Here is a 144179-nt window from a genome sequence, read left to right as displayed (position 1 = left end):
AAGTGACGAGGGATAATATGGTAAGGTACTGTTTTGTCATTTCTGTAGGTTTTCTTTTTTGACCTACTGAATTTCAACAGCTTTTAAATATGCATTTTCCCAAAAGGATTTGAGACAGCTAGAAAAGGACGAAATTACCATTAAAAATCAGAAAATTTAGAAATTCTAGAGTGTCCTAGACCCAAAACAAAGTTCCTCCTTGTACTGACCCTAAGCAAGAGCTAGCAAATGGGACCTGCTACAGCCTAGACCCAGACCTGATCACATTAAAAGGAGCCATGTCTGTATTAGTCTTTTCATGTGTACACAGGAAATTATAATCCTGACTCCCTTTGCACAGTGTGCTGACCTGTTATTGCTTACTGTGAGGAGTCTGCCTTTTGTCCTCAGAGCTATGGCCTATTTGCATCAAAATATCACACTCTCAAGATCTTTGCTGCTCCCCTTGCAAGGATGAAGTGCTTTTTGTTTTTAAAAGAAGATTTATCACTTTAACACCTTGGTGGTGATGATGAGCATGAAGCCTGATTTAAAAGGCTTATGTGATAGAAGGAATTGAGGATGGTTTGCAGATAAAGGATTCTAGGGAGGGGCCTCAAGTGCTCAATTTCCTTTCTACTAACCTGTTGAATGACCTTGAACAAGTCCACAATGCTGCAGCTCAATTTTCCCTTTGATTTGTTTATTTGTTTAACTTGCAATATACTGAAAACCTTTCTAGAGCACCCTGTGACGTGAGTCCTGATCTCACTGCTGGTACCTTAAGAACACTTTTCAGATGATGATCAACCCTCTACCCTCCATCTTGGCAGATCACAGTGGCTTACTACAGAATGTGACCATTATTCTTGAAATATTCTAGCAGCACATCAGTCATGCTGTGTTTTGGTTGACAGAAAAGCCTTAGGTCAGTCATATCCATCATAGAACTATGACACAGCTGTATATACATTTTACAGCTTGAAGTCATAGGTAGTTGGATCAATATTACTAAGGCAGTACTAAGACAGTGGCAGAAAAAAGTGGTTGGCACAGGGGAAAACAAGAGTTTCTGTGTAGGAGCATCCAGGGAAAATACCCAAGCACATATGTAATATAACTGTACTGTGTGGATCTTTAGAGGTCAGGAAAATTGAAATGGGAGGAGTTAGGGGAAACAAACATGTAGTCCATTAAAACAATAGTTTGAATGTTGTACAAAAGCAGAAATTGTTCGGAGTATCCATGCTTTCTCTGCAAGGACAAAATTTTCCCATATTGTAGGCCCAATGTGTAGGGTTAGCAGTTCTTGAGCTATCAGACTCCATACTTTTGCAGAATAGATTATGCTCTGTATCATAGTCTTGTCTTTTTGTCTATACTTTCTAAGTAAGTTCAGGTGAATCAGAGTATCTGAGTGACATCCCAGTTTACAATGGCATTATTAATTGAAATGTCTTGGTTTCACTGATCCATGGAAAGCTTTCTGTCTTTGTGGTAAAAAAGGTGAGACCTTTGTGAGTGTGACATATTGCAAAAAATATTTGAATGAATAGGGCTGTTGTAATTTTGAATCTAACATCTAACACTAGGTCCTTTATCTGGGGAATTCTTTGCCAGAAAAGGAAAAAAAAACCCAAACAAAAACCACCACACAGCCCCCCCCCCAAATCCTTTATATAATGATAGCAAATATAAAAATTTCAAAAAGCGCCTGCAGGATTGCTTGTGAGACCTGAGTATATAAAAAGAGATACTTTAAAAATTTAAAGTATTTCAAGTTTATTTCATTAATTTAAGAATCTTTTCCTCAAAATTTTGATTAAATTAATGTCACAAAATGTAAGAGCCATCTCAAATACTTGAAACATTTTCCTATGTTGGAATGGTTACTTGGGTCTGGCTTTCGACCTTGGAGAAAACAGGCACCTTGAGTCTAGACTTATTTAATTGGATGTTCACTGGATTTATGAGAGATCTACTTTTATATGCAATTTGTGGTATCCTAGAATTGTTATTTTTACCCACTCACTGTAAAGGCAGAATATGTGGTTAATCTAGATGTAGACAGCAACGTTGCAGATAGCTGCATACAGGAGCTTCAGAAAATTAATGCCCAAGAGATGTGTGCAATGTTAAATGAAGGTTTCGTTCAAAAGCCTGTTACTCTCTAGTCATTCTCTATTATCTCTGAAAATGTTTATCCTTAAGTCTGTCAAAGTAGAACTGTAGATTTGTTAGTGTTATTTTCTACCTGATTTCTGACTGTGAGTCTTTGTGTATCTTATGCATGGAGATAGGAGCCCTATTCCTGTTTAGCTTCCTTGTGAGTGTGTGTGTATGTGCATGTATATGCGTATACACGTGTGCAGAGGCAGTACTGCCCCCAAACCTCCTCAAGACTGTGGTCAGAATTGATTTCTTATGCTCCATGGATGGGACAGCAACAAGGGCTAGAGGTCAGGCCAGAACAGGAGGGGATCTGGTGACAAGTACAAGGGGAAACGGGTCCCCTTTCTTTTCTCAGATGTAAGTAAAGGTGCAGCCTTCTGGCCTCAGTGGCAGCAACAGCCCTTTGACCACTCTTACTGGGACTGGAGGCTTCTTGCTGACTGTGCATGACCATGTGAGTGTGTCCATACAGGTATTTTCAGTCCTAACATACTGGCCTCTCTGTTATGCTTGGAATAAGTAAGAATATTATACCTTTTTTTTTTTTTGATATTGAATGATTTTGACATTCATTTTTTTCTGTATCAGAAGATTTAATATTAAAGATCAGGCTGTCTACTGAGATGCCTGTGATAATGACCATAAACTGATATGTCTAAGTACTGCCAAGGAGATCTGCACCCTTAGAGACACCTAAGTTGCCATTTTTTACTGCAGAATTCCCAGGATCTCCCAGACTGCCTGCAGTGGAATCTACTGAAAAGTAGCAACCATTTACATTATTCTGTCTTTCAGTTTTCAAGCAGTAATGAAATCCTTTCTGTACGACTGTGCTATATTTATGATTCATTTTAGTCAGATTACCAGAGGCAATTTTTTAAAAACTGCACTGTCAACCGTAAAAATCCATCTCAAGTTACATCAAGGATATCAACAGCACATAAATGTGCACCTTTCAGTTAACATCATTAGAACCAATATGTAAACAAACAATAAGTTACATGATTCTTAGTGGGCAGTAGGTTCTTCACAAATATTAAACAGTGCTTTTATAGGAAATCTGCCCTCCTGTTAGAAGTAAAATGCCTTTTCTATATTTTTAAAATGTTAAAAAATGAAGATGACAAGAGAAAACTGGCTGAAGAACTCCAGGCTGTACCCTCCTCTGCACAGCTTGAACTCTCCCTGTATTTATCTGAAGCAGATGTTCCAGGCAGGATGCACGTTGCAGCCAGAGGTGAGGACGGAGGTGTACAGGACTTGAATACATTTCAGTACAGCTCCCACATCCTGTTTACACATAGCTGCTGGCCTGAGAACAACACAGGGAATAAAAAAAGGAAGGTGGAGTGGGGTGTGATAGGAAGGAACGGTTGATGGGAGTCGTGATACTAACACCACTGCTGGGCATGCATATTGAGAGTGCTGTAGATTTGTGGTTCTATTTGCATCTGCCTCTGCCAGCAACATTTTTTCCACTACTTTGGCAGGCATCAATAGCTGTCTTCTGCCATAGGGGAGAGAAAAGGAAGAGAGGGAGCAATTAGTTTGGAAAAAAAAAAAAAAAAAAAGACAGTTCACCTGCAGAGAAACTATACTTTTTCTCCTATTCAGCAATGCTGCACAGACTCTTGAAAAAACACAGCTGGAATTCACTGAACCAACTTTTCTGTTCATTAAAATCTTGAACTGATTTTTAGCAGCAAAAAGGCACTTACTGAATCACTGGTGAGCAATGAAAAATATTAAGAATGCTAAGCCCCGTTTAAGCAGTCATTCTGCTGGAGGATGGATTTTTCAGATTGGATCCTTACTGGCAATTTGATTTCTACACACACAGAGCAGTGAAGGGCCCACTTTTCTGTGCACTGGACATATGTATTCATTTTATGTCTCCCTTTCAACTCGTTAAACCTATTCTGCATCATCTGCACATATTCCTGTCTAATGCTAAGGAGATAAGAAAAAGGTGTACATATCTTTTTTTTTTTTTTTTTTTTAAATTTTATTTAAACAAGATCACTAAGGGACCAGCTTTTCATAGTAAGTCAAAGATTCATAAAGCTGCTAATGGCAAAATTCCCAGGAAGCAGAAATGGAAGAAGTTGTTTTTCAAGGTTGTTTTTCACAAAGTTCACAACACTGGCTTGGAACACTATGTATCTGTTAGGTGTCCCTGTAATATTATATCCTGCAGAGACTGGCTACTGGCTTTACATCTACATGGTCATGTGCACATAAAATATGGGGTAGTTTGAAGGACATGTGCTTTCCGGTGCTTAAATGGTATGAATTTATCCACATCACAGATCAGCCAACGTCTCATCAGCCAATATAAAACAAAATATAAAGAAAGGCAATATTAAAGAAGCCCAAAATTTATAAAAATTTATAAAAAATGAAAATATATATTATTACCTGTTCTTATAATCTATGTATAATACTAAAATTGCAGCATAAAAGTTTCTGTTCTCTCAGCCCAGACCATATTAACTTTAACACTCTGCTCTTTTTCTTTTTTTCGGAGAAAAAGGAGCCATCTTAGTACTCAAGACTCCTTTTTTTTATGCATCATGTTCCAGCAGGAGACAGAAACTTCTCAAGTATGTGCTAAGATAAGCTAATTTCCCCAGATGCCTTGCTTTTCTTTACCCTATTATATTTGGATTATTTTGTTATCCAAGCAACTACAATGCTATTAGGTTTTGATTTTCTTATTTTAAATCATCTAAAAGACCAGAAATTTGGGATCAAATTGGAAGATAGAAAGAAAATTTAAATTCTGCTTTGTTCTCAAGCCTTTTCTCTAAGCTCCAATCTATTTAGCGCTTGAAACTCAATCTTCAGATAAGGAACAGTAGTCAGTCTCTTCATTGCTTCCCTTTTGTTTTTGTATAAGACAACCTATCAAGTTCTTTTTCCATGAAATGGCTATATAGAAAAAGACAAATCAAGATCTTACTGTGTTATTACTAGTAATCCCAGCTCACATTTACATAGCTTTGTAATTGCAATGTTTGTTAAAAGCTTTTCAAGCTGCATCTGGAAAAGGTACTATATCCGTGCTAAAAAGCATCCATCTTAGGGTCAGGCAGAGGCTGCCTGAAAAGTGTTTAATTTTGTGTTGCAAAAAGGGTTAGAACAGGGACAAGCATTGTAATTGGAAATACAGACACTATTTGAGGAAGAAGTCTATTTTATCTTTTTTTAATATTTTCTATTTCCCTATCTTTTATTGTATTTCACTGGAGAATCTGCTCTTTTGCACCAGTTTTGTGGTGGTGTCTTCTATGTTCTGGCATAAAATTTAGTGTTAAAGTAAATAAAAATTAAAAAGTCATCAAAGAAAAATGTTACTGGAGTTACCAGCAACATACCATTTTCTGACTTAAGCCTTTGGCCTTCAGAGTGTATGCTTTGTGGCTTTGTGGATTACTATTGCCATTTTTAAATATTCTTGGGACAGTCCCTACAACAAAGACCTTGTGATGACAGCATAATATCAAAGATGTGTAGCAAATGGAGAATGATAATCATATTAATAGTATAATGCTAACAACCCTTTCTAGTAGAAAAGACTCCAGGAAATGAAAAAGTACTAGGGGGACAGCACAAGTGTCAGCTCAATGTAATAACTCAGATGTGAGTTTTAAATCAGACTCCACTTCTATTTATCTTTTACTGGGATTTCCAAAGAGGATAGAGGTGGTTTAAGATAGTATAGTTAAAGATATGAAAGATAGCATGCTACTAGTAACAAAAGAAACTCATCTGGGCAGCATTAATGTTGGATACGGACATTTTCTATTTGTTTCCAGCAACTGAATACCTAAAGCAATCCTCCTTATCTGGAATAAAATAATGAATCATAGCAAGATCAGAATATAACGTGTGGTCTGCAATCAAGAAATGTTTCTATATAATTTGCTTATGATAAATGAAAAGATATTGCTGTTTCCCACTTCTACATTGCATGTCCAGAGGTCCTAGTTTACAAAGTAAAAGTGGAAAGAATTTCAGAATTGGCTTCCAACAATTGCTGTTACCATTTTTATCCTTATCTATTTATACTTTAATCATGTACAATGGTCAGGAGTGGTACCTGACTGTGCTGACAGTTTTATGATATATGAGATGACGTACTTTTTGTTCCAAGAACCCTGTTGACCCGTGGTGGGAACAGGCACTGAAAAGTTTCAATAATCACCTTATCTTTTTAATTTTGTGAAAGATTTTTGATTCTAAATAAACTCCTTTGTGTTTTGCATGATAGGAAAGAACCTTAATATTCATATATACCTGAGGATATATTTTTCCTTTTTGTATTATTTATCTTGCTTCACCTGAGCTGTGTCTAAACAGTTTCCTGTCCTTAGTTTTATATGCAAACTATGCCTGATCTGCTACCAATTCTCTGTTGTCTCAAATTTTCTTATGTCCTTAATAACAATAAATGTAACCAGCTGCAGTATTTTGTTGTCATCTTTCTCATTTCAATATAGTATTTATTTAAAAAAGTATATAAAACCTCTTTCAGTCCCTTTTTTTGATCATGGTAATTTTTTCTTTGTCACTGAAGAATGCTCTGGGACTTCATGTTTGAAGTCTTTCATTTCCCATACAAAATAAAAAATGTGAAAGGGATGAGAGAATGTTATACTGCTAGCTCATGAAAAGGGAGGATGAAATCTTGAATGAGTCAAATTGAGCAGAAGACAATTTTGTCTGCAGGGTCGGACAGGGCTGTGCTTACGTTTAGCAGACAGTCTGTGTTCTCAAGGACAAAAGATGCCTCTGAATGTCTCTGACAACCTGAACTATCTGAATCACCTGGATCAGTAGACTAGCTTAAGCAAAGGCTATATTATGTGAAATAGATTACATTTACATTTAAGATGTACAATAAATACTTCAGACTCCAGAATTTTGCAAAGCCAAAACCAATCGATCAACAATTAGAAAAAATAATTGTATTTTTACCAAACTGAAGTGTATCCATCAATTTTTAACTGATAAATAATAGCTAATATTAATTCTGATGCATCAATATAAACTTGTTCAGAGTGAGGTTCCTGTGTAGCTGATAACACCACTGAGGTGAACCATTACCATTTCAGTAATCCAAATGCCCATAAAGGCAATCAAAAATCAGAGGCAACTGAAAGCTCTGGGTGCCCTGACATAACGAGGACTTGGACTCGAGTCCAGAAGAGGGCCAGGAAGATGACCAGAGGTCTGGAGCACCTCTCCTTGAGACAGGCTGAGAGAGTTGGGGTTGTTCAGCCTGGAGAAGAGAAGGGTCCCGGGAGACCTTATAGCACTTTCCAGTACCAAAGGGGACCTAATCCATAAAGGCAGAGGGACATCTAGTGATAGGACAAGACATAATGGCTTTAAACTGAAAGAGAGTAGATTAAAACTAGGAAGAAATTCTTTACTGTGAGGGTGGTGAGGCACTGGAATAGGTTGCCCAGAGAAACTGTGGATGCCCCACCTCTGGAAGTGTTCAAGGCCTGGTTGGATGAGGCCCTGTGCAACCTGATCTGTTGGAAGGTATCCCTGCCCATGGCTGGGGGGTTGGAATGAGGCAATCTGTAAGGTTTCTTCCAACCCAAACCATTCTACGATTCTATGATTCAATGACCCCATACCATTGGCACCCATTTCATGGGTAGGCTGAGAAATTCTTTTGCTTTTTCTGCAGTTGCTGAGATAATGAGATCTCCAATTTGGTGGAGGTTTAGTTACAAATTATGTAGAAAACTTTAAAAGCATTTGGCATTCATACCAGTCTGTGATAATACTGAATACCATTCATTCTTATGAAGGGGATACATTTTTTTAGTAATGATTAATGTTCAGTTTACAGTCATTATTCTGGAATGGGAATAACTCAGAAATACAATTATGAATCTGCTGTGTCTGATGACAGTTTTAATTCCATTAACAGTGAACTTGGCAACTGTAAGAATTTCTTATTCTTACTACACTTTTTCTGCAGTCATATCTATAGACAGTGCACTTGACTCAATTTAAGTTATGAGCAATGCATTATTCATATTGCTCACACCTTCTGCTTGCGAACTTTACTTGTAGACTTAATTTCATGGTTACTGACTTCATAGTGAAAACAGTAAGGACAGATGAAAAAAAGACAATGCTTTCAGTTTGTTTAGCCTTGAAGAGCATTGAAAAATATAAAACAGGGAAAGTTAGCAAACCCAGTACTGCAAATAGAAGATTACAAGATATACCGCTACCTGCATAGTTTTCATGTTTGATTTTCTTGTGATTTTATTGCATAAAAGACAGGTTATACTCTCAAACTAAAAAGATCTGTCACTATATTATTAATTTTAGTGAATGTTTAGTATTTGCACTTCATAAAACCAGAAGGAGAGTATGACCTCAAAAGGTCACCTATTAGTACTCCATTTTCTGCCATTTAATCCCAAGCCTCTGTCCCACATACAGAATATCTAACTTTTGTTAATGACACTTTAGATCTAAGTGCTAGGAGCTGTCTTCTCTTCTTGCCTGATAAACACAGCCTTTGATATATTTTAGGTAATACTGTTAATAGAGCAAACTACACTCACTATGCTAAGACTTGCACACAAACCTACCCTTAGCCAATTGAAACAAACTATAGGTGCCCAAGAAAGAAGTAAATGCATAAATTTTAAATGCACAATTAAATATAAAGCTGAGGATATAGATTAACCAGATACTCTTATGGCACGGTAACAACATTTTAGAGATCTATTTTAGTCGATTCTTTTTAGAAAGCTGCAATAATTACAATGCATCAGCACATTTTTAACAACACTGGTCTTAGTAATATTTTAAAACACAGAAAAATTTTCATAGCTAATGGCATTGGATTTTTTTAGCTACTGAATTAAGAAAGAAAAAGCTGTCAATGGCCTTTGTAGAGTTTGCCTGGTAGGAAGGAGGAAAATAACAAGAAAACATCTGCAGTGGAAAACTGAATTATCATTAAGAGGTCTGCTTTATATTTGTGATTTCTCTCTGTCACATAAACCAAACTCTCTAACAAGAGAATTTATTTGGGGAGTGTAGAGACTAGGATTACTCAAAAACTGTCTGTGAATTGAGGAGTCATATATGAAGGTATCAGCCTCCTCTTGTGTGTTTTGCAGTGCAGTTTTCCATTTTCTGTCCTCTGCACATTTCACAGTATCTGCAAATTCAGAGGGTACTCAGCTGTGTTAGCCTTTGACATACAGCTGAATTTGTCTTCAGAAGGTGTTAGCTCACCATTTTAAACTCTAACATCCATATCTATTTACCTGTATCTGTATCTAATCTATCTTTTATAGCTTTCCTTATCCACCTCACTCAGTTTTACAGATAATATGACTCATTAGGGTGATATCAGGGTGATGTGTAAAAGACAGACCTTAGGAGTGATGAAAGAGGGCAAAAGAAGGCCCACCTCCAGGGTGTGTATGCAAATAGCCTCAGCCAGAGAAAAAGGCAGGAGGAATTAGAGCTCTTCTTGTGGTCATCAAATTGCATCATCACTGGGATTATTGTGGTGGGACAGCTCACATAGCTGAAAGATTGCTTTGGATGGACACACAATATTCAGAACAAAGAGACAGAGAAGACAAAGAGTATGTTCTCCTTCAAATGAAGTAGAAATACGGATGTATGGAGCTCCTCTATGAGATGGCTGACAATCTGGTTGAGAGCTTATGGGTCAGGGTCAAAGTAGAGGCCAACAGAGGTAACGCTGTAGTGGAATTGTGTTACAGACTGTCTCCTTAGGATGAGGAAGTGGGTGAAGCCTTGTTTAAACAACTCAGGAAGTCTCTATATCACAGACCCTGTTCTTTTGGGGCCCTTTGCTTTCTCTGATATCTGCTGGAAGGGCAACAAGGAAGGAGGTGATCAGGTGTAGGTACTATACCAAACAGGGATGACACATTGCTGTATCTGCTATTCACTAACAAGACAGGACTAGTTGGTATGTAATAATCAGTGATAACCTTGGTTATAGAGACCATGAAATAGGAGTTCAAGATACTGAGGAAGGAGAGTAGCAGATTACAAGCCTTCGGGAGAGTAGATTTAAGCTTATTGTGGAAACTGGTATATGGGAAACCATGTGAGGGAGCTCCAAAGGAACTCAGAAAAGTTTGCAGATCCTTAATGACAGTATCATCCAAGTACAGGAATGGTCCATCCCAATACACAGAAAGACAAGGAAATGTATCAGGAGACCATCTTGTCCAAGCAGAAAACTCATGAAAGAGATACAGTGCAAAAAGGAGCCAAAGTTCCAGCTCAAATGGAAACAAGAATAACCTTTACCACTACATTCATAAAAAAAAAGCTGAACAAGGAAAATGTTGATGAGTGGATTATTAGGTGGGTAAAAAAAAGGGTTAATTAATCAGACTTTGAAGGAAGTGGACCAACCCTGCCTCTAAGCTGACGATCAGTACATCAGGGGTCTGCCCTGGACCTGACATGTTTAGCATCTTTAACAAGGACTTGCCAAAGGTGATGGAGTGAATGCTCACCGAGTTTGCAAAACACTAAACTGAGCAGACCAGTCAATGAAATCTAGGGCAGAGCTGCCACCCAGAAAGACCTAAACAAGTGGAAGAATGGGCTGACAGGAACCTTCTGAAACTCAGCAAGGACAAATGCCAAGTCTTGCACCTGGAAACAAATGACCTTCCCAGCAGTACAGTACAGATGACTCGCTGAGGAGCATCTCTGCAGGAGGGGACTCAGGGATCTTGGTGGACATGACCTAGTAGTGTGCTCTGGCAGGAAAGGAGATGAATAATGTTCTGGGCTGTCTCACCAGGAACACAGACAGTAGATCAAGGGAAGTGAAAGAAGTCCTTTTCTTGGCATTCTAGGGCCACATCTAAATACTGAGTGCAGTTTTGGGCCCTCCAGTATGGAAAAATACCACCTCGATCCTTGAAGATTTTGAATGCCCATCTGAATAAACCCCTAAATAACCTGAACTGACCTCAAATCTGAGCCTCCTTTGAGTAGAAGGTTGAAATAGAACCCTCCTGAAGTCCCTTCCAGGTTAATTATCCACTAGTTTTACGATTAGGAGGGACAGAAAGACAAGATTTGGAAAGAGAAAGGAGAAGGTTCAGATCAGAAGAAATGTGCCCTCATTTCATGATTCTGCCTCCTAATCTCTTCACTCTAAAAGAAAAAGTGCAGAAGGGATTTCCCCAGCTAGGTAAGCACACAAAACAAGCTTGCAAAACAGCTGCCAACCTGAAACATCTCAGTACTGGCAAGATCTCAGGAGAACAGGGAAGTTCAGCCACAACTCCCATACAACCAGAAGGAAAGGCATAGAAGCCAGCTACAGCTTTCCACCCAAGGAAAGTGTGAACAGTCATTAGGAAAGTATTTCTTCCTCAGACATTTGCATATTAGCACCTTGACACTAAATCTGTCTTTTGTATAAAGAAAATCTGAAAGATTCTAAAATGCAATTTATTTTGACATACTGTTTTATTTTGATTTTATGGCTATCCCTGGGACTATATTGTCTAACAGTTTTCCCTTACTTTGTATCTCTCTCAGTTTTGCAGCATAACTAACACGAAACCAGAGGCATCTGGCATAGTTCTATCAAATATAGCCTGTTGGTGAGGTGGGAAAAAGACATGCAGCGTGTTACTATATCTCAGACTTTCAGGACACAGAGTTTCAGGTTCATTTAGCCCTTGAAAGTGAACAGTGAGAGGAATGAGTAACTTTTACAGAGGTAAATTTTCCCAAATATTAGCAGCTCTGCTATTACCTCAGCCATATATCAGAGGACATACTACATCCTTGTTTAAAAATATATTTTCTACTGCCTAAGTTCAAGGGCATAAAATAGAATAGAAAAACAGTAGCAGACGGTAATGCTTGGCCAGTCATGCGGTGTTATGAACAATATAGTTGCTTGTAAGTCAGCTGGGTATTTACAGCAATTTCCCTGGTGAGAAGGGCTATTGATAAATGCTACTAATAAAACCTTATTATAACAGTAATGATATCTTTCATTTTTAACAGCGTCTTTGATCCTAAAGAAGCAGCAAGTTTATTGCATGTTTTCCAATTAAAAAGGGCATTCATGTTTTATGGCCTTCATCCTATTCATCCTGCTTACTGGCTGTTTAAGGAGGAGGAATTAACCTGTAGCTCAGGAAAACCTAAAACTACTTTCCATTTCTACATTCTCTCTTTATTGCAGTGTCTCTGCAGGCTCTCCATGCAGAATCCTATAGGCTGACTCTGTTTATCTCCAGTCATTGATGTGATATGACACAGTATTATGTCTCCTAATATTTACATTATATTAGATCCTTTTAAATTTAGATCTCCAGACATGTAATCACATTCCATTGTGCTAGGTACTGTATAGAGATTTATCAGAAAAGGCAGTCCACAGTCCATAGTCTAAACCAAACAGGGAACTGGAAAACTTAGACATTTGATCCAGTGAGGGCTTCAAACATGGGAATAGACTGTAAACAACTTACCAAATTGTTTCGGGAAGACAGGAGGAACAATTTCTGAGCTCAGTTCTGCTTTCACACAGAATTAATTTGGAAAAGTTCAATTCTGTACTTGGATCATGAAGCAACAGAAAGTAAAGCATCGGGCTAGACTCCTCAAGTGTCAGGATCATCTGAAGTTTATAAATGTTTAGCTTTAGCGTAGATTATTCTAGATTATAGCAATCAATTTAATAAAATAACTTTTGTAATCCAAAGATTTTCGCACTGAGTTGAATTTTCTCTCTAGATAACAATTTCTTGTCAGGCTGAAGCCTATCTAAAAATATGATATTTTTGTGGTATTTTTACCTTTTTTAAATTGTTCAGTAAGATTTTTGACAAGGATGAAGAAGGACTTACATGGCCTTCTCCAGACCATGTTGCGTGGCAAGCTTTATTGCAACCCTCTCACAGAGGAGGGGCTCCCTGTGGAAATGTCTCAGCTTCCCCTTCTGTAGTAGCAGAAAGATGTGGTAGGTCTCAGAGGGAGTGAAACAGTGACACCCCTTTAGACTTCACTGCACAGCTTGTCTAAAAGTGATAGTGCTTGTGTCTAGGGTTTGGTTTCTTGGTTTCAGCATCATGAAAGATTCAAAGTATGGCATACATCTCTTTGCAAGGAGACTATTACAAAAGTGCATTAAAATGGTGTAACTGTGCAGTGGTGATTCTGCCAAGCAAGTAACCACTTGAAATCAGGAGAGGGTTCTAAAACAAGACTGATTTTTTATATGTATTTAGAAACAAAAGACCCGATTTTCTTGATTAGGCATTTTGGGACCCTTGAAGGAGTAGGGGTTTCTTGCTATTGGATGTATGTGACTGTAGAATTAAACTGCTGAGTTGTCTCACTTGCTGTGGTCCCTGTAGATTTTTTAGAGCAGCCAGAAATTGATAGGACAGATGCCACCCCAACAAGACTCACTTCTCTAAACCACTGCTGCAGAAGGGCATTGTGCTGAAGCAGTTACTATGTTCAGGTAATTTTCCACGCAAAGAAAAGTCCCAAAATTTTTCTCTTGAAATCAGCCTTATGAACCTCACAACCTGAAAAAAGACAGAAGATTTATACTATAGGGTGGAATCAGTTCCCTATGTAGATTAAATGTCCAGCAGTTTGGATGTTTACCCAGATCTTGTCCACAGTATATCAGTTTCCTCTTAGAAATCATTTAGACAAACTTGGACTTTCTGCAGCATTCTGGTGCTGGACTGGAAGAGGAATATGACAATGGAAGAGATTTAAACTGAAATGAATGGATGTTTTAATCAATTTCAAATTTTAATGAGTTTCTGAAACTGGATTTCAACGTATTAACTCAAAACTCTTCCCAGTGGTTCATGTAAAAGTAATACACCTCTCAGCTGAGCTTAGGGGAAAAAAGGTTTATATTTGCCAGTTTTTTTCCATTATCTTGGCCTTTCAAGTTCCAAGTTATATCTTCTCATCTCTTCTCATATCTTTATGAGAAATATGTGTGTGTCTATATGTGTATATTGACACTGTAGTGGACTTTCTTTTAAAACTTGCTCCATCCAAATGAAAACAATCTTAAGTCTTAACGATTTTTTCAATTCTTCAAAAGTGGAGGGATTTATAAATCCACAGTTGGAGCAAAATGAATTGTAAACCTTAAAAGAGAGATTATGTTTCCAAAACATGAGGACAAGTATGACCTTCATATAAAACTGTGTTTTAACCTATGGGTAAATGTAGTAGATGGGGGATTATTTATGTTTAGGTATGCAAATAAATAGTAAGTCTTTGGACACCCTTCTTATATTTCCAGTAGAGCCTGCCAGCAGTCTTTTATTTCTGTTATGGTTTCAGGATAATAAGACCACAGGAACATAGCTAAATTAGATGTTGGAAATACAAAAGTGTCTGTGGCACTTCTTACCTTCACATCTAAGGCTCCTGATTCAGTTGAACATGTGCTTTCCTTAAATATAATTATAATACCATGACACTCTGGTATGCTCCTCCCAGATTAAATCATTGCTCTGTGTAAGGGTTCTTGGTATTTTTTCTGTGTGATCATGAGACAACTTTAATCCTGTACTGATGATGAAAATAGATTGGGAATAATTCTAGGGACATTCGCTGCATTTGTACAAATACTTTACTTTGTTTTATTTGGCTGTAGAAGGAGTAAAACTGTGTTGGTCATGGAGCGACATACTTGGTAGATTTTGTAGAGGTAAAATATTTTTGAAATAATTGAAGGTGAGCTGTAAAGAAAATAAATCATCAGAAAGTGATGTTCTTTTAACATTTTACGTATCCAAATCCTTTCTCTTTCTGAAATATTGTTCCATTACTTCCAAAATGTTGGAACAATAACAACAAAAAGTCCCAGGTCATTACGTCCTCTGAAATGACCATAACCAATCATAGGTCATTATTATTTCAGTATCTTTAAAATTCTTTTATACATGGATTAAATAAATATAGTCTATTATATATATTATCTTTGTGCTTAACCTGGAAGCTCCCTGCATAATTGAAAGAGCTGCTCTTTTGGCAGGAGCTTCAACACTGTACTGTATCCTGCATAGTACTCTATCATAGTCCAAATTTAGGCACAGTGCCATAAAGATTCTACCTTTATCTTCTATGAAGCCAGATGTGATAACATACAAGAACTCAGATGTTTTGGTATCCATCCTTTCACATAATACTCCACTGATTCATCCAGCAATTAAGAGTTTTGTGCTTTCTTCAAGCAAGGAATGCTTTAACCCATATCTTTCACGTTAGCGAAGCGCTCAGGCCATGAGGTATTTTGATTAACTTGTTCTTCACCCTTTCTCTTGAAGTGCATCCAAAATGCTAACATCATGGGCCAGAAGGAGTACAGCCAAGAAGAAACCTGACTCTAGCTTCAGGTTCAGACATTTGGTTAGAAAGGGGAAAAAAAAAGGGATTCCAGACACTCCTCCCTAATATGTACGCATATTATATAACTGTTAAAGAATCTTGTGAGCAAAGAGACATAATATCTATTATTATTAAGCCCCATCCTGAGAAGATGTTTAAATGTGTATTGTCTTCTTCTGCTTGTAGTAGCCCTGAGAAATATAGATTCAATGAATCTTCATCTGTCCTTTCTCAAGTCTATGGGTAAAACCATTGCAGCATCATTGCTTTCCTCTTTTTCTTTTAATTAGCACTTAATTCCTGTTAAGGGCTTTTAAACATGTTTCCATGTGCTTCATTACCAAGCAGATCATCACCTTGTAGCTATTGCATATTTGTAAGGCAGTTCTCTCAGACTTTTTATTAAGAAAATGTAAGAGCATTCCTGTTTTATTCTGCCAACACCAAATATGATGCAACACCAGAGGTTAAAATGAGAGGCAGAAGAAACAATTGTGTAAGAATTTTATAGTTCTCTGAGTGCTCACAGGTATTCACTAGGATACAAGTGCTACATACTGTTAAAACAATTAATTAAATATAATCTTTACCCTGAAAGAAAGATATCCTAAATAAACAAGAAAGATTAAAAATCAGTTATGAAATTGAGGTACAGAAGAGGAAGATGACCTGCTTCAGATCAAAAAAAGAACAAGCAACAGAAACAGAGTCAGCAAGATACTCACCTCTGGCACCCAACTCAGTGCTCAGCATGACATCCATATCATATTTCCTCACCTGGATATGCTTTCATATTTGAGATACATAAATTCCTGAAACTTAGGCTTAGACAAAGTCTACTGTTTCATGCAATTAGGCAAGCTTTTAATACTGTGCCTGGAGAACAGTGCTTCATAGTGCTCCTGGTCCCATTGACATGACTTTTCCAACAAAAACCCCACAAGCATTATTTAACCTAAAAAGAAGTCTGAGATTTAAAACATAAAAAAAAATGAAAATTTCTGTCCATGGGAGAATTCTGAGTGGCTGATGGTAAACAAAATAACTGGTGTTCTCAATTTCTAAAAAGATCTTTAGAATGGACTTCCATGCAGGCTATATACATATATTTAGAATATAGACTATATTCATACATACATACACGTGTGTATATATTATAGGGATGTGTATATATACACTGACAAATTCTGTTCTCCATAACTGAACAATATTCCCACTGAATAGCATAAAATTTGGCTGTACTTGAGAATACCATTCTGTATGGAAGAAGTTAAATCCTGTCTGAAGTGCAGAATATCTTGGACTCCCTTCAGCTTTTCTGTACAAGAACCTAATAATTCAAGGTTCAGAAAATAGAAACAAAGAAGAGGAAGCTCACCAAACATGGTTTTGCTTGAGAAACACTGAGAAAATTCTCCCTAATGTGTTACTAACATTGAAAGATGATGGAAATTACTGACCTTTCAGAAGTCAGGATTAGAGTTAGACTGTACTGTATATGATATGATCTCTTAGTGGGACATCTTTTTAAGGGTCAGCTGCTCAAAGAAAAGGTTAATGTTTACTGTCATGTACAAAAGAGGCCTGGAAAACTTCAGCCTACTGGAATTCTTTGTCAGTTGGAAGTTTAATTAGATTAATTTGGCTTAATTATGTATAGTACTTAATAACAGTTAAGCAGAGGCTAACTAATATACTTTAAATATTATACTTTTGAAATTACTCTCAGCCTAAAGCAGTCTATGCCACAGGTACGTTTGAGTATGCTCAGTTTCCATAGAATATATTAATGTTATGCCAAAACAGTTTTGTCTAGCATGTGAAATATGACGTGTCAACAGTTTATTTCAGTTTTTGAATAGTTGTTGTAGTGGTTGTTACCTCACAGCTTGTTTGGCAGACTCTGATTCAGAACAATAATGGATGAAATTTTAAGCGTTTTTGTCACCTGTGTAGTAAAAGCAGGGGACGATATATTCCTGAAAACTTGAAAACTACAACCTTCCTACTGACACATGATTTGAAACTGAATTCTGGAATGATAAAAGATTTTCTGTACTAGTTTCAAACTGTGCTGAGAAGTAAGATCAGACATAAAGAAAGATTCAAATGCATTTAAACCATATAATTGCTTTTTCTAAGCTGTTCATTACAACTGTGGGAAAATGCAGAAAATGCAGTTCTTCTCAATTCAACAGTACATGTATAAGCTCTTCCTAGAAGATTGCTCCTTTATAGATGCACAATTTTGAAGTGACCAAATGCAAACAAATGTCTTGCAACCTTTTGACATGCTCTGTGTTTTGCTCCACACCTTTGACTGGTGTCAGCTTTCTCTCTAGCCCACTGGGCTTAAGTAGAACTTACTGGAAAAACTACTGTGTTTTGCCAACAGATAGTTCAGGACCAGAGAGGGTAATCTTCACTAACCACTTGTGAATAAATTAACCAGCTGCTGTGTTCAGCATCAAACTAGAGATCATAACATAAAATAGAATATTATATTCCTGTCAGAAACTTCCTCACTTTTCATCTTCCCTTTTCCCATGGATCTTAAACTAAGCCTTATTTGTAGAAACCTGACATTAACAACTTTAAATTTACATAGGCAACTATTCACAAAAGATCTGCTATATCCAGGGGAACTGATAATGCTTTCTGTCAAGCATTTCCAAGGATTTTGGCACATGTGGAAGCTAATGAGTGAGATGGGGCTCTAACTTGTACTTCTCAGATGTACTTCAGTGAGTTAGGGGACACTGTAGGACAAAACATGACTTTTCAGTTACCACACAGTCGAGGGATTTTTGTTCTATCCAAGCAGACTGGCAAAAAACTGTCTTCAATTATTTTTATTTCTATACTACATTCAATTGACTAAATTATATATTTTGTGTTATGTATGCATAGAGTGAGAGAGCATTTTCCATTTTCCTTTATTTCCATTTAATTTTAAATTAAAATTTACTGGTTTTCTGGAAACATGCCTGATAATATAAGTAAAATGCAGCAGAATAGAGTGCAAGAAGTGAAAGTATCAAGTTCTCATGATTAGATGAAACTTCTTGTTCCCCTATTTTCAAGATCTTTTTTGGTGTATTCATTTCTGTTCCTTGAAAAATTTCCTTACAACATGACCATGAAGCTGATCAATGTATTCAGGTCATAGGAAATAGCAGAGAGAAAAAGATTGAATGTGATTTCCTGACTAGAAGAGGTATTTCTCTACCACCCCTCCCTAGATATCTTGCCTTCAGCCCATCCTAATTCAATTAGGAATAGTATTAGGAATGTCTCAAGTTACTCCAGTTGGTGCAGTAAAAGGGGAGAAAGATGATAAAAAAGTACATTCCCCTGACCTATGTGGGACTTATCCAAAATAACTTAATTATATGCTATAAAAATAACTGTTACCTATACTACTATGTAGTGGTGATAGCTATGTGGGAATATATGCCATCATTTATAGAGCACCTTTGACCTATTCACCTGAGCCCAGATAACTAATCCATCTGGCCTGGGACAATTTCTAACACTCCCAATCTGTCAACAGTCCCAAACAGCTGCCATTTCCAAAATAAAACCAGCCTTTCAGACTTCTTTCCCTCAAGATTCTTCTCTTTGCTCCTCCTCTCATAAATTTCACTGATGTGATGAGGCATCGGTAACTGGTCCTTGAAAAGGTGACTGAAGAAGTGGCAGATCCAGTAGCTGATAAACCATCTTAACCTGAGATGATAAGAGATTATTCACACTCATGATCTGGGACTTGTGATTCTAAAAAAATATAGGATCATTTTTATCTGAAAATGTAGAGTGAAACATTATACTAAAAAGTGCAAAAAGGTTACGAAAAATCTACTTTTCACCTCTTTTACTGGAGATTTTTGGTTTTATGTGTATGAAAATTCCATGGGATAACATTGCATTCAGTGAAAATAAAATTAAATTTATATGCGAGGAGAAGTGATGACAGAGGATTATTTGGGTGAGGACGGGAGAAACACTCCATTGGTCCCATTTGCTCCAAATTTCCAGCCGCAAGATTTCCATAATTTTTAATACAGCGAGGAGTCTTTAGGAGTCACCTGTTGGTAAACAAAGATCATCCTTAGATATGGTGTAAAAGGAGGTTGTTTGAACGTGGACTTCCTTCACAGAACAGAGGATTTATATGTACTAAAGGCTACTTCCGTCTGGTTGTAGCACATCTGCCAGCACATCTGCCCTGAAGTGGAAGAGAGCTCTTGCAGCTTTTGAGATGGTATAATTAGCTTTAGTACAGCTCCCTCATGTCACTGCCAAACTGCTTCTCCATGCGGAACTAGCCAGTTAAAATACTTCTATATCATGGTTCCCTGTACAGCTCAGATGTGCAACAGGATGTCTAGAACAATGGTGGACATCTTATATTTTTATATCTGCTTATAACATCCAGTTGCAGAGGATAAATGTACGGGCATTGAATAGGGGAGTTTAAACTCCTGTAGAGACTCAATAGCAAAAAAATTTAGATTTTTTTCACTAGGCAGATTTTCTGGCATTTTTCAACTTGAGATAAACTTGTAATCCAGTTGCAGAGAGACAAAGTAGCACTACCAAGGAAAGTGATTAAGGTATGATAATTTAAAAATTATTTCCTTTGCATCCCCTGAGAAACATTCTGCTAGCAACTAAGTGGTAGTTGAAAGTATGGTTTTACTTATATTTATTTTTCTATTACTTGAATCATTAAGACACAAGAAATATGATAATTCCCAAGGACTAGCAGGAGTATTTTTATGTAACACCAGAATTGCAGCTACTTATAAAGCAACAATAGCATATTAATTACCATGAACTTAATCAGATACGTTTAAATGGTGGATTTTGCTTCTCTGCTTCACAAAGTATCATACATGGATCTCTTGCTGAAGTCAATTCTACCTCCTTCTCCAATTCATTCAGAAGGAGCTGCAAGTACTCAGCACTTCTGAGGCTGTTTAATAAAAGCATAAGTGCACAGCCTTTGGAAGTGGAAAAAAGTTCTTTAAAAAGGGAATTATATAGAACTGGACATTTATGATGCAAATCAATAATACTATAGATAAAGATCCTATAGCACTCAATGGAAAATACAGAGGTTTTGAACTATCCTACAAAATTTAACAGATAAAGCTGTGTTTGGTGCACGGCATGCAGAAACCCTTAAAAAGAAACTATGCAAAACATATTTTATATCAGGTTCTCAAATATTTTATATTACTTTGACTGGGACTTTATTAAGTGTTAATATAAATAGGACAGTTTCATTGATTTTATCAGATTTTTTCATACTCAGGAGACACTACCTAGTGTCTTTTTTGTGTGAAATTTCCACTAAAGCAGACAAAAAAGACTTCAAGACTTTCCAGAAAACAAACTTAAAGAGAAATTGGTATATCAGTTATTCCAGATCAAATCCTTTTCTAACTGAAGTTTTTTAATAAAGTTATTTAGAAAACCCACATCATACGTTCCAGATATTGTGTAAGTATGCAGTTTACTCATTATAATTATTTAACTAGCTGTGGATAAGATTACATAGTTTTTTCTTTTATCTGAGCACTAGTGAATGAACCTTCCTCTAACAAATCCCATTTTACTGTATTAAAAAGAAGACTTCATTATCAGTCAACTAAGTGAAGGTACTTTAGTCGTGCGATGTCCCAGTTTCAGAGAGGTTTAGCTTATTCTTAAAGCTTTGGTAACTTGATAATCTGTCACTGAGTGGGAAACAAATGAATTCATATGGAACAGTGAAACCAGAAACAGTGAAAATTTGTTACTGCTTCTTTGTAGATCTGCTATGACAAAATAAAACCTATTTTTAGAAGAATCTCTTGATGTTAAATTTGATATTGTGTGAGCTACAGGACAAACAGGCAAATTCCTTCAGCCTAAAGTATCCCAGGGCTTCAAAAATATGGAAGCTAATATTGTTATTAACATGATGAAATCAGTAGGAGTTATTCTTTCATGTCCAGTGATGGTTGTTCAAAATCTGAAAGGAGCTATATATCCAACAGTGTTCAGTGAAATATCCCAATATGTGATTAATTTTTTGAGAATTTAACAGCACCCAAAAATACTCCTGATAATTTATTCTACTTTTAATTACAGAGCTAAGACTATTGGCGGTCCTAAGGAACTGACCACTGGAATTTCTATTGTGTCATAATCCTACATTACCCCCAAAAGAGAAATGGTGTAAAATGAGTAAACAGTAAGGTACGGCAATGGTAGCCCAAATGGTCTGCAAGAAGGATTAGGGTCAAAACGGAAATGGCTTTACCTTGGAAGCTTCTTAGGTGACAAGAATAAAGAGCTGAAAAAACCAGTAATCTGACAGAATTTTTACACCCCTCTAAAAATATAAGCATAGTCACTGTGGATTCATGATGAAAACTTCATAATACCACAAAACCAAAAAACGCCTACCTGGCCACCTGTTTTAACCTCAGGATAGAACTGATGTATGATTGATAGACACTAACTATGGAAATATTTCACAAGGGGCAGAAAAGTAAGGTTTTCCATGGGGCTTATTGTTTTCCCAAACTATCTTGGCTCTGTAAATAGCTCCAGTTTAAGTAAATGCAGAGGATGCTCTGCAGCTATTTATCCCTGGGCTGTAACATGTGGAAGCTGCTGACTGGGCTGACAGTGCTCCCACATATGTCACTCTGGAAAAAAAAGACCCAAGGTACACAGTACATCTAATACACAGTCCTCACAGGAGAAAAGGCTTCCAAGGGGAAAGAGGGCCCATTAATTTACCCGCTCACACCTCGGCTTCTGGAGTTGAGGTTGTACCTTGGAACACAGTTTGGACAAAGACGATTTGGGTTTTGGTACTGCTGCATATGGGCAGGTTAAGAGGATGCCAGCACCTCAGAAGTGAGTAAACTCACATCTGCAGTCAGCCAGAGGCAATATCTGAAAGATTTTTGACATGGGGCACTTTTTAATTTAGGCACAGATGGGATTATGAAGAGGACATGCTAATGTTTGCTAACCACAACAGAGCTGTCCTGTTTGACACCACACAAAGCGATGATACTGTAAAAATTCTTTGGGTTCTTTATGGAAAATAGATCCTTGTTTTAATTCTGTTCTTCGAATAGGTGCTGCTTCATACTTTTTTTTTTTTTTTTTAATACCTTCAGGGGACATCCACTCACAATCCTATGCAGTTTATAAACCAGAGTTTATTTTCTGTTAGCATAGCAATACCTCAAGGCCATGTGAGAACTCAAGCAGTAGTGGTGCAAACAGAAAGCCTATTTAGAATTTATCATGGCTCACATTGTCAGGTCTTTTTTTCCTAACATTAGATCTACCGAAACATTTGTAAGTCTGCCCTGCTAAATAAAAGTGCCTGGCTTTTAGAAGAGAATGAAAGCAGCTCTTGTAGATTCTGTGTTTACAACATGTCATATGGTACAGCTTGGTCAAGATATTTTTGAAGTTAAATAGTGTTTAGAGAAGTTCCAAAACAAAAATCAATCCAAGAAAAAAATTCCAAATAGAAGATTTCTGGTTTGTAAAATGTTGAAATGTTGTCAGCCCTGCTTCCTTTTGAGTGAGGCCAATCTATAAAAAATGGCTTTGTCTCTGTAGCTCTAGCGAAGGGGATTGATTTAATTTTCTTTTTCAGATGAAATAATTACATTTGTGCAGACATGAAGGTATGGTGTTACCTTATTTCAAGAACAATCAGTCCAATTTGGGAAGGATAAATGTTTGTGCTGCAACTTGTGGGTACAGGAGGTCTCTCATCCCAATCCTCTTAACCATGGAGGAAAATCCCTGAGCACTGAATTACATACTGAAATACTTCTAGTTCCAAAAAGGCTACTTGAACACGTAACTGCAACCTTGTTCCAGGTGTGCCACATGTCAGTACAGGCTTTAGAAAGCCAAATATCTTCAAAGAGAGTATTTTGATCTTTCTGCTCCTCAACTACAACACTAAGCTAAACTAAAAGAAAACATCCTAGTTTAGCATGTTTTAGTAATCTGTTTGGGAATGTAATGTTTCCTTAAAGCAGGTATGTAGCTTTCTCTTTCTGTCCTTCTCTCATAATTTCATTCCCTTTTTGTTAACCTAAATGTTATATCACTTAGTTTTTTAACCTACAAATACCCAAATGGGCTTCTGATTAACCTCTGTGTAATTGTAGAACACACTTGTGTCCAAATTCCCCAGTCAGACCACAACTCACATGGATTTCTGTCTCTCTTCTAGTGGGGAACTTGGGAGTTTCCATTTGTCTGAGGAAGGGTTATTTATCATGCATATGACTCTGGTCCTACTTCACCTGAGTCTCATGACAGTGTTTGTAGGATGTAATGATCAAGATCTCTATTTTCCTTAAAATGGCAAAGGAAATTTCTAGCTTCTGTGATTGCACAAAAATTTTGAAAATGTAGAATGCTCCTCTAGACTACAGAATTCAGAAGTTAAATAAAATACTTTCCTGCTCTTTATGTTTCAGGTTCTTACCTTTTTTCGTCAGTTTCTTTCTTTGGTATTGGTTTTTGTTGGTTTTTTTTTTGTTTGTTTGTTTTTTTTTTCTGTATGGGAATTAACTCAAGCTTTTACTGATCTATTTTTTATTCTTTGAGGCTGACATTAAGCTTCTGGTAGCCTTCTGACTATAACAATTATGCTGATTTAATTAAAACTGAATTGGCAGCTACTGTCCTAACAACAACAGCTATCAACTCCTTCCCAAAAGCAAGTTAAGAGGAGTGTGCCATGATCAATCTGAACCAAAGACAGATCCAAAGGAACTCTTTCCTTGTAGTGCTTGTGGCAGTCCTAAAAAAAAAGGCTGGGATAAGACCCTAAGAGGAGACACAGCCTGACTGGCAGTCTGGGTAGTATTCAGCGGATCGGAGGAATTTACAGTGCATGTGTGACACCAACTATTTGCCTCTCAGTATTCCAAGAGGGGTGCAGAAGTCTTTCCTTTTCCCCCTTATAAACAGCACTGCAGTCTGAAGGTAAGGGTTCAATGCTGGACAACCAAGACATTTCTTGTTTAATTGTTTGTTCCTTGCTTGTGTAATTTTAGATATGAGTAATTGTTTTTTCCCCCTCTTTTATTTTTTTTCTTATTTTGCATCAGTGGAATGAAAATATCAGAAGTATGGGAATACTGGAGCAAGTGGAAAGAGTGAAAACAACTGTTTTCCTGGAATATAGTGTTATAGTGTGGGGGTCAGAAACAGATGAAGCTAAACAATGACGGAAGAGAGTGCCTCTAAACATACATTTTTCTTGTTCTATTTTGAGCCATAAAATATTCGAAGTTACTAGTTTTATGGTAAAAATTATTTTTCTACCCTCTGAACAGCTAGATTAAGACTTAAGCTACTGTTGAATGATTGCTTTCTTTTTTTTTTTAATTTTAGTGATGTCAGTAGATGCAGTGCCGGTTTAAGTATGGCTCGTGCTGCTCAAGAAAAATTGCAACAAGCTTTGTGTTTTGTACACCAAAGAAACTGCTGCTTGTAGTTATCAGGAGTGACATGAAGATCTGAGAAAGGAACTTGTTGATCTGTATTTAACCATACTATTTTGAAAAACATCATTCAAGAAAGAGGCATTTACTCAGTTTACTAAGAACAGGAAATTCTACAATTAAAAAGTCTTCAAATAAAAAAAGTCATCCTTGGAGAAACCACTGGGAGCTGTTCATTTGAGTTCACCCAAGAAAAAATACTTCACAGTTATTTACAATCCAGATACTTGAATTTCAAGTTTGAAATATTTCTTTGGAAAAAGTTTTTTTTTTCTTCTCTCTTTTTTATTTTTTTTTAAATAAGGTTCCATTTTTAAATGACAGTTTTGTTTACTGAAGAAAATAAGACCTTACAAATATCACAAAGATGTTAGATTTTTTTAGTCGAGGAAAAAGTTATGAATGTGTCTGAAATGCAGATCCCCTAGTTTAGTTATGTCTAAAGTGGTAGCCTTAAGAATCACTTCTGATTAATTGCAAGGACTAATGAAATTAATAGGCTTTCTCATATGTTTCAAATTAAATATATGATCAAATGTTCTGCTGGGTCTGACAGGTTATACTATTCAGTAGATCCAGAAATGCATTTTTAGCTTTTTTTTTTTTTCTGAAAATAAATGGAGAACATAGTAAACTGAAGCATTTCAGAAGTCCATTTATGTTTTATCATATTTTAATGCAAAAAATGCAAATATTAACCAGATAAAAATTTTTGTTCTTTTATTCTTTTTTTCTTTTTTTTTTTTTTTTCTGGGGGAAAGGGGAGAGGATGGAATAAACAGCTTTTCATTTAGAAATCTTTATTTGTAATTCTGACATATAAAAAAACAGTACTTGAAGATTTAGTACTTTGGACCACAGGAACTTTTTGTCTAACTTTGTCAGACATGAAATGAAATTTTCCAGACTATTTGGTTCCTACAATTGTTTAGGCAACCCAAAATGGCTTTTCTGCTTCAATTTTACAGAGCAGTCAGGAAGTTTGTTGTTCTCCTTTGTCCAACATTCCTCTCTATCTGGAAAGTTTGCTTTTCTGTATTAGGAACTTGATTTTATTTAAGTGTTAATAATTTAACCTTCTTGGATCTTTTGCAGGTAGTTCAGACTCTGAGAAAGAGAAGTTTTTCACTATTACAATAAAAATACAGTTGACTCACCTTCTCCAACTTCAGTGTCTGTCATTGAAATAAACATTACACAAAAACATTACATTTTATGTATTCTACTTATCTACAAATACGATGAAAGAGGTAACAGGTGCTGCTCTGGACTGCAGAGTAATAACCAAATTCAACATGAGCAACTCTTTTCCCTCAAAAAATGAGCCCATAAGCAACAATAAAAAATTCACATTATACTTCCTACAGATAATGTTTTTCCTCGCAAGCTGTTTGTGCCTGGCAAGATGCCCCAGTCACCAGCCCATGAAATTCACAGACACTCAGTTGTGCTACCACAGAGTAACTGTTTTATTTTGGCTGAGAGGAGCAAGTTTCCAGCTGGTCAACAGACTGTAGCCTTTTACATACACCGGAAGATGCCACATAACAATGTTAAAAAAAAAAAAAAAAGCTACTGAAACTTTGTCTTGGTACCCACAGCTCTCAGAAGCTTCTTTTGTTGGCTATAGTACTCTATAGAAAGAAACAAGAATACATGAGGTAACTCCCCTGATATTTTTGAAATCTGAATAAGAAATTACCAAGGGTGAAAATGGTTCATGCAAAAATACCAATCTCTGTACTGTCACACAGCAGCATCTTTGCTGATCATCCTGTGTGTAACAACAAAGGCACAACCAGACCACCTAAACTGATACCCAGTGATCTTTACCTTCCACATTATATAAATCAGCCACTCTAGAAATCCCTTTCTATGCATCTTTTCAACTTCTGCATTAGATGCAGGTTTTTATTTTGTACTGGACTTGGTGCAATATGCCTAAGCCCACAGTACTGCTTTATCTCTTTTCAGTCTCCTAGGCCCTTTCCATCTTTTCAAGGTGCTTTCTTTGTGCCCAGTTACTTTGTATAAGTTACTAATCTTATATTCTTTACATTTACAAAGAAGCCAATTCTCAGTTCCTTTTCTCTTTTCATAAACCTGGAGCTGCTGCTTCTTACCAGTCTCAGGAGAGTGTCCTGATCCCAGAAATTCCTTTTTCTTTAAAACCAGAAGGGTACTGATTCTCAGAGAACTTCCCTTTCCTCTCTGCACAGGGTGGTGAGACTGGGGCATGGCTCTCTACTGGACTAAGGGGAACTCACTGTGTACTTCTCCTTCTAGCCTTCTCCTCTCCTGGTGCATTGGGTGCTTGCTCTACTGCCAGAGGACAGCTGGTAGAAGTTTAAGCAATGGTTAGCAATGGAGACACAATTATTGTGATGTTAGAGGCTATATGGAGATTACAATTAAGGCCCATTGTTTTCATTATACTTCTTCAGTGCCCAGTTAAAAAAAAACAAACCTGTATCCTACTGCCACTCAGATTCCATTATTTTCACTCATTCTCATTTTTCTGAGAATTTTTCCTTGGTCTCTTCTTCAAAATACACTTTTTGTGACACTTCCATAAAACCACAAAAGGTTGTGAAGGGCCAGAAAGAAGGAACCTGCCCCTGCCCTGCCATTAGGCCCTGACAAAAGCCAGAAACTGGAGAGAGAAATCAGAGGAATGAACAGACTAATTTTCAACTCCAAGCCCTCAGTTCAAATACAATTTGTTAATTGTATGAGTGGGTTTTTTCATCTCTAGCCTATGCAATCTCAATCAATAGCAAGATCTTTGGTGCAGGGATCTCATTTACAGATGTGATTTGAAAATCAATGATTCTGTAAAACCACTGGTCAGCTGAGGGGGGTCTAAAACAGACCATGTGATTTTTATGGTAGCCTGAATATGTAACTTCTGGAAATCAGACTGCTGTAAGAATTCATATTTTTCAGTCTGTCTGTCACTTGGGCAAGGTCCTGGACAAGTTATGGGTTGTCTTTCAGGAGAATTTTTAAAACACAGTTAAGGCAAAAACTAGCTAGGAATGTCCCGGATATAAACAATTCCATTAGTGATTTCCACAGCAAGGCTTCTGAGTTTTTCTGTAAGAGGTTTGCAAGAACTCCCTCACAAATCTCATCCTTAATTTCATGATTTTCTTTTAAATTTTGTAGAATGTCTCCAAAACATGAGAATTTTGTAAATAACAAGTCAAAAACTAGATAACATAATTACAGGAGGCTAAAAGAAATTCTGGAAATTACGACCTCATCATGAATCTGATGTTAATCATGAACAATAACAAATGAAGTTCTGAGAAGCAAACAAAGTGATGGCTGAGAGAGAGTGTCTAACAACAGACACAAACAAGAGTGGTTTAAGAACAGTAACAACCAACCAAAAAAACCCACCCTCCCCCAAAAAAAGGAAGCAGAGCTGAAACAATCTCTATTCAAAATTCTATTCCACAACAAGTCTCAGTGGAGCCTTTGAGACTTTGGTCCCCATATTTCAGTCAGCTATGTGTTTCACGAAAAATTTAGATCTGAAGATTCATGGAGTTCTTGAGTATTCTTAGCACGCTGGCATTTGTTCTCGCTTTCGTGCTTTTGCCCAGCACCTCAGCAGTTAGATCATTCCTTTGGGACTTGAAAAACCTGTTTTGTTTTTTTTTTTTCCTCCCTTTTTCCAACAGAATTCTTGCTTAGAAATCTCTCTCCAAAAATTTCTGGAGAGTGCCTTGGGGAAATCTAGGATCAGAGGAGCCTCCGAATGTTTCTGTGAAAACTGTTCTATTTTGAATGAAATAATTAAATACTTGCTAAGCTCTTGGCCTTGAGGATAGGGAACTTGCCTGGAAGGGGAGAGATGAATATTTCAGACTGCTCTGATTAATTGTTCACTATTTTATGTTAAACAAAGCAGGGAAAGAATCTCTAGCATTCTTCTTCCAAGTAAGCCTTACTTTAAAGTCCTATTCACACATTTCACTGCTTGTTTTTCTCGTGTGCCACCCCAGCTTAGGTGAGGGGTGTGAATGCAATACAACTTTAGGGAAACCTGGAATTTTGTGCACAGCGTTTCCTGTTGCCTGGCTTTGGTGCCTTTTTAGGCACTATGTCAGACTATGCAAAACCTATTCTTATGTGCCCAACTCTCTCCACACAGCCTTGGAACCTAACTGGGGTCTGGTGAATTGAGGTATGTATAAGTTCCTTCTGTGGACTTCACCTCTAATTATTTTCTTATTCCTTATCAAATTCCTATTCAATTAAAATAAATTCTTCTGCTAGTCGTAGCAGTATACGGAAAGTGTTTTGGTGTAGCAATATACAGCTATGGATTGGAATCTGTGAGATACCTTCTACAGGATCCTTAGTTGTGTATAATTCTTTCCCCTGCTAATGTATGACAGTCACACTGCTGGAGGTGATTCAGGATGTAGAAAATGCATTTATATTATTTTCTGGGGTTTCCTGATTGCTGAAATAGCCCCCACTCTATCATATTCTGCAAGAATTTTTCCAGAGGTGAAGAATTTGGAGGGACTTTTTCTAGTAAAACTACAATTGAGTTTTAATTCTCCTTTTTTCTCTCCCAAAGACAGGGAACCAATTTTACCCTCAATGGGTGCACAGTAAAAAGCCACTGAAGATTGTTTTCATCCTTTTTTTTTTGAATCCCCAAAGGTCTGTAAGATATTAGATTTATCTTTTTTATTTTTTTAAAAAATATATGTATTAGATTGTATTGCAGTGGCTGGCACTGCTAATATTAATATTTGTTTTAGATGCAGATGTCATGATATGAAAAATCATTCAGTGCTACATATTTTAAGTATCCAAAAGATACATTGGCTGCAAGAAATCATATCAACCCTCTTCCTTTAACAATTGTTAATGGACAAGGCAAAAGGACCATAGATGTTTGCAAAATGATAAAGTTGTACTCATCTGACTCTGAAATGTCTCTGTGGAGCTATTTTAAACTTACTGGAAAAACAGAGAATATGAGTATGAATTAACACTTTGCTTCATTTAGCATCTCATGGGAATCTGATATCTAAGGAACATTAGTTATCTAGGCTGAAAATAATAATCTGTTTCGTTCAGTACTATCTAGTTTACATTTCTGCCTCCAAGTTATAATATTGCATTTAATTACAATACAATAAGAAACTACCTGTCATACCATATATTTAACTGTCTTTCCCAGATGCTGGTTTTCCTTGCAGCTGTGTAAAGCCAAACAGTTTAAGCAATTTGACTTTTGTCCTTAGATACCTGGGAAGTTTCTGCTTACCAAGAGTTTCAGTTCCCCCTCAGAAAAGGGTGTTAAATTTCTTGGGTGAAAACAGCAATAATTATATCATCATTGTGGTTCCCATGGGGGATACATCGAGGATACCTCAAAGCTGAAAAATAAAGAACTTTGACTGAAAATGAAAGTGATGACTCGCAACAGATTCCATCCTGTTGTCTGTTTTACCCTGCTTACAAAATATTTTTCAAAATTTCCTAAGAAAGTAGACTAAATAATGTTCTAGTGGTGTTCATACTGTTAAAAACCAATGAGCCCAATTACTTCCCAATTTGGGAACAGAAAAACAAATAAAATTCCAAAGCAGCAGTTCTAAGGACTCTAATATTCAAGCCCTCCTTTTACTTCTTTCTTGTATCTCCAGTGATTCTTCCAGTCCCCAGTGTCTGGCACTGGTTAACCTGTGTTTTGCAGGACTGTAGTCTGAGACCTGTACATTGCTGGCATGTAAAGGCTGATTTCCAGAGAAAAGTCTGATCTTCATTTCACCTAGGAAAGAATGCAATAACAGCTAGAATTTTAAAAACTCATCTGGTTCATGAATAATGTTGTGACTCTGCTGTGAGCTGCTAATTATATGGGATAGTCACAACAAAGAAGAAATAGATGGTAGATGAGGTGGAGAGGTGCAAGGCCCAGAAGAGGGTTACTCTGTGTGTAGTTATTATCAAGCTAAAGCCAACTATGCATTAACATATGTTCAGTTGAATTAAAAAAAAATATCTTTTCTGAATGAGAAAAGTTACTATAGACACAAAACAACAAAAACAAAGTCCCTTATTAGGTTAAAATATCTGCAAATTTCTAACTGCTGCAGGAGAAATGGCACGTCAGGTTTGGAAGTGCATTTTGAATGCATTCAACTAAGCAGTCCCATAACAAAGCATTGTCAAAAAAAAAAAAGCTGAAGCATGTGACAGGAATATTTAGCCACATCACTTTTTTTTTCATATCATGTGTAAGTGAACACTGAATCTTGGCACAAACCCAGCCAAGTGAGGGCAAAGGGTTTCACAGCACTGTTCTAACCACCAATCTCTCTTTTTGCTTTTTTTTTTGTAAGATCAGGACATTTCTGTCTGCAAGCTGACCCATTCTTTAAGCGTATATACATGCCACTAGAGGATGTAAGAGTCAGAGACGCAGGGAGACTGTCCAGATATCCCTCTTCGACAGCGAAGAGACAACTTCAAAAGGCTGAAATACTACTGGGATTTGAAACAGTGTGTGCAAAGAGCCTCTATTTCTTCAGCTTGTTAGAGTGGTTTGTTTCTATAATTTCATATGCATTAAAAATAAATGCATAGCAAGTAATATTTTAAACTAAGTTTCTATTATACTGTTGGCATCATCTCCAAAACAGTCGTATGTCTTAATGACATTCCATTTATTTAACTGCTTTTCTCATTAAAAACACTGCCCTGGTGGTACTGATTGCTCAATGTTTGACTCTAGATTATACAGATCTGCCTGTTGCGAAGAGACAAAAACCCAGGGCAGATCAGCAACAGAGAAGGGAATTTCCCTGTTAAGAGTTTAACGGGTTGAGGAACAACATGCATTGCCTGATGCACTTATTATGCAGGAAATTGCTCATCACTGTTAGTAATTCTTACTGAAAATACTAAAATAATCCAAGAAACTATGTCTTTCAACAGTGGGTCCAGTGCTATTAAAATGGCCATGCATGATTCTGCACAGAGGGTTTTTTTAAATTAAATTAAACACAAAAAACTACTAAGTATTTTTCATTTCATTTTGTTTGATTTATCTGGAAAGCAGATTTTACCAGTGTCCTGAATGGGTTTGTTACAACACAGTACGGATCTATGCACTTTGAGATCCAAAGTTCTCAGTTTTTCTCTCTTCATAAAGCTGGCACGAATGAGGCTTTGTGCTCTGAGGCCAGGCCCTTGAGCTAAGAAAGAGTGGAAAAAAATATTATAGGGATTTCTTATATTTCCAGTATGAGAAAGTCATTTGTGCTTAAGGTCTCCCCTGGCTAAAAGGGTTTTGCCCTTGCAACAAAGGTTTTGGGAACCAACAAAAAATATCCCGAATTATAAAAAGCCCCTCAAGGGACTCTTCTCCACTTGTGCCAAAGGACGGTGAGAATGGGAGGGCCCTGTGGTGCTCAGGAGCTCTCTGAAAGCTTGCAGTGATAGCACGATGAAGAGCTCCAGTCTGCACTGGTCTCTGAAGGAGGGCCCTTAGGAGTGACTTAAGAGCACAATTTAAGAGCACCAGCCATAATAGCCCAAGGATGGTTGCTGCCAGGAGGAAAGGCCTCTCTAGGACATGCACGCAAGGTTTTATTTGTGCAAGGTCCTACGTACTCTTAATTTCCAATCAGTACATGGTGGCCCTGAGACTCAGTGGGAGAAGTGGTGCTGTCAGGCCCCCAGAACACTCCAGGCATGTCAAAATGGCACTCTCACTCTCTCAGTCTCTGCTGCATTTTGCAGGATGTGCATCCCAAGGATGGTAATGTATGCTCAGCAGAGCATTTCTATCCACAGAGTACACACTGTGTGTCCTGGTTTCTATCCACAGAGTACACACTGTGTGTCACTGTGCTTCAGGAGGCTCTGCTGTGTTGCACAAGACTAGCTGTTAGTTGATACAAAGTCGTGACTTCATGTACTCCCTGTGAAATCAATTGATGCTGATACAAGGAAATTCAAGGAGTTGATCAAGAAATGGAGATTTCAGGTTAATGCCTAATTTTCTGACTTTGTTCTGTTGATGGACCACTCCATGTGCAAAGATCAGAGTTAAAATATGGTTCAACAGGTTGCCATTTGGTCTCAGTGACCTGCAGACCAGGAAGACATGAGTAACACACTGAGATTGGAGTGGTGTAATAATACAAACATTTCAGTGATGTACCAGGTGTTGCCTGAAGGCACCAGCTTTCAAACGAGACCTTCAGCTCTTTATCTGAGTCTAGCATTTTGTAGATAAATGATCACACTGCACTTTTGAAAAGAGCATGGGGACAACCCCAGGTTTCTAACTAACATTCACTTTCTTAACACATCATATAACATACAGGACTGTTACTGACTGAAGCTTGGCTGTTAATGTTTGCCTACATAGTCACTGTACTTACCAGCACCTCATTCATCTGGAAGCGGTCTCTAGGACTTTGAGAGAGATGTTGAATAAAACTAAATTACATTTTTCCATTTTGTCTCACATGTAAATCTCTATAAACATAAACTAATCCCATGTGTGCAGTCTGAGCACAAGCTTTGCTTCTGAGTAGTTTTAAATGAGAGTTTTTCACATTCTTACTTAGAAGCAGTATCATTTCTGCCTTCAGAGCTAATAACATACTGGAAGCTTTGCAAAAAAACAGAGCACAGTATTAGAATAAGCAACTCAAGTCACAGGTGCAGTTTTCTTGCAGCACCTTCCTGAATGCATGTCTCTGTGTGTAAAGCAAAGGCCATGTTAGCAGCAGAGCTTCCCATGCCAGCATTTTCACCTCTGCTTGTTATCATCGGACCAAGAAGGTACTTCTGTAAGCAGCAGTTAACTAGCAGTGGTTTAATTTCTCTGGGGCTCCTATTCTGTTCTCTGCAGAATGCAATCTCACATTAGGGCTTAATTTTTTAAGAGTTTGGAGAAGTAAAAGACCTTGACAGCAAGATAAGTATGAGCTAAGGGAACTAGGGATCCCAGTCCAAGTCATTTTCCTCTGCTGATTATGAATTTGTTAAAAAACAGATTTAGTTTCTATGTATTATGTGCATTAGCTTTGTAATATCTGACAGTCTGTGAATGCAAAGTAAATGAAGAGGTTCATGTGCTGAGTTTACAGTTTGCTGGGGAAATGAATATACATTATTAAGGCCAAGAAATGCATGTGCAAAACTGCAGTAATGTACAGAAAGGTGTTTCGTACAGAGATGGTGTTTTGAGAAAAAAGATATGTTTTCCATTTACATAACCATATATCACAGGGATAATTTCATTTTGGTATGCTGTCTTCCCTGACCTGACCTTTCATTCTCCTGAACAAAATGTAAATCACATGTATAATGTACAGAATAGACATTAACTGCAAATCTAACTTGTGCAAGATGTTGTGTAAAGACTGAATTTAACGTTTTTTTTAATGTTGCATATGTTTTTGTCTAATAGAAACACCCTCCCCCACGAAAAAACCCCAAAAAACTAAACAAAACCTACCCCTAACTAGTGAAGATAAACATTCAGTATTCATATAGAACACCTGACTATCTCAGTTTTCAATGTGAAAATATATTGGTATCACTGCTCACTTATTATTTGTTTAAAAAAATTGGAAGCTGTAAAGCTGGGCAGAAAATAATGCCAAAAGTCCCTACAGTCTGCCTCAGATTATTTTAGGACTTGCATGAAATTTTGGAATCTAAAAAAATATAAATAAGAACCCAAACTTGTATTCCTGGAAAAGAGGATATATGTGTATGTTATAAAATAATTATAAAAAAGTAATAAATTATTGGATATAATGTCTTATTTCAGTGTTCAAATGGGTAGAAAACCTGAGACACTACTTACAAATGTTGCAAACTTTTCAGCATGATGACTTGCTATGTGAGAAATGTTCAAAGTAACAAAATTCTTTAAGAGATCAGAAAAGAACAAAGGGATTCTGTAGAAACAATGGACCAAATATATCTCAAGGATAACCCCACTGAGATCAGTGGAATTGCACTAGGGATATGCTTGGCCCAGTGACTCCAGAAATGATGTTAATGAGAAACCTTAACACTACTGCTAGAGAAATCTCTATTTAAACCATGCTGTGGTAGTTCATGTGAAAAAGTAAATGGGACCTTCACACGAACTGCACAGCATGTGAGTGTGAATCAACAGGCTATAATAAATTGGTTTGGTTTCCTTCTCTCAGACTTAAGCAAACGTATTATATTGTAGCATTTGAGATGTTGTAGTGAAGGTTATGCCATTATTCCATTATGTTCCAAAAAGCCTGACTGATTTCAAAAAGGGCTTGATGTAAAAAAATATATCATAGTTCTTATAAAAAAGAGAAACTGTAGATCAGATTTAATGAGTGATAAATCCCTGTTAAAAATCCCCTGTTTGTCTAAAACTAGATCTGGTAGATGTCAGTAAACTCTGGACGATGAAATGGTTTGTAATATGAAGGTCTCATTTTTTTCAAAGGGAAGTAAACCTGAATGGGTTTCTAACAAAATTTTACTTTCTTATAAAAAGAAGCAATGATTTAAAAAGTGCGGAGGAATGCAGTATCTGATGTCCTATGACAGGATGTATCCTGGAAATACTTAAAACCTCAAAACTTGACCTAACAGAGAAAGGAGTGACCCTTTCAACTTAAACTGCTGATCATAAAAAAAGTAAGAGAGGATCAAGATTATTTTTAATTCAGGGTAAAGTACTCACAAATAACAGATACTGAAGATGCCTGGATTTCTCTGGCCTGCCTCAGACTGAATACAGCTCGTACATAAAGCTGTTCACCAGCAGATTTGAAGCCACTCTAGATTTACTGTTCCAAGGAAAAAGTGGGAAAACTGAAATACAGCAAGATAAGGTGGGCAGCATCCCTGAGGTGGGGACTTGTAGTGGAGTCAGGATCTCACAACACCCACTGATGTGAGTGGCAAAATCCAGCAACAATATTCCCACACCAGATCACCTATATAAAATATGACTGATCCTTCAAGCTGAGGATGCTGGTTTCAGTCTTCATCAAAGAGCAATATTTTGTTTCCTAATCTAGTGTCTGTTTGCAGTGTAGTGCTCAAACCTTGCAAAAAAAAAAAAAAAAACAAACCCAAATAACCCAAAAGACCTCCAACAGTCTGTGGGCATGTGAAAGAGATTATAAATGTGGTGGCTGTGTGTTGGACTGAACTCTCTGCACCAGGTTTGGTGACTGCAGACGTCACTTCCAACCCTCTAGCCCTACAAACTGTGATTTCATTCCAGAGGTCATTGGAAAAGAAATGCAGCATTTCACAGATTTTATCTAGCACATGCAAAATGATCATGTCCTGACATTTTAGCTGTTGAAAAGAGCCAGTATTTACTACTTCACATGAAAAAAAGCAGAAGGCTAAAATGCGTAACAAAGTAAAGGCATGATTTGAGACAGATGAACTCATTTAGATAAAATAAGACTCAACCTTCATCTGAACTTCAAATTGAAACTGAGTTAAAGCTGTCATTGAAGAAAGACTAAAAGTTAGTCAATTTATTTTTCTTCCAGTTCTCCTTTTTACTGCTATTGATGTGCTGGCCGAGATTTAGGGGAGAGCAGTCCCTGCTGCTGGTACAGCTTTCTGAGCGATATTGAGCCAGGCACCCAGCCTCTCATGCCTCACTTTCCAGTCACAGCCTGGCATTCCTGCTTTCTCTCATTGCTGTGTGATGTATGTACTTTAAACACAGACTTTAGAACAAAAACTACTTTTTATTATGTGATTACACGGTGCCTGAGGTCCCTCCTTCAGTCATTGTGTCCAATGTGTTTGCAGTACACATGATGATGTTGATGAAAATACTTTTATCTGTGTGCCCCCAATGTCACCTACATGAATAAATATTTTTGATAGAGATATATTCTTCATGTTTTATCTGTTTGGTTTAATATTCTGACCATAATTCATGTGAATTTAAAAAGTATTAGGAAAAGAAAAGGAAAGGTTGCACGTAGTTTTGCCTGCATTATATAAGCCCCGCGGTATTACCATGCCTTCATTCAAAATTTAGAAACAACCAAAGGCACTGACTACGTTTTAATCCATACTTTATAGTAAACAATTATCATTCTGTTATGTGTCATTGACCTCTGTATTGTTGTAATAATGCTCTGGATTTTTGCCTGAAGCCTTCGGGTTAGAAATGTCCCACAAAATATAATGGAAAATATTTTTATAGAAGAAAACGTTATACAATCCAGCATGGGCATACTCATAATTTATTCTAGGATTATTCAGCAATGTTAATTTCTCCATCTGGACCTCATAAATACCTCAAACACCCCCAGCTTATAAAAATAACTTATGTTTGATGGAAACTGTCTTTTGGGTCCTTTAACTGCTGTTTCTAAGTTGGCCATTTTCATCCTGTTTTGAGTTGTCAGGTATGGCACAGAAAGGAGTCAGCAAAACACTTTCATTATTCCTAGAAGTCATCATTTGTGAAACTGTCTTTAACCAAAACCAATAATCCTTACCATAGCTCAGGAAATGTGAGGTCTTGAAGACTCATCAACAGATTTCTTCAAAGGAAAAAAATACTAGTTCAAGCTTTTCAGTCTTTCTGTTGGGGCTTATGAGATCTCTTCATCTTTCCTTTCCACTGCCAGTGACCCATTTTGTCACCAAGGCACTTAGGGAAAACCTTGCACTTATTCATTCTCTTCATATATCATTCAATGGATACTAATCTGGACAACAGACTTAAGCAATGGCATAATAACATCATGAAGGATTCTAATTACCATAGAGGCATAGAATCACAAAGGCTGGAAAAGCCTCTAATATTATCGAGTCCAACCTTGCATGACTAGGTTCACTGCTAAACTATGTCCCTAACCACCACACCTACATATTTTTTGAACATTTTCAGGGGCAGCGATCCCACCACTTCCCTGGCAGCGTGTTCCAATGTTTGCCCACCCTTTCAGTGAAGAAATTTTTCCTAATCTAAATCTCCCAGATTCATTTTTAGATTTTTTATTGTTAAAAAAATTTATTCATATTACAGGAATAGAGCGAATTCCAGTAAACACATAATCACTAACTTTTCCAAGGCTTCTCAGAGTAGAAAGAAGTAAAAAACAAGGTGAGCAAACTACCTAGCATTCTTAAGGGATGTTATAATATTAAAATTGTGTCTGTTGAACCCCACTTCTATTTCCTCTTCCTGACCGAAAAAATATGCAAACATGGAGGCAAAATCAATCCAGGTTCAGATACTGAGGGTAGGTTTTAGAAGAGATGAAGTGATATTTTGAACCCCCTATCGGGATCTTTAGGAGTAAAACAAAATATGTGAGAAAAGAAGTCTGAAAATCAGCCTGAATATCGCTATAAAAAAGTGCTTGTGGCATTGTTGAAGTTAGACAGATCAGGCACAGAAGATCCATTCTACTTAGAAATTTGAATGAGCAAAAAGATGGTCTAATAGCACTCATTACATACTCACATGATATAAATATACCAGTCAGTTGTACTTTCCAGAGTCCTACTAAAACAAAACAAAACAAAACAAAACAAAACAAAACAAAACAAAACAAAACAAAACAAAACAAAACAAAACAAAACAAAACAAAACAAAACAAAACAAAAAAATCCACAAGAAATAGCAATACAGGCCAACTGGAACAAGTGGTTAAATAACTAATGTTAAAGAGAAAAACAAGAAGAAATTTTGAAAGAAAAAACCCCTGATATCTGGTTTGAAGATCTTCCATAATTAACATGCGCAATGTGACACAGTGTTGCCTCTGCTTGCCTGTGAAGTATTTATAGATTTTGATAGAAGTTTTTTTTTGCAGCTGTGCTGAACAATTTTTGAATGTTACCACAATCCAAATATGAGTAACTACTACAATAACAAAACATGGTGAATCATTCTGTAATTATCTTCCAGCCTGCTAATAGTAACTGTGTTAATCATATAAATGGTTTGCTGTACTTCCACCTGTCATACAGCAGTATTTAAAGTGTTCCCATCACTCCAGTAAGGTACACTGCTGAGTTTATGTCATGTCAGTCACTATATGTTTAAATACTAATTTGAAAACCTACTAAAATTTACTGTAAAGTGAGTAGGTCAGCCACAATCATTCATGGAATTGCAGGAAATATGTTAAAGCAATAGAACATAGTTTTGCTCTAACATTTAGAAAGAGACGCACATAAATCACTGTGTCATGGCATCTAAAATATCACAAAACTGTCTCAGCTGTAACAGCAGGTTGCAAGGCAATATTTACTGTTAATTATTGTTTTTATGGGTGTTCAACTTTGGTATTTCTATTTCCTCAGAACCATTCCCCCAAATGACTTAAATTACAAATTTCTCTTTTTATATAATAATTTCAGCCTACCAATATTATTAGGATGTCAGCTCTCATTGTTGGTCAGTTCTTCAGTTTACAGATAGTTATTCAGTTGAAATATTCACTATTCAGTTGAAAAAGTACATTGAAATAGATTCAGTTGGTACTGTAGTGACATTAGGGAGAATATTTTCATTTCAGCTTCTGCTACAATCTATGCTACAGTTTTTATTTGTTTTCATTTGTCAGTGTGATGTTGTTCTGAAGCTTCATTCACAAAAGAAATGGGTTTTAATCTCGGGAGACCCAGCAGACCACTAAACAACCTGTAATATCACAGAGCAGCATCTTCAAAAGGAAAAAATCGAGTTGACAAAGGAGGAAAAAAAGTAGAAACCCCAAAACAGAACAGAATGCAAATTGATCTATTCTGTCAACACTGCAAAGAAAGTGAATAAGGAAGAAATCTGAAAAAATATTTCCTCACTTATCACAAAATGGTTGGCCTTGGACAGCACCTCTGGAGATTGTCCAGTCCAACCTCTGCTAAAAGAAGAGTCAATGAAAGCAGGTTGCTCAAGATCTTGTCCAGTTGTTTTGAATATCTCCAGGGATAGGGACTCCACAATCTCACTAGGCAACTTTATCCAGTGTTGGATCACCCTAGTAGTAAAAATATTATGTTCTTAAATATTCTTAATGGAATCTCCTGTCTTTCAGGAGATTTGTGCCCATTGCCTCTTTTCCTTTCAACAGATAGCACTGAGAAGAGCTTGAATCTCTTGAGTCTTCTTTACACCCTCCCTTTGAGTATTTGTACAAGTTGATGAGATTCCCACCACGAGCCTTCTTTTCTCCAGGCTCAGCAGTCCCACCTCAGCCTCTCCTTGCATGTCAGATGCATCAGTCCTTTAATCATCTTTGCCTCTCTTTACTGGACTATCTATGAAGATTTCTTAGGCAAATACACATTGTTTATGCATGTTACCTATATTTACAAATATATTGCATACACTTAGAAAAGAAAAAACCACACACCTCCTTTAGGGGGAATGCTCTAGGGAATGCTAGAATTAGATATGCCTGCACAACATTAATTCAGTCCGTGTGGTGTACCTAGTATGATTTTTAACCTATTTTCGGAGTGAGGGGCAGGATCTGTTATCCATTCAGTCTACATATTTGTTTCCTCTCCATTTTTCAGTCTGTGGCTTGAGGCCTTTTCTTGACGTTTATAACCAAAACCCGATCTGAAAAAAGTTTTTTTCCCCACAGACTTTTCAGTGTAACTTTTCACTAGTGTAAGTTGCTGTGCCATGAATGTTCACAGCACCCCTGTGAGGCAAGGTAGCATCTCTACTCCCGTTTCCCAGACAGCCTCTGGCCTGACTTTTTAAAGAACTTTGCATTATTTGCACTTTAAATGTCCCCACTGACTTTGGTTGCAGATGCCAGTGCTCAGCACATTTGAAAATCCAGGCTTCTGGGGTTGCAGACTGGCTTGTCCAACACAATTAGCTTAATCATAAAGCAGAATGTTTTCATCTAGTCAGATAACAGTTTGGAACAAGGGAAAATCCTATTCAGTGGAATCTTTATGGTTGCAGCTCCCCTGGATAACTGTCCTTTCCACACTCCTTCACTTCTTAACCACTGTATGAGATATACAGCATGTGGTAATGAAATATGAAATGCGTGCATTTTACTGAGCAAATCTCTCACTTGAAATGTGAGGTCTTTGGTTTGAAAATAAACATGATTCAAGGCCCAGCTGTGGAAGTGTGTGTGCTGCTCCGACAGCCAGGTCCCACTCTTCTTGTTCAGTCAGTTCTTTTGCACAGCATTAGCCTGATCTTATGCTTTCCCTGTGACAAGCTTCCAGAGGTAAGTGTGAAAAGGCAGATCACTTTCCACTACCCACAGGAAACGAAATGACCCTTCTGTTGTCAGTTGAATGATACATGAGCTGTATCCCCTGCAGAAGCCAAAGCTAGTACAGACTTGTTCTTATTAAATAAAGCTAAATATTGGAAGCGCATTTAAACCACCTGAACTCCTAGAGTCAAGTTTAAGATATTCAGACTTAAGACTGAGTTGCTGGATTATGTCACTCTAGGTTTTATCTCTAGTTCATAAAAAGGGTGTGAGTGTGTATGTATGTGGGTGTGTGAGGCTAGCATAAACTGCACTTATTTATTCCTATTCTTGAGCCATTTCAGGGGTTTAATGGCCTAACATCACACCTCTAGAGAGTTGTTTGCATTAAGGTAACCTGAACCCAGCTGCTTGCTATTGAGAGTCTCTATTCCAACGTACTCCCTCTGCTATGCCAGCAAACTACAGATGTCTGGCCACATTTAGTTGTAGCCTATTTGTCCAGCCCCATCTCCTGAAAAATCTCAGGGAGCAGAAATCCGCTTCACGAGGCTCAGGAACTGTTGTTTGAGAGGCTGCTTCTTTCCTCACTGTCACAGCTGAAACCCAGACCAAAGTAATGCTTCCAACAAACCTTTCCGAAGATGGGCCAAGAGGAAAGTGGTTTTCATGTTGCTTCATGGATGATTTGCCTCAGACAGCACTTCTGGCTTTCCAGGCACCTGGCAAAAGCCATCTCCATACTCATCTACACACTCCCTGTTGCTGCTTCACTCACGTTATTGCCAGGGATGACATATTAATAGGTTACCCTTCTGTGTATGTTTAATTTCTGAGGCTGATGACCTGAACATGATATGAGCACTGACAGGCATTATAATTGTATAAACTTTGGGAGGTGGGGAGTAGTAAATAATCATAACAAAGCCAATTGTCAAGAATAATAGGATTTTCCTTTTAGTGTAATAATAATGTCATTAATTATTAAAGAATAAAAAATACCAATGAATCATCAAGACTAAAAGTAAATGAGCCTGGAGACTGGGATTCCTTCTTAAATAGGAGTGCCCTCTGCAGTCTAGTTCTTGGGGAGAGATGCTGTGCCAGCTCACACAATGCTGTGCCAGAGGAAATCAGGAATAAATTGGTCAAATCCAGTGCAGAAAGTTGGGATGTGAAACCATAATGAACATCTGAAGCATATTCACAGTATTAATACATCATTCCAAGACCAAGTGCTAACCCCTTTTGTCTGATGGACAAGCTTGAAAGACCTGTGGTGGGTTTTCAGACATGATGTTGCAGTTAAGAAGACTTTTATCATTGCTGCTTAGACTTGGAGCAGTTTACTCTGTGTTTTAAAGCTTAGAAGAAACTGTAAAGTGATCTTCAGGAATGTTCTTCAAAGGGGACATTGTCTATCTCCTTTCATGATTTTAAGCTCTAAAGCTGGTCACATGCTGCCATAATATTTTAATGTCATTCCTAGCTGGCAGGTAGCAACTTGCTTTTCATCAGTGCCTTATGTAAGTAACCCAAGCGTTAAGATGTGACCTCATTTCTAAACACAGAGGTTTCTCCATCAACTGCAAACTTTACAGGAGCATCATTTCTGCTTTTACAATGCTTCACAAAATTTAATATTTTTATTTAAAAAAAAAATGGTGTGAAAAAGAATATTTCATTTGAGAGGGAAAAAACCCTAAACCCCTAAAAGTTTATACTGCCTCCAATTACTTTTCATGCTTGACTATGTGTCAGGGAATACTTCATTATACCAGGTCACCAACTTTGACATCTCTAACCTCACAATAATGGCCCTTTTTGTAATGTACCAAAATTGAAAATCAGTTTAGTTTATGTTCTCACTAGGTTCATGGCTCTGGTGCCTAATATATTGCTGACTTGTAGGTCAGCATTACTCCCTAGTGAGGAATATTAAATAGCCACAGCATATATTAGAAGAGGTGAAAAGGTCCAGCTCAAGTCTGCTGTATAGTTCACATTCGTTAGTGCTTTAAAAACTCAATAAGTTGCATAATGTTTCCACTTATCCATGAAATTGTGGTATGATTCATATCACAGGCATCTTTAAATGATTTGTAGTCCACTATTTAAGTATGTATTCCACATAAATAAATACTTCCCGGGTTTGTATACATGACTTGTGCTAGTCAGTTTCATAAAAGAGGCACAATAGTGCCTGACCTTTGTTACTGTGGCAAGAAGTTCATACATCTAATGGAAAACCCCCAAATGGCCAACAGGAATGGTGTAATACAAAGCACCTCTGTTTGGAAAAGACATTTTTGGAGCTTATCAAAGTGTGAATGCTGCTTCCCTCCATCAAAAACTTCTGTTCTTTCCACTCCCAGTACTCTCTGTGTCTTCTGAAAATTTCATGGACTATGTTGTTAAAATTAACGTTAGCATGTGGGATACAGTGACTGCTGCTAGCTGGGTTGCTCCTTGATGCTGCTAGTTCCTGAGATCTATTTGCGAAACAAATTGGACTAGAGCTGGGGGACTTGCTTTTCTAGTGAACATACCTACCTTCACTAACAATTCTGGCTTTGGGGTTTTCTTTTAACGGAGTAATGTTGGAAAAGAGAGGATATTCACAGTTGTCTGAAAGCCGAAGGATAATTAGCCGTTCAGAAAAAAACCTGTGTTTTTTCTCCCACCATTATACATCCCCGATGCCTGGTAAATTTTTTGTAAGAAAATTGAAGATGCTAAGTTGACAAGAACAAAAGAAAAGCTTGAGCTGACCCAAGAATAGATGAGCTCAAGCAACAGTCTTTTAAAACAAATACTCTGGCCTGAAGCTTTAGACTGTTCCTAAGAAGTCCTTTGTGAATGATTTATTCTTCAAGTCACATTTTTGTGAGTGCTAAAAGAAGTTGCACTAAATTACTGTCAGCCAGATAATTCAGTAGCTATCATCAGCTCTCAAGACTTTAACTGACTTTCCAAGGCAAAGTGTGTCCTTAACACTCCTTGTTGCATGTTTGTGGAATCAAAGCCACTGCTGGCAAACCTGTTTGTGTATCTACCCTGCAATTATAAAATAGAAAATATGGCATGAGGTACACTGAAGCATGAACATGGTATCTTTTATAAAGACCTACAAGATCCAGGATTGTCCAGAATCAGGTTCTTGCAAAACAAGATTCATATTCTCTGTTTTGGTGTATGTGGATTTGTGGTGCATGCCATGAGGGTCTGTGAAGTCTCCATGTAGACCAAGTGACAGAGCACCACTGCTGGAATGGTATCTGTGGCACAAGCCACACACTCCACATTGCACAGTTCTGTGCAGAAGCCAATGATGATCCTCTGAGAGTTGTCTATAGGCAGACTGAGAGCTGGAGAAGGGGATGAAAGAAAGAACCATGGCTTCACCTCCAAAACCATCCCTCCCCACAAAATCCTTGTGGGCTTCTCACTCAGAATGCATGATAGCAGTAGTTTCATCATGTTTTGAGTATCAATACACTTTAAGATTAACGTGATATTTTTAATCCCTAGTATGGGTGTGATTAGTTCTTTTAAAGTCATTGGAAATTGTGGCATAAGTGAAAACACTATCAGATCACAACCTTTTAATTAGCACTATGTTGTTATAAGCTTGGTAAAGGAATTACTGAGTGAAATGATACAAGCTGATTTATATGAGTCAGATGACACAGTGATCACAACAGACTGTTAGCCAGTGTCTACGAATCTATAGGAGTCTCAACTAAAAAGGAGAATATTTTTTAGTTCTAATTTCTCTTATATATTTTGAAAAGAAAAATACTTACACTTAAAGAAAAAGTACTTTCTGCAGAAAAAACTCACAACAAACAAACCCTTTGCATACTGTGTGTTTTTCTCTTTGAACAATTAAGTTTCTTCTTTGTTATCCCTTAGCTCTTTGTCCCTTGTTTTCACAAGGTGGAAAATAAAGCAACAGACAACCCACATGCATCACTATTTTGTTTTATTATAATAATGGGGGAAATTTTCAGCTTCTCTTGAAATATTGAAGTATTTGTTGGAGCTTATTTAAACAGAAACCAATGTTCTTTCACTGAAACAGCCTAATTTGTCTTATAGGTATTTATATTGATATGAACAGCATTATTTTCTTGAATTTTGATTTCAGGATAAATATACTGTTTCTTTTTACTGTCTACTTCTTCCCTCCCTATTTATTCTTAAAATCCATTCTCCGTTTCCTCTGTTTTCATGCAAAATCACCGAAAGGACATACAAGCCATTAACACGCACATTTGTCTCAACTGAGCAAAACAGTATGTCTACTTGTATGTAGACAGATTTTTCAGCTCAAATGTCTCAACTAAATCTCCTCTGTGACATTTTGTAGGCAAATCCTGAAGTCCTGGAGCACGCTCTTCATGCAGTGGACTGCACAATGACCTTGTTCACCACAGCTGGGCCCAACCGCACTTCTGTCATGATCCAATTGCCTCACAACTTCTGGGCTGATGTCAAACAACTCTGGACTTACCTCTTTCATGGGAAAGTACATTAACTCTCCCCATGGAAAAAACTGCCACTTGGTCCAAGTATCCTGACTTCCCTACACATCTGTCAGAATAATTTCCTCAAAAACTTATTTTCTTGGTCAGCAGGGTGAGGACATGGTCCTTTTTCTTTCCTTCTTTGTCTCCAAAAACTTACATATAATACATGTGAACAGTCAGAGACAAGACAGAACAATGGAATCTACATGGGCACAGCAGTTGCCTGTAAATGACAGTTTTGCTGGTTCAGAATATATGACATGGCAGGCAGAAATGTTCAGATAAATTATAAACAAACAATGAAAATCATTATTGCAATTTGAGAACCAGCTAGAGAGTACTTGGACATAAATCACTTTGAGCAGAAACACAAAAGAAATATTTCTGAAATGTTGGCTGGCAGCCATCTTAAAAAAGGTAATTTTTAATTTTTTTTAGGTGGACCATATGGAAAGGCACGACATTTCTGGCTTACATCTTTTTTTTTTCCCCTGAAGATCACAATATTTTCAGTCAACGCTGTGGTTTTTCTGCACATAAGAATGTGCATTTATGAGAAAAATAACAGCTCAAATCCTCATTACTCTTCATAATTTCACAATTATAGCTGCTGTACGTGACCTTCCCAGCCACAACACTACACTAATCTGCCAGTGCAGGAGTCTCCCACTCTGACAGAGCCTGCTGAGCCTTCCTCTAAGGATGTTTTGGGGAGGACATAGGCTTGACAAGGGACAGAACCAATGCGCAGAGGCCTTGGGCTGTGGGGACTGTGAAAAGGAGAGCTAAATGAAAGGCTACCTATTGAAGTGGAGGCCAAAACTTCTGTCTGGCTTTAGTTTTGGGACCTGCCTGTACTGCACTGCGTGCACCATGGCACTTGCATGGCTGCATTCAGGAGATTTGGTCTGCTGTGATGATTGCAGAAGTACTATCATTCAACAAAATGCTTTATGAAGATCACAGTTGTGTTTTCTTCTGTCAGCCTCTGGTGCAACACGGGGTTTTGTAAAGGAGAAGCCCGAGTCTTTCGCTGTGGTGGTCACGCAGGGTCACCCCCAGCTCCAGGAAAAGAGAAGGACAAGCAGGGGCTGGGGGGGAAGGAGAACAAGACGGCATCTGGGTCACTCATGGCATGGGGGCCTTGGACCTAAACTGTCTACATTATAGAGGAATTAGAAATGCTGTTCAGTAGCTGCAAGGATACTTTTCAGTGATTGGCACTCTTTTCTCTGCTCTCCACAACTTCAAAGGCATTCAGGGCAAAGCTATTCCCTCTCAGCCATCCACCCTTCTCCTGGTTTTAGTGTGCAGATAGCCCCCCCCCCCCACGGGGGCTATCCCCACCAAGGCAGAGAGGCAGAGATCTTGGAGAAGAAGTTGTGACCCAGTGCCCTTTGTCATGCAGGATGGCGAAGTTTCCTCTAACTTTCAGCTGTGCCCAGTATGCACGGCCTTGCTCTGTCACTAGTTTGCAGAAGGTGAGATTTTTGCCTCCATGTGTTCCTGTAATACACTCAGTACCCTGAAGCAGAATGACTCAAAGCCCCAGAAAGGGCAGCCTTCATGCGTTTGTTAAAATTAATGCTAAACTACAAAAAAAGTCCCCTTTCTAAGGATGTGGGTATTCTTGACATTTCTTTAAAGCAAACTGCAATGCATGCCGAACAATGTTCAGAGGCCTGCTGAGGCTTCAGTAACTTAATTATGCTTTATTCTCTTTCTAACCCACCCACATACATGTTTTACCAATTTAAACTTTTTATAGATCCTCCTAAAGTATTTTCTGCTGTGCTTTGCTCTTAGCATCATATTTGTTTTTCTTGCTTCAGTCCTTGCTCAAGTACTTGGTGCCTTCCTATGTCTATGCAACGTTGTGCAAGGTGGTTTCTGTACCTTAGTGTGAAGCAGAGCTAAAAGAAATAAGAAAGGAGAAATAAAATGACTTTACCCTGTACCACACCTCTGTCTGGCTCTTCTGTATAAAACACACAACACTGATTGAGGAGCTTTGGTCCTTGCATGTAAATAAATTAATGGAAGTAAACATAAAAGATGCTAATGGAATCATACTTTAATGAAAACTGAAGTGCTTATAACTTAAGGAACTTGTTACAAAGCAAAACCAATGCAAATTGTACAATTATGTGCAGGCATACACTCCTGCAAGTGTAAAGAGTGGATCTGGCTTACAGATTAAGGCCATATTCTCTTTGTTGGACAGTGATTAATTACATATATCAATATAATTAAATACTATATAAGCATATTTTAAATGAAGCATTGAAAAAGTCAAACCAACTTACCTTTCAAATCAGGAAAAATTAGAACCATTTTGAGCCCTATTATTTTCAGCTGTGAGACAACAGCTGATTCCAATGGTCTCTGTATCACTGAAAGCCTGTGCAGTGTTTTGCAGACAAAGTTCAGATTCATGCTAAGATAATACATCCATTCATCTTGGAGAGCTTCTTCTCCAGCTAAAATTCTCTTTTGTATTTGAGTAGTATAACAAATCCCTCATCAACTCAAAAGCACACTCCCTAGAAAAGCACTGAATTTCAGGACTAACAGCGAAACTTTGAGACTTAAAAATAAAGTGATGGACTTAGTTGATAATTGCCACCACCTCCTGTAAGATCCTAGTGCCTGCATTGAGCTGATTATAAAATAAAAGGAACGTGTTTCCCCAAAAAATGGAAAAGCTCTTTTAAAGGAAGATGCTTTTCAGATCTAAAATACAACAATTGAATTCTATTTTCAAATAAAAATCATAAACTAATCATATTTCCATAAGAAAGAGCAACATACAAAATGCATGAAGTTTTTATTAAGGAAAATTATTTCTGGCAGTTGCACCATTTGAGATAAGGGGTGAAGGAGACATGAGCAAATATCTTGGCATCATTTGGTGTGAGCTTGGAGCTCTGCCTAGCAACATTTCTAAAATGAATCAAAGCTCATCTGGCACCCTGCTTAATCTTTAGCTAATGCATACATTGGGGCTCAGACTTCCTCTTTGTGTTATGATGTTACCAGCACACTAATGACTGTTTCACTTCAGTGTGGCATATAAAATGAGGAATATTTGGGAAGTTATACCCATGGGCAGAATAATGAACATATCTTCACTAAAAGTCATAGTGAGATGCCTATTTATGTTGGTCCTAATTGTGCAATAGAAGATCAGAGTCTGTAAACAGCTTGGACACAATAAATAAAGCACACTCCATGTTCTCTCCTCCTGCAAGCTTAAACAGCACCATACAAACTCATTTTCATTACAGTTTACTGTATGCTGAGTTGAAGAAAATGACAGTAGATTCTGTTGGAAGTAAGTAATGAATGGAAGATATGAATGTTCATTTCTGGTTATGTGTGTGGCTATGGATTTCTGAAGTCCACCCAGGACCATAATTTGATGCAAGGAAATCCAGCCCCAGAATCGGCTGTATGATACAGGATGGAATAATTTTTTCATACAGAGGGAAGATTGTTTTAGAAATTACATTAGTTTTTTCTCTACAAAACTGGAAAGACTTGCTTCAGGCAACTGAAGGAAGAAGCAATTGCCCTTTTTATTCTTTTTTTTTCCCTGAGGGGATATAAGGCAATGAGTCAACTTTGATTATCCTCTCAGTCCCACCGTCAGAGAAGCTGCCAAGTATATATTGGGTTCCCAAGGGCAAAAGGCCTTCAAGCAGATATTTGTGGTACTTATCCCTGTGGCTAGTGCTGAAAATTAAAGACATATGATGTTCAAACCCAAAACAACAAGCATAGCTTTCCAAAGACAACCAGCTGCTTCACTGGAAAGTGCCAGAGCAAACAATTAGGAATTCAGCAAGGATATTCACACGGCCTGCTTTCCCCTTGGACAGTATGGAATTCTCTACCCTGAGGGGAGACAACTTTGATATTTCAGAAAAACTATAAGAGTGATTATTCATCAATGGCTTTGTTCTGCTGGGGAGATAAGGGTAAGTATCTGTTTTGAAAGAAAAAATATCTGAAGCTTCCTCAGTCAGCAAGACAGCTCATGAATTACATTCTAACTGAGAAAATATCATTAAAGGCAAGCTGTTTAGGAGGTTAACTATGACTATCAAAACTGAGAAGACCTAATATGATATGCTTTTTTCAAATGATTTTATAAACGAAAGTGAGATTGATGGATAAAAATTAAGTTGCCACATTCAGCCTCTTTCTGCTAAGATTCACATAGGTCCAGATACTACTTTGGTGGTGTGGTCTAAAATGCATAAAAAACTCCATCCCTGTACTCAGATTAAAAGAGAGGTAGACTGTGCAGTCAGCTGTGTTCAGGAGAATCACTCCTGAGGTAAGACAGAATTGAACCTGTTATATCCAGTAATCCACTTCCCATGCAAACTTGTGAAAGAACTCCAAAATTGACGTTACTAAACTTCCCAATGGCATAGTATTTCTGTATACCATCTTTTCATCTTCCAATGCACTTGTAGTACTCTGTGCTTCTTCCAGTGAATATCACTTCTCATACTTTATCTTAGTAGTTGATGGTTATTGACTAAAGCCTACAAAATGTAAATAGCCCTGGAGCTCAACAAATGCACAATTCTTCACATATGTCAATACCTTGGCTGAAATTGTAGAAAATGTTACAGAAGCAAGAACAAAACTAGTTGTTGGGCACAGCTATAAAGCCACGTAAAAAGTGCTGCCAGAGAAACACCATTCAGGTTGAAAAAGATGAAGATTTTTAACATATAATAAATAAAAAGGCTAACAACAAATAAATTGTGTACCAGCTGCATAATCAGATGCTCAAATTCATATCAAGTTCTTCACCTATGGGTGGCAAAGCATCAGGACATGAACTTTGTCTAAACATCATCTAACTCTTGACCTAGACAGTGACCAAATCTTGTGAGAGCATGACTTTCTGCACAATTTCTAAACTTCCTGGTTTTCTCTGTGTTGAACACTCTCAGTAAAATAATCCTTTCTGCAGAGTTGTTAAATGCTCCTTGCTATTTCACCAAGTGCTATCTTATCACTCAAGAAATTAAACTGAGTATTCCACAGTCAGTTTCAGAAATCTGTCTAGTTCTTGGAAATGAAAATTCTGTCTTGAATCTTACCAGAATTTTATCACTGGGACCTAAATGCAAATAAGAACAAAGATATTTGCATTGCTTCAAAAGAGATAAAATATTACTCAAATAAGCCAATGGAGGGAGAGAAAAAATACAAAGGACGAGGCATGGGGAGGAAAGCAAAATTATTGTATCTGTATCCATCTATTACTAGTAATTAATTTCATATATACAGTTAGATGAATAAAGATGAAAAGAAGGCAAGGAGAAAAAAATATTAGTGCTCAAGATAAGAAAAGACGTCACTGAGGAGCTGTTTTGCACAGCTTTTCCCAGACCATTTTAAGTACTCTCACATGAACTGCCCACAAATGAAACTGACAACTTAACTTCTGTTCAGTGCATATTTGAACCAGGCTTTTTCTGAGGCAGTTCTCATTTCTGATCAGAATCTTTCTTTTTCTTTCTTTTTTCCCTTCTGCTAATGACATTTTGAACACTGCTGAATAGTTCTATGGGAAATACCGGTATTAAATTACTAGTGGGAGGGGAATGAACAGTATAGCTACAGTATGAACTACGTAGATGCTTGAAAACCAAAAAACTCTTCATAGAGGTTAGCAACAAGATATTATTTCTTAAGTTGATATCTTCTTCAAGATACTATTTCTAAGATGCATTTTCTAAAATAGAATTTTTTTGACAGTTTTTGAAACTCAGCATAATACAAAACAGGCTATCTTTTCTAGAGTAGTACCTTCTAAGAAAGGGTGGAAAAATATGTAGCATTTTGTAAGGGATCTTTCCTGACTGGTGCAGATAGAGCTATAAGTAAGTACTGAATTTGTGAGCAGGCAGAAAATTATGGTTTCCAGTAACACTTTCAGAAGCATTAAATTCACTCTAAGAAAACTTCTGAAACTTGGACTTCTCCTGTCAATATATGATACACATCTCAAAAACATAAAACCAAAGAACCCAATCAAAAGCACAAAACCAACAATAGAAAGCCATTCAGTTGGAGGAAGACTGTAACTAGGATCTGTTTCTAGAAAATGAAAACCAGCTTTGCACCCTTTCTCTGCATGCTGAAGCGTGCATTTTGGTTGCCTCTCTCTGAATACACGGCATTCTGGCAATATGGCAAGAAGCCAATAAGATAAAACACACTGTGAGATCATATTTTGTAAATCAGAACTTTCCCAAAGAGTACCAATAATACAGAAGATCTAGAAATTAGTAAAAAATATCAGTAGTTTCCATCCTTAAGAGTTTAGTTTATCTTTAAGCTTTTTATTGTTATCTAATGTTATATGAAATTCATAAAAGTTATGAGTGCAACAGTTAAAAAACAGCACTGAAGAACCGGACTAGATAATTAACCTGTTTGGGGACCTAGATGACTAATGCATTAGCTTCGAATGCAAATGTAAAGGAATAGAATTCTGCTGATGTTTATACAACTATAAATCTGGAACAACCCTTCTGAGGCCCCTGGAAATTCTGAGATGTTATAGGAATATAGCAGAGCTCAAAATCTGTCCAAAAACACTGTAATGCTATAATTCCTTCCTAAACTACAGGAGAATATATGTATTTACAGGCACAGGAATGGCAAGATTACAGACAGAAATTCATAAAAAGAAGAAATTCCTTAAGAGAAAGAGGAAACACAGATATTCAAACTGGAATTCTTTGGAGTTATAAATAATAACAAATAACCAATTTTCGATTTTTTTTTCAAACCACAGTTGACAAGCAGGTTGTTCTCCTAAATTAACTCTGGATGCAGTACCGACAGACACAGGCTGTAAACAATGAAACCTAATTAAATTAGTTTGAAAGATGCCTAGTGAAATACCTATGATTAAATTATTTATCTTTAGATTGGGGCAGCAAATTTCCCTGGGTTGTAAAAGTACCTACATTATAACATGGATCAAACAATTTGCCATGTAAAATGAGAAACAGGCCAGCACAAAACTGACAGAATTAATTCGTGGTATACACTTTTCCATCATACTAAATGCTGCTTCTGTGCACTGAACCTTCAGTAATCTCAATTCTTTTTCCTGTAAGTACTACATCTCTGGTTAAATCAATTTGTCCTTTCAGAGTTACTGTACTTCAATCTGCCCTGTGATTTACACTTCCTCTGCAAGCTGCAGTTTAACAGATTTTATGAAGATGCAACTAGGTTAGAAGAAAAATATTGTCGTGGGTTTGTAGTGGGGGTCTTGAGCCATAGAACTTTAATCCCATTTGCTATATACATTAAACTTCACAGTTTCTGTACCACTTCAGAGCATTGCTATGACATTTTAAATAAATGCTCCTTTATGGCAAATACTTAGTCAAGCTAGTGATTTTTCAGTTTTTATTTAATCACTATCACTGTCACTGCAGAGCCTGAAATACATGATAAGTAACAAGTAAAAATAATGATAACAGCGCCTATCAACAGAGTGCTGAACCCAGTCCTTTTGCTCATGTGCAAACAGCCTGTGGAGCGAAGCAAAAAAAAAATTACTGCATGCCCTGGTCCTGGCAGTGTTCAAGGCCAGGTTGGATGGGGCTTTGAGCAACCTGGTCTAGTGGAAGGTGTCCCTTCCCACGGCAGAGGGGGTTGGAACTAGATGATCTTTAAAGTCCCTTTCACCTCAAACGATTCTGTGATTCGATGATTCTATGAAGGATATCTTTATCTTGATATACACTATCTCTACAAGTCTGCACTGAATTACCTGTTGCTTTCATGGCTTGACAACCATTTGGTATGACCACTTACACAAGCTCCTGCTGATTCTTAGGCTTGCTGACAAGATCCCCTCTTCTGGATGCAAGAGACTGTCCTGTTTAACACATCTTTACACCAGTCTTTGCCAGTGTACAAGCACTAAGTGTGCTTAATTCTACACGTGCTAGCACCCAACCTGGGGACCCAGACATACCAGGGTAACATTCATTCACCTGCATGGATCCTAACTTGGCATATGGAAAGGGCCGTATGTATAACAAGGACTGCAATTTAGATTTCACTGTATCTTTCACTATTAGTCAGACACCTCTTTCTCTCCCTATTTGTATGAGCTGTACACAGCAAACTTGTTTTCTTCAAAGAAAAATCAAGGAACTTACTTCCCTGTTCCTGCAGCAAACTGCCCAGCTAGTCTTGAGCCTCCTCTGCATTTTTGCCTTTGGTGTTTTAGTTTGATCCTTATTGCAGTCTAAACGTTCCCTGAAGATGGAAAACTTTACCTTGAAACTGGCAGACCTGTTGTCATTACTCCCCTGATTGTGCAGAAAAAAATACTCTGGGCTTTGCACAAAACTCAGTTGCTCTTTCAAATGGATGTCCTCACTTTTCGGGGTCATTTGCTTTAACTGTATGAAGGAGTAGTCAGGGCACTAATGAAGGAGATGGAAGAAAGTGGTAATTGAGACCTAAAGCATAAAGAAAAAAAAATACATTAGAGATGATTTTCTGGATATGGCTTCTGTTCTGTCCTTCTTCAGCCAGGATTCATTCTCCGGACAGCAGCCCAGCAGCCATTGATCCAGATTATCTGCTCCAATGATGGTCCCCCCGGTCAGCTTGCAGAAGATGGTTAAACTCTGTGAAAATCTGAGCATTTTTTGCTATGATTCAAGGATCCTCACAGACTGGGTAAAGCCAGAGTCTCCTCTCCTGCAATAGCAATGGATTCTGAAGTTGCTCAGAGCAGGAAAGGATCAAAAGTATTAATCTAAGCTACCTCAGGAAGAAGGTGACTAGATTGAGAGGATACCAGTCCCTCTTGAATTTTTAGAATAGATTGGATGTATTAGAATATTTGTAGGACATGAGACATTTTTACAGACAATGTATACTGAAAGTGCTCTCTTTTGCTGAAGCTTAAAGAACATGAGGGTAGGGACTTAAAAACACAACACTGAAATGTCAAAGCATTTGACATTATGCATTTAGCATAGATGAAACCCTAAAATTAGAAAGAAAAGAACAAGCAGTATGAGTTTCTTTGAATCTGGTCAAAGCTGTAGGATGCTTTACTGTTATCTCAATGGAATCAGATATTGCTTGCATAACAATACACAAAAATCATGTTATACATGCACACAATCTGTTTCACCAGTTAGTACTTTGCAATATTACAAATCACCATTTCCCCTCCAAGACCTTTCCTAAACAGTGAGTAATCTAAAAGAAGACCATAAGGAATTTTACACTAGATGAGGAAATAAAGAAGATTCATGCAAATGTTCACTCCCATGTTAAAAGGAAGGGTGCAGCAGAGATGATACAGTTCATTCAAGCTGAAACTCTCCTTTAGTACTGTGAACTTTCTTGAAGAATTCAATTATTTTTTTTACAGAAATAAATCCAACTTAAAGTGTCATCAGATATCCAGAAGCAGGGCAAACAAAACTCTGGCTTGAAAAGGTCAGAAGTGAAAATCTGTCAATCAGTGTTATTATCTAACAAAGTTAGAGCTGCTCCCCCATTCTTTTCTCTCTAATAAACTACTGGAAGACCAGATTAAAGAGCTATGATGAAGGCAGTTGGAAAAGTCTCTTACAAACAACAGCAAAACCCAAAGTTAAGTGTAATCCTGTGGACAACAGCTCCCTCTGTGCAAAGACACTCCCTGTCACAGGACAGGAACAGTGTGCCACAGTGAAAGGTGCCAGCAGTGGGAGGAAACACATAAAACAAATTAGCCCTCTCCCCTTTCCACCAGTAAATCCATCTGGTAACAGCTGTTACCTATCCAGTTCATACAATCTCTTCTCCAAAATCTTTGATGTCCAGAAGATTGGAAAATTTAATCGTTTCTTGGGAACGAGAATAACAAAAATATTGAAAAAGTAATAAAAACACAAGCAATTCTCTTATTGCAATACTTGCTGAGAAAGAAAGTTCTTCAGATCTGGTTAGTTAGCAAACTCTTTTATAAACCAGTTATGAATAGAGGAAATTTGCTATTCATGGCTATGGAAATCAAATTTAAAAAAGGACATGCTTCATTCAGCAATTTTGAGAACAATGATATATTTTCATTTGCTTTGCTAAGGCAAACTACAAAATTAGAGCATTGAGGCTTCCTCTGGAAGCCATTAGTTTACAGCCAGGGCAGAGCTTAGCTCATTAGCCCAAGGAGTTGATTATCCGTTACATCAACCCTAATGGAATCGTGCTTGTGCAATGAAGATGGTAACGAACAAAATAAGTAAGTTGTGATATCTCTAGTTCTACTGTATGACCAAACTGGCCAGATGCATGATAGGCTGAGAGGTCTGTGATAAGGCACCAAGTGTGGAGTAGCTTGACTGCTACTTGCCATGCCAGGGCTTCCGAGATGGAGAGGTGTCATCCCTAGAGAGGCACACCAAGCACAACCCTATGCTAGGAATGACATAACTGCTCTCTTTGATGCTGATGAAAGCACTTGAGATGTGTTACCCATGACATATGCCCCACAGTAGTTAAATGAGGAATGAGAGTCCTCTTCTGTCCCTTTTGCCCCAGACAAAAAGTTGCAGCATTATGCAAACATGCCCACTTGGGGCACATCAGCAGGTTGCGGTGCATTGCTGCTGCTCCCGCTGGGTCTATTGTGCTGCCCAAGGCTGGGCTCAGGCAGGGCTTGGCCAGTAGCACAGGAAACAAACAGCAGCTCCTTCTGGAAAACAGGGAGGGGGCCAGTCTCCAGGCACCTGCTGAAATAAGATTATAAGATTTATGTTCAGAATGCCAATATACTCTTCCTGCACGGATCCTGCAGGCACAGCTGCGGTACCTAACAGAGATTGCAAAACTTGCACAGAGTTTTGCACTGGCTCCTGTGAAATCAGAATAGCACTCATACCAAAGCAGATGTGCAAGGTGAGAGAATATGAATTTTAAATATGAATTTTAAAGCTCTCCCTGTGGTACAATCCCATTAACCTACAGCTCCTGTATACACAAATCTCCCACCAGGCACCTTGGCTACACATCAGATAATACCCTCAGAGACTTATTTTTTTTTTCTATTTGGAGATTATTTATTACAAACTCTCATCAGCTTATTTTTGTTTTAAATCACTACAAAATGTCTCTGTTTTTGAGGAGGAGAAAGGTAGAAGGGGGTGGGGGGAAGGCCAATGTATTTTAAATTTTAGGGGAAAGAGCCCCTTCAAAGTGTAAAATCTTTCAAAGACAGACTTACATGATTTGTGAAACTTGTGTGTGATTGCTCTGTATAACTTGTACCGCACTCTGCCTCCTTCACCCTCTGACACATAGAAAGAAAACTGGATTCAAAATGAGATTGCACCATGGTGAATTCATTCCTTGAATTGCATCGTAACTTTCAGCAATACACAGCGTGGGAACACGTCGATTAGCTCTTGCTTTGAAGAAATTGGATTTGCAAAGGTCAGCAGTGGCTCGGCCCATTTCTCAGCAGATCTTTGGCTTGCTTTTCATCCCGGGACGTGCAGGGAGGAGGTCAGAGAGGAATGACAAAAAGAGTGAGCTTTTTGAAGAAAGCCCAAAGAATCTGACTGTGCTCGCAGAAGTGTGGAAGTTTCTTTTGCTCAGAGCTAATAAAAACGTAGATTTTAAACCAAACTTATGAAAATAACTTTCTGGGTTTACTTAACATATTAAACAATTAATTGTTTTGGTATAAACTAAGAAATGCTTTCCAGTGTAACTTTTGGTCTGGCAAGAGCTGCCTGAAGCTAATCCACAGAAAAGCCTGCTTGCCCTCCTCCATCCCTCCCTCTTTTTGTGCAAAAGGGTGCAGTCAGCCTGGAAAAGAAGTAGAAAGAGGCAAAGCTCAGCCCTCAGTGGAAGTGTGAAACCCAGGGAGTTTGTGCTCTGTATTTCTCCTTTGAAACATGTTTCCCAGTTGTTTAGCTTGCTCCTGTGCCAGTGTACTGAGACAGAGGTAGCTTCATTACCCTTTCGAGCTGGAAAATTCACAAAATATTTTGGCCACTCTCCTCACCTTATTAACATAAACTGGAGTTTCCTCTTGCTGCTGGCAGGGCAGGGTGCTGGGAGCGTGTGATCAAGGCATTTCAGCAGCTGTTGCCGAGTTTCACCTTGGGCTGGTGGTGAAGGATTCCTCCTGGATTCTGAACAGGGGTTTGCTGTGGCCACTTACACAGGAAAGCCACAAAAGAGGGAAGGAGGTGGGGAGAAAAAGAAATGAGAGCCGAATAGAAAGGAATCCAAAAATACCAGCAAGCCTGAGTTCCTTCACCTGCAAATATTGAACTTTTCTTGCAGAAATACACTACACACACAGAGAAACATGTCTCCTAGAAAACTGGGAATAATGGACTTGTTTGCTTCGTTAGTGTATTTTTTTGGCAGGTCCCTTTTGGAAGCCTCACTTTCTACAGCTTCAAAGCTTTGTGAAGGCTTGCAGTAGGGGGAAAAAGTAAGGAGAATAGCTCCAGCTGGTGTCACAGGTCTCCTCAAGCTGTAAAAATTTGCTTTTCCCTAGCTCTTCCAACAAGAAACATTGCAGCATTCTGGCATAAAATATGATTTAGAAAGTATCCAAATTATAGAAGGCCAAATCTCAATGGACTGTATGTTCCTGTTAAGTAGCCAGTACTAATCCAGGTGAATTTTCCTTGTCATTAACTGAGCAAAAGACGGCCTTTACCCTTACTAATTTATTTGACTGAGAAAATTCCTTTCATAGTCTGTCCCAGGAACTCCCAAGAGGCTGCTGCAGAAGGTGCCAGCAGGGATACTGAAAATCTTGGGAAACTGCTGGAGGGGGGGCATTTACAGCATGTGCAAAAGAGATGTAGGACAGAGTATTTAGGCAGAAGAAGATGAAAGAGAGTGGTTATTGTCAAAATGACAGATGAGTGATGTTTCTGTGACCTAACAGGAAGTAACTGGGAAGTAAATGCTGGGTTTGGGCTTTTAATGGAGCTTGTTCACCTGCTGCTTCATAACTGCATCGAACTTCCACCAACATCTGATCATCACCATTACAGAATGAATCTATGGATGTCATGTAACAACTCTGCCAAGGAGATTTGTGCCAGCTCCCCTCACAAGTGTTATGTTACCACAGACCCAGGCATATTCTAGAATTTCTTATTACCTCATGTACCAGCAAGTCTTCAGCTGTGCCTTCACTTCCCAGTTACAGAGATGGAAGCAAGTAGGGGATCTGAGTAAGCTGGGGATCTGATTCCCAGCTAAGAGGATCTCTCTTCAGAAACAGCCCTTTGTGCTAAATATGAGATCCCGTCTAGAGGTTTCATTAGAGCATTCTTGCTAGCAATATAATTTTTAATTTGACAGATTTCTGCAAAATTTGACCTGCAGAAAATTTGACCTGCAGAAAATTCGTGGCATATATCTCATCTGCAAATTTTGTATCTGTATGTGCAGGTGAACATACACCTTAACATGGAGAACTTTGGCTTTAGGGCATATATCTGGATTACCTGTGCACAGCTGTCATGGTCAGCCATCAAAACCCAGATCTAGCTTCTTGTTTCTATTTAGCATCCTCTTGTCTGTCTGTTTTCATTTTAACACTCTTTTATGTGTGATGTTTTTATCAACACTTACGTCAGCTTCCTTCAGTGGAGAAAGGCATCCTTATCGCACCTTTCACATATGAATAAACTTCATAACTGAAAACACAAAGTGCTGGTTTTAGCTTTCTTTTTTTCCATAAACAAACCAAAGAAAGTCAAAAGGTTAAACAACTACAGTTGAGGGTACCTTGCTGAGCTTCAATAAAAAAAAGAGAAGATTGGTCTGAACATGTATTTTTTTATTAAAAAAGAATGAACATAAATTACAGCTGCTGACCATGTAGTCATTCTTTTTATGAGGTGTTTCCCTATACCCATATATGATTTCCACTTATAAATTCCCTGTTGGACTGAAAACTCTCATGAAACTGATGCTTTTCTTAATAAATTGTCCACAGAATCAGTATTTCATCTCGGATGTAAAAAGTTTATTAGGGAAAAAAAGCATCCCTGTGTCCTGCTAGAAAGCAATGCCAGACACCATCCAAGCTAAAAAAAATAGATCTGCCTGCAGATTGTGTAGCATTCCCCCCCATCTTTCTACTTAATTATTTTTCATAATTTAATAAAATCCAGTTGTTACCTGCAGTAACAACCACTTAGTCCAGAGCAGAAAAAAACAATTAATTGAGGATTTCCGCATGTTAAATTTTGTTTCCTTTAAAATTTCCTTGAAGAAGGGATAGGCTCCTAGATCTGAAAAAGTCTGTCTCTGGGCACAGAAACCCTGAAAGTTTTCTGCCGTGAAAGAGGCTGTTTGAAGGAATACCCTCAAACCATGCAATGTGGAAGCTTGGGAACTGCTCCAGGTCTGCTTACTGAGGTCTTCTCACCAGGGAAAATCACTGCAACCAGAATCAGATGTTCCATATGAGGTGCTCAGTTGTAAATCTGAGAAAGCACTAAAAATATGAAATTGTAAAAAAATTCCCCGGAGCACACATGAAAATCCACATTCATCATTATCATTGTTAGTCCATGTAGAGAAGAGGTAATGCTAAACTAAACCGGATGGCCAAGTATTAAGGGTCATCTGCTGCTGCTCTTACTATGGAAGCACAGCTGTCTCCTGAAGAAACCAGTGAGTTCAGCAACGACCGGGTGAAGAATGTGCTCCTAAGAGATTTCCCCTTCTGGAGAAAAACGCTTGGTTTGACAAACTGCTGGATGTGTGTCAGAATGTGACAGAAGGGGGACATTTTTAGCAACACTTTGCTGAACTAGTGTGGCACAGTCTGGTCCCCAAAAGCACAGTTGCTTTCATTCCCATAATTTACTTTCATCTGTCTTTTTCAAAACCTTCCCTAATTAAGCTTAATTGCCGTGCAATCACACATTAGTGCAACATTCTGTCCACTTATGGACCACCCATAAAATCCTTCATAGCATTAATCCTGGAGAGTGGTAGACTGCTTGTTTTGTTTTGTTTTCTAATGTGCATAAGTGCCTATAATGCACAGTGATGGCTTTCTGGAACTGATACTTGACTCTGGTTATCATGAAAAGATTCCTAGTTTATATCAGAAAATTAGAGAGGTCAGAAGAGTGTTTGGGTTTTGGAAAAACAAGCATTTATGATGATTTGGAATCTAAGAACATTGGTGCAGTACTCAGACATGGGGATTCTCAGCTTTTAGTTAAATTTAACTCCTTAGGACAGTTATGGGTCAGATCATAACAATTTGGATACCCTTAGCCTTTGTGAGTTAGCTAGGTTCTCTGCATCACTTAAGTCTCAGTGATATAATCCCAATAAGCAGTGTTCCGACAACCTAATGAAACCCACACAAACTATCCTTAAAGTTAGACAAAGGTCTGTAGGATACCTCTAAATAGTCTGGAGGAGCTGATCCGTAACAGAGTATTTAGAAATAGTAAAATGAAATAATAACACAGAATTGCAGGGAAGCCAACTGAAATATTCTTGTAAGCAGCTGATTATTCTTCTCTAAAGCTACAGTTTATCTGACTGAAATAGCTCCCATACCTTTGAAGTAAAGAAGACCCTTGAATTTCTAGGTTCCTGAAGCAAAAGCAGCAACTACCAGGTATCTCAGAAGAAAGCTGCTCCCAATATGCTTCCAGACAGAAATGCTCAGTCAAGCTGGGTGGGCTGAAGATTCACATGACTAGAGGGACAACGAGCAAGAAAGACAAGTAGAAAGTAGTGTTAGATAATAAAATCAAAACTTTTGTAGAAATAGACAATATCATAACTTATAGCACAGAGATATAACATGAGGGAATTTCAGCCTCACTCACTTTGGTGAGAGTCAGAGATCACACAATATGACTAAAAACTTCATTTAATATTTGCATTGACTACTCTTTTCTATGGTTTCTAGGTGCTGTGGGACAATGCCAATATTTTTGCCACTGCTAGAAATACTTTTCTTGGTCCAGACATGACAAAGAGAAAGGGAAGAACAAAATTTAGGTCCAGGTAAATATTTCCAAATTACTGGTAAGTGATTAAGTTCCATGTAGTCTTTTCCAAAGCTTTCAAGCTTTGTAGGATGTATATATTGGAAAGGGAAAAATTAAAGGAGAAATACCAAGAACTCTCTAAGCAGCAAGGACTTGTTGCACATGTAACTTATTAGCTAAATTTGTCCACACTACACAGTACTAGAACATTCTTTGAAAAAAGTAGGGCTCTTACATTATGTTTGCGATACAGAAGTAAAATAGAGAACAGGAGATATATACACTATTGCCTATGAGTCCAGAGGCAAGTTTGGATGACTATTTACCATTTTAAGGTCAGGGAAAATCATTCTTTTCAGTCACACCTTTGTGAATTTCAGAACTGAGCAAAAAAACCCCCCAAACCAACCCACTCTACTTATAGCTTACTTGATTTCAATAGAAATGCAAATATTTTTTTTTTGTTTAATAAAAGCTAGAAAATTTCAAATGACACATTTTTTTTCAACATTTCTTTCTTAAAAGCCATATACAAACCCCCTCATTGTTATCTATGTTGATACTATCTTTGTCCCTTATTTACCACCCAGCCCTAACATTCTTTCTGGGTGGGAACTGCTCAAGGCAAACACTCATGAACACACTGAAGTGACAAGCAAACAAGCAAAACAGAGTAAAGAAACAGAAAAGTGTGTACTTGCTCTGACAACTATGCTGCAGGGTATTGAGGGTATCATAGCTGCATTGAGTTAGTCCTACAATTTTAATTGGTCATTATAGAAAAAATACGACATATATTATCAAAGAGAACTCCCCAGCTCAGAAATGCTGAAGTAAATTGACGTGTTGCAATCCTACTGACACCACCAGCATCATTCCAAAGGAGAAACTGGTGTTCTTTTGTTTTGTCAAGTAGGAATCTTTCCTTTGGTTTTAAATTCTCTCTCAAATGTTAACATGTCTAGATGGCATAAATGTAGCAATCCTGGAGGCTACCATGCGAGGGGGGCAGGCTTGTTTGTTATGGGGTTTCTGTACTGCAGATCTTCAATAGCTGGAGTGCAGCTTAACCCAAAGTGTATAGGCAGCAGGGTTAGGATATGTATGTTGTTGAGTATGACAATCTGGAAAGTCTTTCTGGATATTTACTCAGAGAAAGCATGGTGCCACCTCTGTGATCGTTTCTATGCATCTTTTTACTTGCTTTTAAAAATAAGCAAAATATCCAATCTCTAAAAATACTGACTGCTCAAAAGTACATAGTTCCTTGGGGAAATGAGGTTACAACATAATTGTGTCATACAAATGTTTGCCTATCGTCTGTTTGCTGTTTCCCCCCAGTTTTAACTCCATTTTACAGAAGGGCAGAGGCTTCTATGAATGTCAAGTTCTTAAAAGTCTCATGGAAAATGGGGACAGCCGATGGCTGCACACGCAGCCGTGCTGCCCTGGCCATGCATACAGTCCTCCCTGCCAGGCACTGAAGGCATGAAGGACAGGGAGGGCTGACGGTGGAGGAGAGTTGGAAAGCAGACAGTGAGGCAGAAGAGACACAAATCCATAGGAAATGAGTCCTCTGCAGTTTGGCTGCCTGTGGGCCAGCTCGTTAACTGATTTATACAGTATTTTCCCCCTCAGTCTTGAGTTCTACTGAAAATAATTTTTTTTTGCCAGTGATGCTTTCCAGGAACAGACTGAAGTGCTCGATTCAAAACTCCTGACAGTATCATTTATATGCTAAATAAGGGGGTCCAGCAAACAAGCTTTAACTTATGTTTTGCTTTAACCTTGCCAATGCCTTTTCAGTGAACTATGAGCCAGATTCCTCATTTCACTGCTTTAACAAGTGTGCAGATACTGACATCTCCAATCCCACTTTTCCAGGTCAAGATCATGTTTCATTAGAGACCAACTGAGCCTGCAGAACTCGGAGTCTATTTTCTTATAAATGCTGGTTTCACAGATCTTAGTGGGAGAGCACCTGTGCGTTGGGGCCTTGGTACCTACCTGTGTATGTACATACTTATATTTAATTCAGAGATGCAGCTACCCTAATGGTTATAATTCTCTCCTATAGAAAGCAATATTAAGTACAGAGCATGTTCCTATAGGCTCAGTTTGAATGTGGTTAATCAAATGAATTCATATTCAGTACTCCTCAGTGTAACAGAAATCCAGTGACACCAACATATCATGATTAAAAGTGTAGGAAGCCTCTTTAGGAAATCTCTGCAGCTTTTCTACTTTGTTTTGCTTAATATTTAATTCTGGTACAGGCAGAAACAAGAATCAGTTGAGGCTTAAAAAAAGTATTTATTCTAATGAAAGTGTTTTGTTTACTAACAGTATTACCACCCAGTGAATAACAAAAGAACTGTGAATTCCATTGATTTAAAGAAACTCCATAACTATTTAGAAAACCAAATATATATTTAGGGTTCTAGGCAACAAACATCAGTTACCTGATGCACTCTAGGACAGAAACACACATTCTTGATTATATACAGTAATAGCATTTCATAGTTTGTCTGGATGAAATATCTTAATTAAGTTTGTATTGTCAACATCTAGTCCCTCTGATCTCAATACATACAAACCTGGGAAATCTAGTCCAGACAAAAGAAGCACCTTTCCACCTGGGAGAAAATAACAAATTCTATCATCACTCACCCAGTGAGTGCATGGGGAGATTGAAACAGCTGGCAGGAGTAAGGCTTCTGTGGGACTCACTGCCCACCCTTGCACCTTGTATAGCAGCAGTAACTTGTTGGGAGCCCTCAACCCATCTCTGTGCTCCACTTATGGCATCTAAGAAAGGGGAAAAATTACTTAAGTGAATTGATTAACTATTAATGCTTCTCAAGACATCCTTAAATTTATGCTTTGCTTAAATGTGTTGCGAATCACTCAAGTTCAGTAACTGACATCCTGCCTTATCTTTCCAAAACTTTAGTTGGAAAGATGATCTCAAAACTAAAGTTTGAGTTATCTGCAAAAGACGAGAGAACTTCTGCCATTGCTTGCACTCGAGCAGCCAGACAGAGTTACGCTTACTGAGGGTAAACTCTAGCTGATGCAGTTTCTGACACAAATGGAAGTTTATTTGCTTTCTCTGTGTTTCATAAAAAACTGAGATCAATGAATAATTTCTCTCTTCTAGTAAGAAAAAAACCTTGATGTGCTGCTCTAGCTTGGGAAAATATAAAATTTGAGGACCTACTTCTGATGCTGTTTCAAAATTGCTGTAACGGTTTGCCTGCTGTCTTCATTGTAATGGTTTGTACCACTGCCCAGGAAATATATACTGCAGCAGTGTACTTATTCATGATGAAAATTCCACATGAATAACACTCAGGAATATTAAAACCAGCCTGTATGTATATGCACTTATAGTTAGAATTACAATTTTTAAAACCAAAACTAATAAAAAACCCACCCCACTAATACTGTCTTGAGCCTAATAAGTGCAGAAATGCCACCAGTCTAGAAGTGTATAACTTTGCATATTTCAATGTGTCTGTATAAATATTCTTCTGAATAATTTTGTCTGCCTCAAGAATGTAAAAAAAAAAAAAAAAATTCAAATAGAAGTTCTTTGGCCTTTAGGTAGACTTTAACAGTTAAAAATAGCCCAGAATCCAAACAACATCACAACACCAACAAAACCAAGAATATTTATTCTTTTTGCTGAAGCCATTACCCAACTTCCCAGCACTAATCCTGAACTCTGCTTCTTGCTGTGCTGTAAGTATGACAAAGGGCAGACAGGAGCACTGGACAATATAAACTGTAACGCTGGCTTGAGTGTAAGTGGAGAACTGAACTCTGCAGATCCTGGCAAGCCTGAACTTGTGCAGCTTTTACCAGCAGGTCATCAGAGAGAGCTCAGCTGTGCTTGCTGCTCCAGTGGGCAGAGCCCAGGGCAGCGCTGGATGGGTGCCCAGCACCCTGCACCCTGTCAGTCTAGGAGGGGGAAACAACGTGCAGTAACTGTGCTGCATGATTTCACTTAGGGGAAGTTCTGACTTACAGAAACGGCAGGCTCTGTTTTGGGAAAGGACAGACCCTCTGGACCTACAGAGCACTGTGGGAACAGTTCTGTCGCTTTTATTCCCACTAAGCAGCCCTATTCCTCCAAGCAGACCCAAACACTGACATGAACTATGTATAAATAAGGTTATAAAGCTACTAATGTCCTTTAACCATAAAGAGATAATACCAACCATGAAACCTGAGGGGTCTTTTCTTGTCTCCTGCACATATGAAAGATCACATTAAAAGAGATTAGTTTAAACCACTTGCAATTTCCTTTATGCAATAAAAGATTTTCTTTGCCTGGAATTTTCCTATTTATGGTGTGTATTTGGACTCAGTATAGCATAATACTTCCCTCAGTATCCATGCTTTTAATGATGCTCACAGCATTTGAGCCATTCATCAAACGTGACAACTGAAACAGCTAGGAGTTAATGGGAGCATGAGCAGTTTGACAAACACAGTCTATTTGACAAGGCTGAGGTCAGGACTGAAAGAACTGCTCTTGGTTAAATAAACAGAAAAGCAACAAAGTAAAAGCAAAATCTCTTCAGCCATTTATCAACTTTAAAAGCCTTTTTGTTATAAGAAACATAAAGTGAAGCTGCACACAGAGATGGGAATTAAATGGAGTTGGAAGAATTCAGCTGGCTTCTTTTTTAGGTGAAATTAGAAAGCTTAGTTAAAACTGGGGGATTATGTCCATAAAACTGACATGCAGCTACATAATACCTAAACCTACACTTTAGAGCTGTCTGCTTCTGAATTGACTTACTATTTTAAAAAACTCAGGCTTTTTCTAGATAACAGATTGATACAGGTGGCACTGAAAAGAGAACAGTATCACAAGAGATGACTTTCCTGACATCTGTAAAGCAGGAGAGCACTGTATAGGCACGTTCAGGACCACAGCTGAGACTCCATCTATCCATTGCTGCTTCAATAACCAATTTACCTGATAGCTCCTTGTACCAGGGGCCTACCAGAGACTCTTTGCAAAATATCAGTTTTGCATTTAGACACAATATTGCCTGTAGGATATTCCGTGCCAAATGACTCTTGGAAGCTAATACTTAGTGCAGCCACTAACTTCCTTCCTTTACTTGCTCCATGGACCATTTTTTTTTTTTTTAATTAAGTGCACATTGGCAAGCAAAATCAAATCCTTACTGTTCTGGGTTTGGTCTTGCATTCTATTTACCAAAGACAGTCTCCAGGCATTACAGTGTTGACTTCAATGAAAACAAGACTGACTTTCCTGTGATTCAACATTCCTGATGTTTAAATCTGGGAGTGATAATATTCTCATGACTAGATAAGACAGTACAAATTTAAGCATTGAGAAATTCTTGGGTATTATAGCTGTGCACAGTATTTGCTAATCATTTGCCTACCATCACTTTATGTAATCCTTTCTATCACTGTCCAGAAACCACCAGTACCATTAGGGAATTTCCATCAGAATCAAGCAATCTTGCAAAATTCAGTAAGCTTTTACTATCAAAAAGTTTCAAGAAAGGCCTTTATGGTTTGGGGCTGGACATGTTGCCAGATGGAAAAATCCCTTCTCTTTTGAGACTTCTCCATCTTTTCTTTTGCTTTCATGCTTTTATGACTGGTGGCAGTTTAGAGATAATAAAGAAAAAAGGCATGTATTGAGACACAAAGACAGCAGAACGACTAAGAATAGTTATATAATTTACAGATTAATTTTGTACATCTTGTTTCTCTAATAACTTTTCATTTTGTCTTTCATGAAGCAATTGTACATCTAATATACTTAACAACTCCTATTGCTGCTGGAAAATAATGAAAGACTTTTTTTCCTGGAAGTGATTGATTATAGTCTGGATAAATGAAATAATTTTCCCTCTTCTCTTCTCATTATGCTTTGAGCAAAACACCCATTACAGGAGTACTGTGCTGCCATTTGGAGATAGGAAATGTATTCCATTCAGCCTGTCAAATACAGTTTAATTCCTGTTTTAACTCTGCGTCTCTTCAAAACCTCCTTTTCAAGACTACACTAATATAACCTAATTTTGACAGAGTGTTCTGGACTCTGGGCAGGTCTGAATCTTGATCTCTTTTCCATCTGGAATGGGTTTTTCATCTGCTTAATACCAAAGCTTTCTGGTTTGTTTGGTTTAGTTGTTTTGTAATATACAACCTACAGTCATCTTATAAAATAATTTATAGCACTATTTGGCCTCCTTTTTGGAACTTTCTATTTGGAAAAAAAATTAAAAATAATCAACCAAAGCAAGCTCAGTCCTAATTTTCCTCTTCAACAAAAATGTTTTTACCCAAAATACTGGCATGAATGTGTGAAGATTGCGCTCTCCTTTCCAATGTCAACAACACAAATGTCTTTTACAATGGTCATGTTACTTTGTGTCATAGCTACATTGTGTTGAGTGTTTGTTTTTTCTTTTCCGTGTCCAAAAACAGAGAAATATGGTAAAAATGTTCAGTGTAACAAAAATTTAGTGGTATGATTGTATCTAATCTTCCGTAAAGTGGGATACTGGAACAGAGTAAAAGAAGACTAATGCTAATTTTAAGATGAAACTTCGTGGGTCCATGCAGAATATATAGAAATTGCATTACTAACATATTTTTTGCTCATGAAGTCACATAATAGCGAGGTTTGGATTCAAATATTCAGGACAGCTTTTACCATTTTATATCTCTTGCAAATGTTTTATGGATGGAATTATTTCTCAGTGCTATAAAAAGAAATTCCCATTTCACAAAGTTGGATTTGTTATCTACTTGAATGTGGGTTAGCTGGTTTTCTTAAACCTCTGTGATCAGCACTGTGCTAAACTGTTTAAAGAAATCAACCCTATTCAGGCTTTCACCCTCTTTTCTTAACCAAATTGAGTTGGTGCTGAGAGATTTCACTGCAACAATAAAAGTCTTCTCTTTAGTCTAGTCCTGGGGAAGTGGAGGCTAGAATCAAGAGTCTACTTTCATTTAACAATATTATTGCAAAAAAAATAATAATAGCAAAGCCACTGTTTTTGTTGGTGGTGCTGGTGGTCCCCATAGTTGGTCTACAAGAAAGTCCCCTGAAGCATACATGAGACACAAGGAGTAGGAGAGACAGGAGGACAGAACAGTTTAGGAGAGTCTTGCTTTGACTAACCCCAAGGTAAGACTGTCAGACCCTTAATCAGTTCCCAAATCAAGAAACAAGAAAATATATGAGCTACAAAATATGAATTGCATCTTTCTGGTTCTCAGGAAGTACTACTTCAATTTTTGTTGTATTTTGCTTTAAGAATAGTAATTCAGTACACACCAAACACATTGCTTGTCATCTTAATTTAGTGCATTAGTAGAAAATACTACTTTTTTGCCACATGAGGTTATGCTGACTAATAAATCTTCTTTTTAAGCTATATGTCTATATGTGTCCTTTTTCACTAAGAGAAACAGTAAAGTAAATTTACTGGACTGTTACTGATCTCCTAACAACTACACAAACAGCTACATTAGAAACTTTTATTGTCCATGCTGCACAGGGCACAGAGCTGTGTTCAAGTCAATCATCTCTCTTGTCAATATTGCTATTATTTATTATTATTTACATACCAGCAGTGTGCTAGTTCTTGTCACACTGCTAACAGTGGCAGTCCTGTTCCACATTTATGAAGCCATCTGAGTTTCAATTTTACTAAAATTCCTAAGTCACACAGAGCAGGTAATGACAGACACATCACTAGCTAAATATTTTTAAACTTGGGGTGTGGAAGCCAAGTGAGGATATGAAAAGACACAATTTAATGGAGAAAAAGAGAAGGATACCCTTTCCTTCTGTCTGTATTTTTTTTTTTGCCTTTTGGTTTTTTTGTGTATTATTTCCTGCAGGACAGGCCACAGAGTTGGATTTTTCACAATAGGGACAGAATAATGTCCATTGCTTGTTATTGTCCCTCACTGTCTCTAGGTAGCATGAATAAACTGAGTTTTTAACATGGGATGTGAAAAGATAGAACGGTATGCCACAATGCCACATTGGACCTCATGCACGTGGCTTCTCTGAAATTGTTACTGAAATGAAATTCTTCTGGGTAGGTAAGGAGATATGGTTACAGATACATTGAAGACTGTAAGAAAATGAATGGAAGAGTTTCCTGATTAAACTGTCTTTCAGTCCAGTTTATCTGATTTCTATGGCAGGTTGTACTACGATCTCTCCTTTTTCATCAAAACATGGTTAAGTATGGTATCATTATTTGACTCATCAAGTTATAGACACTTTTTCAGTATTGTTTGCAGAAAAAGAAATTATTAGTAGAGATTTAAATGATGGGATGAAATTCAAAGTGCAGGGACTTTGATTTTTATGACAGAAGGCAGAGAAATCTTTTTATCAGGATTGCTACACAGTCACAAGAAATTATTTGCCTTAACCTCAAAATATTTTGTAGCTAGAAATTTTCAGCCAGACTTCTGTAATTCTATAACTTAATTATGGTTGCTTTCGTAGAATAAGAAACATTTATTAAACGAGCTAGACATTGACCTAGATTCATTTAATGTAAAAATTTACATAGAAATTAGTGATTTGAGATGGTAATCACTTCTCCCTCCTTAATCTATTCTGTTGGGTCAATTAATGTGGTTGTCAGAGACTACTTGCCCTTTAAGCCAACTCTGAGAAAGACCAGAGCAAAACCAGGCTGCAGTAAAAGACATGCTGCAAGGATGCTGGCACTTGGGTTGTATGTTAGAGCTCCAAAACCTTTCTTAATGTACTGCAGATGTTACTAAGCTTTGAGTCTTTTAGGCTATGTTTTCATTTACTATTTAGGTGGTCACTGTGTTACAGTCTTGCTAAGAGAGCTTTTGAATCAACTTAATATAAGAATTAATTATATTAATTCACAATAAAGTAATTGAAGAGACTAAAAGGGTCAAAATATCAATTGCAGGCATTCTGTCCTGAAATCAGTAGCTAAACCAACAGGCAGTACACAGTTCATCCACCTTAGCAAACATTTTTTATTTGTGTGCTGAAATTGTCACTGCTGGTTAACCTACTGAGGTTTTTGGCTGGAAGAAAAGAACTGTTACAACTGGATTCTTTAGAGTCAGTCACAAAACAGGTGTTCCAGAGAGACCGAAAAATACTAGCTTCAAGTAGAGGCTTACAAAAGCTTCATTTTCCCTGTCCCCAAGCCTTGCCAGTCAGAGAAGCCTGTGTGCTTACTGTGACATCTCTACTTATATTCATATTTTTTTAATTCAGCTCTCAGCCCTTGTAGCTGTCGCCTTTAGGAGGAGTAAGGAACTGAATCCTTGTGTGCAGGAAAGGCAAAAAACACTAGGACACTATGGCCTAAATCAGGCTTGTTTGAGAGGAACTAATTCAAACACCGATAACCTGAACAAACACTGAAGGGAGCATTAGAAAACATCCAGGGGAAAAAAAAGCTGCTGAAAGTTTATTGCCCCTAATCCTGTTAATAAAATAGGCTACTGGGCTCATTCTTCTGATTATTTTTCTTACAAGGGAGAGGAGTGGATGGAAGGAGAAAGTGACTCTCTGATCCAGAGGAATGTCTTAGTGAACACCTCCAAATCATTTGACTATTAGTATCAACGGGGATATCTTTCAGAGAATGACACAAATGTAAGACTTGGGGCCTGCTGCACCACAAGCTCTGCCTTCAACATTATCCAATTAAAATAGTAACTTTTACCTACAACCCAGCTCTGGTTTTGTGTAAAGGGCTATACAAGCTGCAAAGGAAGGAAGAAATCAAGTCCTGGTATTGTAAATAGAAGCACAGTATGAAGAAACAAATGAAGACTTAATCTCATATATTGTTTGCCTGTTCAATAAGAAATACAAAATTAAATCTGTATTAATAAAGAAATTAGCTACAATCCAAATCTGTGTATGTTATTCATATGAGAGACTGCATATATCATGCATATAGGCTATAAATATATTCTGCAAACTATCCAGCCCTAAATATTCTGCCATATATGAAAGTTAGATCAGTGTTAACTCAATGGTTAAAACTGTGTTAGAAAAGCAAATATCAGTTTTTCTAACAACATTTTTATGCCTTGGGCATGTAAGTTCACCCCAATAATAGAGCTGAAAGAAATAATAGTACAAGAATGTTTTATGTCAAATCTCAAACCAATAATACAAAAGAGTGTAATTTATCAGATCCAAAGGAAAACACTAAACAGTGCTAAAAGTACTACTATTCATTACATATCTAAAGGCTACTGATCAATAGAGAGCACTATGCTCTTTCATTCAATAGATTCAAGCTTAACTGATTTTCATGGCTTCTTGAATGCTTTTATGACTAACAAGGCATGATCCACATAGTGCTTTGTAACTGATTTGCAAATAATCTAATAAAGTGACAGTAATAAATCACGAGTATCATTAATAAACCACCATCAAACAAAGCAGCACACTGGAAACAATGTGGAAAATGCACAGATATTCTTCCAGCTACTTAGGGGAGTAAACAGGCTAAACACACAGTATAACTTAAGAGCTGAGAGTTCAGTTCATAGTAAACATATACATCTGAGCTGTTAGAGATTTTCTATTGCAGTTGGCAAACACTGCCTCTATGTTTCTTCAGGGCAGGTTCACAGAGGAAAAAAGAAGAGAAAAGGAAAAAAAGAGAAGAGCTGAGAGAAAACAAAACTCAAATTGAGTAAACAAATCCTTGGAACGCAAGAATATAATCCAGTTTGGTGATGCTTGCATGCTGTTAAAATAACATTTTATGCCTGTTTACTTTATAATTTTGTACCTCATAAATACCTACAGTAGCTAAAACTGTCAGTGGTGCCACTTCAAAGGGCAGTGCCCCTAGGAACAAGATCTTTGAGGTTTAGTCTAGCCACAGTGTGGTTAAGGTTATGACAATGTTTCTTTAAATCTAAAATCTAGTTGGCATAAATCCATGAAAAGCACACATACCTACAAATGTGAAATTCAGGATTCATTTACTTACCCTTCAGGTGTGGATTTAATGAAAGCTGGGCATTTAACATGGTAACAAGCTTCCACAGACTTCATCGAAAAATCCAGCTCCAAGATACATACAGCAGAAGCAAAGCAGTAATTTTGACTCCGTCATCTCTACAAAAAAATCATACAATTAACAAGTATTTACTTGAGGTGGAATCCTAGAAACACAAAGTTTTAGCATCACCCAAGCTATTGTTGGGGTGAATGCTAGACCTACGTTGCACTTTCCTCTATAGTGAAAAGAAAGTCAAATTACTTAGCTTTGGACCATTTCGAATTAAAACCCAAAAGATTTGTTCCTTTTGCTTTTAGTTCCCAAATTTAGTATAGAAGTGGTAAAATCACAAGAGGAAGTCATCTTCCCAGGAGTTTTTGCCCTGTCCAAATTTTTTGTAAATACCACAAGAAAGCTTTTGCCTACATTATTTTCAATTCAGTATTTTAAGGCTTTACTTCTTCAGATAAAAGGATCATTTGAATTCTTGAACACGAATGTGAATCAAATTCCAGTTAAAATCTTTAGGTGCTTTTCAACCACTTCTCTGGTGATCCTTGAGCAAATAAATGTTTGTATTAGTGGCTTGAGGCAAAATACATGATTAGAGCCAATACTAAAGCCATCTTTCCTCTCAGCCTCAGCAACAAACTTTGGTTTAATACTAGTAGCCATGGAAAAGTAATAAATAAGGTGGTGGCTAATAGCAGAGTGAATAAGGGTTTTTTCTCTGAAGATCAGAGGAGGACTAGGCTTTGGTTTGCTACAGCAAAGGGGACAGGTATTACAGATGGTTATTTACAAGCAAAACTCCCAGACTCCAAGGTAAACCATTCCCTTTTCATCTATTCTGGAGAAATACAAGTCCTAAATAAATACTTATAATTTTTCTTTTAAGGCACTGAGGAAAGCTGGTGAGGAAGGACTAAGGAGAAGCTGAGGGTGGTAACTGCTGGCACATCGGAAAGCGGTGCTTCTCTCTGCAGCAGCCTGAAACAGCAACTGATGTCCCCAGCAGCTACCACATCCAATTGTCAACATCTGGGAGTTTTAAATGGGTGTTTGTGGAGTTCTCTTTAGAATACCAACACACTGAGACGGCAGTGGGAGAGGGCATTACCCCTCCCAGGAAAATGCTGTGGATTAAACATGGTATTTGGGGCCACGGCAGCAGGTCCCACAGCCATGAACTGGACCTCAGCAGCTCTGCATGCATTTAAGGAAAGCAAAACACTTTTGTCAAATTTATTGCTTCTACATACTACGAATTTTATCAAAAGAAATTATTTGTCAAAAATTAACAATAATTTCTTGTTCTTGAGAAAAAATTAATTACAAATCTCATTTATTAAAAAAAAAAAAAAGCCTTAAGAAAATTAGTATTAACAAAACAAACCTGAAGCTTAAAGTCATAAAGTGTGACCATCACACCTCTTCTTCAGAATGTGACTTTGTTATTTTTGATCCAGAGGTCACTGCTTACTTTAAATGTGACTTCACTTTTTGGGCGGAGATGGCTTTGGGGCCAGATACTCAGCTGAACCTCAGATATGGAAGTGGATATTTATAAAAATGCTAATATGTCTAAAAGCTTTTGACTATAGAGTTAGGTTGCCTGCTGACATTTGCCTTGCATGTACATCTTATGCAATTGTTTGTTTTAAAATGGTGTTCTTCATTAGTTTAGTTATTCACTTAAGCCACAGAATTACTGGGTTTTTTAATGCTTATTCTTATATGTGCAAAAGAGTAAAGAGCCCCCAAAAGCTTAGTCTTTGCCTTCTCAGGACAAACACCTTCACAAATGCAATTATGTTTGCTAATATTCATCTCTTTTTTTCTACCCTCTTACACTAGCCCCTTTGGCTCTAACAAAAGCTTAAAACAAATGAGGCCTTTGCCTTTACCACTCCAAGACAGCCCTTTCCAGCATCTTCCAAGCAGGCCCAAAATATAAAAAGAAACTAACTTTTTCCTCCTGTGCAAAAGAGAGTATAAGAGGGCGATCTACTTTAAGTAATACTGTCTCCTTTCCTCGCCTCAGCTTCAACGTCGTGCTTTGATTTTTCCTCCCGGGATGCTTACTCTCAACATCCCCCCCCCCCCAGATGCCCCACCACTGAGCAGCGAGTGTCAGCATCGCAGCTGTAGAGGGAAAGGGCTCAGACCCGGGAGATGCGGTGCAGCAGCACAGCGTTGCCCCCTTTGATGTCCTTCTCGCTCCCCACTGTCCAGCGTGACGCCAGGTTTGCTCCAGGGGTGACGCTCGCCCCACGCGGAGGGGCCCGCACAAGGTTCGCTATGCCATTTAACCCCATGGATGTGCCGGGGAGGGAGGGAACGGCGGGGGTCCTCGGAGGACCAGCAACGCAGCCGAGCCCCTGACCCTCCCGCCCCGTGACACTGCAGCGCTCGGTGGCGGCCGCTCTGGCTCCAATTAAGGCAGCGTGGAGGGGGATCTGAGAGGAGGTTAGGGGAGGGTGTGCCGGACCCACACTCCTGTGGCTATGTTGGAAATTAATTCCCACATATGTGGCGCAGATGGGCCACAGCCCCTTTTCCAGGCTGCAGCCTGCAAATAAACTTAGTAGCAGCTGGGGAGGGGAACGAACAGAGCCTCATGTGCTTTAATGGTTTCTGTGTTTCTGCATATGGGAGTATTCCCTCCCCTCGCTAACCCATGCAAATACTTCTGTAAAGTCCCATAAACAAAACTGTGGATATAATTTTGAATGAGAAACTTGCCACCAGGGAAAACAGCGGTCAGGAAAAATACAACATACCTTTTTCTTCAAGAAGGGTGTTTTGGTGTGTTTTCATAGATTAAAACCAGATTTGGCTGGTTTGAGCAAGCAGGCAAACTTCTGACCTTTTTTCACATAATAAACCACCTCCCCCCTCACCCAGCCTCTGTACCTAACCTGTCCTAAAATAGCCAAGTGGAACTTGGAGCCTGTAAGTGAAGCTGGCTTCACTGCCAGGTGTGGGTGTTTGTCAGCGTAGCACGGACACGTCCATCTCTAAGACCTTGTGCCCTGGTCTCAATCCAATGAAGTAGTCAAATGTGTGACTAGCTTTATGTTTTCAGGAACTGGCCCTCAACAAGACCTGAAATCAAACTTTTACAGGAATGCCTTTCTGGATCAGCCCCATAGTGCTCAGTACTTGCTGGTTTGAGATGCCAATATGCAACAAAAAAAAAAAGTTTGTGGTTGAAAGAGCAGGGATCATTTAAAGCAAAGCATGGTTTTTACAGCTCCATGCAGAGTTCAAAGTCAGGGGAATCTGCATGATTCCATTTAGTTTAGTCAAGCAAAATCAAGTTGAAGAAAATTTCCTAGTTCCAAACCTGCCCACATATGCAATCTGGCTGCCATATTTGTTAGTGAAATAAATGCAAAGAGGTAAATATGATGACTTCTTTTCAGAGGCTTCTGTGCTCAATAACCTCTGAACCTGGAATTAAGTACATAACACAAAAAATGAGATACCTAGTATCCAAATTATATTTGAGAAATCATTTTTAAACAAATTGGCTGCACTGCAGCCAGGGGCTCTATTAAAACACGTGAGCAGCAAGATATGTCCATGCACATGTCTGCAGGTATGAACAGGTAGTGAGAAAAGACAGAGGTTTGACATTGCACTGTCAGCCTTTCTGTGAGAGACTAATTTTTTCTTCGAAATTCATTGAATTCTCGGCAACAAACAGAACACTGGGTAGATTTTATGTGGTTTGTACATGGTTGCCAAGTAAGTAGATCACACTTCAGTTTCTTATTTAAGTGGGTAGACAGATACACAAGCATCATCTTTCTGCTGTTCTAGATTAATGTAACAAACTTAACTTCAGCTTCTTTTTTTTCAAATGTAAATGTAGCAAAGAGGTTACTGGTAGAAATGTTGAGAGAGTAGTAAAGACAGAATCATTTGTTGTCTAGATTTTCTCAGAAAATAATGAATCACAGTAAATCTGAGCTATTTAATCAAGCAGCAGTAATACTCTCCCTGATGATTATGACACTGCTGGAAAAATCACATAATTGCCCACATTAATTCTGGTTATTTTCTCTTTTAGCATTAAAATAAGAAGCCAAAAATAATTTAATTTTTATAGCTTCTCTCAGTGGTCTATAAAATAAGAGTAGAAGAAAACTGATGATCTGACTTTCTGTTTGGTACATTGAAAAACTTAAGACAAAAGAATAGGAAAGGATGAAACAAAAAACCAACTCTTCCTCTAAAATCAAACAAAGAGAGAGAAAAGTAATAAGAAAAAACCCAACATGTTAAGGTAGTACAGAATCTAGGGTCAGGCAGACTCCTCTGACCCACAGAACTTTTGTTTTTCTTTACTAGGTTAATTTTAAAACCCATTTGGGGTTTGCTATGTACATGATGAACAAGCAATTTTGAAGCCATAACTTCTGAGCTCTTTTGTGTTTGCTTTGGCTATTGGAGCTGTGGTAGATGTGTCCCATTTTTCGTCTTCACACCTTTATTATGTTCGAGTTGCATGTCAGAAATATTCCAGATGCTGTTGATGAAGACTTCCTCTTGGCTCAAGGAAGAAAAGGTTTCAGTGTCCTATGGATTTCCCCTCTGCTGATCAGGGGACTTTACCTACCATTACAAGGGCTTAGCTTTGTGATGCTTGTGTTGATTCTTCCACTGGCTGTTGTAGCCTGGGAGCAGGAACCTGTGAGCCCAAGTCTTCTGAGCCTTCTTGAGCAAAATTTAAAAAATAAAAGAAGATATTAAAGCTTTCAAACCTGATGGAATATAAAAACTGATCTTTTATTTTAAACCTATAAAAACGAACCTTCTCCTAGCCACTGCCGTTTGGAAGTCAAAGGTAACTAATGCTCAGTAAAATGTGTCCATGATTTGGCCCTCCCTTAGGCTGCAGGTGTGATCCCTGTGGTTTTGTGAAGGACTCTGATCCACCTACAGAGGAAAACCTGCCACTGGTAGCCCCACTGTCTGTCCTCAGCACTTCAGGGCAAGAGTCTCAGTGTACCACCTTTTAGCACGAAATTTGCTCACCAGCTCGTGTTCACTGAAGAGCTTGCAATTTGCTTTTTAAATTATTACTCATTAAAACTGCCTACAGAGAACACTTTGAAGCAGTGACCACACCAACGCCGGACTTCTAATGTGAAAATATGAGCTCAAAAATGGAGGGTAAAGAGTCCATTTTACAGTAGCTTCCTGTATCTAGTAGCTTGCTGTCTGGTTCAGGCTGACATACCTTGTCACTACAGAAATGGGTGTCCCCAGCAAAGGCTGAGTATTGAGTACTCAGATTTATAACTCTGCAGCCATATAAAGCAGCATAAGGCCTGACAACCCCACCTGCATATTTTTTCTGTAAAATATAACAAAATAAGCATAAACACTGCAAGTGCTGGAAGCAGAGGTTAGAATTGCAGAATGATTTAGGGATGTCAGTGCCCACACTGTGCCTGCTGTGCTTGATGGGGACCTCCTCAGTAGGGACTGCTGCTAGCATCTGCATTTCACTTTCAAACACACATTATGTGTTTTAAACATGTTCTTTTGGCCCTCATTATGCTCATCCTTGGCTGACAAAGCTTGAACAATGTTTTAAAAATGAGAGAAAAAAGGCATTACCCCTCTATATTTCCATCCTGCAGCCCTAACTGGTCGGACTGCCCTGCATCTACTTCCCTCGGATGAATGGTAGCAACATGTGTTAACTAAATACAACTCTCTTGTTTCTTTCCCACATTTTCCTATTTCCTGCCTAGATCTCCTTCCATCTCCTGTTTTTATTTTCTTTTTCACTTCTGCCTATGATTATTTTTCCATCTCTTTCTCTTTGTTGCTACCTTTTTATCCCTTCTTTGTAATCTTCTTTGTTACTACTTCATTTTACCTGCCCATCAGCTCTTTCGCCACACTCTGTCCTTTCATTTTCCCTTCCTATCACTCCTTTTTTTTCTCTCTGACTTTTTAAATGGCCCTATCTCTTTCCCACTTTCTTATTTTCCCTTTCTGTTTTCACTAATGGGTTTTAGAAAATAGTATTTCACTCTCAACTTCTTCCCTTTTTTTTTTTTTCTGTAGCAAACTATTTTAAATTCCTGCTGTTTTTCTGGGGAAAAAAAAAAACAACAGTGAAAAGTTATAGGAAAGATGAAGATTAGGAGATGACACATCAATGAAAAATACTAGGTTAACTCACTACTCAGATATTGTCTAACACAGGTTTTTTACAAAAGCTATCTGTTATCATAAAAACAATTCTTGTGTTTATTTTTGAGCCAGTCAGCTGCTCTTTCTTAAAGAATCCCCAAAACACCTTATAATTTATACAGATATAACAATAGTGTTTTTTTCTGGGGTGCTTCCTGCCTATTCAGTTAAAATTTAAGAATGAATTTGGAAGTGCCATTTGTGGTATACAGTTATCTAGAGTGGAAGGTTTTTTTTTAGGACAGTGATAACTCTTAAGTACACTTTATAGGAATTATGAACTAACTTAGCTATGATTTATAGCTATTTCCTTCCTAAACAGAAGGGGTAGCATCAGCACTGCAAAAGCAAAAAGCCATTTCCCTGCAATCTGCTTTCTTGAAAGATGTCTGGTTCACCTCAGGCATCAGAGGAGATAATGTAAGAAGCAATAGTTCATATAGGATCTTGCCCCTCCGGGGCACTTCTAAGCCTGTCTCCTTATGTTACGTGTCCTTTCTTTCCCAGGTGATATCTCCCGGTAGCAGCATTTCATCTGGGTTTCACTGTGAAAGGATGCTAAATGTAACTATGGAAATCCAATAACTTTAAAACACTACTCAAAACAGAGACCACCAAGGGCAGTTTTGTCTGGTTTAGTGGAGCTGGCTTGTAAAATCACAGCCATTTCCCAAACCAACTGTTAAACCCACAGACAGCAAATTCTGATCTGCACTACACTGCCTTCCTTAGCAGGGGCTGTGCTTGCCATGAAAAATACCACCACTGCCTTCTCCACTTGTTTAAAGACTGTAAGAATCAAATTCCATGTGAACATGCACTGAGGGGGAAAAAGAGGAACTGAGTTGCTGGCCCCTGTTCCCAGTCTGCATCCACATCTTCTGGGCCCCCATCTGAAAACAGTTGATAGTTCTTAGGCAGCAGTGCTCCCAGCAGAAGCAGTTCAAAGCTAGAGAGAGACTGGAGACAAGGAATTTTTGAACTTGCCTGTTTGCTCGTTGGTCACAAGTGATAACAGCAGATCTTTAGAGTTTATTCAGCTCCCACTGAACTCCCAACTTTGATATTAACTTGACCGAGGTCAGAATTTAACATCAGTTTATAAATAAGTAATAATTCAATTTCCTCCTCTTTCACCTCTTCACCACAACATGCATGTAATCACAGTACTCATAGAATGCAATTAAAAATGCAGTCTACAAATTGGTAGGCACTTGACTTTAGGAAATAGAAGTTTTTCACTGAAATAATTTCAGAAGTGTAAAACAGAATAAAATGACTCAGTTCTTCCATATGTGCTCGTTTAAGCAGGTTAGGAATGTCATATCATTGTGAAGTTTTCCACAGGAACTCAGAGCACTAGATTTGAGAGCAGACTTGCTCTTCTAACTTGATAGACATTTGTCTTTTAATTTTTACCCTCTGATGTGTGTTACCAATGAATAAGTGAAATAGGAATATTTTCAATTAATTTTCTTTTAATCTACTTATCTCCAAGAAGTAAGTTCAGATCAAATATGGTATAGAGGCACAGCAACATAACAAAGCATTGCCAAGCATAACAAGCTGTCCTTCAAGGTATTTTTCTTTAGTGATTTTTCTGCAGCCAAGAACAAAATTAAAAGAATGGGAGAAAGACAGAGAGAGGGAATTAGTACATTTGACTCAAATATAAGCAACCCACAAAATATGTTACTAATCAGGGAGATTCTCATCATCCTACTTATCATCTTGGGCCAGATTGCATGTGGTTTCTCCCCAGATGCACAGGATATAGAAGAAGCCGTTGTAGGACTATACAAAACAGTCAGTCTTTGAGGACATACAAATGGGAGGTAAGAACCATACCAGCAAAGGCTGTAACTCTCAGCATGCTGCATTTCACACAGTACACAATTAAATTGTGGTACTCACTGACACTGGATGCTATAGAGGCCAAACTGAATTCAGAGAAAGATTAGACAATTTGGAGGCGATAGATCTATTACTGGTTATTACCTACAATAGCCAAGATAAATCTATTTCAAAACTCCCTCAAATGCTGACACAATCTGGAAAGACACTCCAGGGAGGTAACATGGGTTATATGATTTGGCCTTAAATTTTTCCCAAAGTATCATGCAACATCAGTGAGAGGACACAGGGCCAGATGGGCTGTTGGTCAGCTCTGTGTCTAAGTAGAAGACACTAATTAGTCTTTTGTTTGTTTATTGTGTCCCTTTACTCACTGCCATTTCAGATTGCACTCTCTTCTTGCTCTGGTGTGGAAAAGATTTTGCTATCAGTAAGAGGTTATCAGTTCTCTATCAGTTAGCTATCAAAGGTTATCATATATGTGCCAGAACCTTTGATGGAGGCAAGAGATCTTAACCAGCAGAGCATCTGAGATAATAGTGATATATGTAGGTTGGACTCAATTTTTTAATTTTTTTTTATTTTTAGATGCAGATGTCAGTGACTTTCTTTTAAAAATTCCAACATATTTTTCCTACCAAATTTAAAGAAATAAATTCCCAACATAGAAAGGACTGAAAGCTTTTGCAGAAGCTCTTAAAAGTTTATGTTGTTCCCCATTATAACTGCTAATGCTACATGATTGGCTTGTTAATATAGCTAACTCACCAGCAGCATTCACATTAATTTTCACCTTTTACTATGTAATGGTAGTGTTATTTATTAGCCAGACAGACCATTTTTAGTAATGTTATAGGAACAGAGTGTGCATTACACAACAGAACTAGGTTACACCTGCAGCTGACCATTTCTATATTTATGGCTGTCTGACATCTATAATGAATGGCAAATGGAAAATATTTGGTTTTTTTCTTTGGCTTAGTAATTATTTTTTTCATGATTTAAAAATAAAAGTGAAGTGAAATACCTGGTATTAATTATGGTTTTTAAATATCTACAAGTCTCTTGCCAAGGTGCCCTGGAGAAACAGAACGGATTCTTAGGGCAGTGCGCAGGAAAGAAATCATTAGCCAACCTCAACCATCACTGGAAAACTTGACTGGATAAGCATAGACTGCATTACAGTTCAATTTGTAATCACATCCAGCCCCTTTCACTTCAAGTCTCAAGTCCTTCATTGCATGGGTATAACTTTAAGATGGGGAATTTACCAGGTATTCCTAACAGAATATCAAATGTTTTGCAAACTTTATGACAAACTGGTGGACTTCAAAGTCAAATGAAGTTAGGTAATTCATGTTATGATGTTTCATATTGCAGTTGTCATCTAGTTATTAACATGCAGAACCTATTTTTTTCCCTCTCTCCCTAAATCATGCAACAGTTTCTGTCACCATGAAAAGAAGTAATTCCAAAAACAAATAAAATTCAGGCTGAAACTTGATCATAGTACAAAATTCTTATGATTTAGAGATTTGAAAATTTCTGTTTAATTGTAGCAGTATTTCTGCAGCTAGTCATTGAAAGTCCTGACTGAACAGATATAATGATAAAGAATAGGGTTTTAAAAAAAATCATATCCAATTGCCCACAGCATATTCAAACATAAAGGAAATACATATGGAGATATACTTTTTGGTGGATGCAATGGTCAGAGCCAAAATAGCCATTAGAAACAAAGCTGGAAACATGGACAGTAAGTAGTCTGAGAATTACAAACCTATTACACAGACCATGGTCTACTTCTGACTTGGAATCAGCTATTTTGTTTTATCTTAAGGAATTCTTGATCCTTAATGCTCAGATTTTAAGGAAAAATCATATTGACTCAGTTAGTATGACATTATTTTCTTATATTTAGACAAGGACTTATTGACTCAGTTAGCATGACATTATTTTCTTATATTTAGACAAGGGCTTTCTACCAAAACTTGGCCTGTAGGCTCTCCTCTGGTCCTTGGAAGGGTAAAATCTCACTGTGAAAAAAGACATAGTGAACACAGCTTTCATGAGGAGAAGTATAAAGTCTTTCTTACAAAGAACTCTGTTCTTTCTGTGGCACTACCTTTGGTGAACTGTAGGCAAAAGCATTTCAGGGAGGCCAGAAGGAAATTTCTCTGCTGTGCTCAAGAGAAGCCAAACCCAAAGAGAAATAAATGGAACTTCACAGCAGCTCTCCAGTATCAGCTTTTAAAATAAATGACAGAATCACTGAATCACAGAATATGCTGAGTTGGAAGGGACCCACAAGGATCCCGAGTCCAACTCCTAGCCCTGCACAGGATCATTCCCAGGAGTAAAAACGTCTATGTTCAGTTTCACTATTTGAAATTGCCAAGATTTATTCTTCCTAGAGGCCAAACTAGGGGGATTTACCATTCCCACATTCTTCTGCTATTGAGTAAAGAGCTTTGTAACCTACTGACAGGGCGTATATCACTCTCTGCTGATACTACAGAGATGGTAGATGAACACAACCATCAGAATCTTTCAATCACACAGTGATTTGGAAGTATGCGAAATGGAAAAGAGCAGAATGAAATCTACCAACAAATCCAGTTTAATTGCTCCTCTAAGTTAGAAAAAATTGATCTTTGAATTAATGAAAGACTGACAGTGTCTTGTCTGGATTTTAATTTCAGCTGTTCATAATCTGCATTTTTAATTACTGTTTTAGTATGCACCTTCATCTGAAGGATTTTATTGTCATTCTAATTCATGGGAAAAAACATTACTTTCCATCAGTTTCCTTTTCAAAACATCACATATATGTTTCCTTTTTGTATGTCTGCAGCACGGTTGGGGATTTGATAGACAAGGTATTAGCAAGGCTAATCATAATTTAATGAATGGAAACTCTGCCTTCAGTTCCTTCTGACGGAGTTGGTAGCAGGGGTGGTTCTTTTGTTACCTCTTTTTGTTGTTGTTGTTGAGGATATTCTTGTGGGTGCAATTAAATTGGTGCCAAATTACCTGAAATAATTTGTGGTTATTAAATAAACCAGTCTCTGATGTGGAAAGTGCATTGTTCCCTGGCATTCCAGAAGCATTCCAGAAGCTTGCATTTCTTTTTTTTTTTCTTTTCCCACCAGAGATTGTAGCAACTGATCTCTGACAATAATGCTTTGTGTATGTTGCCTCTTGGGTGGTGGAAGAAAAGACTAAGCCATGTCACAAAACTTCACATACGATCTACAGCTGGCATGTCACATTATAACCAAACAAACACAATCTTATAACTTACAAAAGCTCTTTAAGGTGATATCTATAGTTAACCTTGCAAGGTTAACTATAGTGGTGACAAAAGAGAGAAGGTGCAAACTATCACCCTATTCCCCTGACACTGAATAATGTAAAAGTACTGTGTTGGCTCAGCCTTATTTTCCGCTAGGTATATATTTATATTCAGTTTATTTCTAGGACTAGACTTCAAAATTTTCTAATAATTGCTATTTCCTATTTTACTGTTACATGAACCCTTTGCAACTTCACTATCTTTGCATACAGGTGTTTGACCAACTGGTTTTTTTCAAACGTAGGGAGAGCTCATTTATCCAAAAACACGTGTTTTTATAAATGCAGAGCCCAATAGAAAAACTGTACTACCCTCTTCTCACAAAACCTGCATTTCTTGGTTTTTCAGTGTGTAAGGATTCTGTAACAGTGCTCTTAAGTATTCTTCATCAGTTATGTGTGACAGTTGCTTATGGTTCCTACTGCTTGGTCTTTTGAGGTTATTTAGCTATCAGATTTCTTATTCCCGAGTGTTTTATCCCTTCCAATGTATTCAACTGCAGGAATTCTATACTCTCCAATTTACATTAGTCAGGGCAAACTGAGGCATGTCTACATTGGCCAGTCATCCTATATATCAGGGATCACATCTTCTCTCATTTGTATTGGTCTGAGCTACAAGTAACTCAACCAATATCAGATGGCGTAAAGTCAACACAAAACTGACATAAATGACAGAAGACCCAAAAGCCTGTATTATCCTGTGGTGTTTCTGGGGCAACTCTATTAGCATCAACTATTTGAATAGGGTTTACACAAGTGCAAAAGAGAATTTAAAAAAATACCCCACTCTGATTCATTTGACTGCTTGACAAAATGAACTGGAAAATCCCAAGTAGTCTGTCAGGGATTTTTTACATTTCCCATAGGAAGTATCCATTTTAGCACAATCAATGCTTTTCCTAGACACTTGTCAATCTGTTTGACCAAACAGCATGTACACAGTCAGCAAATTAAGACGTAGAAGAAGCTAATCAGGACCTCTCTAGGTACTTTTTTCCACAAACAATGTACAATGCTTAATTTCCTAAGAGGAAATTATGGCATCTATTGAGATTTCAAGACCTGATTAGTTTCAGAGGCTCAGGTTTTTTAAAAACCTGTATTTCAAAGTAAAGGTATAAACATTACAGCCACCCTATGCCTGAAATCTGGAGAAACCTGGTTACAGCAGCCGCTTTGGGGAAGAATGGGACCCTTTAGATTTTTGCAGATAAGGTATGAATAACATTCTCATAAAGCTCCAAGATTGCCCAGATATATACATTTAAAATAATTATGGTAATTAAATAGAGTTGCAAGCAGCTATAGCTCCAGGCAACACCAGTTAAATGTAAAGAGAAAACATCTTCTGCATATGTTTGTGATTTATGTAATTACATGCTTCTACAAGCTACACACCATTCACTGGCAAACAGCCATATCTTCTTTCACTACAATTTAGCCACAGTAAGTAACATACTTCATCTGTTTGAAAAGCTCCACTTAATAATGCCACCGAGGACGTATATAACAACACTGGGGAGTGAATGTGAAAAAATTAAATGTCATTTGGCTCTGTGTGTGTGTGTGTGTTAAAAATAGCTTTTCTGGGCCTGTTTCTGATGTACATCACGAATGACTCCATTTTAGACAACTAAATTACACCTTATGTCAGTGAGAAATGAGTAAAACCCAAGGTGTGTTTCATGTATGAGATTATGTATTTGCTCTTGAGAATGACTGTTTTTCTCAGTGTAGCAATTTTTGAAAATTAATCTGTATTGGGCCATTCTGAGGCAAGTCCTAACCAAATCCAGAGAGATGAGAGCAAATTAAAATGTTATCTTACCAAAAATGGATTCAAAACTCAAGAAGCTTCCCTACTGCACAAGCTACACTCTGCCAATGAAAGCACATATGAAGGATTTCCCTCATATTTTAGAGATCCAGCCTGTGGACTACCCTCACACACTCACTAGAAACTTTTAGTCAAGCTGCAATTAACATTTTCAAGGCATTAAAAAGGGAAATTCAAAGGAAAATGTATATTTTTTTTCACATTTCTTCAGACTTTCAGATTTTTTACCACTGACTAGCAGACTAGAGTCTATGGGGTTACTCATCAAGTGCATATTTATCCAGGATAAAAGGCATAAGACTCTTGTTCTTTTATGTATGCTATTTCTTCAGTTAAACTAGCTTCACAAGACACAAGTGATTTTGCAATTCTCTATAAAGCCTAGTTTATTTGTTCACATGAAAGGGATATGCTAATTCCAAGACACTGTCCTACGGAAACAGTAGGCATGAAAATGGGAGGAAATATGCCTGATTTCTAGAAAGGAAATGTTGTGCTTGAAAGATTGAGTAAAATTTATTATAAATATGAGATTCTGCTTCTGCAATTGGTTTTTCAATTTAGGTGTGCAATTGTTTCTTGAACTATTTCACATTTTAAGTCACATATAATTAAAGCTGCCCTTACAGAAAATATTTTTAAGTATAAGCATGCTCTGTTGTCAGTGAAATAGTGCCTAAGTGCATAGTTAAGGGAGGCTCTATACATCATATTTGCTGTATACATACTCTAGACTACAGTATATCTGAGACCAAGTTGAAAATAAATGCTAAGCTAGAAAATATATGTCATAGATATTTGTCCTTTCCACAGATTTCCAATGCCAATCCGCTATTATACTTAACATACTTTCTTGGCTCTTCACTGCATCTGTAAAGGTTTCCAGATTAAGACTTTTTGATTTTTTTATTTCATTCTCTGCCCTCACCTAACTGCTGGAAGCGAGGAAGCTTAATGCTTAGAGCATTGAAAGGCAAGAGTCCCTGCGCCTCTCGAAAGACAGCTCTCTGAAAACTTTGTTCTGTTCTCACTGCTAAGCTGCAAAATATCTCTGTTAAGAGTCAATCTGCCCCTTCTGCTCATGCAGTAAATAATTGTTCTTTGAGTTCTTAAAATCATAGTATATTTTAGTTAGAAATGAGACACACATTTATTTAGTTATTTTAACTCTCTTCAACATGAAAACTTCCCCACCGTAGTCTCCAGATTAAGATAGTTGCTTATGATGGGAAGAACCGAACCTCAGTCCTTGCTCCAAATCACCCTGACCTGAGACCTGCATCCAAATGTGACACATACTGAGATCAGGCTCTTGTGATTATTCATTAACATGGGACAAAAACCCCCCAAATAAAAACAAACAAACAAGCAAAAATTCCCAACACACTCAAGGCAAAACCACCTTTAGTGAATGTAATTTTTTTATAGATATTCCTATTCCTGTGACTCCTAGATACTTTCCCAAATCTGGACTGAGTTGGAGGAAAATGATCCAATCCAAAGGCAATGGATTTTTCCATTATTTCAGTCACCAGTTGAATGCACAGCAGCCCAGAAGGCAAAGAAGAAAGAGATGCAATAACCTAGCCTCAGAGAGGACTCACTTCAGGAAGATGTGGAAAGCCATGTGAAGGCAGCAGTGGAGGGCTCTGCTGTGGTTCAGGGGCCACAGCCCATCTGCCAAGGCCAAAACTGGCTGTATAACTGTTTGAAGTGCTCAGGATCAGCTGTAGGTGTAGGAGCCACTGTTATAGTCATGTCCTTGTCCTACGCTGGGAGTTTTTATGTTTCTAAACTAGAAACAAATTAGACCACACCATTCTGCACATTTTTGATCAAAATAATAAACTAGAAGCAAGATGACCCAAGGCTATAAACCATTTGGTAGCAAGACATACTTTTTCCTCTGTGTGGGCAGTACAATGCAGCTGCAGTCTGTGACTGAACTCTTCAGGCACTGTTACAATGAAAGAGTAATTGAGGTCACAATAAATTAATTGTAGTCAAGGGTGTTGCATGTATACTTACAGTGTTTGTGCTCTTTACCTGGTAGTCCACAGAACATGAGCTGCTACTTAAAATTTCTGGCACTGTGTAAGGACTCCAGCTCTTCCCTGTGGCACTACAAGACACCACTCATGTTGGATGGACAGAAGGTATGTGACATACCCAGAAACTGTGGCAACACTATGCAGCACAGTCATGTTATGTCTGCTAATTGCCATCTTAAAACCTGTGGAGAAAGAAGAATTGAGGATGTGATTCCCAAAAATAGTATGAGAATTAGGAATTTAATAAGATTTAGGCATTTAACATTCTTAGCTAAGAATAAGAATAAAACTTTGAGCCACCTTTCTCCAGATTTGTCAGAGAAGAGAAAGTGGGGCAGAAGTGTGAAATCATGACAGGCCAAAGCCTCCATGAATATCCCGGCGCTTCCTAAATGGCATAGCCATCTCCATGTTCAACCTGAGGGGAAATGTCTGGATGAGGAGACTGGAGCCTGTGTGGTAAAGTAACATTCGGTATGTCTCAAATGGCTTCCATCTTGCAGGTGTTGGCCAACAAAGCCTCCCAAGTGACCTGTTGTTTTCTTAGTGGAGACCACTCGCTTCTGGATTTTGACTCCATGAGAGAATAAAGGACTGGTAACCTTGAGGGCACATTGCCATGGTTTTGTCCCTGTTGCGGCAAGAGAAATGCAGTACTTTATTTTTCCTTTTCTCTTTGACTTTGGTCTGCTATACTTTTTTAGTAAACCTCTGGGGATCTGAGTAATAAGGGACTTTTTGTAAATTAAGAAAGTAGATAAATAGAGGCTTTTAAAAAGGCATTTCCCCATCATTCTTTCTAAAGGAAAGCAGGTGTTTGGCTCAAAGGGACTTGTTCTCTTGATAGCGCAGTAGGAGAGTAAAACTGCATTGTCCCCTAAAGCAAAAATAAATAACTTCAGAAAACATGAGAACTGAGCCCTTGGTGAGGAGGTGAAATGGCTGTCCACCCCGTTGAACTAATTTATAACACCAAAGATGTCAAGTGACATGCTGAATGAAGAAATGATTTGTGGCTGAGAAAAGCTTTGCAGAGATCCCAGAGGCTTGGCCAAAGGCAACTGCATCTTGATAGAAGTGATCGACTGCCAAACTAAAGAGTTCTGTTAAGACTCTCAGCTGAGAAAAGGAGAAGAGTTGTATTTTCCAACTGTGGACCCAGTTATCCATAGCCTTTGCCAGATTGTGCAGCCAGGATGAAAGCATGCCAAGCATTTAGCCTATTCACTGGGTGCCCTTTGGAAGGACGCGTAAATCTTAAGGAAAGGTTTCAGTACTTTAAATACATCAGAAACAAAATAGTATCAGCAGCCCAACTTTAGAAAGCATGCAACAAATGGCTGTCGAGCTCTTCAGGCACTTGGCACAAAGTGAAATTCTACAGAGGTTGTTTAAAACTTGTACCCAAATGCTTACTTATTTTCAAAGGTTCCTTCTTCTAAAACCCTGGTTTGCATGATCAGAGCTTGTAATTTGCATGGCAATGTCAAGGCCGTAACCACTTTATAGAATTTAAATCAAGCATGCCAGCTTACACATTCCAGTTTAGACCAGTGGTTACCACTTGCAGTGAGATTGCTACATTTCGGGCCAGATCCACAGAGCACACAATTTGATTAAGCAGCTACAGTGCTTTACGTCAGCAGTGGATCAGCCTGTTGGGTCAAGGCTGTGTGATGCTTTGTGTCATCCACATACCTTCCTGCAACTAGAAAAGCAAAGAGGTATTGAAACACAGAATGGAAAAATGTCCTGCAATTCAATTGTGGGCAAAAGATGTCAGTAGGGATACAAAATTGACAATTGTGTGATATGGTGATTCCTTATCTATTACAAACAAACAAACAAACAAACAAATAAATAAATAAATAAATGAACAAGTTAATACTGTGAAGTTAAGGAGCTAACCATTCCAGTTTACAGGGCTATAATTCAGCCTATGGTAACATATTGCACACCAGAGGAATTTAGCCTTTGACCTGATTAGATGCCAGAATCATCCAGTTCCATTCTACGTGTGAAACTTCACACAGCTCTAATTACTGAAGCCCTGAAGAAAAAGGCCAGAGGTGCTACAGAGCTGGCAGGTATTAAAAAAAGTCAGAGGTATCTGCTCCTTATGTTACTCTCCACCTCCTGAGAAACAATAGTTCAGAAATCATATACACTTTCGTGGGAAGACTTTCTAAAGGTGAAAGGGTGAGTTTTGATTTCTAAATCCTATCTGTGACTATGAAAATCCCCCCTTTGTCAAGAGTTAACAAAACACTTGAGAACCTAATGAAACATAGATTTTAATTATGATATTTGGGAAATTACTCACAAAGATCTTGTTATTGCTGTTGAGAGCAGCTCATTTTCCAATGATGTTGAACACTTGCACACAAAAAGAGGTAATTAATATGAATGCTAGTACAGAAATGAAAGAAAAGCTCGGAGTTAAATGTACTCAAGTCAAGAAACACCAAGAAATCTCCCTACAAAAATGCTGAACTCATACCATTATGTTGGTACTACAGAATTGTATTTTAGAGTGTGAAATGAGTGATCTGAGCAATCTCAGGTCCCATCCTGGGCTCAACAACATACTAGAAGCTACGAATAAGTAGTAAAGTTTAAGTAAAGACCACTCTAGATAAAAGGAAAACAGAATAAAATACATCTGAGGTGTGTCAAATGTATGCAAAAGGTATGCTACACACTACTGTATGAAAAAGGAAATTATCTGGCTTTCAGAAAATTATTGGATATGTTTCCAATGCAAAAAAATAATACTGAATATTAGTAGCAGCATTTAATACTTTCGTTAATGATTTTGGAAGCAATCAGTAGAAATGCTCAATTCAAAGTTGGTGATTATATGAAGCTAGGGAGCTCAACACATGCTAAGGAAGGCAGGTATCTTTCACAGGAATGATCTTAACATAATTCAGCTGCATGGATAGCAATATATCAGCAAGAGAAAAACAGAATTTCCCTTACAAACTCGGAGACTGTGATTTATGCAACAAAGGAGGAACGTGAGCATGGTGTTTTATTTGATCAGAGTCAGCACTTAAAAAAGGCAAATGCAACCTCACAAAGCTTCAGGCAAAGTAGAAAAGGGAATTACTGAAACTGTTGCACCATGTCGTAGTACTAATGCACCTTAGGCCTTGCATATAAATTCTCATCACTGACATTCAAGAAAGGTAAAGGACTGGCAAACATACAAAGAAGGTGTATTCAGATGATAAGAGGAATGGGTAGCCTCTCTTATGAGAGAAAATTAAGACAACTTGGCTTATTAACTTTATAAAACGCAGGCCAAGAGTGCATATGTTGAATTATTTTATCTGTGCTAGGTAGCATAGGCAGCAAAGAGTTCAGCACAGCCACCAGTGCGATTGAAAACTAGGAGAACGTTTGCAACTGTCACAGCAGCGTGATTCTGGCACAGCTTTCTAGTAGGGACATTAGATTTATAAACACAATTACAGTGATGTGGTTGTCTACCACAGCAAGGGATTTGAGTCAGTGAGCCCAAACTCTCACTTTTGTTAGAGTTTTCTGATAATCAGATTCTCAAACCACACACAGTGCTGTGGTCTGCAATTGGTAGCTCTGGCACTGAGCATCACTGCAGCTACCCCACATGCCAGGACAGATGCTGCAGAAGTCCAGGAATGGAGCAGATCTCTGCTGTAACTCAATACACATCAGCCCACAGTATCTGATGCCAGGCCACCAGCTGTATTTGTTAATATAAATTGAATACATATAGTTGTCATGGTCTTAGGATGCAGTGAAGACTTATGTAAAACTGTTTCCTTCAATGATTTTGATATATTTTTCTTCCTTGCTTTCCTTCTGTATCATTTTAGCCAGATCTTTTAATTCCACCTCTTAATCACAGTATCAGTAGCACCAGTTTTTCTTTCTTTCCATTTCATGATGGCAGTTATAATTTTCTTCTGACATAAGAGATTAAGAATAATAAAGGAATACTAGGAATTACTCTACATATTGATATGTAAAAAATGTTGAAATTATATTATTTTAAAAGTATTCACCTTACTAAACTGTTGTTTCATGGCCTACAGGGAGCGAACCTATAAATTCTAGCTCTATTTTTCCCAGTCTACACTAACAAGGATACAAACTTATTGAGGAAAATAAGAGATACAAAGTGCAGTGCCATGACCTTCATTACAAACAGAGGAGCCTGAATATTTTTCTTCTCTTCACTTTTTCCAGAACCCAAAAACCCTGATGAAAGGACCTGATGCATTGTGCTGCCTGTGCTTTTTACAGAACTTCCTAGCAGGGATCAGTGGGGGAAAAAATGTTCAGGGTTGGCTTGATTCAAAGTATGAACCAGAGGTCCTGCCAAACTAGAGGCACAAATCTTGATTCAGTTATCCTCTTTAGCCATTGATTACATATGAACCCACAGAATTAGCATGATGCAAAGCTAAAGGGGTTTAGCTTAGTTATGTTTTCAAAATTGTCTCAGCCTTTGAAATGACACTATTTTATTCAAAGAGAGGATTAAGAAAAAGTTACTATTCTTTATACTATTTCAAATACACTGGAAAGCTGTTTCAAAGCATCAAAATTCTGCCTCAAGCCCCCTGGCTCCATTTGATATCCCACAGAATTGTCCTAATGTCCTTTGTGAATACTTAGATTTTCTATGATAATGAATGAACAATGAAATAAGACACTTGTTCCCTATGATATTGCTTGCCATTTATAAGTGTGGCATTATTACTTTCACAGGTTACATAGCCTTTGTGGAGAAGTTTCATTTAATTTCCTAAGAACGACAAGTAAAGATAAAAAGCAATCAACAGAGATGGGAGATTATTTGGAAGATATTTTAAAATTAGCTTTCTGATAATTATCAGGTTAAACATAGGTTTCCCAAAGACATCTGGGTCATTTAATTCACTAGTTAATATAAAAATCATAAACACTGCACCTGCCTTATGATGATCTAGTAACTTGCTGCCTACATCTCCAGAATGAAATAAAACAGCATACGGGGTAAAACAAAACCAAGTTGAGTTAAAAGCAGTGAACAAGTCAAGGTAAAGCTTCTAGTAAATGTGTAGAATTTTCTACCCTTTATCCAGTTAAGAAAATTTTACATTTTTTCCATGAACTTCAAAAAAGAGGCCAGGTGGCAAAAGTACTATATACACACAATTACCAATCCAAAAACTCAGCCATGACTGACTGTTCTGAAAAATCCCTCTTTTATTTTCCGCAAGTTGGACCACATATTTTTCCACAAGTTGGACCAATTGCAGTCACTAAAGCTGAGAAGAGTAGATTAAAAACTGTGACATGGGGCTTACACTAACTTTAGTGTATCTTCTCTTAAATTTTCTCTACTGATAATGTGTTCTAGAAACAGAAATACAAGTTGTCAAATTATGACAAAAGTCAAACAAACAGTTTGCAGTGTTGCTTGTAAAATTCATTGGATTTTTTCAGTTTTTCAGTTTACAGTAGTTCTTTAAGAGACTTTATCAATGGGCATAGGAAAGGCTTTATTTTTGTCTTTAAGTCCTTTTTAGTTTTAAGATGGATAAAAAAGGGATTATCACCTCAATCTATTCAGATAAGGTGTACTTTTTTGTTTTCTCCCAGATCACTGGATTTATTTCTGCCTCTAACTTAAATATGGAATTTTAATGGGAAGGTCTTAAGACCTGTCAGGGCAACGAGGTAAGTAGCACATTGTTCAGCATCTTCACATCCTAAAGGCTTAAACAGAATTATAAATCTGGGATTTGATTATCCTTCTTTTTTTGGATGCCAAAACTGCCATGAGTAATTGGTTAAAAAAAAAAATAATTGAGAGCTGTACAATTTTTTTTTCTGGCAGAACCATAAAGAAAGAATAATTTCCAGTTCAATATTGGAACACCCATGTGTAATGATTTTTTAAAAGGTGGGAAATGCGTTTCACCACAAAAATTATTTCTTCTGCAAATGATAACACTTGTTACTTATTTCTACTTCAATGGAACTTATGAAAAGTGGCCAGACATAGACTTTTATGTATAAACAGTGGGTTGTCTTCTGAATTTAAGGGAAAATACCCCCTTAAGAAAAAAACATTGATTTTTGTGGGTCTTATAATTTTCCTTAGATGTCCCATCAAAAAAACCCATTGTAATGTAATAACTCACCAAAGTTTTCATAAGCTTCCACTATATGATAAAAAAATTGTAATTCAAGCAAGCATAGCGTTATAACTAACATCTTTATTTATAAAATGGTAAAAGGAGATGAGAATCTCCACGCATCCTGGTAATGTGTCACATGGGCCAAATGATCTTGCTTCCATCAAATGGCCTACTCCATCCTTGTCTATGACTTGGTTATCAGTATTTAGGAAATGGAGGATATTTTTACTGGGATTCTTTTGTTGGAAAAAGTTAAACAGCTGGCAGCCTTTAAAGTTTTAATTTTGATTTAATGCTGTCTTGTGTCTGACTTATGACAGAATGCCAAAGAAATGTGCTTGAGAAACCCACTCTGACAATATCAAGACATCGCATCTAACTTTACAATACACTAATGGCTTGCAGACAACTTCTCCTTCTTTGTTTATTATGCAAGGAAGTGGCTGTCTTCTCATGGGACACTAGCCCATCTGTTAGACAGCCAGCAAGATCAGAAACAGAGCTGTTTTGTTAGATTAAAAATGGCAAGACCTGATTTTCCAGTATTGTTTCCTATATCTTATAACAATGATTGACAACACTTCACCAAATTGGGTCAAAATTATGCCACCAAGTTAAAAATATACAGTGCATAACTACCAAATTTAAAAACACAAGACAACCAATTTGGAAAACTAACAAGCCTACTGCAAAGCTGTGCATTTGCAAACTCTGCACAGCAATATAGAGAGCTAAGCTGAAGGAAATAATTCATTTATCAGTTAAGAGATATTTATAAAGCACAGCTGGACAAGACTTTAAACAGAGGCTCACCCATAGTTAAAAGTCTTGAAAGAGAAGTCTTTTGCCAGCAAGTGGGATTTCAAAAGCTTAAATTTCTTAACATGAGAGCAGAGCTGCTCTCTGTGAAACATCACTGTCTCAAAAGAAATTATCTCCTCTGTTTTCAAGAGGAGCCTGTGATGAGGAAAGCAGGGATGACTGGACTACATAGGCCTGATTTTTCTTTTGTGAGATTGGAAAAGCTATTCTCTGTAACTCACCACTCATAAAATGGGAGCACTGGTACCGTTTTTAATAGAGAAATTTGGGGAACTCTATTAAAAATCTAGAGGTGTCAAGATATCAGAAGGGATCATACAAATATTTGAAAAATATCTATCACAAATGTCCTTAAGATTAGAGCAGAATAAGAAAGGAAATGATGATGTGAGATCAACTGTGTACAGACCTACACTGAAAAGCATCTGAATATATGTTTGTTGATTCTTATCCAGAATCATGTTTTATCTTGTGCTCAAATGCTTTTCTTAATAGTTGTGCTTTTCCGAATAAGCCCACATGTACCAAAGGAGTCCTGGAAGTTTTATCAAGAACAATTTGATATATATTTAACATAACATAACTCTCCATTTAACCTTTTTAGAGGAGCACGGATGTGGGCAAGGGTACTGCTGCTGAAAAATTTCATAACTCTTCCAGGTTTCAATAATGTGAACACTTAAAAGCTTGTGGGAAAGCAGGGTAAGATGAATACCTTCTCCTACACAACAAAATCCATCCAGGAATGATCCAGATCTGAAATTTGATCTGATCCCCTACAACATTAAGTCTGAATGATGGTAATTGCTCAAGAAGAAGTTAGCACTTACTGGAAGAAGCCAAATCTAATATGCGTTAGCCAAGCTGGAGGCAATATCTTATGGCATTCACATACAGAATATGGGAATTTCAGACAGTGAAGCTTAAGGAACCAATTTATGAAGAAAAAACAAAGATAAAAATATGTTCTTCAGGGCTTTGAAAGCAAAACTTGAGAAAATGGCAAGAATATAAATCCAGGACCAGCAAGGAGGTGGGCTGGGTGGAGTCATTGGTTGTGGGGGCATAATCATATATAAGCTGTGATGTGATGGTCTACAAACTGTGGAATTCCATCTGAAAAACTAAAATCAAACCCACATGCAGTCAGCACCTGACAGGAACTGAAGAAGGATGAAAAGAATAAGAAGGTTCCCAATTCCTACTCTTTCACTACAGACCCTGCATTCCTCCTTTCCTATTTCCAGCTACAGTGCAAATCCCTGACTCTTTCACTTGAGGAAGTTCCCCAAACACAGACCACAGCATCCCTTGAGTGCAATGAAGAGGAAGACAAACAAACAGAAAGCATGTGATGAAGGTACAGCTCCATGAGAAATTCAGATGAGCCAAAGCTTAAGTGGGAAAGATCACGGTGCTTCACTAGACAAGGTCACCGAGTTGATGCTTTCCATAAACATGCGCCAAAGTTTGGTTCAAATCATTATGCAGGAATATTTGACAATGCAGAGATGTTCTGCAGTCACTGCAACAAGCAGTAGGGGACATTAGAAATCTGGAACTGTAGCAACAGACGTGGAAGACAGAGAATGAAAAATGGGAACTGAAAGCACCCAGCTTGGTAATAGATACTCACTTGGATCGTGAACATTTCCCCAGAATAAACAGCAAGGCTATCCAAGTGCTCTAATAAATCCAGGGCCTTAGCCAGAGCCTTCAAGCCCTGGAAGGTCTCTGCTCAGAGGTTATCTTGGTGTTACCAAGGGGCTTTCGTGGACACATGATAAATTTGTATTCAGTCCCATTTACCGTTTCCTTTTTCAATGCCGCGTTCTGGTTCTGCATGATAGAGTAACAGTGCGTTTCTGCAAATCCCTTCCTGGTGGAGCAAGAGTACATAAACATCTCCCTTAGTGCATAGGTTTCAGGCCATGCAGAGCAGCCATCGCCCTTTAGCTGCCCTGAGAAATTCTGAGGGCACTGCTGCTGGAGTCACAGACTGCTCATGACACACAGTAGAGAAAAGAAATCCATTTCATAACTGCCACAGAGACTGCCTATCAGCTGTCCACATTTGCATCTCCTGCCATTTTAAAGATTCCTGAAAATCAGATTGATACTTCATTTTTTTTTTTTTTACCATGCAAAAGGTAAGATGATTTGAGCAGTCCCAAAGCGTCTTGTTAACCAACTCCGTATATTTCGTGTTACCCAGGGTTTGACATTGTTCCTGAAAGCATGTACCAGAACAGACAGTAGTTGTTTTAGCATATTAGTACTTTTGGAATCAAGGCTTTGGCATCTCTTTCATCAGAAAACCTATTCTAAGGAATGCTGCTCTTATCTAGCAGATGTTTTGCTAAAGAATTTGCTTTTTCCTTTGCAAAATATGGCTCAGAGCCCACATACACTCCACAGAAGAGATAAGAGTGTTGTTTTTAAAGCAATGAGTGGAAGTCTCTTTCCCCTTAGAAAGCTCTTTAGGAATCTTTGACTGTGAAGAAATAAGCATTTCTCGACAGGGATCTGGAATGTTATTTGTAAACAGTTCACATTTGTATGAAATTTTTACTACACTAATTACTTCTTCCTTAACTGAAAAAGCAAAATTGAACATATAAAACTATTATTAAAAAATTAACTGGGTAAAAAGTTTGCAAGAAATAGCTTTTTTTAACAGATTTAATCCCTTTCTCTGCTCAGAAACTATCTGCAGTCCTTTGTTATTAATTCCTTCGGTACTCCTCTTTGTTAGTCAAAAGTTTTGTGCAAACAAATTTCTCCCTACTCATTGCACACCAAATGCTGACTGTAAGTGTTCTCTTTAGCATTTTAATATGTTCACCACTTGATATGTTCAAGCTGTGCAATTGGGTATCTAAGTCACATGGCATTGTTTATGTTCTCAGAATCCTTCTGCCCCTAATGATTTTCATATGGTTGAGACACAAATTTTGTCTTATGATTAAATGAAACTTGGCTCAGAGGAGCTAAAATTAATTTTTCAGGAGCATTTTGTGCAAACAAAACTTCACTGACATAAACACATTAAAAAAGAGTTGTGAACACAGCCAGAGCAAAAAAAAAAATGTATTTAGAAGATGCCAGAATGCTAGAATATTTTTTGTCCTAACAGGCCCAATAGCCTCTTTTGTCTTCATCAGTCCCTAAATGCCACAGGTAGAAAACTTCCTTGATTCAGTATAAGCTCATACGTAATATGTGTTTTACATAATGTAAGCCTTCACATAGAGCAATTTTACTAAAATCATGAGGAAGAATATACAGTTTCACACCACTGTTAGTGCCTAAATATTTCCAGGGCCAGCTGTCTGTCTGCCAACTCTACACAATAAATAATTTTTTATTTCCACTCTCCTAGGAAAGCAGCTTTCTTTAAAACAAACCTTCACAATACATGTTGTTTGCTACCATTTCAAGGCCTGCTACACTAATGGAAAAGAATGTGCTAAATGTAGCATTATCATGCAGGTCAGGCAGGGCAGCCTGGTACACATTTTCCCACAATCTCTGCTCATTAACATCTAGTTCCCCCATTGTGCAGATTTTTGGCTCTCTTCCATCAGAGCGGAGAAGAAAAATGTTTACAATATGCAAACTTGGAGGGACACACAAAAAAAGGGGGGCTTTGAAATGTCACTCGGTGTGGATGAAAAGTTTCAAAGGGGAAGGTAAGTCAAAGGTTACTAATGGGATGTCTGCAACACCTGCTTTCAGTGGAAGTTTCATAAACAAGCTTTACTTCTCAACAACAGCTTGGCCTAGACAAAAATACCAGCTAAAATATCTGTGGCTAGCTTGAGCAGCCTGGTACCTGTGAACAGAAAGGTCAGGTTTGTTATGTCCTAACATGGCCTCTCACCCTGCTTTTATTGATAAAATGAGATTGCCTTGGTGGCCGACATTGCTTTTCACATCTTAAAGCGGAAGGCACTAGCAACGTGGCATGCTCAGCCTCTGCAGGCGAGCAGGAGTAGGAGGGTGATGCTCAGCATCACTACTGTACAAAGCCCTGCTCTCTGAAGAAGTGCCGAACTGCTGCACATGGGAGTGAATTTTGCAAACTTCAGAAGTTTCCCAGCTCAGCTAAATGTTTCTCATAAGGCACTTTCGGTAACCGCGAGCAAGTTTCATAACTGTCATAACAACTCAGAGACCTCCAGTACTAATTTTCCCCTGAAAAAACTAAAGCATATTTCCAAGATTTTAACAGTGAGAAACAGGCAAAAGAAGTGAAATCCTACTAAATATTCATCAGATCACTACAGAACCCTAACATTTAGCCTTTACAAACATCTTTTACTGGAAGAACATTCCTTAAACTGAAAAGCAATATCTAACTCACACAGGCAGTGACCCAGGAACAGGCTTGTGTAAAATGCTTGTCGTACAGCAGAGAGATCCTGCAGCAAATTGGCATCCATGTCCCCAGAGACAACTTCAGGGCTCTCCCTGAGACATCATCCTTGTTGTCCAGAAAAGAAGTGTGTCAGCTTCTACAAAAGCTAAAAAAATTTCCATTTTAATACAGAAGGAAGGAGAAAGCAGCATGATAGGTAGGGCCACAAACTGGCGCTTGGGTCTGATTATACACAAAAACTGTAGCCCTAAAACTTTCTGATTTTTTTTTGTAACAGAGCTAATTATGATTACATGAAGTTGGTATTGAAACAGCAAAAAGGATGACATTTCCCCTACAGTAAAATATTATCAAATGTTATCTTCTCTCCCGTTATTACCATATATAAATTCTGATCCATAGCAACCAACACAACTACTTCAGCAGGAACTGTGTTATTAACCATTACCAAATCAAGTTCATTTTAAAATTTTGTATTTATCACCAATGTTGAAAAGTAAAAGCCCTGAGATGATGAATAAGTTGGTGGGCATTACAATGAATATAGGCATAGGCAGAATACCAGGAAGTTTTAGAGAAAATAGTTTCTACGCTTTACTGTACTTTACACTTTATGGAACATGTGTTTGCTATAGGTGATAGAAAATGAAATCTGTTGGGATCTGATTCCTTCAGTTGAATTTCATTTTTTTAAACTGATAATCCCCATTTCTGTTTCTCCAGAGAATTGTTAGCACCATTATTTGCTTCACATACCATGGCTGGGCAGCAGGGCCATACCCACTTGTAGAGAACACAGATGCAGCATGAAGTTTTTAAGAGAAATACCTAATGTATTTCTACACATGCATTTATTCAGATAGACAATTTTCTCCTCAGTAACTTTTTGTAAGCTATAACTGTCCTAAAAAAGAGATCAAGAACACTAATCTGGATAAATCTTTGTGGCTATGATGATTCAGTGCATTATTTCTCCTCTGGGTTGTATCTGGCCAGCTCAGAGTATAGGCAGAATACAGAATACTTCAGACAAACAGTCATAAAGAATTTAATATCTTTAAAATGTCAGACAACGGGTGCTTTTAATGCAGTTTAGAGATGGCAGAAACCATTTGTTTCACATGAAAACATAGAGCTGGACGGCAAAGTAAAGATAGAGTGCATTCGGCATGTCTTACAAATATAATCTAAGTTTATTTAGAAATACTCAAGAAGCTGAGAAATGTCTTCAATAAACTATTTTCATTTTTCTTTTTTGCAGATATACAACTCTAGAACTTCATCTGGAGAGCTATAAGAAGGTTTAGATACATTTATACGTATGACCCTGCTTCTTATTTCACAGAAGTTTTCCCTCACATAAATTCAATGAGCTTTCAATGTGTTCAGTGGAGCTGTTCCTTTTTACACTGGACTGAGATCAGAATAGGGCCTTTTATAAATGGTATGTCAAGAAACATGTTTAAGTCAAATGTAAGCCTTTAAAGTAAAGGTTCTGCTTTTGGTTTACATAATGATATACTATAGAGAATATCTTTCCTATTTTATATTCTTTCCCTTCTTCTCATACCACCCATGACTCTTCTCTTTATGTACTACTTTAGATCTTTTCTTCTTGCTGTTCCTAGTAGAAACCACATTTCACTTGTGCCCTTGAAATAGCATATCAATATGTTCAAACTTCCCACTTTTTGACTGGAAAAGCATTCAGAATTTCTGGTGGGACTTTTCAGTTGGCCAAATGGCTGAACAGCTCACATTAACTTCTGTAGAGTGATAAGTGGAAGAACCAGCACTGGATCCATCCATGTCTGCTCAGCAGGGATCTCAGCATAAGAAATCACTATTTTTTACCCTAAGTTGTTCCAGGGAATTCAGATACCTACGTATGGGTGTTAAATCAGATGACCACATGCCAACCAATACCATTCCTTTCACTGAGTAATAAACAGATCAGTTAAAAAAAAAGATGTTTGGTCGCCAGTTTAACTTCACCAAAATGGGAGCACAAACAATTAGAGTCTCAGTGTGATGCTGGATATCTATCATTTGGGCCTTCTTCAAACCTTCAGGTTTTAATCTACCATGCATAACAGAAATGCTGACATATCACTGTTTTGTGTACAACTGCTCAGAACTAAAAATTACTGCTTGATCAGTCAAGAGCATTCAGTATCTGAGCAATATTCATCTATATCAGTTCTTTCAGTAACCTGCTCCTTCAGGACTGGATTTTTGTATCAAGTCACTCTGTAAGGTAGGGCTCTGGAAAGGGGCTTAGCAGAGAAACACAAATATGTGGTAGTGGAAGCCCACCTCCCGTAGGGCAAAAATCTCAGCTAAAGCACCTTGGCAGCATATTAGTAGCTATAAAAGACTCTTTCTTTGCTGACCACAAATATGCTGTGGTCAACAAGAGGTCTACTCACTGTTTTGTTAAAAACAGTGATGATTTATTTTGCTTCAGCCATGTGTGAAACTAGTCACCACATCGTGAATAATAATATCCCCTTAGTCTCAATGGAGCTCTTTTTATCCAGAAAGATCCACAAAGCATTTAACTAAATACTTGATATAGCAATCTACTGGCTGATCATTAAAATATAGCTGTATCTCAAATGGAACAGTGCAGCTATATAACAATGCATGGCAGAAGGAGAATAGAAAAAATCCATTAGAAAACAAAGCAAGAGATGGACTAAAATATAACTACCTCAATTAGGCATGAGTGTTGAGCAGAGCTAAAACTGTAATTTTGAAGAGTGTCCTGGAATCTCTATGCCTAGAAAAAACCAGGAGTTTACACAGTTTCTTGAGAGGATGAACTCCAACTGCACAGTGCCCTCTACTGTGAAATGAAATCTGTAGAAGCTCAGAGGGGAGAAAATTGTGTATTGAGTCACTTGGCCTGCTTGGTTTCTGCAGCACTGTCCTGAGGTTGTAAAATCTGAGGGGAACAAAATGCAGGTGGTAAAGGCTCAACCTGGGCATGCATGATCAAGTTGGAGTAGTCAGCCATGTGCAGAACACTTTGGTATCTGCTAAGCCTGCTCCCCATAACTCTTTCCAAAACGGCAAATGAGATGAGTAAAAGAAAATTAGTGATTAAATGCCTTTTAAACATCTGCTGTTCTAGTGGTTTTGATATTGAGTTATTGTTATCCATCTCAATATTTAGATGTTTTGATTCGTCTCAACAACACAGGCCAAATTACAGATGTGTATTTTTTGTTACACCTTTGAGTTGCAAACAATGCCCACTTGGATAGATCTTCCTATGTTTAAAAAAAAAAAAAAAGCATCACTTTAGGGAAAAAAAAAATAAAAAACCAACCACCCAACACATTTTGTCCCTGATACTGCAATACATTCATGCTAAAATTATAGAAGTCCAGTTATATTTCTGATATTTAAAATACCTCATATTGCACTAGGGCATGTTATTTTGCTCTTCAAAAGCATCCTAATACATTCTACAGAGTAAATTATATAGCAACTTAGAACCTATAGGGTTTCCAGCAGAGCACATGAGGAGACCCAGGAAGGAAACATCTCAGATGACCAAAAGAAAGAAAAGTTAGTTCAGCAGAAAAGGACAGATCCTGTGACAAATTACACCTCTATTCAGGAGGCTCATTTGAGCCCTACATTGGTTTCTTTCCTCTCACTTCTGTGGTAAACCCTGCCAGTAGGTTTTATTTCCCCTACCCCCAAAACACACACACACACACACACACACACACACACACACACACACACACACACTCCACCTCAAGAGTTGGGAGATCTCAAGAGGATTGCAGCCAGTGCAATGTTTTTCCCTACTGCCTTCTAGCAACCTGCAGGAAACAAACTCTTCAGGGAGTTTGCTTCATAAAAAAACTGCCTTTAGCTCCATCATAAGGAACATTTCTTTAACCCTTTTATTCTCCAAAGTAAATATAAAACAAGTATGTGAACAACCATTCATTTCAGAACATGCTCCACATAAGCACAGACAGGACAAAGCTGTGGTGGACAACATCAGTGCTTATTGTCCTTCAGAAAATACTCAGATTGGACAGTGGAGAGTGTGGAATAAAAACCTGTAAAGAGCAAAAATAATTTTCTGGAGAAATCTCATGGAACAGACCCAGAGTTCAATAAACAGAGACCCTCTGTTCAAAAAACCTTTCCTGACCGGATGGGGGACAAATTGCTTGCACATATCTTTGTGGGGTCCTTTGGTGGTTTTAAATAATGCCAAGCTGAGCAAGCCACTTGTTGGCCATCGGTTGCCAGGAGACTCTTGAGCCACACTTTATACGCTGCTAACTAAAGGAGATGCCTAAGTTCCAGTTCAGTCCTAAAATATAGCTTTGTACATATCCTTGGGTGTGTATCATGGGTTTCCAAGCAAATATCATCACTTTAAAATTGTATATCAAGCAGAACTCAAGCTAAAAAAGTAAAATGAATCAAAGCAAGTTAAAAAAATAAATCTGGAAAGCTGTAAGGAATAATATGGAAACACCACTTTTTTCTGAGTTGTGAAGTTTTCCTATGAGAGTCTGAAGAGGATTACAAGATTTATATACCCTGTAAATTCAAGGAGTGGTCTTAGTGATGTAATCATATCTGGTGGCAGCGATTTTGCTGGAGATGGTATATACATCAATGGAGTTGGTAAACAGTTTCAGTCCTGAAAGTCACCTGTTGCGCTCCTTCTCTAATGGACATGCGCACATTTCTGCTGTTGTCTGTATGAAAAATGTTTAAAATCACTCTTCTCTACCCCCTTCACCTCCCCCCCTCTTTTTTTAACATATCTTTGGAAAGTCTTTGTGGTCTGGCAGGGAAATACAGAGCTGGGGTACTGCAGAGAGAGAGAGGGAAATTTGTATATGCTTTGCATATAAATAATCCAAAAAGGTCAGATTTCAACTTGCTTTACCTTGAAAGGAACAATGTTTTGTACTTCCTGCTTTTTGAGAAATCAGACCTCCTCTAACATGCTCAACCAACATCACTTTTGAAATTCTAGATTGTACTTGAGTTTTACGTGTAAAATCACTGTCAGAAATATAAAATCACTTCTTAACTGTATTTGAAAAAAATCACAGACAACCTCTTATGTTACTATTTCCTTTAATTTTCTACTAGCAAGGAAAAAGAGAAGGCTGAAAAGAAACATAGATGATTTATACTTTAGAAAGTCTTTGAAATAAAATGAACATTTGTTGCCTTCGATAATTTTTTTTTCACTGCTGCTAGCATAGCACAATAAACACAATAGCAGTGAAGTTTTTGGATAAGTAAAGAGCCTTTTTTAACACAGTAGAGAAAAACAACTTGTTTACACTTTAGCAGCTGCTTAAAGATAACAAATGAAGCTTAAAAAGGCACATACTAACATCAACACAAGATGTTCCACAGGCTTGAAAATAAAAAATCAGAGCTCTGTTAGCTTAGACACTGATATTAGATTAAAAAGAAAAACAGTGTTTTCCTCTTGCATTTCTGGACACAGACATTGTTTGCTGAAGAATGTAAAACTCAATCCCCCAGGGAATGCCAGAGGCTTTTTGGCAGGCTCTCTGAAACTCAAGTTGACTCTTTTCTATAATAACTAACATCAGAAAGAAAAGGGGACGAAAAAGGAAGAAAAGGAGGAGAAAGAGACATAATTACTTTCAGTGTTTACATGGCTCTGGCTTCTTGAATCTGAAAAAGTATCAGACTGCAAAGACTGGACTTAATCTCACTTTAGGCAATTGACAAGTGGACTTCAACTACTTCTAATTATTCTGAGTTGGTAGTTAGTTAACTCTTTCTAGAACAGCAATGGGAAAGAATACTCAAGTTTATAAGAAAAGAAGAAACTATGGTCTCTCATATTTGTACTTGTCCAAGCTCTGCGCCATTTAACAATATCAGTTTTGTGCTTAAAAAGACTAGTTAACCTGCCTAACACCAGGGTGGACATGCATTTTACTGTGAATATTCCACCAAATCCTTTTTAGCAAATGTTCTCCATTCAAGATGAACAGATGGAAGAAAAATTACTCTAGGCATAAATTTCATGAATGCTTAGCAATAAGAGTGCTCAGGCTCAAGAAGATAGAGGTTGCTATAAAACACACTTGCTTGGGCATGCAAAACAAGGCTCTCTTCACCCTAGAGGAACTAGAGAATAGCAATGCTACTACCACATTTTTGGGGCATACATAGCCTTGTAGGTAATTTTTTAAATATCTTCTACCAAAGGAAATTCCATATCAGTGTCAAAGAAGATTAACAAGGCTCTGATTGCTCTACCCTTCCCATAGTTCTATTTCATGTTTAAAACTTTCAAAGTGTAATTGGCTTTCTCTAACTCAGATCTGATTCAGTGAATGGGAATTGATCTAAACTGACCTGCTATAATGGCATCAGTGAAAAGTTTTGTTCACTTGAGATAACTTCCTGGTAAATAAATGGATTTACCATGTAATATTAACAATTGATAACATACATCAAATACAAAGGCCTTAGAAACAGGTATGCAAGCACATTAGTTCACTTAATTTTGTATATATGCTGTATAATACTAATATCTGGTTTTATTTGATTTCTTCAGGCTGTGGTCAAGTGATTCTTTTGATTTGCTGTTGTGAACTAAAGCAGAGTTTTTGGGATTATATGTAGGAAGTTTCAAGCAACCCCAGCAAGGATGCTGTTCAGAAATATTGTCCAACTAGCTAGGCAATCACTAGCTAGATTATGTAGTAAGAATACCCACAGGACAAAATTAAAGTAAAAAATTCAACAGCTCTCCATGCGCAAAATGAGTATCTGAAGTGCTTCTTGAGGAATTTAAAAATTTTTAAAAATCGGAGCAATTTTTGAACAAAGGAGGGGGTACACTGCTAAATAACCTGCAACAGATAGTTTGCTGAAGGGCAGCTTAGAGAAACATTAAACCCACCTGCAACAGAAGCTTTTTTTTTTTTAAGACAGTGTGATTAGCCTTCCAGAATGACCAGTTCTTGAGACATTTTGCTAAAGAAAGATAAAAATGAAAAAAAAAAATCCCCAAAACATCAGAAAAACAGTTGTTTGATTTGCATATCTTAGACTACTCTGAAGTATATAATTATATATCGCCCAGAATATATAATGATATTATCTTTCATGAAAATATATTAAAAAAAGAGAAACAAATATATTTTCTGAAAAGCCATACCAATCTTCCTTTTGAACTGTTGTAGGGGTCCTACTTGACAGTTTAGCAGCATCTATTAGTAAAGACAATACAGCAGCATGGACAGGAAACACAGAGAGCAAGAGAACATCAGTAATGTATAGGAAGAAAGAAAAAAGTTTCTCACAGATTCTGAGATTACATGCCTATCAGTAAAGGTTACTGCACTACGGATTCATATATTTATCAGTTAATCTGTCCCAAAGCCATGGAAGGTAATTAATGAAAAAGATAGCCAGGCATGGCTTCAGGCAGTAATTCTATATTACTCTAAACCTCTGCATGAGCAAACCTGTGAACCAAAGAGGAAATGCATACTGTACAAGGACACTTGTGTTCTGAAATGTGATCCCCCGTGGAGTTTTCAGATGAAGCACTTTTCCAGCGATTAACTCAGTACATTTGAATTTCATTATTTAATATTTTAGGTGACTGGTTATTTGTAGTGCACTGAGAGGAAAACAAGTTTTCCATGAATAAATCAAAGGCAGATAACAACTAAGCCATCTCAGGTCACTCAAATCCCCATTATTCCTTGCTGAGCTAGTAGGACATTCAGTGTGTGCTCTTGTGTTTTTGGTTTTTTTTTTTTTGTTATAATTGTGCCATATTTTTCTTACATTCTGGTGGCAAAAGATCCATGTTAAGATACAAAGAATTTATTTTCCATACTGGTACATCCTGTCCTATAGGGTTCATTAAGAATCAGCAGAGAGAGGCATTTGAGCTTATCAGAATTTTTCAACATGCTCTGAAAATGCCCTGGTTACACCAGCTTTTACAGCAGTACCACAATCTTCTCCTCCAGAGCCCTGCATGCCGAGTGCAGCCAGGCAATTGAGCTCTCATCAATTTTATAAAAGATATGAGCCCTCAAAACTGCCTCACAGGTGAGGCAAGGAATATGGTTGGCACACACTTCTCCAGGACTCAGGGAGAGGCAGAATTCTATTTATCTCTCTGCCAATCAATTACTAAGCAAGAGTCAACTAAGATAATCTGAGGTGTTCATCAAATTAAAAGATCTCTGCAGAGAAATCCGCTGGAAGTGTACATTTCTTTGCCAACAAACAATTCTTCCTCCAATACTTCTGGGGCAACAAAATGCCAATGACTGAATAACGAGACTGGAAATCCAGCAAAGAAATTCAGGTAGAGGGTTAGATTAAAAGAGCAAATTTCAGAGCTTTGAAAATGTCCCTTTACTGCTCTAGAAGTCTCCCAGCTAAATTTACCAGGCCTTAGATCTGGTGGGATACAGAATGTCATTTTACCCTCTATCAGAATGTGGTACTTTAAGCCTGTTTATGTTCTTTTAGTTCAACAGTATTTTCATGGTCTGTCTTTCTCTTTTAGAGATCAAAGACAGAATTCAAACCGCACTGACAAACTCAATTCTGGATTACATATGGATATGAAATGGTGTTTCTGTACCATGAAACTTTTTCAACTTTCAAGCAAAAACTTTTCCTGTTCCCTGTTGGGATAAAAACAAGGTCTTTAAAAGTTTTATGCAAAAAAGAAAAACTCAGGGGAGACCTATGCAGTCCAAGTTAAAAGCCTGATGGTCAGTGCTCTCATCTGTCTGCTTTGGGCTAAAGGCTTGACTAAGTTTCCCTCAGTCAAGGGAACACTGGTGAGTGAAGGACTACTGAAATTTCTGTCAGCAGAAATTGTGTCCAGGAGCAGAAAAGTTCTGGTGGAAGTAATGAAAATCAGCAAATTTGTATAAAAATTGTAATGAAGGAAAAATTCAATCAGACGAGTCCAGTTTTCATTCCCTTCACCAGAAGCAAAAAAAAACATTGACCACAGATGATGAGACATTTAAAAACAAAGTAAAACCAAGGTAATCCCACTCAAACCCAGAAAGGCATCAGCTACGTGCATTTATGCCACTAGTTCTGACATTCTGATATGCAATAGCCTTGGCTTCCTAGATTAATAGGTTAACAGGTAGCAATGGTTGTATTTTCAAATGTTACATATAAAGATTTTACAATTTTGGGGGTGAATTTTTCAAAGCATTATCAACATAACTAAGGGTTTCCAAAGTTCAGCACTTAATATACTTCATGCACAAACAAAAATAATCTGGCTTTCTAACCTTAACTCCCCAGAAGATCAGAACTGGAGGAACACCTCTGCCCTACAGAAAGCCCCTACCTAAGTTCTGCCACCACTACATTAAGGCAGCACGACAGAGATGCCTTTGTAGGATACTGGTACCCAAGCAAATGAAGGTGAGGCACCTCTAGATAACAAGGTCCTCAGAAGAGCCACATCTGTGTTTAATAAGGTGGTACACAGTGATGTGTTTATATTCTGCACTGCCAATATTATTTCAGGTGACTTGGAAAATAGCCCTATACAAGGGTGCATGCAAGCGATCCTGGTACCCATGCGAAGCCAAGAGGAAGCATATGCAGAGCAGTGTGTGGCAGAGCTGTGCCAAAGCCAGGAGTGCAGGAGGTCTTCTGAATGGAGGTTGCTCATTGTGTTAACAGCGAATTGGGAAAGCTTGTTCCATTTACGTTATGCTGAGAGTTGACATCAGCCACAGAGACTACGTGGTGAGTTTTGATTGGCAAAAGATATATTTAGGGCACTGAAACCTTTGAGGTGCCCTGACAGTTACATTTAGTTCATTTTTTCAAGCCTAATTTAGACACCATATATGCAACAAGATTTCTATTTTTTTTTAATTAAAGTTATCATATGACACCAGGAATCTAAGCCCTCTATGACTTATTCGAGACTTGGAATCATTGAGCAGAACCTTTTTTAATGTGCAAGTGATGACCAATATCAGTCTGTATCAGTCAAACCCTAAACAAGACTCATAATAATTTAAATAGAAAGCTCATTAAAAGTACTGCTATGATTTTAATAAAGGTATTGTTTTTTAATAAAAAAAGTTAAATGTCAGAGTGTAACTATTGTGATGACTGTATAGTTTCCACATTATAACTGAAATACATGTGTTTTAGAACAAAAACTAGAACATGCTCCACATACTTCTTCAGTTGTTGCTTAACATATCTGGAGTTTATTAAAAAGTCACATTCAGTTATAACTCAAACAATGCACACGTCATGAAGTACACATTCTCTGTACAGAGGACTAATGTGTATTCAGTATCACTTTTTCAAAGGGACACAATCGCAGTGTGAGTGACACAGAACCCAGCACAGACACACCAAATTGCATGTTTAACTCCTACATTAGGTGAGAATTCCTCTCCTAAATTCAGTTTTCTTGGCTGAGTTCTCATTCCAAGCATTATCCTTAAGGAGTAGGGGTTGCTACCAGCACAGTTCGCTTCTCCTATTCTGTTATGGCAGCTTTACTCAACCTGAGGTTAATGATGTAAAGCTGGAATGACAAAATTTCTGTAAAATAATGACAGTAGCAGTTTCCCTTGTTCACAGGCAGTTCATTCATACCCGTCCAAGTCAATGACAAGGATTAGCAGTGGCAAATTCCTACCCATATAGACCACAGATTTTGACTCTATCTTTAGAACACATATATATTCTTGTAGTTAAATATTTCTCCATAAAACTTTGGAAAACAGGCTGTATCAAACCACAGAAAAATATCGGTATTTATCCCTCTGGGGAAATTTCTTCACTTACAGGCATAGAGAAACACAAAGACTGTAGGAATTTGCTTATTTGCATGTGGAGATGTTTGTCCTCAAATTCAAATAACAAATAGCATCTAAAAGGCAGTGAGATACCAATGTGATCAATCATACCTTGTTTATCTTTAGTGCATCCTGGGAACAGGGATCAGCAACATGTTCCCCTTTGGGCTTTATTCAGCTTCCTCTGAAAAACAATGAAAGATGCTCAGTGGTGAGCTGAATCTGGACATATGATTTCTGAGATGTAGCCTAGAAGTCAGTGCTTCATATAGGGTTTTTTCCTAAATAATTATTTGTATTGAAATAAAATCTCACTCTCACTCTATATACATTCAAGCTAAGAACATCTTCAGTGTTGAGTCCTGGAAGACTATTTACACTTGATCAGAATATCCCACCTACTCACAAACTAGATGCAAAAGAGAATAATTCTATTCATCTTTATCAAGAAGACTAAAATTGCTACAGATTTTAGAAGTCTGGCATAAACATTTATTCATTCCTTTCAAAAGTTTTATTACTTCCTTGGTATTTAATAGCAAGATTCTTTAACAAAGAGAGCAAATATTAAAGTGCTTTTGTAATAACTGAAAACTTTAGCATTAAGTTGGCAGAAACAATCCATTTTTAATAAGTCTGTCTTGGTAACCTTGTATTTTGACCCAAGGTGAAAGGTGAAGATTAAATCTCTTCCACCTTTCTGAATGCAGCTGCTGTGCACACAGACTTTAATTGATGTGAGACTTAGCTTTGTAACCCAAGACCATCTCCCGCCTGCAGCGCTGAAAACGTGTGATTCAAGGCTCAGTTACTGCTGATAGTAGGTCCCTCTCAGCTGATGGTGTGGACAGGAGAATAAAGTCTTTGTCACTATCTATTCTCCATCAGGGTGACTTTTTTCTTCTTCATAACTCCAGTATTTAGGTCAGACCTATAATGGTGGCCTCTCAGCAAGAAATTATATAAAGTAAAGCAAACTGAAAAATGAGACAAACAACCCATGGATGAACAAAGTTGTGATGCTGGAGCAGAGATGCATCTGACATGCACTAGGCAACATGTCTGTGAATTTTTGCAGGGAGAGGGATTTGAGGAGACATAATTCTTTTTTCTTTCAATTCTCTTTTGCACCTGAGTACAAAGATATTCCAGATCTGAAACAATTTCATCTTTTTCTCCCCAGGTACAAATACCTGCGCATTAGGAATGAAGTTGTTTGCCTTGGAATCATAGCAGCTTTAGTTAAGTCATTCTTTAGGCTATTTAACCATTACTTCAACTGCTTCAACAATTAATACTCTGACTACTGGCCTAGAAATGTCTCTCTGAAATGAGGAACCAAATCAAGACACAATAACAGGAACTGACAAAACAGGTAAGACTGCTTGCACCTTTTCTAAACTTAAACTGCATCTACTGATATGAAACAGTATCTAAAAGCATTGGGAGCTAACTAAAACCATTTTAAAAGCCTAACTTAAATTTGAATAAACAAGTAAAGACTTGCTGAACTGTGCTTTGCAGTCTTCTTAGAGAATTAAGATACTGCCCTACATAAGGGTCTAGTCACAAAGCAGCATCTCTAACACATGGCAACCAAACACCCATGTTGAGTTTAGATGGAGGACCAATATGTCATATACACATTGGACTTACTACTTGAAAATGAAAAGAAATCGATTTTTCGATATATACTGGCAATGATGAAAACTGTACAAAAATACTCCCACAATACCACACTAACCTTTTATATATGGGACTATAAACTTTATATGTATTATATATGCATGATATAAACAATCTGCATTGTTTGCACTTGAAAAAGAAAGAAGTTAAAAAAAAAACAAAAACAAACAACCCAGAGCAGAACCTAAGAACATCATGTCATTTGAGTCTATTTTTCCAAGTCATATCTTTCTGGCAGGTCTATTTAGTCTAGAGAAACTTGGCTTCTACCACTTTGAGATTTTAATTCCACCATTTGGCAAAATTCAGTTTTTTAGTAGCTGGCTGAGTTCAGAGGTCCAAATCACAAAAGTGAAGACTTCTCCCCACCACCTGCTAGGGCCAGATGATGGAGTGGGTCTGCTCTGGGCTTTCCAGAACACCCAACTGTATGTGTAATCAGATAGCCCCCTGTTTAAAGGCCAGCACAATATAAACTATGCTTGGGCTAGGGGGACATTTCTAATGAGTCCCAAACTACTCCAGTAATCCTCTAAGACTCCAGATACTTTCACAGGAGGATCCCCAAGTGCTATGAGGCTTAGTGTAGGTAGTTCAGAGAGTGAATGGCATCTTTTTTCTCTCCACTCTGAACAGAACATTTTATTGTGAAAATTATAGGTATTTTAAAATAAATCACTCTCAGATTATGCCTTATTATTCACTAGCATCTCTAAAGAGTAAAAATTAAAACTTAAATTCACACCTCTGAGAGTTAAACTCATGAGACAAGAAAATGAAGATGCCTAAGGATGCTTAGCTTTTACTAAACATTGCTGGATTCAGTAACATTTTTAAGGGCTCTAGGAAATTAATTTGGTCATTCACTTTGCTAACACTTGCATCTTTTTTGAACAGCGGCAGGAGCCATCTCACTTGGGAACCTGAAGGACCTTGTAGAAAGTTCTGTGCAACAGTGATGGAAAGTGTTTGTAAAGCTTCATTCCTGTGCAGCTGGCAGGTATGTAACAGCACCAGCTTGCAGACACAGCTGGAATCTGGCTTGTCCCTGCTGTCCGCTGCTAGTTAGATGATCATAATTATGACATCAAAGTTATCACTTCATGAGAAAATACAATTTGGATTTTCACAGCCTGTGGCACTTTGTGCACTGCAATTGTCTCCACAGACTCCTCAGAGCTAACTGCCAATCAATACATGATTTAAAGATGCCGTAGACTTTTTTTTTTTTTAAGGAAGAAAATTATCCTTCTAAGCAGCTCTCAGAAGAGTTATCTAATATGAAACGTAACTTGTCTGAGTTGATTCCAAATGACTTGCTAATTAAGCACCAAGTCATCTGTTAATAGAAGTAATTACAAAGAGTTCAAGAGACCTTGAATCATATTATTGTTCACAACCCAAAATCTGCTATCCTGCTACGTTGTGCAACGGACGATGTACTGTAACCTGGTCTACAGAGGCCAGAGATGGGTGAAGTGGGAAACTTAGCACCACTAACCTAGTCTTAAATTATCTCCTGAGCCACTATTGCATCAACTAGTATCTGAATAAAAGAAAGAGGAGAAAAAGTTAAAAATACAGTAACTAGATATAGCTCCTATTTTAATACAAAATCTAATTCAGAAAATAGGCTGAGTATGCAGGGGCATTAATACATTCATTGTGCTGAACTCAGGGTCAAAAGGCAGCCACTTATAGAGAAAAATTATGTACCTATAGGGAGTAGTATAGTCCATCTGTCAGAGCAGTTTAGCATTTGAAGCCACAGTCCACTATGGTGCTATGGCTCAAAGTAGCTTTACTTGGATCAAAACCTCCTTTTCCTTTTTATTTTCCTAGAGATGTAATATGCTACAGGACAGGATTTAGCTCACAAAAGTCCTATGTAATTGTGGCAAGTAAAATTAGGAAGAATCAACTCACTCCTTTCTCTCCCATTTCTTACACTAAAAGGTTCTGCCACTTGTTTACTTCACAGGGTATAATTTTTAGAGAGGAAAAAGTTTTTGAGAAAAAAAAAATTACCCATCATCTTTGTACAGCAAAAATATTGCATTAAATGGGGAGGTAGGAGTATTTTTACAATTCTAATTGTGCTAACTGCAGTAAACTGAGGCTTGCTTCAGTTTCTGTGGACTTACTCAACTCCATTTCTCATGATAAGAGGATCCAGCAAGGTCCAACACCAGTCTGTATATACACACTATATGTTACTGAAGAGAAAAATCCAATATGACTTCCATATAACTTTCTTATTAATCTACCCCTGTATCTGTTCATTTGCTAAGAACTTGTGAATTGTTCTTGTATTGCAGATGATTTTGAGCAGTCCACATCATCTCTGAACACCAAAGGCTAAGGCTATACCAAAACACTGGCATAACAAGACAGTGGTTTTGAAAACACTAGCCTTGTGCTCTCCAGACTTCTGAGCCCCCTCTCTGATGTGAGTTTGCTTAATTGCCTATACAACAGAAGGAAAAGCACCACTGGCCAGTGTACTCTGTAACAGCTTATGACCCTCGAATTTCTCAGAACAGCAGACCATACCACCTCCCAGTCAGTTAGGTTGTACACAGCTTACAGACAGGCATGTTTGGACTTTGCTGTTCATATATGCTGCCTTGGCAACAGCAAGAACACATTGAGAAAACAGGTAGAGTGCCATCTACTCAGTTACTTCACTACACGGGCTGGTACAGTCGGGCTTACAGGCCTCATAGAAGATACTTCTCCCTTTGGGCTTGAGCAATAAACAAGGGTGATAAAGACATCTTGGACAGAGAATTCAACCAAGGTGACATGAAGGCAAGAAGGACATGTAGAAGAAAATGCCAAGGGGAAGGTTAATTATGCATCTTAGGGAGCTGTTATTGGGTTTGATAGGCTAGAAGTAGAATTTGAGGTCCTTCCAACTCATTAAACAATGTCTTCCAAGGAGGCCTAATTGAATAAGATTTGCAATTAGTATTGAAGTATCTTCTACTGGACCTTACTGCCTCACAGATCCTACAAGGGGTCAAAAGGACTCAAAGGAAGACAGCTGCAATCAAGAGCACTTACTAATGATTGGAATACCACAAGTAGATCATGAGGCTTTCATGGGATTCACAGGTACTTAAGAAATAAAAATGTGAATCTTACTTTTTTTTTTTTGCAGATTCAAAGTTACTTTTGAGGCAGATAGAAACAATCACATATCCTCTTTTCCCAGGAACAAACAATTATTAGTGAATAAAAAAGAGAGTAAATGTAAAGACCAGATGTTGTTTATAAATGTGGCTCTGTATGATTTAAAATCTCTCAGTTTAACTTAATAAAAAGCAGTTCTCAAAATTTCTTAACCCTGAGATAAAACGTGTGATACAGATTGTGGGCACTTCCCACCAATAAAGCATTAGTAAATTTCTGGTATATCAAATTAATTTAGCTACATAATTATTTGCCATGCAATACAGTGTGAACTAAACTCTCTTTATTCATCTCATAGACCCAGTACCCAGATTAATTTAAATGCTTGTCTCTCAGTGGGAGTTGTCTGTTTAAAGCAGTTTTGAGGGTCTGGGCTACGGTTCTCAGCTCTTCATTGACTTAAAAAATGTGGTGTGGTTGCTCTATGCAGAAAGGGACTTTGACCCAAAACAGCATCTTTGTAAGAGGATTAGAAAAATTCCATTCTTTTAATGACTGGCTAGATGTTTGCTCTCCTTTACTTAATACTCTTTGTCTGTTATTCTTAATTATCAGCATAAATGCTTTAAACCAATGTTGTAAGTAATCTGTTATTTTATCCAAGTTTTTGTTGAATAGTTCTTTTGAAATGATCTGATTATTGATTTCTTTGGGAGACTATTCAGTTAAATTCCCATGCCTGCCCATATAATGCTTTTGGGGTTCTGCTAAGAGTCATGGTGGTGAGTTTCCCTTAGAATAGCCCAGGCAAATCAGGAACTTCACTGTATGGAAAAGATGTGCTTAGGACTGCCAGAAAATACTGGCACAAAACCTATTTTTAATAACATTAATATTACCTAGCAATTTGTGCCACTTCTTTTTTTTTTTGCTGTTCCAAACTAATATTTTCTTAATGCCCCAATAAAGATGGAAATTTTTCCCCCAAAATCTTATATACCAATCAACTCCCTTGTATCCTAAGTAATTTAAAACTGGTATTGGACATTAGCATTTAATATAGTTCCTTAAAAAATCCTGTCTGAGGACTAAATTTCACCCCTCTAATATAGTCCTATGTTACAGGATAGTGTGTGATAACGGGCCTTTTAAAACAGCCAAGATATATTTTGTAATTTAGAAAATTACTCTGAGGAACCATTTGTCAGTTTAATGAAAATCTGAAACTACAGGTTTGCATAATAGAATTAATTGTAATGGCTCTGCTGGAATGATTTCTTTCAGACGGGTTATTTGAAGGATTGAAAGAAAGATTTCACAGCTGAAAGAAAGAAAGGATTTATTCTAAGACCCATGTAAGCAAAACACGTTTAAATTTCATAATACAGTGCCTTTGACTCTGTGGGACTATTGTTTTCACATGTCTTGAGATGCAGGAGATATTTCTATTCTCAAGTCTATTCAAGAATAATTTGAAAGAATTCAGTACCCTCCTAATGCAGGTGTTCATCACCCTCAGATGGCAAAGGAGTCAGTGCATTTACTCATTAAATTGTGACCTTACAAAGAATTACACGGCGTTGTGCAACATCCCTGCCAAGATAAAGTTATAGAATAAAGAGAAAACCTATTTCTAAGATGGAGGAAATATTCAGGCCTTAAAAAGGTGAGATGGATGCAAAAAATTATAAAAAAGCATATGGCTCAGATTGGCAACAAGGTCGCAGAGGATGTTGCAGGGAATCATCAGCTTCTCAATTTAAAACATCATTTCACAACAAGGGTGGTGACCTCATGGGAGAAAATAAGTCTTGATAATCCCATGTGCAAGTTTGCTGCTGAGGTCCTCAGACAGCATCCTTATAGCAGAATCTTACACCCTTCTTCGCTCAATATTAACTTCAGAGCACACTGTGTGTGTGTATGATGGAGGGGGATGTACAGTGCTTTGGGTTGGGGCTCCCCCTACCCATATGATCATTTCCCTTCCGTACTTCAAATAGAAGGTCTTTTCCATCCCTCATTTAATTTCTTTCTCTGGAATTGGAATGATTTTGTCAGCCATTCAGTGGAGAACAAAAACATTTTCTATTCTGACAATTCCACCCTAGCAGCCATCCCAGCACATCCCAGCATAAGGGCCATGTCAACATCAGGCTGCAGAAAGTGTTATGAAGTAAATGTTATTATGAAGTAGGAAAACAAATGAGTTCAATTCCATATGGCTTCTGCTCTCACCAGCAACTTCTTGGCTGGTAAGCTGTGCCTATGACTGGAGAGCAGCACTTAACAGACAGGAACAAATTACATGGACACAGATGCAACAGCACATCAGATGCACTAAGAAAAGGAGCAGGTGGGATGAAGGTCCCAAAGCTCTGACCAAAATTGCAACAAATAAACAGCAACAGTAGGTAGAGTGAGTGACATGTGTAAAGGGCGAGAGACAGCGCAGTTTGACATCTTTGCCATAAGGGCTAGCTGGGCCAAGTGACAGCTCATATCCTGGCCTCTCACAGCTGCAGTTACCATATTGTACCCATTCTTCCCCTAAAATACTGCTGAGTATTCAATATGCAAACACTGCCATTTGAATTCGTGGCAAGAAGTACTTTTTAGTGCATGGTCAACCAAAGGATATTTAAACACAAATTCTGTTATTGTTATGGGACTAATTCCCTACCCCTTAGTTTGAAACCTTTTCCATGCTACATAGACTTTGATTCTATTATACAAATATATTTTTCAGGATGTGCAATGTTGCTCTCTGTCCTGTTGTAATGAAAGTGCCAATGTGCAAAGTAAGGTGTTTACTTGCCTCCTGCTACTTAGGCTATAATTTTCTCTAGGAAAATAAAAAAAGAAAAAAAAAATTAAACCACATTTCTGAACACGAAGTCTAAAGTGTTATTATGGTTATAGCCATAGCAACACTAGAACTATAAGAAGTGTAGCCACCTCCACTGTATGATTTCAAATAAAAACATAATTATCGTTTTCTTCTGGTAGCTAGGTAGAAAATTATGCATTGCATTTGTGCCACTGGTAATTCTACACAATTTGTTCCAAATCTGTTATTTGACAAGTGGAGGAAAGCACAACCAGTGGCTGGTATGCAAGGGAGTGTCTTGGGAACTGCCATAAGGTAAATAGATGTTTGTGAATCCTTAACCCCAAAGGCCAAACTACAGAAGCTGAGCAGTGTTAAATGCAGAGTACTTGCCAACCTGTGAGCCACCTGCAACTTCCTCTCTCTGAAGCAAACCTCAGCTGCATATAAAGTATATTTATGCCCGACCTGTTTTCCCAGAAGAGTACAAAATACTGATTTGAAGCAGCGTAACAATGAAGCTATGATAATAATAGGACATTATCCTCTGTAGCACAGCTCTGCAGCTAGGGATTGCATTTGTGGTTCAGCTGCCTCCTATAGGAAAAAAAAGGTTGCCTCTTAGATTACAATTTACCCTGTATTACTTTGTTTATAACATTTCTCCACCCTCCATGCCACCCAGAGTGAAAGAGAGTTCATGACACTTTTGATGTGTATTTTACAAAGAGTGCATTTTAAATAAGCCAGGGAGGTTAACTCAAGATCCTTTAATCCAGCATATATCTTTGTTAAGGAAACATAGACCAAACCATTGAAAACCCCAGCCAGAAAGCAGGTTTGAGTAAACCCCTCACCCTGGAAAAAAAAAAAAAAAGCCCTCTCAGACCAAATTCAGTGATGTGCGTTCAGATTCCTTCTGCAAAGAAAAACTGGGTGCTGGTCAAGGGGAGAGTGCCCCTGCCAACAGGGGCTGTGGCTCTTCTCTCCTGGCAATAGCCAGGTGTAGCACAAAAGGATGCCATGCTCTCACAGGTTCGTGGAGCTTTATGGGTGCCTTGGATGACCACTTGCCTTCCTTCTGCCCCCAACATGCTCCCAGCATGCTACCTTGTAGAGAAGGGCACAAGGTCTGATGGCAGAGCATCCCCTGCCCATCAGGCAGCTGTTTGACAGGAAAACTTGAAAAGATACACAGGTATCTTTGATCAGGACTGACTGAAATTAATTAGCCCTATCCCTCTTCCCTGTTTCTTTGTAATATAATGATTTTTTCATGTAGTTAAAGGGCATCAATATTTATGCATGCAAGTAGGTGCTGCCCTAGGTTGATGTCAACCCTAAGCCTTGAAAAAACAACCCATTTTGATTACAAATGACCTCCCTTACCGTCACTGACAGCTAAATGTATGTCTTCTATTCGTTAAGTAAAAATGACTGGGCTAATGGGCTGTCCTACCTGGCACTGTCGTGTCTCTGCCTGAAGAAGAATTTTTAGAGCCACAACAGTCTGGTCCAGCCAAATTGCTCCCTCAGACCTTTTCAAATATCAGTATTTCTTCCTTCTGTATTTGCCTCTGTTTTGGAACCATCAGTCTCAGGGAAGAGCAGGGCATAACTGCACAGCAAGCTGGAATACTTTGAGTCTCTAATTTAGTTATTCTGCAACATTTCTTTTTTAATAAAGTACCATGAAGACTGAAATTGGTAGTGGGCAATAAATGGGAATAAACACCTGTTCATACAAAGTACCATGTAAAATTATGTTTAGTTTTGAAAAAAAGAGGAGTTTTTCTCTGTTTGACAAAAATGAAAACAAGTTGCCTTGGGGGGAAGGGAGAAGAGGAGAGTTTTTTGTTATTTGTAACCAAATCCTAAAACATTTCAACAAAAATATCACCTTGCTCATAGAGATGTTGTTTTCCATAAAACAATCCAAAACCAGCTTTCTATCATTTATTTTTAAATTTTTTGCCCTCACATGTGCTTGCTCATTTTTCTCTGAACTATACGGAAAAGACACCTTGGTTAAAGTAAATATACGTCACACCCCAGAACTGGATCAAGTGATCCAGCACAACCAAACTTACATTTCATAGAAAGGTTTCTCAGTCATTATTAGAAAGGCCTTTTTTAAGCAATAACATTTATTTTGTGTTCTTTCATGTCAAACTAAAAAACCTCAACATTGGAGAAAGCAGTAAATACCTTCAGCAGTATATAAAATATGATAAAATCACTGGTAGGGGAATTTATCAACCTTTCGAATGTTTTTGGAAAATCAGTTAAGCTAAAGTAAACTGCAGTCTCTACAGGATAAAAAACTTGAATTCCTAGAAACATTTGCCTATAGGTAAGCCCTTATCCTCTGCTCTAAGTTTGGTAATTTTCCCCACCACAAATGATATGATGTCAAGATAAGGTAATAAATTTTCAATATAGCTTTTGTGAATCACTGATTCAATCTTTGATTAATTAAAATGTTTTAGTAATCCAATTTATATTTCACCGGATATACAGCTTGCTCTTTTTACATTTTTTTTCTCCTATGAAGTGTCACTGTTCTGCTCTTATGTTAGGATTCAATTTCTAATGAATTTTTATTTCCATTAACTTTGCATTATCATTATTTTGTGGTTTTCCAGAACTGATGGAAAGTGTTTACAGTAAAGAAATACTACCCTCTTAAAGTAGCTTCTTCTGTCTGGAAGTTGTGCACTTCATCACGTTACACACAATCCCTAAGGTTAGCAAGGGCCAGACTCCTTGCAAGAGCCAGGAAACCCAGGAACAGCTCAGGGTGATGATTCCTGGCATGTTGTCCTCCTGCCAGGTGTGCAGCAGGGAAAAAGGCCATAATAACTTTCTCAGGGTTGCAGATTACTTGCTGCCATTTGCCAGAAGCATTTACTAATGGCATCACAGTTTCTCCCATAAACTGAATTAACCTGCCCGCAATGTAGCTTACAGGAAGGGCTCAGAAATACCAAACACCAGAAATATACAGTGAGGTAGAGGTCTTCAGTTTCAAAGGGCAGAAATTACAACAAATACGGACCCCAAAAATCTCAGCTAGAATAGGAGTTTTTATCCCACTCCCCTCTCAGTCCCTGCTCAACTAGTGGCAGAACACATACTTAGGGAAAAGCAAATAAAACCAAAAGAACAGGTAGGCTTATTTTGAGAGCTGTTCTTCCCTGCTGCTAAAAGAACCATTTTTAGGAATGAAGAACAGTGATGAAACTGAGGATTTTTGGACCCACATCTAAAGCAGTTGAAGGAGCCACATAGGACAGGATAGATCCAGAGAGGAGAAGCAGCAGAGTCAGAGAACGGACTACGTAATTTTTATATGATTGTGATTTTTGACAGCCACTTCTACGAAACTGGAATGAATTTCCTCTGATATAGGACCACTGGAATGATGGCTCTCTGATATGTTGGGATGGCTTAAAAAGACTGATGACAAAAATGAAATTATCTGCATTTTTTTTGCCATAGCACCTGAATCTTTTCTGCATCTGCAGTCATGCCAGGGTCTAGGCTCCAGATGTCCCTGGTCTGTTGACTTGTTCTAGGTCACACAGGTCCTTATGTGCACTGGACACCACTGCGCATACATCACACAGAGCTGAGCAAATCCTACCAGAAATGGGCCTTCACAATATCTGACTAATGCCACTCAACACCTGAAACATTGGATCAAATGTACATCCTATATCCAGAGATGAAGAAACACCCCCTTGATTTCAGATAGTAGTTGTGGTTCAATAAGCCTCCTTTTGTAGGAAAAAAAAGCTTCCCAAAAGTCCAACACCCAAGATTAAACCCAAAGATTTCAAAATAGCACTCACCAGGACCATTTGCTTTTCTTCATTACTAGTATGCCTGCACTTTCAACTGGAGGTCTGTGTGTGGCCTTCATGTAAGCTCTGCTTTAAGGATGCAAATAGAATTTTAAATATTTGTTAGTCAAGGGTCCCCACTGTCTTTTAAAAATATAAATACACATATCCTCTGCAGAAAAATGACAAATTCATGTTTGCACTGATGATTTTTTTTCTTGCTGCAACCCTTCCCGCACCAAACCTTCAAGGAATATTGTCTAAATACTATCCAAGGATTTTCCCTGCTCCTGGCATGCATATGAATCTCCTGTTAGTGTCAGTGAGAGTTATGTTTGCATATTGCAAGAAGAATAGATACCTAAATAATTCATTAGACCCTACATGTAAGTATGTTTTCCTTGATGAATCATTGCTATCAACATTTGTGAAAAGGTCCATTTCTAAATATTTTTAGAAACTAAGCAACTGTTTCTGTTATTAAGACTGCTTACAGTGCAAGTGATTTAAACCAGAGAAGTGTGGGCAGCACAGATTCCCAAAGATTTTCTACAGCAGCATCAGTTACCGACGCTGACACGGGAAAAATATGGGGAAAAGGCAATCAATGGGGCTCCATTTTTGACTTGACTTAATTCATTAATATTTGAAAACAAGTAAGACTGGTTTGCCCCAGGGATTGGTAATAGGATATAAGCCTTTCACCTCTGGGTCAGCAGTTCAAAGACAACTTTGGGCAGTACTGACTGAAAGTCATTACTATCTATCCGAACACTTTTCAAGAGTATATGTAAAATAAGTTGGTGGTCTCTGTTTATTTCCTAATGGCTAAGGCCCTGATTCAGCAAAGCTCTTAAGCATGCACTTAATGAGAAGCAGATGTTCAAATCCTTTTGAATTTGAACATCTGATTACAGTTAAGCACGTTCTGAACAGCCTCACCAGCATGGGCAGGCTGGAGCATACACAGAGGAAGGTTTGCTAAATGAGAGCCTCAGTGTGCTGGCTTGTCAGCCACTGGCTTGTTTGTGCACACACAGACAGAGGGAACAAGCAAGCAAGCCCATTTCCCCTTCCCCCAAATAATATTACCCAAATGCTTGCACTGTGTGCTAATGGTGGCACAGGCATAAGAATGAGACTATCAGTTGTAGAAAAGTTCCCCTTTCATTCACCCATAATAATGAGACCAGGTGGGGAAAAAATGTTTGCACTGCTATTATAAAGCAGAATATAAGGCTACAGAACTGTATCGCCTTTCTTACTCACCAGCTCATCAGCTTTCACAAGCATGGAATGTGCTTTAAAGAGGAGCAGAATAGAAATGTGGTATTTGCATAGCCTTCCTGGTGCTTATTCATGCATATGCTGCGCTGAAAAATGTGTGCATATATGAATCCAGTCTGGAAGAATGCAAGCCTCATAGCCCAAATATATTTAGTATTTATCTATAGGTAAAGGCCACTTAAAAGTTAAGGCTTTTCAAGGGTAGTGGGGAGTTATTTGGGAATTTAATGATTTGAGTGCTTATTTGTACTTGAAAATTATTAGGACTGGCATATGAGTAGAAGTTTTTAAACACTCCTGTTGAAGCCGTCATCTCTCCTGCTAGATTAAATACCTTCTAAGATTACCAGTGGATCAGATTTGTTTTGCTTCTTTTAAAGCGAATTGTATTCTGGGACTTTTCCACGGTGTTGCTGCTTATTGTCTTGCACGATCAAGGTCAACTGCTGTGAAATTAAAGCTAGTGTTTCAAACCACAGCAGGCTGAGAAAACCTCCATTTTAATACCATGACTGTGATGTTAGTAAGGCAAGTAGAATTTCATCAGTTACAAGTGCTACTCCCAGTCCCTAAAGATCTCTGCAATGGTGTTAGCTGTACAGCCCAGTAAAAGTCCTCTCACAAAGAAGTGATAGTCCCACTACTGCTGTACTTCAACTGAAATCAGTGGAGTGAATTATATCACAGAACTGAGATCAACATCTAGAGTGGCATTTGATAAATTTTCTGGCAGGTTTTTGCTTGAATTACAAAGAGATAGCCAGAGATCAAATTGGTTCATTATGAGATGATCACACCCAATTTCCTGCAGCTTAAGCAACAGTTTTCCAAGTATCTAATCTCGGAAGATTTCTATCTCATAGAATTTTGGGTAAGGCTTTAATAAACATCCTTTACTAAAATGCATGAAACCGCTGACCTCTATTAAATTTACCCTTTGCTAGTGGAAAATCAACGTAAAAAGTCATAATAATGAAATGTTCAGCATGACTAAGAATTCCTCAGACTGCAGAAATTCTCAGAAAATACTTCCTAGAGCATAAATACTCACTCTTCTTCTGGAACAATCTGAAAAAGACTATTCCATAAACTCCCTCTTCACTCAGTAACAGAATGCTCCATGCTGATTCCAGTTTTGGGACTCTTTGGTGCTTTGTTAAGGCTCTCCAAATCAAGCTCTGAGCTTTTATGTTTCAAATGAATGCACTGAATAAATCCACTTCTTTCTTTAATTATAAGGTACCTACAGTTTTGATTATGATAACTATATAATTGTACAAACATGGTAATTTCAAACTCTGAATAATTTCAAAACTATTTACATTGGCTGGTTTTGGATAGTCTCAGATTCATAAGTTTGTGGGTTTTCCAGCCTGTTAGGAAACACTGACCTTCATAAAAGATTAACACAGCATTTGAGTAAAGTGCAAAATAAGTGCCTGTCACCCTGGCTGAACTGGGAAACAAATCACTATTCAGCCAAGTGATGGTATGGTTTTCCTTAAATTTTACACAGTTCTGTGCTGGGAGAGCTCCATAACTTTGTGAAAGGAATTTATGTTTATCTGGGATGCCATTGCTGTGCTCTCAGGCCAGAGCTCTGCTTCTGCTCCTTTATTCCAGAAACTTTTTTTAATTAGTCATAGTAGTCACAGGAAATTACAAGTACCACCAGGACACACTGATGATAAATAAAGGTTTGGAGCTGCCTTTCCTTTCCCCTTCCTATTTATGGGAAAGCTTTATCTACTATGACAGTAACCGCTAGGAGAATCAGCTTCATTCCAGTCCTCTAGTCCTTTATTTCACGTTCGAGTTTGCTGAAAACAAAGAGGAGGTCCTGGTTCATTATTTAAAAATGCTGTGACTATAACTCAAAATAGAAAAAAACCCATAACAATAGGTGCTTGATGAAGGAAACACCTGCTTTTCATTTTCCTCTGGTGTTTAAATGAAGCAAATTAGATAACCTAATTGAGGACAAAACTTTAAATCCTGGTTAGAAATCAGAGACATGTTACACTGCCTCAGACTGACAAGCAGAGTGAATGCATGTTTGATTCAATTTAATTTTTGGTGGTTCTTAATCAAGTTTAAGAACTTGAATAGAAAGTATGCTATTACCTGTTATGGTCCCACGATAGAATTTCTAGTGTCTCACTGCAAGTGTGTTGTACCAAAATGTTTTGTATTACTTATATAACAGAACCACCCCTTAAACTAGATGAGAGACTTACTGAATAAGGTATTCTGCTGGAAGGTCTGTGTAACACAGTGTAGTCCTGCAAAAGACACTCAAGCAGACTGGGAGAGGTGTAGGCACAGTTTTGGCCCACAGTTTGACCTAACCAGCCATGATGAGAAATAGCGTGCACTGGCTTGATTAACCAACAAACAGGCTCCCCAGGCACAAGCTTAGGTTATCTACACAGCTCTACTCTGTGCCATGTAGGCAGCCTTCAGTGAGATCCTTGCCTCAGGGAACTCAGGCATCCTTAAACACTTAAAATTGTCTAACTGCCAAAATACCTTTAAGATCTCAGCTTTTAAAACGTGAGCAAATAAGACAGATAAAGCCCAAGATGAATATACATTCAAGCACACACACAGGAGCTGAGGCTGAAGAACAAAGGAGCCATGACTCCTTTGTTTCCATGACTTCCAAGCCAGCACATGGACCACTGGAGCAATTGAGGTCTGCTGGTATTTCCTCTGAATTCCATCCAATCCCTGTCCAAAAGCTGGTCAGTAGGCTGGAAGAAGGGAGAAATTTTATGCAGGAACCTCCTCAGCTTGGAGAGCAACACTGGGGGCCCTCTGCAGGTGGCCACAGCACTTCTGGAACCACAGCAGTGCCGTCACAGCCACTGATGAATTAACATGGCAGTTACACCACTGGTTTCCCCAGCAGTTTGCCCCCACAAGCCATGAGGGTTCTTGCAGTGCCCGTTTCTCTGGGCTTTGTACTGTGGGAAGGGCAGGCAAGGAGGTGGCTCAAGCCCCGCAGAGCCAGACACTGACACCACTTCCTCAGCAAGGGGGCAGAAAGGGGCAGATTGAAGCACCAGCACCATGGATTTGTGCAAACCTCACAGAAACCTCTTGGAGAGTACAGCTTGCTATACAATTCTCAGGGGTTGAATGCTGCACAGTGATAAAGTTACGTATTTATGGGCTAATCCTTTACTGTTCAGTGATGTGGTTTCATGATCGCCATGTTTTCCTTTCTACTAAGTGGGGATGGGGGGACAAAAACTGCTTTTACTTGAGAGATGTGCATTTTTCATGTTTTTGAGGGGACACTCCAAACTGGCAAATTTCCAACTAAAAAAATTTATGTACATTAGTAGTTCTCCTCCCCCTTTCTCATAAAACTTGGACCACTTTCAAATTTATAATGAAATATGGAAAAGATTTAAATGTGAACAGTTTTGACTTTCATTAGGAATATCTTGAATGACATTAGCTGGGAATAACGTCTGTGTGTTTTTCTTGGAAAGCCAAAGTTCATTTACAACAGAACTTTGAAGACAACACCTGTGCACTCTCCCATCCCACTCTTCTCCTTTCCTGTCCTCCTAAAGTCTCCAGACCCGAAATTCTTACGTTGAATGTTTTCGGCAGGGTTTCTGTGACCTGCTTAGAGAGAGACTCCCCTTTTGAGGAATCTTTTCAGGACCTATGGAGGGTTGGCTGGCATGCAAGAACTCCAGCCAAGGTTTTAAAAAAATATCAAGCAAATCTTGCAAGGACAGAATTGTTCTCTGATAAGAACCCATTAAGTAGATGGGCACTTATGAAAAAGATACTGTCTATGCAAGGTTTCTATTTGAACACCTAAGCACTTTAACCAACAATGTTTTATAAACAGGCACTTGTAACTTAAGCTGACTGCCAGGGCTTGGAAAGAAATTTTTCTTTCATTTGTTTCTGCCAGTCTTCCAAGTCATATCTGCAAACAGAGCACGGAGAAAATATATTTATAAAGGTTTTATTTCAAAGGTCTGGCCTTCCTCCTGATGGTTGGATCACCTTTACTAATAAACCAGACTAGATGCACAGTGACTATTGGTATTGTGAGTCAGAGTTACCATACGTGCCCATAAACTCCATTTTTTTTTTGTCATTTGAATATAACAGCAAAGAATGGTAAATTTATTATATAAAAGAAATGAAACTCTAAAAAATCACCCCATGAAAACACAGCATTAGATTTCATTCTCTAGAAATCAACAACAACTTACTTGGATGCGTTAACAAATTCAAAGATCCTCACCAGGTTAACTTTGTGTTCTACACTATAAGAAATCTCTACATAGACCAGTTCTAGGGCTGGAACCAGCTCAAGGGATACAAGAAGGTATGATTACACAGGATTTCTAATTCAACTTTGAAGATTCAATAGGAATCTGATCCAAAGCTTATTGAAGTAAATGGGAAAAAATGGTCTTATATCTTAGTTTAGACTTATTCGATCTGGATACAGTTCAGAGAAGTACTCATACTTGGCAGCTGATATAAACTAAACACATTAACCTATCATTAGAAAGAAGAGGTGCCAGAATAGATCTATATAAGGACAAACCTGTGAAGTACTGTTTTATGGTCTGTCTAGCCATTCCAGGACTCCAACACCTTAACAGAGAGGTAAAAAGCTTTTATAGCAGCAATTAAAATCTCAAAAAAGATCTGATCCTACCCTTTTGTCAACTATTGCCACAGATAAATACAAGCCTGCAAATAAGTAATAACTTTCTGTGAAATTAGTGCTGCTCCCAGCACTACTTTCCTTTAAATGCTATCCTGTGACACTTTTCTTCTGTTTGTAAATGAACAAAGAATTTATTGCATTAAAGAGATAAAACTCCATGAAATCACTCATAGCATACTTGAATATTTGTATTTTAGTGGCAAAGTATAACAGAAAAATGACTCTTAAACCATAGCACAGTATTAATTGCTAATTAGTTTACCATTATGACTGGAATGCCTTCTAGCATTTTAAGTCAGTTTTAATCCATATAAACAGCTAAGGAATGCTCTATCTCTCAAAACATGTAATTATGGGGGATTATATTACACTTCCAGCATTTTGGCAAAAGCTTGCAGTGGCAAAAGATATAAAGCAATACCAGTCTTCTTGTGATTTCATACAAACAGGAAAAAAAAAAGGCTCATTATCACTACAACACATTTGCTGTTTAGTGGCCCCATTTTATTTTTAGATTTTGAGATACAGACTTTATACACAAATTTTTTCATCCACATTGTCTTTTGCTCATATCACTCCAGAAACAGAGAATTTAGCAGAGCTGGAATTTATTCTCAGATTTCTAAGACAATTCCTGTAAGTCACTGCCATACATCCTACTCTTCTTCTAAATAAGGTTATAGTTAAAAAGAAAACCCAAACAAACCAACAATACAGACCCCTGTTTTTGCCAAGAATTAAGCTGCTGTTATGTGCATTGTTTGCTGGCTAAGGGACAGCACATTTAAGTAGCAATCACGCTTACAAATGCCATGGTTCTTTTAAACCCAGCTCAATTTAAATCAAAATAGCTAAGTCGTGGGCATTCACCTTCTTGAAGAGTGTCTGAAGCATTTATCAAAAGGGGTCTCAGTCACAGAGGTAAAGAAAAGAGCAAGAGACTGACTTCATTTTCTTTTCTCAGGAGAATGTACTGGTTTGAGACAAGAGAGATCTGCTCGAATATCTGAAATTTTAAGGCCCTGGGCAACTCTGCCTTCCTCAAGAGTGGAACACTCACAAGTGGGCACTCCACAAGAGCGAGATGGGCAGGGAGAGCAGCTACTGGGGAACAGCAGAAAGGAGAACTCCCTGTCCTTTCTGTCCTACAGCCATTTAACCCACTCCTTTAAGATTTGTAACGATGCAATTTCCCTTCAATTCAAGCCCTGGATTTGCCTAAGCAGGCGGTCCAGAAGTTAAGGACCCTTCTGATAGCCCATCCCTGTCTTTGGCTGGTGGCCACCTCTACCATACCAGTTCCACAACACTCAGTGTTTTGCCCATATGTATCTCTTCCCTGCAAACCTGGAGCTAGGCAGCATTTCACCGTCTCCCAGTCTGCCCAGGGCTCAGATTATTTCTTTACTCTGTTCCTTGTCTGCAGCAAACACCTGAGTTTTTCTTGCTTTACCCCGAAAAGCAACAACTCCATTTTCAAAGAGACGTAGGCTTAGCCCGTATTGGTCCCACCAGGCTCTGCTGTCCTTTGATGGTTGCCAGCTGCTCCTGCAGGCCCACAGAAGGATCCCCTCACGTCCTGGCTGCCTTTGGACCTTCTTGGAATCAAGTGATAAACTTGATTGCCCTTCTCCCCAGACGACCCTCAGGATTGTTCATTGTTCATTGACTCCACCAATGAAAGCCTCAATTTTCAGCATCCACAGCTAGATCATGGCTTTTCAAGAGGCCCTTCTTTCTTTTCAAGCCCTTTAGAAGAGGTGCATTTGACAAGATTTGTCAATATTTTGCAATAAATGGATACAGACAGCTTTCCCTATAATTTAAGCAGTGAATGAGAGAGCTTTTCTGAATTTTAGGCCCTGTTCTCTCCTTTTCACTTTAACCAAAGCCATGGAAAAACTTCCAGACTGATGACTTGAAATGGATTTCTAGTGGACATGTTTTTAAATCCAAGCCTTTTGCACTTTGGCAACGCACTGTCATTTTCACTTAATTTTCCTGACAACCTGCCAATAAAGCCAAAAGTCTGTTTAGCAGAAATGAATTAAAGTGTACCTTTCTCATATGAAGAAATAACATCTGCTGTTCTAAAGATAACTTGTTATTTCTCATGGAAACAAGATATTAAATATCTGAATCTTGTTTGTTGTCATTAAAACCTGGAAAAATAACAACAAACCAGCTTATTTGGAAAAAAGTTTGTATGTGAAGCATATGCTTAAAGAAAATTAAGATCCTGTCCTCCCTGCTCTGCTTGTCACAGAAGTTTTGATTTTGAATCTTTAAGTAATTCCAGTATTAAACAGGATGAATTTGGTTACAAGTGCAAGAAAGTTCCTTTTTCCTGTGAGTAATTCAGCTTCTCTCTGGAAGAGAGCTTTGCTGATTTCAAAGTTTTCTGTTTCATAAACAGGTTCATCATTCTTCTGTGGAAAATCATCACCTTACAAACAGATCTTGCAAGGATTACCTGCCAGCTGACTCATATCCCAAAATAAAAATTACAACGGTTTAGGGGATACGTTTTTTTAAATCCATTAAGTTAAACTAGAAGAAAATCCTTACAATCTAAACCAGTGGAGATTTAGTGCAAGTCTGTGAATTCAGTTGGAAAGTATTTTTTAAGCATTTGGCAGATTAAATTTCTCAATATCAACAAACCTCTAATGTCACTTAAATCCTGGAAATAGGGTTTATTTGTCTTATAGAGGAATAAAGCTTTCTCCCAAGCACTGGATTTCATTCTTTGTCAAACCAGTGTCTTATGCAGTACTGAGTGGATAACAAGGCATCCATTTAATACATAAAAATCAGAGTCATGAGACACTGAAAGTTAATTATTATGTAGCAGAGTTTAAGGGTCAGGATTAGCAGGCTAAGATTACTTGTCAGTAGAAGTAAAAAGACCAGGGAAGAAGAGGTCCTTCTCAGTAAGGTAATAAAAGAGGGCATTAAAAAGACATTTGTGGAGACTATGCTTCTACTACTTTTTGTTTGGTTTCAGGTTTGTTTTGTTGCTGTTTGTTTTTTGTTTTTTTTTTTTGGGGGGGGTGTATTTGTTTGTTTGCTGTTGTGTTGGGGTTTTTTTAAGGAAAAATATGCATTTGAAAATTTGGCCCAGATATCTAAATATCAGAGGAAGTTATCTGATTTTTGAACTTTAAACTTTATGCTCTTTAACTTGAAAGCTTTAACTTTGCATACTTTTCTTTTTCAGGCATTGGTGAAGCACACTTTCCCTCTCATATTTCCATTCCAGCCTTGTGCTGTGAAAGGAAAAAATTTATGGAAAGAATATAGTGCCTCAATTGTCCCTATATAATACAAATAAAAATAAAAAAATCTGGAACAAGCTGAGCAGCACTTGGGACTAGATATGTATTAAATACATGTTGCAATGAGAAACAGACTATACCAACTACAGTCTGAAGTGATGTATCATTTTCAGATATATTCCATTTCCATGTCACTTTAGCAGCATTTATCATATGAATTGCTAAAAATTAGATTTGGCTGGCAAAGAAAAAACTACAGAAGAAAAGTATTTGTTTTGGCTTATCCAGAAACCTTCAGCTGTTTATATTCAGCGAGTAGAACTATTCAATGTGGGCCTGGTCCTCAGGACTGTCCTCAGTTTTATATTCCCTCCCTACTCTGGAAAACTTTCCAGTTGACTTTTGCTGAATTTTAAATTTAACTGAGAGCCAGTACAAAAACCTCTTCTGCACATGATTACTGCTAGAAATCAACCTCCTTAAAGTCAAAGAGAATATTTACTTGAATTGTCTTAACTGTTCTTTGTAAACTGGAACAAAATTATTAACCATGAGGTCAAGAACCTTTGATAATTTATCAAAGAGGAAAAATGTATCTTTTAGAAACCTTCACAAAAAACCTAAAAAAAAATTAGTCTTTTCTCCTTCACCCCCAAAACAAATAAAATGTAACTAGCTATGTACTGGATACTTAAAATACTTAAAATGACTCTCATGGTATGTTTGAGATGCACAGGACCAGTAACAGCCTTAAAAAATAAGCTTGCCTTGCATATCTGAGATACGCAGAATTTCTGTGATTTGTTGCAATTTTGTCAAACTGTTCTCTAAAGTGCACATCTGCTGCTACTCCTATTCCTAGCCTTTGTGGTTAGATTGCCACTAGCCAAGTTTCCAAAATAAAATATGAAGTTCCTACAACAGACAAAAGTGTCTGGTAATACAGTCCAGTATAGAGAGATTAGACTAGTCAGTAAATAAAATAATACATTACTTATTAGTTACAGGATGGGTGAAGCCAAGCCCAGGAGGTGGGTAGGATCAGCACACTGCTGCCAGACACTGTTAAGCCAGCACAGAGCGCTAAGTAGGGCAACAGCAGCTGAAATCAAAGGTTCACAAATTGGCAGGACACATTCTTTTGTTGCACAGTCATTGGTTTTTGAAGAGTGAAATCCAAGCTGTGTTGAAGTCACCAGGAAAAGTCTCCGTGAGCCAGGACTTCACCTTAATAGAAAGTAATTAACCTCACTGTTCCTGCCAAGAGTTTAGATCTGTGAGCACCAACCCATTAAGCCCTGAAATTCGCCTGTACTACAAAAGCAGTCATTGCAAAAATGTGTGGGGCATGGCAGGAAGAAAGGTTGCCCTGGAGATGTTTGTTCACTGCAGTGGTTGCACAATTATGTAGGAGACCATCTCCTTTTCCAAGCCAATATCGGTGATAATCAGCAGTGATGTGAAAAGAGATGATAAAAAATTACAGGATGGCATTTCAAATATAGTTTCGGATGTAGGTAAAACTTGGAGCTTCCAACAGCTCTGTCTACAGTATGGAAAGCAGTCCAAATCAGTGCCCTGGGATCTAAGAATGGGCTTGGAACTTGTGCTCATATTTTAGGCAACCGATTTCTCCCCTGCCCATTACATCTATGTCCACTCCTCCTGTCCTCTCTGACAGCTATGGCAGTGGTGGCTGAAGTGTGAGAAAGAAGCAATGACAAATTGCACCTCTCCCTTAGCTGGTGGAAAAAAAATAGTAAAAGCTAACTTATCATATTGAACGTTGTGTTTATTTCAAGATCATGTTTCTCTTTGTCAGGACAGAAGACCTTTCAACCTTCATATGCATAAACCAGAGGTGTACTGGAACTTCTCCCACAGTATCCACTGATAAAGATATCATTGAGCATTCCTATACACTGTTCCTCACTGCAAAGACTTCTTTATACTGAGCCAGGATAGAATAATTAAAATGGGTAAGGAAATTAATTTGGGAAGGACTCTTGACTCGCATCACCATGGGAAAGACCAAAATCAAGCTGTTTGAAAATGGTAAGTGTTCTAAAGCAGGAAAGAAGATTCCTCTTTTGTCACTGAACGACATCTTCCAACGGAGTGGTCTGAAGTCTTTGGATGCAGAGGTAGCATATTTTACAAATATGGTGGTTTTTTACTCCTAACTTTATGGAAAATGTTGCCGCCTCCTGTCAGATGAGCATCTGGCCAAAGAAGTGTTGATTACCATAACTGACTGTCTCTGGAGCTGAACGTGAACATCACACACTTCCAGCTTCCAGAAAATGTCCTTCCTCCTTCTCTCTCAGCAGAGACTACCACTTCTCCACCAGGCCCATGTGACACTGGAATTCATCCAGCTTCCTCATGTCAGTGCAACTATGTAGTGTTGCATTTCAGTGCAACCATCAGGCTGCTGTTTGTCTTAGAAACACACTCTGCTCAAGGGCACTATGAAATCTGAACTCCTGTGATACATATTGGATCACAAAACCCAGGAGAAAGTACATAGAAACACTAGAGAAAGCATGTGTGATTCACTGAAGTCACTTTTCAAAGGAGTTCACAGACAGGCTCTGGCCACTCAGACGAGACAACAAAGCTTTTTCCCCTTCCCCCTCCTTTACCACCAGAAAAGTAAACAGCAACCAACCAAAGTAAACCTTAAAAAAATTAAAATAATTACCAACTTTAAAAGACAATCACTACTGTAATACTAAAAATCCACCCCAAAAACCAACAAATCTCTGCTGAACAGAATTTTAACCCTGAGGACACCAATGCATGAAAAGTTCAAAGGGCTGCAGCAGGAGTTTTGTCAGTAAGGCAAACAGGATGTAAGGATATATAAGCATAGAGAGCAGACACCTGTTACAGTGGGGACTTCAGTGTGGTTCTGGTTTTGCAATCATAGTTACTGTTGTGAAAGTACAGACTTCTTTGAGCCCTGTATTAGGAGGACAAGTAACGTTCTTCAAAGTCAGTAATGTCTGAGACCATACTGAAAGACCTGAAGTTGGCATCCGACTTGTGTTATAAGCATTATCATGAATGTGTTTAACTCCTAAAGTTTCCTTAGTTCAGAAAAACACCCTACAAATTGTTTTTCCTCAACAGGATTTGTGAAAGTGTTCATTTTGAACATTCTTGTTCAAAAAGTATTTTATGTTCGGATTCAGTGATTAGAAGTGATAAACTTTCATAAAAGACTTTTTCTAGTACAATAACTACAGATTATACAGTACATAGTCAAATGAACATTACTGAAATTGGCCTGATACTAGATACCCAGAGTGTATGTTTGCAGACTTGTTGGCTCTGATTGTAAATGAGCTTGTCTTCCATTTTAACTACAGTTCATTTCCAGGGAGCAATTTCTGCTGTTTTAAAACCAGTCTGTACATGTTGTACCTAAAAGCAAATGAAGAACATTTATAGAAGGGAAGTAGCATGTGTGTATTTCCAGAGAAAACAGCCATTTCAGCAGAAAACTGTGCCTGACAGTAAATACTTGACCGTAACCATCCTGGCAGCAGAGATGTTGCATGGCATGGTGATGTATCTCAGAAAAATTTGCCTGATTGGTAAAAACTAAACTAAGAATCTTATTTGTTTTTGTGATTACAGGTAGTGTCAGAGACTGTAAAACTTTCTTGGATTAAAAAAATATTTTAAAAAAGTTTAAGCAAGCAGAGCTTTAAAAAAGCAAGCAAAGTGTAGACCACATATTTTCACTCGTCTTCGAGATAATATAAAACAAAAAGTCTTCTGAAACACCTTTTATATGATTTTGCATAAACATGTAGTACTGTCCTACTATTTGTTGGGTCACTCATATCAGGCTTGCAGTATCCCAATTCCACCTGTTTTATAACTTACTGTCACTTCTTTTATCCATAACAAGGGTGCAACGCCTACCTGAGACTTGATCTGCCCCCTTCTCTCTTTGATGTTTCTCACTCTGAGCCAGGGGTCAGTGCTGGCAGACATGCCATGGGGTATGAATGATTTAAAGCAACAGGTGAAAGTCTTTAAATGAGTGTATTTACTACCACCTTTCAAGGACACTGTATCAGCTATGCTTGATCGTATTCCATGTGTTCTCAGATGCACTTTCCATTGTGTTGCTCTTTAGTGGCACGGTCACATTTCATGTAAGTTTGCTATTCTGTGAATTTCACATGTTCATCTTGTAAAACTGGACCAGTGTAGATGGTTAATCTCCTGGGCTTTCATCACTCAATAAGGGACAGATGCACCCCAGTGTTAAGCAAACTAATATTTCCTACATTTCCCATGAAAAGGCTTCTGCCTGCATCTCATTTACTTACACTTTCTGCCTTTAACATTCACCTTTGCTGCCTCCTCTCACTGCAAGAGTCTGAAAAGGCTCCTATGCCCTAAACAACTTGCCATTTTTTAATCTTACTTCCTTTACATATTTTTCTTCAAAAACACTTCTTCTATAGCTATTTTATTCCACAAAACTTTGAAGGCTCATCACCCCCTGAGGCATGACATGACCTTCAGGTAGAATTCCAGCATCAAGCTCTGATCAGACACTCCTCTTCTGCATAACTGCAAATTAGAAGAATCCCCACTCTTACTTTCAACTGCTTCCCAAGATGTTATATTTGCATGACAGCTATAATGGTTGCATACCTAATTGTGAAAAAAAATGAAATCAAACAAATCAAATGCAAAAACTGCGAAGTCTCCTAAGGCAAGGAAAAAGATACTGAGGAGCATAAAGTGGAAAGAGGTCATCTATAAATATTTTTCTGTTCATTCAAATTACACGCACAAAAGCAACTGTGAAAACATGCACCTCTGATCTCAGGGTTTCAGTACTGAAAGTTTGTGAGTTCAGCAAGGAAAGCAAAATTTTCCCCCTTTCTTCTTGTTTTGCTTTCATTTATCTCATAGCAATATTAGTGTACTTATCGTGCAAAGTAAAGACTAAACAAAAATTATTCCCAGATTAGAGACAGTCAGTCAGGATTTCCTTGCTAGACAACATGATATTTACTGTATACAGTACAGAAAGATTGGCTCCTAATGGTGATAATAGAAGGCATTGCCGATAATAGAAGGCAATGCTGATAAAAGGGTAGAGAACAGATCAGGAACTAGGAGCAGTCAGTTCTAATCCAGGCTACACCACTGTTTAGTCATGATGCTGACCAGAATATTACAGAGCTCAATACCTACAATGTGCTTCTACTATGTAGCTGTAAGCTGTAAATATTTCTTTAGTAATTGCAATAGCCTCAAAAAAAGTTGAGTGGATCACTCAAATGTACCCTTGAATTCCTGGCAGCACCTTGTAGCACATCAAGAATGTAACATTTTCAGAGGTTTAAATATACCTGAATTACATTTAAAATAAAGATTTTTAATAAAAGAATAAATAATTAAAAGCTGTAGAAATTAAACACATACTCTTGGCTTCAGACTCCATTTGCAGATTGATAATGATCAGCACCTATAAATCCTCATGGGCAGTGAAATGTTGGAAGGGAGAGAGAATGTTTCCAACAATAGCTGATGTCTGCATCAGCAACAAAAACAGTCTCTGAGCACTGGCATCAAGGAGCACTTGATGTGAACAAAGTGACATCTTGTTTCATCAAAGGTTAATGAGTACAGCAGCTCTGTCAGCAATACATTAAGACAGCAGTGTCACTGTTCGTCATACTTGGTGAGTTCAAGGCAGACTGCAAGCATCGCCATTTGTGGATTTGTCGGGGTTTCTTTTCTCTCCCGGTTCAGTAAGTTTAATGTGACAAGTTAGTATTTCTCCATAAGCAACCCTTTATGCTGTTTTTCCTGCAGACTGAAAGTGTTTTTGTAAGCCTGGTACTTGTGCTGACTGGAAAACTAGAGTAATTTCTCAGTAAACTTAGTTAAACTAGAAAGTATTATAGAAGGTGTAATAAAACATTATAACATCATTAATATTTTCTTTTGTTTTACAACTTTCTGATAAAAACCTTTCGATAGATTTTTTTTTTTTTTTTAGAAAATGAAATATTGTTGAGGTAAAGACTTTCTTTTCAAGCATTTCTATGCAAAACTTACAGTTTAGACATTTATCCATAACTGTCCATTAAAATATGTGGAAAAGTATAAAACAGCATGAATGGGAAGAAAAAAAAGCAACAACCGAGTGGCAGTGAATTGCTGTATAGCCAAAATTCAGCACTATGCACAAATTCTGCTGCTGGATCCAGAGCCACTGGGCAGTGCCGGTAGTGTTTTCTGTGAGTATCTCAGGAAATTATTATGTGGCTGAACAAGCCCCTGACTCCAGGGCAGATTAAATAAGGACTGCATGGATGAGTAAGGGTTTGGGATCTGGACCTTAGATGCAACAGCACTTGTCAAATTCTGTCATCCAAGCTTGTAACAAACAGCGACTCATTTCCCTGCTGGACAATACCTTATCTTTCTCTAACTGTGGACATGACATGGAGGATACTTCTTCACTACACATGGCATCAGCTTCCAGTCTCCATGACTGAAGCCAAGGATGAGAAGCTTCTTTCTGCCTGGGAGCTGCCCGGATGAGGTAAAAGTATTTGTAGCCTTTAGCAAGACAGTAGTGTTATGTGGTGTTTACTATGCTACCCTTCTAAGAGTTGTGCTCATATTGTTGCTGAAAGTGCTTCTGAGTCCTGATGCTACTGGCAAGTTGTGACTATTTTCAAAAGCTTTGGTTGAGGGCTGAATTACTCATTTGGGACAGTATTTCTATTAACATGTTTGTTTTACACAAGCCAAACTTTCAGCTCTGTCAGTCTCCAGCTAGACAAAACTTAGCAGCTTAGTGCACAAAGGGCTTATTTACATCATTGCATATCTGTGTTTCACAAGGCAACTTGTACTTTACAGAACAATCATAGAAAAAGTGGTTCAAATGGAGCTCAGGAGGCCTTGTAGTCACCAGGTATTCTTACACAATTCCTAACAGGTATTTGCATAAGCTTCTTGTAAAACCATTAAATGACAGAGGTCCTGCCTAATCCATTCAAGATTTGCATTAGAAAGGTTCCCTCTCCTCCATAAAATATCTATCTTCCCTCTTTCTTGATGTTAAGGCTTGACTTTGTCACCATGAACAAGAAAAGCAGATTATTCCTCTCTTTTCTGTAACTCCTTTTAAGGCTAATTTTTGTCCTCTCCGGATAGCTCAATGCCGCATGGAACCACAAGTCCTGAATATAACTTCCATCCATTTCCTCTGTAGCAAGCAGTTTTACTGAATCAGACTATGCAGTGATGAAGATTGTAATTTGTTTCTCACCTGTTATATTCATGCACAAAGCAGTCCCATATGTGTAAATCTTATTCTTTCACTTTTTGGCTAGCATTCCATCCCATTTGCTAAGGATAAAGGTAGCTTTGAGTTTGGAGATACTATTTTGGCAAGTTCTATGGTTTTCAAAGCAAAAGGAATGAAGGCAGGCATGACTTTTGCCCTGGTTTCCCAAAGATATGAGACTTACACAATCATGCTACACAAGACTTTCTGTCCACCCATCCCACCCCACCCCCATAACAACTTCTGATCCTATAGGTCAATGTCAGCCTGATTTGACAGGAATGAAGAGTTCAAAGACTGAGTTTCTGCAAGATTTGTGGGGAAGGGGAGAAAACAAAACGAGGCAACCAACCAAGAACAAGAGAGTATGAATCAGAATAAGGACATAACACATCAGACATTCAGAATCCTTTTTTGAGAGAGGCTTACAAGCATCTGATTTTCAGGACAAGTTTCACTTGAAGAGCTGGAGTAGCCTAGAGCACATATTGGTCTTCCTGGTTCCAGAACTCCTGAATCCATTTGCACTAACATGGAAAATAAGTTTGAAAATAATATATTAAATTCTCGGTGAATAAGGTTATTATTTCTGTGAAGCTCCTTTCATCAGCAGGTCTGAAAGCATGAGACAAAAGAAGGCCTTGAGTGTTATCTCTGGTTTATGAATTGAAGAACTGAGGGGTGATGCAACTTGCCTGAAGTCAATACATCAGTGGAGAACCCAGGTGTCCCTCAGGCAGTTGTTCATACTGCTTCAGGCACAACTCAAATAGAATCAGGTAACTTTGATTTTGTTATCCTATTTTTTCATCTTTTAGACTTGACACTCAGATGGGAGAGTGGTCTACTTTTATTTTTACCTGACAGACAAAAAAATCAAGAGAAAATAGCAAACCTCAGATTTTTAAAACTGTGTTCAAGTTAGTATCTAACTGCTGAGGCATTCCAAGAGAGAAGATAACTTAATTTTCAAATGTATCTATCTGTGTCTGAGTTAACTGAGGGAGTTGCAGACTCATCTCCAGCCCCAGACGATTAAGAGCAGAAACTCTTGCTGAATTCTGGGTTGGGTATACTGCAGTTGTCAGAGAAGTAGTATTTGCTTTCACATAAAAATCATGTAACCCCTGTGCATTCATAATCTCAGCATATGATTTGCTTACATTTAAATATATTCTAGGCAATTATGTAGACTTAACTGTTGAGTTTAGCTATCCTAAATAATTCTGTTTATAATCAATACCCATCCACAAGATTCTGCCATTGAAAATGAAGTTTTATGGAGGATCCATGCCCATTTTATCAGAACCTCTTTCATCATTCTGGACACATCCATTCAATGTCAATGACTGAGGATAAAACCACAAAGCAGTATTCCCCCTGCTAAATATTACCAACAAAGAATGATTCATATGAAATAAGACTTCCAACTGCAATTCCATCCCAATAACTAAATAAATGAGTTGCTAAAAGCACTGAATCACATGATGTCTCTCAGATGTCAGAAAGGGAAAAAAGCTAGCCCTTACCACAAAACTGCATTTAAAATTAAATTATCCAACAGCCTCCCTCACCATCACAAGTGGTCCTTCTCATGTCTTCACTTCAAAGTGCAGATTCGAAGAACCTTAAAATTGTAGGAGATGGCCATTGAAGAGAGTTGAGAACAGTAAGTGGTACTTGAGTTTTAAATCTAGTTTCAGATACTTCATTCTGGCCATACAAAAACGTGATGTGCCTCTGTCTTCAGCAACCCAGCTAAAACAGTGCTAACTCAGAGGGTCACTCCTCTGGCCCAGTGAAGCAGGTAGCCCTTCTCTCCGAGACAGGTATTCATCCCTGTGACTGGCAGGCCTAGCTGTCCATGCAGCATCATGACTATAAGTGAGCTGCTGCTATCACAGCTATTCCAGATGTATTTTAGGCTTATACACTTATCTACTTCTGCTTGGATATTTTTGTTTGACTTTTTTGTTCCATTGTAGTTTTGAGCATTGCACCAGTAAGACAATTTAGCAAATGTATAATGTTCATCATGTAAATAACTGAGCCATCTTGTACAAAGCAGGGCTTCTACAACGTAGTCTTTTTCCACCTTAAATGATTTGAAAAGGATTTAAACATGTGCTTGTGTCTTCTGTTGACCTGAAAATCTTGTGCAGGTGATAGAAGCAGAGCTATTGGCAGCAGCCACCTTCCCAATAATAATAACTGGGACTCACACCTGATCTTGTAAAGTCTTTTAATTCCACTCCTGTACCCTTTACTAAGGGCATCACTAGTAGTTTTGAGGACATATCTCTTTTTGAATACTGTGTTCCTGTTTCCTATCCCACACAGTTTTTAAACCAGTACACATACAAAGTTTTAAAACTAGGACAAATATAGTAGAAATTAAAAAAAGGGGAGAAAAATATGGTTTGTTTTCTGTCAGAGGAGTCTCTAGTGTAATGTGATGCCTCCTAAAATTAAAGACATAGACACAGACATGGACAAGAATAATATTCTGAAAATGACAGCACACATCAAGTATCTGCATTAATATGTAGTATAAAGAAATACTCTGATTTCAATAAAGAACATACACTATTAATTAGTTCTAGGTTGGAAATAATATCGAACATTCTGTGGGAATTAGAGCAAAGTCTGTGAGCATGCAGTTACACTGAGGGTGATTTCAGTGAATTTTTTTTGTGGGTTAAAATTAATGAAAGGAGAGAATGAGACAAAGGAACATGAATAGAAACCAAATTATTTAATTAACCCAAATGATTTTGAGATGTATAATCAGTTTCAGAGCCTAACACTTACTGCTTTCAATGGCTAATTAAAACACTACTTGGGATGCTAAGGATTATGTGTGTGCTTGAACAAAAGTAAGAATTGGGGATCTGGATTACTTCTTTGATCATTTAGGTTATGGCACTGCAGCTTCACATGTGCATATCTAAATGGGATGGCTCACATGAGTAAGGTTAGTCATGTGCATGTGTGCTGGCCACAGCTTTCACAAACACAGTAGGGAACCTCAGGGCTGAAGGCTTGTCTGCACTTTTTGGTTTAAGAGAGGGACTTCCAGGTTGGGAATTGTTACAAATCAAATAATCTGTTAATTGAGTTCAAAGACGGTGTTGTCAAACACTGGGTTATACAAGTTTCCAAATCTGGGCTTCTAATGTACATGATAAATATTCTATACATTTTATTTGCAGGCTTGGGTACCACTCTGGAAACATCTGATGCCAGCAAATCAGTATAGTTGCCATCTAAAAGGAGATGCACAAGCTACAGAAGCCCTTATGTGAAACCTGCCTACTTTCACAATGTGAAAGTGTCATGATCAGTTTGAAATTCAACTGATCCACAGATAATATAGAAGTTCCACAAAACTATAACATAAAAGTACACTGCATAAACCATGCATGTAGCACCCACGGCAACAAATCATCCACTAATATAAATGCACAGCTTTTCTACTTGTCTGATAACTGTCCATTTTGCACATATTTGTGTAATGGAGATTTTCTTTAAAATATGAACACTGCTTTGAATCATATAATCCAAGATTTTACTTTGGAAACCAATCAGCATGTAACCAGTTACATCATTAATTTATCTCTGAGCTCCCTTACAGATATTCAGATGTCAGAAAGATCATAGCACAATGCAATGCTCTATGTACATACATGCTGGCTAGACATCACTAGGCTGTATACACACACCCCTAAAATAACGAGTAACTGTGTATTAAGATATCTTAATATGTGTTCCTAGCAATTAGAGTCTTTTCATTAGCAGTCTTCATCTTCTTATCTCTTTCTCCTTAATTCAAACAGATACTGCTATATCCCATGTCTTCATAAACACTACAAAATCACAAAAGGTAGGATGGCTCCTTAAGTCCACCTCACACTTTCCTAGATTTACTTCTGTATACCACAAATGGACAAAACAACAACAGACCACCACACAAACAAAACCAAACAAAAAAAGTCCCACAACTCGGTAAAGATTTTAACTGCCAGTTTGAAGGAAAACAAATTTTTTCTTTACCCCATCAAGATAACAATAAGGTATTTGGGTTCTCATTTACCCTGGATTCATCTGTGTTGCACACTCCCAAAACAGGACAGAATGATTTAAACACACATGACACAAAATAGAGGCTGAAGAGTAAGATTTGGATGTATCCACTGTGCATGTACAAGCTCAATATATTCCTTTTAGATGGATGAATCCTGAACGAGAATAAAAATACGCATGATGAAAATACAAGAATGTACAAAGCTAACACAATAGCCTGCAGAAATGCAGAGCGGGTGTTAGCCATCTGAGCTTGCTTTTAGGTCTGCTTGTGATTCTGAATGCTGAATTATATACAGACACTTGAGATGTCCTACTAATATTACATTTCCATCCGAGTCCTTTCACAATATCCAAGAATAAATACTATATTTCTAGTTCTTTTTGAATGTTGATGGGATTCCATACTTGTAAATTGTGTGCAATGAGGCCAAGGACAGTCTAAGATGGTCATTTTTTTTGTAGGGGTGCTTAAAGGAAAATTTCAATTTGTAAAACTCAGTAACTGCAGTTTCCACAGCATGAATTTGCTCTTTCTCATCTCAAAAAGAGTCAGAATCACCAAAGAAGTGTTGATCTTGCACACTCACAGAATGTTCTTTTAGGAACTGTTGAGAGAATTTAGGGCCAAATTCTTTTTTGCCACTTATCTTACTACTGTTGTTCTCTGGGTTTTCCTGTAGTGTTTCCTGTCTGTCCATATTACCTGCCTCTTGTCATACATTTTCACCATGACTTACTATGGGACGGGATCATCCTGCTTGCATGGAGCTCAGCACAACTGAGTCTTGACCCATGATGAAGTATCTGAGTGCTGAATGTCATAAGAAAGAGTCAGTAATTTCTGGGTGCTATTCCTTTACCATTGACTGGCTTTGAAGTGTCAGGGAAGTCATTTCAGCAGTTATTCTAAAAATAGGATAAATACCACCATTTTTAGAGTAATAACAATTACTTGTTTGATAGTCTGCATTTTAGACCTACAAAATAGCTGGAGAAATCAATTCTTATTAAAAGAATACTTTTCTTTCTCTGTAGATGCCAAAGAAAATAAATGCTGAACGGAGGACAGAAGACAGATTATTTAGACAAGACAGATGATCTCCAAATAATCAAGACTTCATGAAATCTGGTCTCAGCTAACTCATGAACTAATCAAAGTGGTCTTTAAACCATAGGAAATAACCTTTGAAAGTATACAGAGGACAGTGATAAAAAGAAAAGAGGAGGAACGATTCATAGAATGATTGATGAAATCACAAAACACTCAAGTCCTGGAAAGGTTCTAGGAGCAAATGCTAAAGCAAGCAATTTTCAACCTCTGGAATATAAGAGCGATAAAAAGAGCTAGAAAGAAACACAAGTCAGTCCAATTTCC

General features: G+C 37.9%; 2 long non-coding RNA genes across 4 annotated transcripts; one reads left to right on the top strand and one right to left on the bottom strand.

The window, feature by feature from the left end:
- Positions 1-48723: 48723 nt before the first annotated feature.
- Positions 48724-75916, bottom strand: LOC135411128 (uncharacterized). 2 transcript variants are annotated; one of them, XR_010428994.1, is made up of 7 exons: positions 75817-75916; positions 73022-73149; positions 61543-61684; positions 59587-59651; positions 57989-58142; positions 57203-57454; positions 48724-56708 (listed from the first exon to the last, which is right to left on the bottom strand). It is a non-coding gene; the product is annotated as an uncharacterized LOC135411128 (long non-coding RNA). The 2 variants fall into 2 exon arrangements; XR_010428995.1 differs by lacking the exon at positions 57203-57454.
- Positions 74889-101944, top strand: LOC135411129 (uncharacterized). 2 transcript variants are annotated; one of them, XR_010428996.1, is made up of 4 exons: positions 74889-75327; positions 88354-88456; positions 93989-94066; positions 100995-101944. It is a non-coding gene; the product is annotated as an uncharacterized LOC135411129 (long non-coding RNA). The 2 variants fall into 2 exon arrangements; XR_010428997.1 differs by lacking the exon at positions 100995-101944 and adding an exon at positions 96600-96785.
- The last annotated feature ends 42235 nt before the right edge of the window (positions 101945-144179 follow it).

This window comes from Pseudopipra pipra, chromosome 3, assembly GCF_036250125.1.
Source record: "Pseudopipra pipra isolate bDixPip1 chromosome 3, bDixPip1.hap1, whole genome shotgun sequence".
NCBI lineage: Eukaryota > Metazoa > Chordata > Aves > Passeriformes > Pipridae > Pseudopipra > Pseudopipra pipra.
The sequence above is the reverse complement of the archived record's forward strand: the minus strand, read 5'-3'. Positions and strand labels throughout refer to the sequence as shown.